This window comes from Lagopus muta, chromosome Z, assembly GCF_023343835.1.
Source record: "Lagopus muta isolate bLagMut1 chromosome Z, bLagMut1 primary, whole genome shotgun sequence".
NCBI classification, from domain to species: domain Eukaryota; kingdom Metazoa; phylum Chordata; class Aves; order Galliformes; family Phasianidae; genus Lagopus; species Lagopus muta.
This window is the reverse complement of record NC_064472.1, coordinates 24386276-24516876: the sequence shown is the minus strand read 5'-3', so window position 1 is coordinate 24516876 and position 130601 is coordinate 24386276. Positions and strand designations below refer to the sequence as shown.

At 40.3% G+C, this 130601-nt stretch overlaps 2 protein-coding genes across 9 annotated transcripts; one reads left to right on the top strand and one right to left on the bottom strand.

The window, feature by feature from the left end:
- The first annotated feature begins 9991 nt into the window (after nt 1–9991).
- Nucleotides 9992–130323, top strand: IQGAP2 (IQ motif containing GTPase activating protein 2). Of its 7 annotated transcripts, none has more exons than XM_048931749.1 (38): nt 9992–10117; nt 31615–31714; nt 72997–73153; nt 74274–74351; nt 76028–76104; nt 80966–81033; nt 81405–81518; nt 84190–84368; nt 84990–85077; nt 85668–85831; nt 86340–86427; nt 88772–88935; nt 89458–89618; nt 92402–92526; nt 94473–94636; nt 102526–102616; nt 106843–107004; nt 108008–108150; nt 110695–110865; nt 112097–112180; nt 112853–112924; nt 113089–113158; nt 113476–113684; nt 114365–114514; nt 114772–114935; nt 115488–115712; nt 116277–116417; nt 116745–116829; nt 119025–119257; nt 120429–120561; nt 122593–122695; nt 123668–123809; nt 125494–125581; nt 126357–126569; nt 127254–127414; nt 127889–128032; nt 128878–128986; nt 129491–130323. In XM_048931749.1, exons 1-38 carry the CDS (start codon nt 10072–10074, stop codon nt 129602–129604), a joined length of 4980 nt encoding a protein of 1659 aa, XP_048787706.1. In that variant the 5' UTR covers nt 9992–10071; the 3' UTR covers nt 129605–130323. The 7 variants fall into 7 exon arrangements, with proteins under 7 accessions (XP_048787706.1, XP_048787705.1, XP_048787708.1 ...); XM_048931748.1 differs by having other exon boundaries at nt 84190–84371; XM_048931751.1 differs by lacking the exons at nt 85668–85831; nt 86340–86427.
- Nucleotides 94676–100575, bottom strand: F2RL2 (coagulation factor II thrombin receptor like 2). Of its 2 annotated transcripts, none has more exons than XM_048931789.1 (2): nt 100303–100575; nt 94676–98590 (listed from the first exon to the last, which is right to left on the bottom strand). In XM_048931789.1, exons 1-2 carry the CDS (start codon nt 100355–100357, stop codon nt 97503–97505), a joined length of 1143 nt encoding a protein of 380 aa, XP_048787746.1. In that variant the 5' UTR covers nt 100358–100575; the 3' UTR covers nt 94676–97502. The 2 variants fall into 2 exon arrangements, with proteins under 2 accessions (XP_048787746.1, XP_048787747.1); XM_048931790.1 differs by having other exon boundaries at nt 94676–98584; nt 100303–100573.
- Nucleotides 130324–130601: the final 278 nt, after the last annotated feature.

The window sequence follows — 130601 nt, the reverse complement described above, 5'->3', positions numbered from 1 at the left end:
AAATATATGTAGTATATTACTTTCCGTCTGTGAAAGTAATGTCTCCTATCTATTTCCATGGAAATTACCACAGATACAAGGAGCACAATAATGCTATCTGAGCAAATTCTCAGCTACAAAATACTATTTTTCAACATAGTCACCAGCATTAGTTTCACAGCTGCTATAACGTTGTTTTTTTCTTGGAGAATAGTGCCCATACAGTTCTTCTGTCATTGATTTGAACAGTTGGAAGTGAGAAGGTAAAAAACTCAAACTATACAGCTAGTTTGGTAGCTCAGTCCAGCCAAGACTGCCAGTGCACTCCTCCATCTTAAAGCTGATGTGGGGCCTGGTGTTATGTGTCATGAGAGAAAGGTTGTCCTCTTCTCTGGACTCACTTCGGAAATTCAACCCTTCAGTTTTGCCAGCACAGTGATGTAGCAGTCAGAGCTCCTGGTTTGTTCAAATTTCAGAACATCCAGAAAGATTACTCCTTTCCCATCCAAAAAACAGAGCACATCACTTTATCCACCAAGAGTTGCATCTTGAATTTTTTCTTCAGTAGGGAATTCACATGTCATTACTCCATGAACTTTCTTTCTGTCTCATAGTGGTGACACCACATTTCGTCCTGGTAATGATGTGATCTAGGAAACTGTCATCTTTAGCCTTTTATTGGTTCAGTAAGTCCTGATGAATTTACATACACTGTTCTTACTGTTCCTGTGTGATCATTCAGCAATCCAGCCAGTGTTTCCAGACTCAAGAAGAAGACAAACCTGTGTCAGCCTTATCAACTCTTCATTTTTATTATCCATCAAAGGAGACAGGCTGTGTCACTTCTACTACAGAATGGGAAGTCCCTCAATCATACTGAAAAAAATATATGTATATGAATAATTAGCTACAAAAATGAAGGGTGAAATACCAGCTGAAACCACCTCCATTGCTAGCTGGGCTTCTGATTAGTTTGAGTTCTGATCACATATAGCCCAGGCTACTGATATAACCTTAGTTCTCCCACAGAAATGAACAGTCAAACGACATTTTTGTCTTGAAAATCTAATGATAGCACACAGAGTTGCATTATTGCAGATCAACAGCAATTTTGCATGTGGCTAAAATAGCTCTGAATTGTGGACTTTGCAACAGATTGCTTCACAGCATATTTAGTTGTGCTTTTCCTTATTCAATCTCTGATGCTGAGATGCTGACAATTCGCTAAATCAAAATGGAAATCCACTTAATAAAGGAGGAAACATAACACCACAGAGAGAAAAAAGACAACATTGGAGGATGGAGATGAATCATATTTACGCTCTTTTCCTTTTGGCCTTTCTTCTTCTCCTCACCCAAAGAACTCCAAACTGAGACTGGAATTGTGTAATATTCACCTGACTATTCTGAGCATTACATCTAAGACCACAAATTCTCTTCAGGTTCTTGCCTACTCCCTACTGCCTGTAGCCTTTCACAGCAACCACAGACTCTGTCAAAGAAGGAAGATGCTGCTCTTCAGGGCCTGTCTGCAAGGGTGTCCATACAAATTACAAACCACTTAACCACAAGGATGTTGGGGATCTCCTGGCTTTAAATAAAAACATCACTAGCTTTGCAATCAGACCAGCTGACTGCAAAGAAAGTAGGAACAAGAAATCAGATAAAATTGAAAGTAATTCACCAGCATCCTGGAAGTGAAGCCATTAGTGGATATATTCATATTTTTCCCACTTAGCTTTAATTCTATATACCCTCTCAAGAGCTCCCTTGTGAACTTCGGACTCTGCCTACGTGAAAAAGACAGATTATGGGAAAGGAAATCCTCTTCCTATTAAGGATTACGTAGCAGTTTGGAATCTTTTTTAACATGTTTATTTCCCACCAGTCAGGTCTGGGGTCTTGGTGGATTGTTACCTATGAATTACAGAAATCACCCCCGAAAAAGCTCAGGCCCTTTGAGTATAAGTGCTAAACAGCAGCCTAATCCTCCTCAGTGTGTGGGAGGAGTTTATCTTCTGAAGCTTCAGCTAGAATCACAACGTTTAGAATTTGAATAAAATGATGATCCTGTTCAGGAAAATGAATAAATGAGAGGCCACTGGCTATTAGCAAACATGTTGAAGCAAGACCAAAGAACAATTGCTATACTCTTGAGTTACAGGAATGTCACTATTACAGGAGTGTGGTGTGGACTTTAACCTGTCTTTGGTAGGGATATTGCACTGTATGCATTGTGAACTACAATACACACAAAATATGTAACTGCTAAGGACTGGAATGTACGGAAATATGGAATCCATGTGTCAGGGAAAAATTCTGGGCTTTGCCCAGCAAAAGTGTAACAGAACTACAGACTGACCACACACCAGGAGAAAGGTGGGTAATAGTACACACCTGTTCAAAAAGTCACCTGAAATTCAATATATTACTCTGCATTGTTACTGCTAAATGAACGTTGAAAGCAAGGAAAAATATCTCTTCAGTACAATATAGGGCTCTCTCCATATGGAAGCATTACTGCCAGCCACGAGGAGGGTATTTTTCTGCAGAATCCACTACCTGGTTAGTGAAAATAAACAGGCCCATGTCGATATACTGCAATTTCCAATCTGACCTACAGGTGGTGGAGGAAAAACGATTAATGAGAAAGGTCTGGAAAGATGTTGTGAGCATTGTACTTGCAGTTTCAGTTACCATTGCAAGCTGAGATCAATCACATGCAAGTAAGCATGATGCCTGGCAGACCCACACTTTGCAAGCAAACTATCCTGAACCAGGGACTAGTTTACCTTTGCTCAAAAGCAGTCAGCCCTCTGGGAAAGGATAACATGGTGCAGAGTCATCCGGATGACTCCAGCCATGGCATTTTCAGGAGATCTGTTTCACCAGAAAGCTTGTCTCCTGGATTAAACTTCCCTGATAACACTGTGGAAATCTTTCAACAGCAAGCAGTCACCAAGAAGAGACGTTTAACAAATTATCAAAAATGCATCAGTGGCTTTGACTTTGCCATGAATGTATGCTTCCCTGACAGGGGCCTTGCAGCAGTCTGCAGGACATGCTCTCCAGCAGCTCCTTCCAAGGCTTCCAACTTGAATCTGGCTCTAGGCCTCTCTGCAAGCAGCATTGCATCCACCAGTAAGCCAGTGTCAGCATCTCAATGCTTGCTGACCTATGTGGCCTTCAGGTTAATTTCTATGTGGTATTTCAGATGGTGATTTTAATTTTACAGCTGCAATTGGTTTGAGATCTGATTATCTGAGAAATACTTCTTTTCTCTTACAAAAACAGCAAAGCCACTTCAGAAAAGGAATCCAAACTGATTTAAATAAGAGGAGGTTGCTGACTCTGTGCTTTCTGTGAAGGGCCCTGGATGCTGGAATTAGCTTTCCTCACTTTGTCTCCCAGTGCTTGAGTTTGTCAGTCTTTCAGACACGTTTTTCATTTTTACACTAATGTGAATAATGAGGAGCTTTTCAAAAGACTGGAGCTATGCCAGTGGAAAAGTGGTGGAAATAAGAAGACACGAACCAGGCTAGAGGAAATCCATGGGAGTTCAGATTCTGCTTTATCTGTAGGGCAACTGTCGGCAGGCAGGAAAATAGTTGTAGGGTTGCCATAGCCATCAGTCAGTTCCCTGTAAATGCAGAGCTCCTAGCTCCCTGCTTACAGAATAATAAATAAATAATACATTAATCAGTGAATAATGCATAGACTTTTAGCGGAGTGGAAACATTGCTAAGCACATGCAATTACAAAGAAGCACACAGATGCTGCATTAAAAAAAAAAAAAAAAAAAAAAAAAAAAAAAAAGCAACAGTAACCACTGCCAAGCAGACCACCTCTAGCTTGTGGATAATGTGAGGAAACAATCAAGATTTTAGTTTTGCTATATCCAACCCAGTCAAGAGCACTTTTTGCTGAATATGCAAGCTGCAGCCGGGCACAGATGTTCCCTGCTTTCAAACAGTTCTGAATTCGTTTTTATGGCCATTCATTATGTCTAGACAAGGAGGATCACTCCATTCCGAAGTATTCTGTTAAATGAATAAATATTTATTCCAACAGACAAATGGACAAACCTCTTTTCTGGCAGAGTTCTTGCAGAACGATTTCAATCTCTGTCTTGCAAAACTCATGCCACTTCTGCAGGATCCAGGGCATTTGTCCAACACATTTTGAACAAATGCTTTTTTTTTAAAACCTGTTCAAGCAGAGAAACTGGTTTCTTAGGTAGCTGGGCAGGCAGGATTTAACCTAGCCTGCCAGGATTCTAACTTCGTTCAGGAAAGAAGAGGGACCTTTCATCTGACAGGAGTGGACATTCACCTTAGATATGCACCATGGGAAGCGCTGTGATGCCTAAGATGAAGTAATTAGCAAGGTATGGAATAGCATCATATTGCTGCCCCGTGTCTGCTTCTCACTTTCACCACAAGACACACCACTCACCCTCATTTGTAATTAAGTAGCAATTTGTAACCTGACCTAGTTCCTAAAAAGTCTTATTTTGGGGCAGTGTTAAGTCAAATCAGTCCCATGGCTGAGTTAATTGTGTGGTTTCAGAGGCAAAGAAGCTCAATAAGCTAGTATTTGCACCAGGCTCCTTTGCAGCTCCGTACTGAAGTCCTTCTAGCATGCCAGTCTGAGGGGCAGCTTCTCTTCCTGCATGTCTGCTTTAACAGGCATGTTGTTCCTACATCTAAGCAGGTCATACAAGTATTCAAGACTATCTGAAAGATGCTTACGCATGAGCTGTTTCCAACTAGTAGTGTGCAGTGAAGGACATGTGAAGAGTCCCTGCTGAATTATAGCATTGTCATCACCAAGTGGTCACTATCTGAAATCAAAATCCTTAGATGCGTGGCACTAACTTGGAAATCATGAGGTTTAGCTGCAGTTTTTGCCTCAAATTGTGATGTCTAGGAATGCTCTTTTTCCTCAGAACAATGTAAATGCCTCAGAACAAAAGTACCACCTCTCTTTGGCAATTGAAGATTTAGAGCAAACAATGTTGAGTTCTGCAAGTTGTAGCAAGATGAAAGACTTCTGATACTGAAATAATTTCTCTTTCATTTCCTTTTTCAGGTGTCAGTGCTATGCAAAAACATTCTACTCTGCACATTTATATACACTTCTGGTTCCTCCTCTGAAGGCCTGTCTCTGCCAGAGTTATCTGTGCATTTATTTTCATCCCATCCCATAAACTATTCACTCTGCTTTTTAAAACTGCCTTTTCCATTTCAATTTTAAGTAAGTAAACTATTACTAGTTTTGTTTGTTTGTTTGCTTGCTTGCTTGCTTGCTTGCTTGTTTCTTTCTTTTCCTTTTAGGATGATGCCCAACAGGGCTCAGTTTGACCTACTTCTGGCTTCCCTAGAAACTATTGCAAAATCTGAGGGATCTATTCTTCCATACATTGTGCTTATTGTTCAGCATTACCTTCAGTTTCAACCAGGACAGCTGAGAAGTTAGAATCACTTCCTCAGCCAAAAGGAATTATTGCTGCTGATACCGAAAAATGTTTTCAGTACTTCTGCTCTTCATTTTACCAAGCTATGGTTTTGCCATGGCGTTTTGAATGACTTCCACAGCTGACTGCTTCACAGTTCCTAGGATGCTTCTGATGTGATGCATCCTCAGCCTAGCTTCAGCCTTGCTTGCCTTTCTAACAGGAGACTCAGCTGGGATTGCAGACACAGCGTATCTGAAGGACAGGAATCATGGAAGGAGCATGCTGCCTTACTCACCAGGTTGTCAGCAGCAAGGCAGGCACTGTTCCTTGTGTCTTTTCCTGACTGGGGCAGAGACAGCATGGCTGTGGGATTTTTCAGGGGTCACTGAGGGCAGGTACATGATGGCCTGTTTGTTTGCTTACCTTACAGAATAAATAATGCATTGCACAGATACTGTGCTGAGAGGGAGGATGCAGGCCAGCCAGCTCCCCACACCATCCTTGAGATTCCTTCCCTGCAGTTATTACTGAGGAGTTCAGGACTGCCCAGCAGCTGTATGGAGGCAGTTGCTGATGAGATGTTTCCTCATGTTTCCTGGAGTACCTCTTAACCTTCAGACTTGCTTTGTAAATGCACCACATCATTTGTGGATTTTCCAATCTAGTTTATGAAAACTATAAATCTGGGTCCATGGCTCACCTGGTGCTCCAGCAGGAGTGCTCCTCATTGCATAGGGCTGGAGGTGCTGCTGGGAGCCCTTCTATCTTCCAGCTGATGTGGCCCCTGCAGCTGCTCAGGGGACCGTGGCTGTGCTTTCTGTGGGGGGAGCAAGAAGTGCAGCCAGCTACTTAGGGTTACATCACTCTGCCATTTGGTCTGTGCAAGCACAAGGGAGGCAAGGACAGCTACAGCTTGCTGGGTATCAATTGGCTGAGCAAAGAAAATAATTGGAAAGGCCCTTGCAGTACCTGGAGCCTGCATAGGGTTTTTCCCCTCCAGTGGTGCTGCAGGGACCCAGGCTGCCCCACTGCAGGAGGTGTCTGCCCCTGATCACCAGGGTGAACCTAGCACAGTCTTTCTCTCATGTGAATGCTAAAATGGTGTTTCAATATGATGCACTAGCAGGAAGAAGAAAAGAAAGAAAGTCTCTGAAATCATAAAATGCCATTTTTCTTTCTATAGGGCAAATGCTGCCAACCAGAGCAATTACAAATAAATGCAATTTACAAATAAAATAAATGTACTGTCACAGAAAAACTGTTGTTAAAGCTGCTGTTTCCAACAAAAAGCCCAGTGTCTCTAATTACCTGCATGCACATGCGTCACTGCTGCATAAGCCACCCAAGAATTTCAAATATCAATATCCTTCTCCAGTTAAAATCCCTCTGTACACAACAGAACTGTCAAGAAGCATGAGGCAGCATAGAGCACTACAGCATTTAGATTTGAGCTCAGTCAATGAGATGCCCAACATTTTTGTTCCTCCCTTATCACAATTTCCCTTCAGGTTTGTTCCCTCTAAGCCTGGAGCGATGAGCAGCTGCCCCTGAATATGCAGCAAGCCGTCACACTGGCCTGCTGTTCCACTCACAGGTAGGTGCGTGGGTTGGCGCTGGAGCCAGTAACAACGCATCGAGGAACACCTTCCCACTGTGTGATGCCCTTGATAGTGCTGGGGACATTGATCTCAAGCTCCACTAAAAGACTTGGACCGCGAACAGGAAATGTTCACCCTCAAACATTTACTCTAGATATCTGACTGCACTGATTTCTTAAGTGCCTGCCTCTCAGAAGCTGTGAGAACTACTAAGTCTTCTTTAAGGACTTAGAAGAGAAAATGGGCAGCAGCCTTGAGTCTGCCTAGGACCGGCTAAAAGCCTCTGGTCTGTTAGATATGAGTTACAGGCAGGCTTCCTGGTCACGCCTGGGAGGAGGAGGAGGTGGCAGAAGGGGTGGGCAGTGCATCTGGGGTTTGCGAGCCTCCTCTGTGCTGCCAACAGCTGATGGAGTCAGAAAAGCAGGGATTAGCAAATCTGATGTGAAAGATCATGAACAAAGCCACACAGCTACTTCTTGTTACTCCAGCACTCTCACACCTGCCGCATCTCCTGCTGGGAGCACTGAGTTCGTGTCCTACTGCTGTTCTGTAAGCATCATGGAAGGCAATGCTGCCAAAAACTCCTCCATCCTCCCCACTCTGGCCTTTCATTTCTTCTCCCTGCTCTGTGGTACAGAGGAAGAAATTATTTCAAAGAAATTGTCCTACCAAAAGGAAAAATTAAGTAGATTTTCTTTGGGATGGATTGGCTGAGCCCTCACACAGACACAAATATCAGCAAAGAGCAGGAGAACTGTATGGGGAATTTCAGGTGCTGCAAGAGAAGGGTCTACATTTTGTTAGATGCAGTATCAACACATACTGGGCATGTGATGGCTGCATACCATTGTCCTTAGTGGCAGAGTGAAGGGCAGAGATTGAAGAATAAAAGAAAAAGAAGAGAAAGTGTTCCTCTCTTCCTGGCTTAGGCTAAGCAAAAAATAAAAGTCAGCAAAAATCATTTATAGGAAAGATGGTGTTTTCTATCAAATTCACTTTTAACTGAAGTTAGTTCTTCATTGGGTTTGGTCACCCATTTTTGCTTCTAAAAGCCAGAGCAAGTGTATGGGAGCTTGCTTAAAGGATGCTTCAGAAGCATTCATAAAGACAGGTGAGGACTACAGCTACTCCACTGCTGCTCTGCATGCCTGAGCACTAAGTCATCACTCTGTGCTCCAGGGAGTGAGGAAAACCTCAGTGAAGGTCACTGCATTTCCTGCTGGATTACAGATATGCACAGACTCTGCTCTCTCTTCTACCATTTCCCACTGAAGGCTTAGAGGCAGCCGGAAAAGCACAGTACAGCCCTAAAACAAGGAATCATAGAATTTCTCAGGTTGGAAAAGACCTTAAAAATCATTGAGTCCAACCATGACCTAACCATAGTACCCTAACTCTTACAACCCTCCACTAAATCATGTCCCTGAGCACCACATCCAAATGGTTTTTAAACACATCCAGGGATGGTGACTCAACCACCTCCCTGGGGAGCCTATTCCAGTGCTTAACAACCCTTTCTGTAAAGAAATGTTTCCTGATACCCAACCTAAACTTACCCTGATGCCACTTGCGGCCATTTCCCCTCATCCTGCCACCTGTCACCAGTGAGAAGAGACCAACCCCACTCTCGCTGTAAGCACCTTTCAGATATTGGAAAAGAGCAATAAGTCTCCCTCAGCCTGCTTTTCCCCAGACTGAACAGCCCCAGTTCCTTCAGTCTCTCCTCATAGGACATATTCTCCAAGCCTTCACCAGCCTTGTAGCACTTCCCTGGATGTGCTCCAGCACCTCAATGTCCTTTCTGTACTGAGGTACCCAAAACTGAACACAGTACTTGAGGTGAGGCCTCACCAGTGCCGAGCATAGGGGCAGGATTACTTCCTTGTCCTGCTCACATGTTCTTGATACAAACCAGGATACCATTGGCCTTCTTGGCCATCTGGGCACACTGCTGGTTGATTTTCAGCTAACTGTCCATCAGTACACCAAATTCCCTTTCCATCAGGCAGCTTTCTAGCCACTCCTCCTCAAGTCTGTAGGGTTGCCTGGGGTTGTTACGACCAGAGTCCAAGATCCAACACTGAAACTCATACAGTTAAACATGCCTCTGCCTCCAGCCCTGCTCACATCCAGTCTTCTCTGGTGCATCCCAGGTGTTGTCCAGGAGCTGGTGGCCACCACACTGTCACAGACTCTGGAATTGCAGCAGGGTAATGCACTGCCTGCAGCAAAGCCTGGCCTGAAGGTAGCCTGCAGTGAGAGCACCCACCCCATTCCTACACCTTGGAAAGGAGCAGGCCTGAAGCTGCACCTTGTCCTGAGGTGCCTTGACTGCATAGCAAACTGCAGTGGTGGCTTCTAGGCACAGTAGGAATGCTGCTTGTGGAGTACAAGACTTATTTGTCAGAGCAAAACTGCAGGTCGGAATCCCATGCTTGGTATCTCAGCCCTCCTCACCACTTCTTTTCAGCAAAAAGGCCAGAGAGGTGCCATGGCCTTTCCAATTTTGGTTCAACCTGTTTTCTATTTCATTGTAGTTGTCACTGGCTTTTTTCTTACTTGCTCTTTTTTTTTTTTTTTTTTTTCTTTCTTTTTTGTTTTGCTTTCTTGCTTCATCCTGTTGTCTTTTATTTTGCTATTGTTGTCTTTTATTGTTTTAATATCTAACGTTTTGGTTTTTTGTTTCCCTCCCCTTCCTCTCCTCCCTCCTCCCCCCTTTTTTTCTTTTTATCTTCTTTGCTTTCCGCCTTCTTTGGGGCTTTTCGTATTATTTTTTTTCCAATTTATTTCCTTTGCTCTTTCTCTTCCCTTTGTTCTTTCCTCCTCCTTGCCGTGCCGTGCCGTGCCGGCCCCGCGCCCCCCTCCGCTCCCGTGCGGCGGCGCCCCATAGCTCTCACGCCGCCGCTGCAGCCGTACCCCACATCCCCGCGTCCCAGCGTGGGGCGGGCGCGGCCGAGCGGCAGCAAATCAGCGAGGGGCGGCCGGCGCATAAGAAGGGCCGGCGGCAGCGGGCGCCGTCCCTCCGGCGGCGGCAGGATGCACCATGAGGAGCTGGCGCCCTTGCAGCGGCCCCGCTATGGCTGTGAGTCGGTGTGGGTTGGGGACGGCGGGAGCAGGGCGCTCTGGCGGTGTTGTTAGCCCCTCTCCTTCGCCGGCTTCGGTTCGGTGCGCAAAGAGGGGCTCTGGGGAGGATAAAGGCAACCCCGCCGGCGCAGCTGCAGAGCGGCGGTGCGCTCCGGCTTGCCGTAGCTTTCCTCGCAGCGACCCCCGGCAGGATTCCGGGCAGGTTTTCTGGCCGCTGTGTTGTCTTTTTAGAAAAGTTTCTTTTCGTTTAGAACTTTCTGTACGCGTTGTAGCTGCAGCTCCGCGTTGTAACTTCAGCGCTTTACGTTCTAGTCAGAGCTCCGGGTTTTAATTCTGTAGCATGGCGTTATAGGTGTCACACTGGTTTGTGACCAGAATGCAACTGCATCTTTGAAGTTACAACTTTACAACTTCTGGATTGCAGCTTCACAATTCTGGAGGACAGTCTCAAGTGTCGTCTTATAACTTAGTAGCTTTGGAGTAGACCTTTATAACTTCAAACTCCAACGTGAGTGAGGTGAAAAGCAGTGCAGTTACCAGGTGTTTCCTTCCCAGTGAACTGTATTTGTTTCCCAAACCTCCGATTATAAAAAGTCCTGAGCACTTTCCTCCTACTGCTGTTGTGCTGGGATCTTGCTCAGCCTGTGCTTTCTATTGGTTCCTTTGGGCAGCAAAGTTTAAGCCCTTGGTTTTGCCATCCCAGTAAGGAAAGTTTTTGATACTTTAGGCAATGTTAGAAATGAATGTGTAAATTATTTGCGAAACTCAGAGTGCCCTGCAGTCTTAATGAGCAGCTTTCCAAGTTTTGGTGTGACAGTTTTATTTAAAGCTAGTTCGAAAGTGTTTTTTATAGAAACACAAAATCTTTGACTGTTGGAGGCAATGCCTGCCTTGGGAGGAGTGGGGGAGCTGGAGCCTGGCAATGGGCCCCTCAGCTCAGAAGCCCTTCACTCTCCTGAGTGTTCCCCTCTATGAACACCTGCCAGGTGGTGCAGGTTGAGGGCCTGCAGATTTCATTTTCTGTTCCTGCTACCTACTGGATATCCCAGAGACTTTTGGAGGTGTTCTAGTGTCTTCTGGAGATGGTCACTGAAGGTCAATATTGATGATGTTTTCTGGAGTGGTTGCTGGAGATGCGTGTTGTGTGTCTGTCCCAGTGATGAAGTTTTCTTTTGGAGTTGATCTTGGAGTCACCTTAACTTGCTTTGCTGTCACTTGTGAGGCACAGCAGGGGACAGAGCCTTGGGAGACACAGTGCTGAGGGTGACCTCTGCTACTTAGTGATCCAGCCCTGAATGGCTGTTTTGTCCGCTTGTTCAACACACAGGAACTCATCAGGTGCAGGTGATGTGGCCTCAGCAGCAACTGCTTTGCTTGACAGACTTGCTCTGGCTTCTTCTTGGGACCTGTGCATACGGACAGATGACGTGTTATCTGCCATAAAGTCCAATGCTGTTAAAGATGCTTTGACAAGGAGTAAAGGGCCCATCCACTGTGCCTTGGTTTTCACCTGGATGTTAGGGGTTGTTGATTGCCTTCCAGCCTAAGCTGCTCAGGGTGTTGCCTTAAGAATCCTGCTCTCCTATGTGCTGTGGGAAAGAATGACCACAATTAACATGCTAAGTATTTTCAAGATATGGTCTCATAATAGTATTCTGAGTTCAGAGGGTTTTTGGTTTTTTTTTTTTTTGCTGGCCTGAGTGGTCAGTGTGTGAAGCTGTAGCCTCTCTCCTGGCCTTGGTCATTAGTCCCAGGGAGCAAAAGGAGTGGACAAAAGTATCCTTCTGTCGTATCCTTCTGTCTTTTCTATATACCATTTCTCCTTTGACCAGTGCCCTCTGTATGCATAGACTCTGGTGGATGTTCAGTCACTCAGATATTCAGCCTATTGTAAATTGTAGATTCTCTTTATAACTCAAACTGCACTTTGAATCCCTGAGAAGCACAATTCCCTACACTGAACAATGCATCTAGAATGACTTCCCTAGAAGAGTTAATAAGTTGTCCAAGTTAGACTATCAAACTTTCAAGTCTTGCTCTAGCAACCTCATACTGCTTTTAACATTTAACCTAACCTGGACTTTTGACTTTGGCTTCAAGTTCCTGGCAGAGCCTGCAGGTTGCTCTGGGGAAGGTTGGTGCTTTACTGTGACTACCTCTGCTGGGAAATTCATGTGTGCAAGTAGCATTTCATTTTGGTGTCTAAAGATGCACACAGATTTCAGATACATTTTGAAGCCTGATGCAAACTGGTGTGGTGGGAAAAAAAAAAAATGTAGCCCTGCATGTAAGAGCTAATAACATAAAGGTAAAGTAATTGGGAAGACACCCCTAATTTAAATACTAGCTTTGTGTTTCTAGTTTTGCTGATGTAGTTAGTCAAAGACACGCATCTGGAAAAAATCCTCATAGCTGATCATTTTCATCTTTAGAGCCAGGAAATAGCTGAACAAAACCAAGCAAGAGGATCCCCTTCTGGTGCTAGTTCAGGGTGAACACTATTCACTGAAGAAACTGTTTCAGAACAAAGCCTTTGGGCCTTCTTTTAGACTTTTGCTGCCAAAACTTTGTGACTTCATGGACCACTTATTAAAAGTTGCCTCCAACTCTGCATGCTGTCAGTTACTTAAGGAAAAGGAAAGGTAAAAAGCTGTAGAAGTTTTTCTTTGGTGCTGTGCTGAGTCTGTCAGATGTCTGCGTCCAGCACAAACTCAAGTGAGATCATATAAGTAAGAAGGAAGTAGCTCATACAGCAGAAACTGTGTTAACAGGCTCACTGCAACTGAATTTATGTAGCTGGTTTCCAGCCTGGCTACAGCTGTTGCCTGGCTTATTTCTCAATCCCAGCACAATCAATTGCAGAGTTTGACCAAATTGCAGCTAATGGGGGCTTAATAGAACTCGAGGTACAAGCTATTTCTGTGATGAAAATGTTTGGTGTCATAGAAGACTGTGAAGATGAAAAGTGTAATTCTTGGGAGTATTACCCAGATTAACTAAGTGTAAAGTTTGGGATGTAAGGCAGCGAAGTGCAGCACTTTGAGGAAAATATGCTTTCCCCAAAACTTTGTTCTTTTTTTATCTTGGTCTCTTGGAAACCTGTGTGAATTAGCAAATATATACGTGCATTCTGTAAGAAATGCCTGAATAGCTTCATGACACTGCTAGGAATGCAGTATAGCTGTAGTGAGTGCAGGTATGGATGTCTAGATTTGCAAAGGATTTCAGGCATTTCCATGCTCTGCATGTCTGAATTAACATCTGTGTTAGTGGCCCCAGGTCCCTTCTCTAAGCAGAAGGGAAACTAAGTGCTTCAGCATCACCCAAGTTACTGAAAGGGAGGTGTGAAGATATCTGTTTGTGCGATACTTCGTTCAGTCTCATCCTCTAGTTTTGTTCTTCCTGTGAATTGAAGCATGGCTTTGCTATCAGTAGCTTCCAGCTTGTCTCATGTTGATGAGCAGATAGAGAAGCCTTCATCTTCTGTGCTGAAGCTGGACAGCTGGCAAATGGGTCTGACCTGGGTGTGTGCTGGGTGTGTGCCAGTCTGATCTGTCTGTGGCATCCAGTGGTGAGGGTTGTGTTGCTGCTTCTGGTCACGGTTTCCAGGAGTGCCTCTGCCTGATGCTCGTGGTTATTGGGTGAGACAAATGAGCAGCATGGAGCTTTGAGGGCTGCTCTGCCTGTGGAGATAGGCAGGGCAAACCCGAAGTGTAACACTTCCTACATCTCGATGAAACTGCACCCTAATTCAGGATGTGAGTGCTTGCGAAGCAGTGGCTTTTAGAAAAGTGTTTAAATGGAGAATCTATGAATTCGTCTGTATTGAATGCAGGGGAACAAAAGACGATTTTTTTCAACTGGATAGGAAAAATTCTTTTGGTAAATGTTCCATAGGACTTTCTTAAATGAAAACAGATGGGTAAGAAACTTTAAAAAAAAAAAAAAAGCTTAACTGTATCCTATGCATATATATTCTTCTGGGTGTATGCTTTCTTTAGCACTTGCAGCTCTTGAGAACACTTTCCTTTGTTATTGATGGGTGTAATTTGGCAACCAAATACTGTTTATCTCTTCTACTCTTTTGTACATTGCTAATAATTAAACTGCTGAATGAGAACTTGAAAAGTTTAACTGCTTTGTTTAACCAAGTGCTCATAATTCATGTGGTAGGAGTGGCTCCATGCGCTTTTTGTGCAAGGCTCATCTCCTGGTAAAGAAGGGAGTGAGCTCTGTTACAGCACGCTTACAGCTACTTGAACATTGTTGAAACAGGAAATATTAATATTGCACTGGAAGCAGGTTTTATAGCACACGCGAGTGCGCTAGATCAAGTCCAACTCTGGAGGCGGTGAATTGGAAGCATGCAGATGCACAGCCTGCCTTCTCTGCTAAGTGGGGTTTCAGCTACATAGTTGCTCTGGCTCAAGATTTAGTGGTCACTATTGCTGATTCCAGTCTGCTCTGAGGTTCTAGGAATATGTTGGGTGTAAGGTAGGGGAAAAAATGCTGGCAGTGATAGGCAGGATTGGTGGGTCATACTTCAGTGGGATGATAAGCACACTGTGCTGTGCCTCCCACAGCAAATGATTAACCTGATATATTTGCTTTACTACTGAGGCTGTTTGGGTGATTTTTTTAATTTTTTTTTCCTTTGGGTGATTTTTTAAATTTTTTTTTCCTTTGGAACATGCATCTTCAAGCCATTATGTGTTATGGAACCAAACTGCTGGCAAGGTGGAGAGGGAGCAGTGCCCATGATGTGAGATGGTGGAGATGCAGTGGGGAGCAGTATCCAGGGCGGGCACCTTGCTTGTGGGTGCAGTGAGAAGGGCAGAAGCATGGGCAGGGCCCTGCACAGCTCTCTGGTGGATCAGCACTTCCTGTGCTTCTGTGCTTGTGCTTGTCTTCAAAAAGCCACAGACATCTGCAGCAGGGGTGCCAGTGCTTGGAGTGGGGGTGCCAGCAGAACATGCACTGCCTCAGTGTCAGAGGTGGGTGGAGGGAGATATAGGTGGGTTCCCCTGACAGGGATTCTCTGGTCTGCCAGACCATGGCTGGTGAAGGCAGGCATTGCTTCAATCTGCTACATGGGACAGAAAAGGGAACCAGGGCCCTTGGAGATCTGTGGAGCAGAGCAAAGAAGTGCCTTGCATAAGAGATCAGCTTCCCTGCTGCCCCTCAGTCAGGTGGTGTCTGCAGAAACTCTACAGGGTACCCTTCTTTGCTCCGAATATGTTTTAAAATGCTAAAGAAAATAAATAGCTGATAAGAATGTTTGTTGTTGTCAGTGTCAAATTAAATTGCTGTTTTGTTCAAGTGAATGTGTCTTTGCAAGAAACTTACCTAGGGGATCATGTCAGTGCTATTCTTAACACGTTGCTCAATGCAAATCTGTAGGGAGTCAAATTTGAACAGTAACTCATGGCTCTGACTCACATCCATGGACAAACAACTGCCAGCCCATGGAGCTGCTTCCTCAAGGTATGGAGCTGCTCAACCCTCAGCCTCCAGAGCTGGCAGGGATTGCAATTCTCTCCTCAGGAGCTTCTCCAGGTTTGGTACATAGGCTGAGCACTAGCAAAAGCAGGCAATAAGGGACATACTCTCTGCACATCCTCTGTGAACCTTCACCTACTCTATTCAGTGTGTAGCAAAATCCCTGTGGCTTCCAGTGAGGTGTTTATACTGATTCTTATCTGGCTCCAAAAATCTATCTGGACATCCAGACTGGGAAATGAATAGTTGTACATACTAGCCCTATTTTATTGGCCATTTCACCTAAAAAGTGAGGGTATCCTCCCACACTTGTGCTTGATTTGTACAGCTACTCAAAATGCTGGGTGTATGTGCAGAATGGAAGCATCCCAGTAGCCAGAAGCCCAGCGTAGAGCAGTAACAGGGGAGCTGAGTTGGAAAAAGCCTGAACTATGTACATAAATATTTTCTGTTACGACGGCCAGTATTCTGCAGGGTTGAAGGCCAGTGAGTCTTCTACTTGTGTTTTTACAGGATTGTGTGGAAGGTGTTTTGTAGCTCAGTACAGAGGGTACCTGTGCCTGGAAAAACAGTTAAAGCGACTGAAAACAAGATAACATGCTTAAAAACTGAAGGACATAGTGGCTTTGCTGAAAACATGGTCCTATATCTAGGTCCAGCTTATTTCATAAGTGAAACTGCTGATTTCAACCAGTCTTAATTACAGTGGGATCCCAGCTCCCACCTCGCTGCTGACCTTTGCAGATTCTGCATAGCCTGAACTTGCTGAGATACTTTCAGTTGATCTTATGGATTGCTGTGAGCCATGACTCTCAGCAGTGTGGTGGCACAGAGACCCAGCCTGTCTGGAGTCTGATCACTCCTTCAAAAGCTGATCTGCGTGGCTGGGTTTCAGCCTCTTCAGTTGCTGCGGTGACACAGCTGCTCATGCTGACCCTGTGACAGGCAGTATTTATGGCCAGGTGGGACTGCAGCAGCCAAGATTTAAATGAGTTTAAATTGCTCTGGAACCGCACCCTGAAGCTGTGGTTTTGTGTGTGTTTTCAGTTGGTTCTGCTGGTGTGAGAAGCAGTCTTGAATCTTTTTTTTTTTTTTTTGGCTGGGTCAGGCCTAATCCCACAGTCAGATCTGCCAATCTGACGGTATAGCTGGCATGGGTATGAACACCAGGATCAGGCCAAGCTAATCTGAGCTGTGTTACTGCTGCGTGTGTTGGTGAAGCATGCCTGCACAGGGGCAGTGAAACATGGGGATGACAGTGTACTGGGGGGTCCTGGGCACACACAGGTGGCCTTTGTGGGTGGCCCTGCTTCACACACTGCAAGCTCAGTGCCCCACCTGCCTGCCAGGATGGGCTGTCTCTCAGCTTTCTTCTGGCCAAAGCAGTTTTGAATTACGAAAATGGTTGTGGTTGTTTTTTTGTTTTTTTTTTTTAAAGAATTTGCTCTCACATGCTGTAGTTTCATAAAGCCACAATTGTCAGTAAAGGTGCTGCAGCACTCACCAGGTGCTGCTGAAGGGCTATGAAAACTAAGAAACTGTCTAAACATTGGATTACTTGAACAAGAAGGGAAAAATATGCTTCTTGTACAAAAAGTGTCAGTGTATTTTTCCATCCCTTCTTGTAACGCTATTCTGAGTTGCAAGACCTCAACTGTGGGGACAAGAATTGGTTTGTGACATGCACTGCTTGTTTCTGGAATTTTTACTTGTGGCAGGGAGAATAATTGGCTCAGTCGATACCTGTCTGGCCTCTGTTCAGCAGTAAACAAGGCTTGATTTCCATACGCTCTCAAAACAATGTAACAGAAGAAATAACACACTGAAATAGCAGCACAGGGCTTGTGGTAGTGTAATTTGTGGTGGAAAGAACAGCAATTACGCTTAGATTAATCTGGGATAGTATTTACCCAGGAAATATGTTTGGCTGTTTTTACAAAACCGGGCACAGAGAAAACATTATTTCATTGTATCTGAGCTCAAGCTGTTTTGAATACCACTTTTCAGAGTGTGGCAGGGCAGTTGTTGCTTGCTATGGTCTGTGATGGCAGAGAGATGGACAAGACCTGGTCTGTGTGTGTTAGCCAGATTGCCTGCAGCGGTGGGATGTGACTGCTTGTCACTTTGGGCTTGCATCACCTCTGGCCATGGTCATAATAAATCTTTAGGAAATGCATTGCAACACTAGAAGCAATACGTGTTCTATCATATGCAAAGGAGATAGATGCATATCAGGGGTGGCGATGGAGACTAAATGCATGATTTTGCTGAAGATGTAACTGATGTGGATTGTTTTGAAACAAACTGAATGTAATTTTTTTTAGTATTTTGGACAGTAAAAAAGCAAAATAAGGGCTGCTGTTCTCCGTGACACTGGACCATGGCAATAACACTTGGTAAATTCTCCTTTTTTTTGCACACTTGGGCAAAATTAAGTACCTCCACAAATATTTAGAGACACTTCTGATAAAACAATTTCTGTAACATTTGCCTGTTTCTTTACCTGAAACTATGCAGTAGGCTGAGGACCAGCAATAAAGTGCTGCTGTGCAGGCTGAAAATGCAGCTTGATGAGGGGTATGTCTAAGATCTCCAGATGGATGAAGAAAAAAGCAATCAAAGTGTTCGGGTTCCTAGAGCAATAGCAGAATTTGTAAAATCTGCAATTGTGATGAAGTTATTTCAGTTTAATTTCTAGAAGTCATAAAACAGGCTTTCTTGGAACCTGATCATCTGCATGGGAACTGTTGCTTCTTCAGAAGAAGTGTCTTCCTTCAGCTCACTCATGACAGCAGTTAACTTGCAGTCTAGCAAAAGCTGAAAAACTGATAGTGAGATAACAAGCTGTGTTGTGATAGTGAGTCTCTGCAGAAGGAGCTTCCATGTAGTATTAGCAGTTGTGATGGAGCAGTTATTTTTCAGACTACTTGGATCCCTAAAGTGGTTAAGTACCTTGGAGAAAGGAGGATAACAATAGGTGGTAGGAGTGAGAAACCAGCACAAAGCCCAGGGGAGCAAATTGTTAAAGCTGTAGTGAAAGTGCAACGTTTTGAAGCAGTGCTTCTGCAAAGTGAGTGGACTGCAGCTATGCAGGAGATGACAAAAGTCAGCACTGAGTCCTTGCAGATGTTATTTCCCATGTTGGGTGGAGAATTCAAAACCTGAGAACTAATAGTTCAAAATGGTGTTAAATTTACGTGCCTTGCTTGTGCTATGTTGCCACAATAATGAATGCTAAATGTGCTTCCTGTGTTTTAGCAGTCTGTTTTACTATTTCAAGCAGAATGTTTTTGTTTTGAGATGTATCTCATGATATTCTCTTGCTATTTTATTCACAACTGACATTTAACATTGTCACTGAAGTGTTTTCACGAGTGGAAATACACTCAGGGCAGTGAAGAGGCTGTCCTGAGGTCAGCTCTTTCTGCATTAATCTAAATCTTTTTGAGTGGAGACAAGCAACCTGAAAAATTAAAGACAAGGGGTGGACAAAATTTTTGTGTCAGTTTAGAGGAAATCTGAATTCAGTAGATCTAACAGGCATGCACCCACCAGTTTCTACACATGATTTAGTGAAAGCATATCTTGTGTGTGCAGCTGTCAGTGACTTGCAGTGGAAATGGAAGAGCTCTGTTTATTGATAAGGGGGAACATCTGGTCCACTTCTGATCTAATGACCATGCACTGAGGTAGCTGTGTCTTTTGTCAGATTGGTTCTAACTCTCAGTTTGTAGGCCATTAGACCTGTTGAGTGAAAGGGTGGGGTTTTGTTTGCTCTTTTCTAACCTTATTGTGAGAGCTGAGATAAGGCTTTTAGACTGTTGGTGCTTCAGTTCACTTCCTCAGTTTTAAATCCTGGGAAAATTTAATTCTTATTTCTGGGCATGTATTTGAGCAAGAAATAAGGGTCAGACCACTTGGAGAAGTCCCTAGGTGCAGCATGGGCAATCGCTGTACAAGCAGTGCTTGCCTGTGACTGGTGCCTGGCAGTGAGGGAGCCCTGGGAGAGGATTAACTGGAGCCAGTGCTGCTGGTCCTGATAACTTTGTGGGCTCTGGTTGCTCACTGTGGAGCAGAGGCAGACAGGCAGGCTGCAGGTGATAGATGAGGCCATTACTGATATGGCACCGCCTTTGAAGTGCTTACCTGCGTGGGTACAGCACGTTTGTCCTCTACCTTCAAGAACCTATCATCTCACCTATGAAGCAGGAACAAAGAATCTCTCTCCTGCCTTACTGTACCTGGATGGACTGGCACAGTCAGTGACAAGTTTCTAGGGCGCGGTCTGGGTTTGTAAGCCCTTATGCTGCACCTCTGTCCTCCTTTTTTCTGCTGGTTCCTGCTCATGCTGGGTCACCTCAGCTGGAGAAATAGCCAAGTGCATTGTGGTCTGTGAATTCTTTTGCAGGCAGCTGAACTGCCCTCCCTGGAGAGCTGGGAACATGCCAGGAGCTGACCTGTCTCTGCTGCTAGGTGCGGAGGGATCCCTAATTGCCTGAACTTATTACCATGTCTGTCTATTGATGTTCTGTACCATGTCATCACTTTCCTGTGATTTGTAGGCCATTTTTACATTAAAACTTTTCAATTTAATTCTATGGGTCAATTAATTCTGTAGATGCAAATTAAATTGGCTCAGCTGTGTTATCCCTACTTCTTAAGGTTTTCTTCCTACCCACTGACATCTAAAAAGCTGCTGTGTGCTTATATATAAAAAAAATTGAAATTACAAACTTCAAAGATGTTGAGACTCTAGCAATTATTTAGGAAGGGAAAGCAAAACAGATATGTTCTCCAAGTGTAAAGCTGCCAATCTCATGACATGCATGTTTTTCTGTTTTTATTAATGTACTATTGTTTGTATCTTAAAGTTAAAAAAAGAGCTTTGCATATCCAGGTGTTTTCTGAATGTCCTTTCAGAGTGCGGAGAGAATTAAACAGCATTTTAGACTTTGATAGAGGACGGACTCTGCAGCAGACTGACAGCATGGGAAGGAGCTGGGGACAGTGAATTGTCAAAAGAGCCCTGAAGTCCAGATGTTGGGACTGAGTGTCTCTATGGTGCAGTCTTTCTCAAGATTTACCCAGTGCTTAAGTGATGTTTTTGCTTCTGGCTTTACTTAGGCAAGTGTTTCTGTCCTCCTGAGTCTCATAGTTCAGATGTTGAGGCTCATGCAACTCTTGTCTGTGTTACTCAGTTACTCAGACTCAGTTTTCTCTGCAGAGCATCTCTTTCTTGCTACAGCATTCCTACTTGTCACCTTTCCTGTTCTTTGACCTACATCTAACCACATTTTCTTCTGCCTTCAGAGTGAGTTTTCTGGTGGGGTGCTTTCTGATGTTAAACTCCCAATGATCTGAACACCGAAACAGTTTGCTAGCTGTTTCCTCTCAAACAGGTTATCACTCTGGGCCTTTTTTAGGAGGTGGAAGGAGCTTTTTCCTTCTCTCTCCCCTCTCCTGCTCCTATTTTTGTCTCTCTCCATTCTCAAAGCCAAGAGCAGCAGCTCAACATCCAGGCAGAAGGCATTTATTACAAGCACACCTGAAATTGCATTTGTGTTCTCAGACTGTCATGCGAATCAGATTTTTGACACTTGAAAGACCAAAAACAATGATAGGTAACAGGGAGTTATCTCAGTTGGTGATCATTTAAATGGCAAGTAGTGTTTTGAAATTCTCCTTTGGAATAATGACAGTGACCAAAACTAGGTTTCAACTAGCTTGCAATTTGGTGAAGCATCAATTACTCCTGTCAGTACTCTCTGGCTTCTTCAGTCTCTAGGATACCCTGTAGCCACAGTAAGCTGAGTACTTTTTCCTGTTTCCTTGAGAGAACTAAGACATCTCAAACAGCTTAGTTAGAGTGACTAGCTACTGTTTGCAGGGTAGAGCATCTAAACTGACAGCCACAGGAGTGATAGAGCCATAGGTAAACTCAACATGTGCAAACAGAGGAGGGGTGGACAATCCTGAATCCAGACTCCCTGTTGTCACTGCAGTGAGTTCAGTCTGTGCTCTGTCTCTTCCCCCTGACAGCCTCTAGTCTTTCCTGCTCTTCTGCTCTGCAATACCTTGTGCTTCATCCACAAACATTTATGGGTGGAGTTGTGGCTGCAGGTGATGTGGTGTCTAAATATAATGAAACATGCCTCTGGGGCTCAGCAGATGTGTCTTCTTGCTGTAGACAGTAACATTTTTCTGTGCCATTCACAGCTGAGCTGCTTATTTTGCTAGCCTGGCAATATTAAAATATTTTTTCATTATTGCTTTTATATTTTGTTTGTGTTAAGTTGAATAGGTAGGTAAGGAAACTTAATCCGTATTGCAAAAATTTTAGCTACTTTATTAAAGACCGTTAGTATATATTGCTAATAAAAAGCAAACATTTAAAGTAGTTCTAGTGAAATGAACAGAGCAAATGTGTCAAAATACATGGAATTCAACTCCCAACATTAAGAAAGCCATGAACATATGAAACTGACAGAGGAACCTTTCACTCTTTAATAGTTGATTCCTCATGAATTTACCACTGGAGAAGGAAAGCCTGTCGGAAATTCCTGCTGGAATATGTTATATTATTTCAAATGCCTTGAGCCCCCAGTGAGAATCTGAACTGCTTTTTTTTTCTTTTAACATGCCTTATTTAAAAGCCCACATGAAAAACGTCATGCTGCTCTTTAACACAACTTACAACCTGACTAGCTCCTTAACAGTATAGATTTTCCCAAGCTTTTCTCAAGCTTGACTGTGTTAATGACCATCTAGGTGAAGATGGGATGACCTGCCAGGGTAAGAAATAACTTTTCATTGGTGTTCAGTGCCTTTTCATTTCCATCAGCCTCAGTTCTTAAGGCTTGTAGCTTTATTACAGTAATGTAGACTGAGTTGGTATCAGCAAACAGTTTCAAGATCGACTAGATAGTTCACAGAAAGAAGCTAACAGTTACAAAGGTACCCTGAGTACCTGAATCTTGAGGACAAGAGTTGCGCTGAGGTGAAGTGTACAGAGATAAACAGCTTTAATAAGGAGTTACCTGAAATATTTCTACCAACAATGAGGCTGGCAGTTAAATGTCAGTGGAAGCAGCTGGCAACAGGCAGGCTTAAAAACTGCATTTCATGCTTATAATTTTAGATGACATTTGCTTTGAAACTAACTGAAATTGGTTAGGATTAGATTTTCCTTCCTACAAACTCACATTCTGTCTCCCTCCTTGTTCCTCCAAGCATATAGAATAAATACACTGAAGTTAAAATACAGTGAGTTTTATTTCACTGCATGAGTTAAAGTACCTTAGCAGGCAGAGATGTCTACACTTTGGTATCATTGTATAGTAAGATAAAGATAGAACTACTTAATGTACGTTTCCTCTACCATAGTGACACCTTATTGTACTGCAGAAAGCTTGATGTCTGAAAAGAAGACTAAGGGTTATGTATGACTGCATGCAAAATGAACATTAAGTGTCCTAACTGTGCATATGATTACTTGCTGAGTGCCAAATTCATCTGTGTAGTTAAATGTGACTTTGTGAGAATTCAGGTATCGTCAGACATGTCCAGGAGTCTGTCAGCCCTCTGCCAAGGTCAACATCTGACAGACTCTTGAAATCTAACAGTTTTGATACTTGGCTCCAGAAGCATGGGTTGTGGTTGCTGTTGCATCATAGACCCTTTGTACCACTAAGATTCAAGAATTGAAATAGTACTCCATTTCTGTAAGTGGATGTGGTTGGACTTTGTGGTATGAGATACAGAAGACTGAGGCCTTTTGTCAGAGAAGTGAGGGGCAAATGCCTCTGGGAGAGTGAATGGACAGGTGTAAGTCTCCACAAGAAAACTCCAGGGAAGGAGCATTTTAGCAAACACGTTAGTTTGCATCAAGATGTCCTTTTACTGGACTTACCGTAGGAAAAAATGGTGAAATGGTGCTTCATTTTTCTCTATGTAATGCCTGGCAGTGAAATCTGGTCCAGAACAGTGACCCAGTAGATCCTGCATTACAGATCTGTGAGATTCTCTGTCTGGAAGATATGTATTTGTGTATGAAAATCTGAGCCCGTATGCTTCAGACAATGTAATAACCAGATTAAGAAATCCACAGGCTTTTCTCAGGGAAGAAGAAAGCAGTTATTGAGGGGAAAAATAGAAATTCCAGACTGAAGGGCTTCATAATTTGATCAAGTGTGTTAGTCTACTGTCTCTGGCAAAACTGTTACCCATGTTGACAACTGTGGTAGATTTTGGTTGCTTTACTTTCTGTTCAGAGCCCTTTCTGGAGCAGATGTTCAGCAAATTGACTCAACTTCCTTAACTGGAGTCATAGAAAGAAGATTCAGGCCATCTGGTTGAATTGCTGAGACATGTTCTAGTTGCTTGCAACTGTGCTTTTTGGAAGGGGAAGTCTATAGAAGGTTGTCCTGACCAGAACATTAGATTTTTCTACTGAAGAGAAATATTTTCCAACACAACAGCAGTCCTGTAGGTACTCTATGCCCTAACAGAACTCCTATAATATACTTGGTTTTGTAAAAAGTTTTTCTTGGTGACCTTTTGAATGATCTCCGTTCAGTTTTAGGTGGCATTTTTTCCTCTGCACAGTCTGTAAACTGTGGCACTAGATACCTGTGATTTAATATTTGGGAACAGAGACTTAGGAGGAAATTGTCTGCCTCTGTAGCTTTGAGCAGTGTTTTTCCAACAGCTGTGTGTGTAAACCTGTTCACACAATTATTTTCAGCTGCCTGGAAACACTGTAAGCTCTGGTAACAGTGAACCTGGTCAGAGAGTATGGCCACTTCACAATTCTGCTCCAGTTATAAGTGGTGGATGGTGCACCATTTGCTAAGGTAGCTCCAGGAGCAACCACTGAGCCATGGTAGTCTATGCAGAGCCAGTCCTGTCTACCTGATAGTACAAATTTTAACAGAAATAAATGATGACACTAAATTCATTGGACTAGATCGTTCATGTTATGAAAGTATACAACTACTTAATACTGCAACCTAAGATTTTGGCATCAACCTTGATTTAAAATGCATTAAGTTTTTTCTTGAAGCTCCAACACTGAAGTGTGATGGCAGATGCTTCATGTTTAGAGACTTTCATGGTGCAAACAGCTGCAAATGGAATGCTGCCTGGAGTCTGCTCATCACTGCTTTTGTACCTGGCTCTGAATTCACCAGAACAAAGCATCACTCTGGAGGTTTTGTGCAAGGGGCTCTTGGCTTTTATTTTAGTGTTCTTTGAGCTAATGCAGTACAACAGTTAAACACCTGCCAGTGCACTAGTGCTGGTGATATGGAGATAGACTTCGGCAGAGGAGGCAGGAAGATGGGGGGGGGGGGGGGGGGGGGGGGGGCATAGAATTTGCAGAACTTCCTGCCATTGAGCAAGGACTGTGAGTCACTGTGCCAGCCTTCTTATATTGCCATCTGCTTTACACAGCTCTTGGGATAGCACGCAGCTGGTACTGTGAAAAGAGATGTAGATGATGTTCAACAAATACTCTGGTCAAAAACCTTTATTCTAGCATTTCATTGGAGTTTGTTATCTCTTTCCTTCTCCCTCAGTTCCAAACTTACTCTTCTCTGTTACTGTAAGAGGATTTTTGAGGTACTATACTGTATATATTACTACGCGAAGGTTGGTGGTTCTGCCTGCAGCAGAGGGGTTGGAGCTTGCTGATCCTTGGGATCCCTTTTAAACCAAGCCATTCTGTGATTCTCTGTCCTGTACCGATCACTGTTGCTGTGCCAAAAGTCACTGTCTTCCTTGCTCATTTCTCACTTTCTATGGGAAAATGTCTTTGGTGTCAGGAACCTGTGAGGAATTGGCACAGGCTATTAAGATCCTCTTCTTTCCCTTTGTCAGTATGAGAAGTCTTCTGGTATGCTTGTGGCAAATGCCTTGTTAAAGGACCTACCTTCTATAAGTAGCCATGTGCAGTTCCTGAGCTACTGCTGACAATTAGTACTTAGTGACATCTAAGTATGAATGAATGACCAGGAAGCCTTAACTGGTGCTATGTGTGTGATGATAATACTTTTCCCAGCCTCAGTTTTTTAAAAGAAAATAAAATCTGTTTTGGAAATTGCTATCCCAGAACAACTTGGAATTTTCTTTTTTCTTGGGAAAGGCAGTTGATGTAGTCTACCTAGACTTCAGCAAAGCCTTTGACATGGTCTCTCACAGTATCCTTCTGCGGAAACTGGCTGCCTGTGGCTTGGACAGGTTTACCCTCTGTTGGATAAGGAACTGGCTGGAGGGCCGTGCTCAACGGGTGGTGGTCAATGGAGTTAAGTCCAGCTGGAGACCTGTTACAAGTGGTGTCCTCCAAGGGTCGGTGCTGGGGCCCATCCTGTTTAATATCTTCATTGATGACTTAGATGAAGGGATTGAGTGTACCCTGAGTAAGTTTGCAGATGACACCAAGCTGGGAGGTGGTGTTGATCTGGCTGAGGGTAGGGCGGCCCTTCAGAGGGATCTAGATAAGCTGGATCGCTGGGCCGAGGTGAATGGGATGAGGTTCAACAAGGCCAAGTGCCAGGTCCTGCACTTTGGGCACAACAACCCCATGCAGCGTTACAGACTTGGGGATGAGTGGTTGGATGAGTGTGAAAAGGAAAGGGACCTGGGGGTGTTGGTTGATGCTTGGCTGAACATGAGCCCACAGTGTGCCCAGGTGGCCAAGAGGGCCAACAGCATCCTGGCCTGCATTAGAAATGGTGTGGCCGGCAGGAGCAGGGAGGTGATCATCCCCCTGTGCTCAGCTCTGGTGAGGCCGCACCTCTGTGTTCATTTTTGGGCCCCTCACTACAGGAAGGACATTGAGGCCCTGGAGCGTGTCCAGAGAAACTGGAAACAAAACTGGTGAGGGGTCTGGAGCACAAGTCTTGTGAGGAGCGGCTGAAGGAGCTGGGATTGTTCAGTCTGGAGAAGAGAAGGCTCAGGGGAGACCTCACTGCACTCTACAACTTCCTGAAGGGAGGTTGTGGTGCAAAAGGGTCTGGCCTCTTCTCTCAGGCAAATAGTAGAACCCGAGGTAACGGCCAGAAGTTATACCAGAGGAGGTTTAGGTTGGACATAAGGAAGAATTTTTTCCTCTCAGAGAGTGGTCAGGCACTGGAATGGCTGCCCAGGGAGCTGGTGGAGTCGCTGTCCCTGGCAGTGTTCAAGAGGCGCCTGGATGAGGAGCTACGAGAGATGGGTTAGTGCTTGTGGTACTAATAGGAATGGGAGGGTGGTTGGACTAGATGATCTTGCAGGTTGTTTCCAACCTTGCAGTTCTGTGATCCTGTAAATATTCCATAAGTTTACGTTCAAAAATTAAAACTAAACTTTTTGTTTTTCTCCTATGCTCTTTAGTTCTTTTATAGGAGGTTTGAGTCTGGCTTCATTTAAAAGTAAAATTCATGTATCCATGGGGAAGATTGAAAGTCACTGTGGATTAGACCTGTAAAAAACATTTACTGTCATGTTAAGTATAGAGACAAAGATGTGAAAAATATGGTAAACTCAGTGCTAATGCAGATTATATCTAACCCTGGGACCTTCTAAATCTTTGTCGTGGTTATAATAAGAGGGCAATATTTGCATAGCTGGCAGCTGTGGCGCTCTTGAAATTATTGTGTAAGCTGAGCAAATGAGAACCTGAAATTCTGCATCTCTTTCCAGGTGCTGTTTTTCAAGATTACGGCCCCTGAGCGCCTAATCCTGTCACAGATTTCAGTAACTGTATTGAGGCTTCATAAGCAGTGGTAACGTTTCTGACAGCTTCGCTAGGCTCAATCTAAAAGCATTTAAGTGCTCTCTATTTCATGCTGATTCAGGCAGAAAAACTTCCTTGGGACACGTTATATGTAGGTGCACGTGGCACTTCGGGAGTAGCTGTCCTTGCATCAGAGAGCATCAGAAGGAATTCTTGCAATCCCCAGCCCTGAAACATGTTTTGTCTACTGTTCCATGGAAGTGCTACTCCATAGCAAAATATTTTAAATAAAAGTGAACACAGCTGCAATATGTCAGATGATGGAAGTAGTAACTCAGAATAGCCCTGTGTAAACAGAGTTGGGAAGTGGAGGAAACATGTAGAAGGAGAATATATAACATAGTTCTTAGAATGCCACTTTATTTTCCATTGAATCAACCGAAGTAATTGTGGGAAGAGTTTGCTTAGACAATTGTTGTATCATACTGTGTGCCACAGCAAGTCTATTTTCATTTTTGTTGAAAACTGTGACAATTTGAGCTGTAATGCTGCTGGTTGCCCCATGCTTCCTACACACTCTTTCTTCACCGTTTTTCGAGGAAGGAGCCTCTGTAATGAGGGAATCTAATTCTTTTTTTTTTTTTTGTATGCAATAATGCTGGCTGATGGAGTGGCAACATCTTAAATGAGATGAAATAGGAAGCTTTTAAGCACTGTACTGGTATTTGTTCATATATTCATAACATTCTCTCTTAGAGGAAATAGTTGTGATGTTTTTCTGAATTCCAAATCCAAAATCCACAGGCTGGTATACTGAATCATAAGGTGTGATTTTTAGATATATATTTTTTCCAGTATATTATAGCTCCTATGTAGTGAACGTGTGCCTTGTTCTGTGTCATTTAGCTCTTTTCAGCAGTAACATTTTGAATCTGTCCAGATCCTGCTTGGCCATACCAGTGAGCTGGAGGTCTCCAGGTGAAACATAGCCCTGTTTACTCTGTCCCAGTAACATCCTTTATAATAGCAATCTTTGCAGTTCAGCACTGTCAAGAAGCTACTGATAAAGCAGAATGCATTTATATTTCATAATTCTTCCCTACCTTCTGACTGATAAGTGCCTTGTTTGGCAGAGAGACCTGAGTTCTCTGTTGTAAAACCAAGATCATCTCTGTGTTGAACTCTGTGTGAATGGGTATACCCAAAGATATATGCTGAAGTTTATAGTCAAAGACTGAAGCCTTTGCCAAACAAATGCTACAGTATAGTAAACCTTAAGGATGCATAATTTTGAAAGTCTTCAAGTTAATTTCCTCTGCAGTTTAATCCTGGTGCTGCCTTTATCCTGAGGTTTATCACTGCTGTTACTGAAAGTGTCTGCAATAATTTGTTTGTTGTGGTAGTGCTGTTACTCCGAAGCCAGCATGTGCTGGAGAGACAAAGCATAAAATGCATCTTACCACATGGTGATATTGCAAGAGACTCTTCCTAGCATAAGCAGTATAGGGTTGGCACTCCCCATACTCTGATTGTTTGGAGCTCACTTTCAGCACATAACAAGATGCTTTGACCTATTAGGAAGGATGCCTGACTTTCTAACTTCTGAACTGCTGATACAGTACCTGTTCTAGAAGATATGTTATTTACTTTTCAGTGTCTATCAGCTACTTCTCCTCTACTTTTATCCTTTTCCCTCATTGCTGAAAGGTTCTCCAAGACTACAGCAGTCCTGTACTGTCTGTCATTGCCTTCAGCCACCCTATGAGTTGATATTCACAAAAAATTTTAATGAAGAAGGAAGGTCTGTTCCCTCTGGTATGTTCTTGTTGAGGATGGGAGGGACCTGTGGATATGTAAATCTCAGACTAGATTGTAAAGTATTAAAGTTGTTCAGGTAAGTTCCTAGAATGATGTTTATCAAGCGAGTTGTATGTTTTTTCACTCCCACTTTCAGATAAGCTACCTGTTATGCTGCTTTGATTGTGGCAGGTTGTGTTCGAAGGGCAGAGGTAAATGGTGGGAGCAACTAAATGCGTGAGCTGAGAGGAAGAAAAAATGAAAGATGCATGTCTTTCAAGAAGGACCAAGGTCAGATTCAGTACCACCTGTCACATCACAGTTGACAGGCCATAACAAGTCAGGGCAATTGTCTGGACTCCTCTGATGGATGGCAATTGCCACCATCCATGGGTCTTGTACCCCTGGGTCAGCAGTGCTGCCTGAAGACTCACTCCAGAGCTCACTGGCACAGGTAATGAAGTAGTGTATTAATACTGAGCATGTGGCTCACCGGTACTTTGCCCTTGTCTCATAGAGCCAAGACTCCTGTCCGGCAGAACAGTGACAGGATGTGAGGTCAGTCTGTTCTGGACAAGCTGGTGATGAGGATGGCAGAGCTCCACAGCCAGTTTGCCGTGTTGAGTGTTTTATGACTTGAGCCTCACGTTTGTCTCCACACTAGTGTTTCAGATCACAGTGACCTGATTACAGCATCTGAGAGCTCTCTTTAGAGTGAGTCATGTTTGAGATATCAGACTTGAAAGAGACTCAGAGCAAGACATTTGTTTTATCAGTTCATGAAACTTCTGCGTAATTAGGAAGAACCCATCTTAAAAGCAGACGAAGATGAGACACATCAATTCTTGTGATGATTAAAACTGAAACAACAAAGCTCAAAGCAACTGTGTGATAAATTAAGAAATGTATAGTAGCTTCAGTCCAGTGTGGGCAAGTAGTGTCATTTCTTGTGTACTCAGTGTGTGCTCAGTGTATTCCTGCTTGGCAACACAGGCTCTTGGTGTGCTGAAGCAAAAAGGGTCTGTCCTGGGTGTGGTGTCCATTTGGAGAAGGAAGTATTTTAAATATCACTACCGCAAAATGAAGTGGAAGTGATTTTACTTGACTCTATTTTTTTTCATTAACTTCAAATAGATGGGATCACCCATTTTTTTTCTTTAGGTTCAGCTTTCAATGTATGCATTGTAAAGCACAGATTCTTGCTTTATCATGGTGTCCTTTATCCAAATTGCTCGTATCAGCTCAGGAAAGTGGTTACTCACTAAATGAGGCAGTTGCATCAGGGAAATGATGAAAACTTTCTTGTGGCTTGTATGGTCTTCATGGCAGTTCAACTAAAGTCGGGTTGAACAATGCATTTGGAGAATAGAGAATCTGTTTTTTATGGAGTATACTTCTTGATGGTCTTAGCTTGTACGATTATGCAGAAAGTGTCTGGCCCTGTTTCTGTCCCCACCCTTTACTTGTATGAGCATGGCTGCAGTTTTGCAGTCATTCAGATCAGAGATGTGAAGAAGCTTGCTTGTAGGATAGCAAGTCTTGCTTTCCAGCAAGGTCTGCTCTGTTTTCCACTTCACAAACACAGCAGTAAGTTAGTCAGCTCTGGCACAGACTTGGAATTTGTGGTTGGGAAACATGATGGAGGATAGGTCAAACTCTTCTGGCAGGCACCAGCACAAACAGGGTGCCATTTTGGTAACTGGTTTTTGAAGGCTTCCTTAAGCATAAGCTTCATGCTATGATTGAAACTTAGACAGAAGTCTGTAGTATTGTAGTGACCTTATTTTAGATTAATTACTGGAAACATTTGAACTTCTGGGAGGACTGAATTGCTCACAAGAGGGCCTATGTTCCCTACGAAGGGGGAGAACAGTCATGGGGCAGTTGTTAATGATCAGGGATGTTTCCAGGTGGAGAGTCATTCTTAATAGGATCCTTAATAGGAAGTGATGTGGTTCAGCAGTAAGGAGTATGAATACCACAGCCCTTTCATTTGCTTACAGCTCTTATCACAGGGCCCATCAGTGAGAGGCAGCTCGCTCTGTTGCAGGTTAACAGCTTGCTGAAACTGCAGCTGGCTCCCAAGTTGCCTTGAGATATATTTGCAGTGCATTATTTCTATCTCTGCTGCTGAAGGGGCAGTTCCTCTACCAATGCTCACTTGGGTGGTCCCCAAACTCCTCCAGGTACATGTGAGCTGAAACTGTCAGCTCCCACACATAGCTCCACCTGCATAAGAATTCATACATGCCCCCAAATCAGGTAGCAGACAAATGTGAGACCTCCTGGGTCTGAGCAAGTGGAACTTGAGGAATTCACCCTCCAAGAGGAAAAAGTGGTCTAAATGTTTGAGTGCCAAAAATGACCACTTTCCTGGAGGACAGACTTAGTCTGTCTTAGTTTCTCTTCTTTGCATAGGCTTTCAGTAAAACTTCTCTAAACCACTCCTGACTTGTGTGTAACTTGATATGGGTCTCTGTTTGCAGCTATTGTGGATGATGAAAGGCTTTCAGCAGAGGAGATGGATGAAAGGAGACGTCAGAACATTGCTTATGAGTACCTCTGTCACTTAGAAGAAGCAAAAAGGTAAGTAAATGAAAACATTATCACACAGCCTTTAAATACAGAAGTTGAGGCATGCTGTTTTCCTGAACATTGTGATACATAAAACAACTATGGGATTAAGTTAATATTGGAATTTCTAGCATTTCAGTATGAGAAACAAATGCCTAGTATGGAAAGTTTCCCTGAAAGAAAGAGTTAAAAAGTCAAGAACATCTCTTTGGAGTTGCTGTGGTGACCAGCTTCAATGAAAGCAAGGGCAGGGTGCTGAAACTTAGGTCTGTGGTTTCGTAAGATGCGTCAGGCTCATGTGATAGACTGGGGAAATGCTTATTGTCCTGGCTGCATGGTTCTCTTCCCTTCTTGATGCCAGCACTTTTGTGGAGTGACTTGGATTGCTAAGATGGCAGATCATCACTTGGGATCTTACTGGGTTAATGATCTGTACCAGCTGAGTGTTTTAGTGGTAGTGTGTGGCAAGTACAGGCAGAGCAGTAAGACAAGGACTCCTTGTCTTACTCCTCTAACATATTGGTCATGTTTACTCTTTTGAAGTGGCAGCACTGATCTGCAAGGACAAGGGATTTTATTACTCCTACACAACTATACCACCACATTTATTCTTCTTTCTCAAAACTAATTCAGCAATATTTTTGTAATTACAGACCAAGAAAGTGAGGTGGAATATCCTTGTGCTTTTGGAATAGCTCAAACTGCTGCCATTATCATTTGTAAATGTATACTTGTATAATCAATGAATATTAAGATGTTATAATTATGAAATAAACAAGAGAGTTAGGCAAAGTAGATTATGATAACAAAAAGAGAATAGATAGAAAGCTAACCCATATACTGGGCTCACTTACAAAACTCCAGCACAGTGAATCTCCAGAAGAGATCCTTCCCTACTGGTAGCCAGCTCTTAAATAGGCCTAGAAGAGGTGAAGCCTGGCTCCACCCCTTCTGGCAGCACAGGTGAATTGCCTTCACCTGTGCTCCTGTGGCTGAATCATTGCTTGCCTCAGGTGATCAATCAGAGGTTTAGGCTGTGACTCAGCAGTTCCCATGCAATAGTTTATGCTCAGAGATGGGACAGAATTTTCCAAGATGCTGTCATGCTCTATTGTGTCAGTGATGCTCTGTTGGTAAACCATCCCACTTTGCTTTGCATCTGTTGATTGCATTTTATTCTTAATCTCCAGTTGGATGACTTTCCTAGAAATTCCTGTATACAAAAGGAAACCTTTACAATGACAATTAGAAATACAAGATATAAAACCTGGGAAGTATCAGTGTGATGACTAATCATGGAATTCTTAGAATGGAGCAACCTAGGGTACCTCGGTCAGGAATCGCCAACAAAAGAGTGCGTTGGGCTTTGAGACTACAGTGTTCTCAGTCACTGTCTGGCACTGACAGCTGCCTTTTGAGCAGCTGTGGGGGCAGCTAGCTGCCATTTAACTTGTCCTAGAGGCACTGCTGTAGAAGTCAGCCCTTCTTTCTTCATCTTCCTATTCATTGTATTGTCCCATTTGCTGTGACAAGTGTTGCCTCCCTCATTCTTTCTTCCTTTCTTTATGTAGGTGTTTTCCCTGTTTGTGTATTTAAGGTGACAGTCCTCTCTGGCAGCAGTATGACACTGGCCCTGCTCTGTGCACTCCCATTGCTTCCACTGTGCAGTTGCAGGAGATTGCGTCTGGTCAGCTGAGTCAGCTGGCTACACTGGCAGGAAATCTGCAGTTCTTTTGCTGAGTTAGTTTTCTAGTGGTTTAGTGAGCTGAATAGTCTGATCAGGGAGTCACTGCAGAATCAGTGCTGGCAAGAGGAAGGGAATGGGGTGCAGCAAGGTTCCACTGGCATGCTAAGAGGAGGATAATTTCCACAGAGTGAGGAAACCTCACTCTGAATCAAGCTTTGATTTTCACCCGAGGTTCCTCCTCCACTTATTGCAACTACACATCCTATTGGCTTCTGACAAGATAGAAATAATAAGTAATCGAAGTAACCCTTGAAATGTCATGAGCATATTGTTTTTACAATTAGTGAATTCAATTAGCATCTGCTCACTCCCCTCCAATTTCTTTTATTTACTTTCACAGGGATTTGTGCTACTAGTGGCATTCCAAGCACTATTTAGTTTTGCTTGCAGGTGACAGGGCTCACATCGAACACTTAGCTAGAAACTTCAGGGCTATTAGTACCTGGAAGCATTTCTGGATCTCAGGTTTTGGAATATTAATGTTAATTGCCATTGTTGTGTATGAGTGCTGCAGCATAGGAGACCTTGTGTTTTCCTGGTGGTACTGTTGAGGGGAAATGTCACAGGTTGAGAGTGCAGCAGCACCATGCTGCTGAGTACCCTCCTGTGCGTGGTGATGAGCTGGCAGAAAAAAACTGCTTCTTTTAAATGAACAAGAGGAGGAATTGCTTGCTGTCAGTGGCTTGAGTTTATTTACAACATAGATGATGCTGGTTGGGCAAAGAAGAGGGTGAGATTGCTTGGGATGGGAGGGTGATGGGAAAGGGAGGGTGGTGATGGAGGCTTGGGGATGCTGTCAAATGGTTGGTGTGGCCTTAGAGGAAGAGAGTGAGGGAGATTTTTCCCTTTGCTGCAAGCTTCTGGGGGATAATTCAGTTGCATCAGGATTCTTTGCCCTAGAAAGGGCTATCTATTTCCACTAGTGTGGAAATACCCTAGAATAAGTCTGCATGAAAACATGGTGAAATTAGCAGGAATGCTTGTATCTTAAAGCTGTGCAGCTCCTGTCCCTTCTCACCCGTAAAATGAGTGATGCGAGTTGGGGAGCTGTTTGAGGTGTGGAAGGTGCTCAGCTGGTAACATAGAGGAAGAATGAAAAGCACTGATAATTTGACCTTTCTGCTCCAGCAGCTATAGCATCCTCCTTGTAATGACAGAGCTTGAACAAACCCAGCTGTGCTAGAAAGCAACATAACATCAGAGAGAATAGCAGAGCCATAATTTAAGCTATGGCAAAATGGGACTGATCCATACTCAAAGGCTTGGGTGCTGGCTGCCTTATCAGAATAACAGCCTCATGTGCTTCAGGCACAACTCGGGCCAGTGGAGAAGCAGCTGCAGATCCCCCAGGCTGCTGGCAGGGCAGGGACTGTCAGGGTGGTGCTTTGAGCACTGGACTGTAAGACAGCAGAGAGCTGCAGCCATTGCCCTCCTGGGTGAAACCTGGGAGAGAGAACTGCATCTCTTCTACTTAATATCTATCTGCAGTTACAAGCTTTTCTTTTTTTTTCCTTTGCCTCCTTTAAAACTGAATGCACAGAGAGGCATCTTCTAGTATTGATGGCTCGTTAGATAGCAATGACAATTGAAATTGATAAAGCAAGGCATTTTTTTCATTCACTTGATAGCTGCAAAAACAGCTAAGCAGCAGATTGCAAACAGTGCATTTTGACCCACACTGAAGAGGAATAAATACAGAAATAACCAATAATTAGCAGAGGAATTGGGCAAAACATGGTTTTATATAAGATACTAAGGAAGGAGCTATGCTCTTTGGCAGTATTTGTAATCAAATACTGTTTTATAGTAAAATTTCATGTTGCAAGTTAATGCTGAAGTTAATTAAAATGGTGGATGTCTACTTCTGGCTGCTTTCTAGACCTCTGTTTGCATGCTTAGTTGCACACTAACTGGCTTTAATAAAAACTATTTTTCATTAACCTTCTGTGCTAGGCACAGCATCTGTTATAAGTATACAGAATAGGAAATTGTTTTTTAAACACAATGGGTAGGCTTGTAGTACCTGTAGAGATCAGTAATGTTTGAAGAGGGTGTATTTCATACTGGGTGAAAAAAAAAAAAAAAAAAAAATTTTGTCCTTTTAGATTGTCAGTTCTTTTCTGCCTAAAATCACACATCTGAGGATAAATAATGGCTTTCATTGTTCATATATAACTGGGTTTATTACTTTTGTCTTTATGGGAAATGTGTTGCTTACTGAAAACATAGAGGACAAATGAAGAGTCTCCAGTGTCTTTAAACTCCTGAGATGAATAAAACCAAGAATAAGGATTTTCTTCCTTTGAGCAATGTAAACATATCTTCTGAGAACAGAGTCTCACCAGTAGTTACATGAATACCTTTGCAGTATCATTTAGGAATTTTTTTCCTTTAGAAGATAAAGGTAGGGGATGAGTAATAGCTATGCTGCACGTTGTTGTCTTATTGGATAAGGCAAATTCTAACAGATAAATCTTGCCACAGGATCCTCTTTTCCAAAGATTATCTCAGATTGTGCCTCAAGTTTGGCTTTTGCTGCTGCTTGTTTCTGTGCAGTTATGCATTTACCTGTCTGTGAATGAGAATATGGGTCTGAGGGTTTTTAAACTGTGATTGAAGCTTTGGCATTAATGCAAGTTGAGTTTACAGTAAAACTGTTGTGGCTGATGAGGGTTATGATCATCCATAATTAAGCAAGTGCTATTTTTCTTGGCTTCTTGGAAATTACAACTTCTAGTACTAAGCTTGAATTTGCATTATGGGATACCTCATCTCGCCTCTCTGCAAGAAACTGAACAGTTTTTACAGTATCTACTACAACTTCAATCATACCTGCCAGCCTTGCTTCTTCACTTTTTTTACTCATACATTAATCAGGAGAAGAATTCTTGTGAAATACTGAAATGAAAGGACAATGAAGACAGGGAAGAAAAACTACTGTGGGAGTTTCTTCTGAGAAATCTTGAAATGGAACTGGTGAAGAATGAGGATAGATTTATACAATAGAAAATCAAGCCATCCATTTTAGACTTCAAAACCTGCCCCCATCATTGTAGTAGTTTTATTAAATTGGTTTACAATGGCTATTTGCGGTATTGGTCACTGATGAGATCACAGTTGGAAGCTGTTGTGAGAAAATGCACATGCAGTTTAATATGCTTAAAAGGTCAAGCCCTGAAACACTTAACTGGTTCAGCTAAAGCTAACAACTCTGTGGTACCATTACACTACAGAAAAGTCTAGATGTGCCATTTGTCAGGACAGAGGGACCATGGGTGTTTGCTTTAAAGCCCACCCTGGAGATATCATATGAAGGCTCAACATAAAAAGAGGGCTGGCCAGGCTGCCTGCTGCTATTTCTTTGTGTTTAGGCAGTAATACCTGTGCAGTCTTGGGAGCTCGTGGGTGAGTCAGTGCAATTCAGATGCTCTATTTTCAGTCTCTTTCTTTCATGCTAAAGGAAGCCTTTAAGGTTTTGTTCTTAGACACAAATATGTAAAACTGTAGTACATCTGTATGACTAGCTGACTACAAGCAGCAAATGTTAAGATACTTCCTGGTAACCTGGTCTGCACGGGTTCATCATAAATCATTCTTCAGCAGCAGGCCATTGATACCTGGTGGATTATGAACTTTGGGTTCTCTCTCCCCTCTCTCTGCCCTGTGTCTAAGAGAGCAGCAAGCATCAAGGCCAAATGTTTGAAAGTATGATGCTTCATGAGATTAAATTCTTAGGAAGAATCCTATCTGGCTGAATAGGCAGTGATATACCTGTCTGTGAAATAGCTCATTCTTCAATTATTGATCAGGAGGCATGCTTATCACCTAGCAGACTGCAGACTACTGAATTAAACACATTTTTGTTCCAGATAGTCATACAACTGGCACTTTTCTCTTGCAAGTGTCAGCAGTATCAATCCATCCAAATAATCGCTTGGATAGCAATATTTGCATATGAAAAGTCTTACTATTAAGATCTGAAGGAGAGAGAAACCTTTGTGCTACTGTGAGAGAACTCCTGTTTCTGTACAGCATGCACTGACCTGCTCATTGGGATGTTGAGGTAATTCGTGCATGTTATGGGTCACTGCTCTCTCTGTATAGTTGTCAGGTCATGCTGCAAGTAATGATGGATGCGACCTTTGTTTTTTTTTTTTTTGGACACAAAACTGTATAGCACTTAATGTATAACATGCACTGAAGCTAATAGTACAGTCATTTCAGAACCAGCTCTTTCCTAAAGCTTTCCTTTTGTTTTAGGCTGTACCCCCTTGTGAAAGGAAGTTTTTGTTTCTAATAGAGAAGTGACCAGTTTGAAGCTAGTTCTGGTCTCTGACACCCGCACATTGGTGCAGTTTTAAGTTCAGCTTCACCATGATAGCACATGGAACTTTCATTTCTGCTATACTTTCTCTGTTGCAACTTAGATGATCTGTGGAGGGACTCAGAAGAAAACTTGCCTTTATGTTCCACCTGTAAGCCTAGCTGCCTATCAGATCAGATGGCCTCATTCTGCACTGTGTGTGTTCCTGGTTAATATTAATATAACCTGAAGGACTCTTTTTGAAGTATCAGTAATAGCAGAATCATCAGGGCACTGTAGGCATCTTACCAAGGAATAGGGAAGCAGGCTGCAGGAGGATGTGGAGACGGGGTTCCCTGCATGTCACCAGTCAGAACTTCCACATCCGTATGTTGGTGATGGCAAAGGAAGGCTTAGGGCTGAGCTGTGTAGGAAGGAGTAGATTTCTATCTTGTTCAAGGGAATCCTATGAAGTTACTGTTGAAAAGAACCTGTGACAGCAGCTTTGGAGGTGGAAAGATACTGATTCATCTTTTGGCTGGTGTTTGGAAGATTTAACTATTGCTGTAAAACTTTGGGTAGTCCTACACTGTTTGAGTAAGTCATGTGCTGTTCCTACACATCTGAGAGCAGGCAAGGTTTTTGAAACCTGGCATGTAAATGATGGAATAAATCACAGTGTGAAATCACAGCATGAATGCTGGGTGTGCAGGCTTCTGTTTGAGGCCAAATAAAACCCTCAAGCTCTTGCCACCATGTTCAAGTTAGGGCTGTGAAAACAGCCACGGTGCTTCACTTTTTGCTTGATTTTTTTTTTTTTTTTTTTTTCTTTGTGTTGTTCATGCACTTTGTCATACAGCATGGGGGAAGTTTCAGGATAATTTCTTCTATCCCACATCTAACACTGATGGGAAAAGATTCTTTAAGCCAAATATTTATTTGGAAAGTTTAAGTGATATGTTTGCTTTTTTAGCCAAGTTCAGTGACTTGCGTGTTTTCTTGAGGTAGTACAACTTGATTAAACTTAACTGCATGTGCAAAGGAGTGCTTTCTTCAGAGCCCAAACAAAAAGTATTCTCTGCCAAGGCTCTTGTTTTGTATAAGGTGATTGGAGGATTTCTTAAATACCAGTTTAGATGAGAAAATAATCAATGAAAGTACTTCTTTCTTTTCATGAAGAGGTAAATGATGGACCAAAATATCCATGCTGTAATTGCCTACAATGTGCGTGTGCAGAACTAATCTTGTACTAGCCATAAGATAAACAATGGAGATGGTAGTTGTCTTCCTAGTAGCATCAACACATGTCCCTGGTCACTTAGTGTATTGCACAGCTTTTACTACACAATTTGCATTCTTCTTGATCACTATAGCCTAAAATTAGTTTTTCAGACAGAGACAAAATGTGATGAGGAGGGGCAGGGAATTAATAGTGTTGATCTCAAGTTTGATGACCTAGGAAGGATTTCACACAGCTTCAATAGCTGTAAATCCTAGGCAGGTCCAAGCTCAGAAGCAGTCTTTCACTAGTTGCAGGTATAACAACTCTACCAACTTGAACAGGAAAATCTTGCAGGCTTTCATTTTTGAGTCAAGAAGAGAAGTGTTGACAAGTGAGTTATCAGTGTGCACTGAGTACAAATTTGTTCTGGCAGGATGATGTTTAACTGCACCTGTAACTTTCCAGGTACTTGGAGGACAAACATGTATCCTGCCCTGGGAAGAAAGATTGTAGATTTGCAATTTTAAATATGTACTTTAAAGGCTTGAGGTGCAGAAATGGACTGCTCATATTGTATCATGTGGCAGTGGAGATGAGAGCCTGGATTTGATTCTGGTTCTTATTGCTCCCACCTGTTAAGGCTTTTGATTACTGGAGCTGTTTGCCCCTCAAGGAAAATGATAATTCTAGTCTGACAGCTTGTGCTCTTCTGCCATCTATTGCACTTATCTATTTCTAAAATTTGATCACTGTCAAAGAAATTTGTGGCATTTTATAAAGTTAGGTGTAGTAAATAAAGGTGTAAATGAGCTCTGTGATGAAAGTTACCTTTATAACAGTGCTTTTCAACACCTCTCATGTTCTGCAACCCAACCATCTGCCTGTCATAGTGGCAGAAGCAGAATTCATATGTGAAAGTGGTAGAAATTGTTGCTATACTCAGGCACCTTTGCTGTGCAGAGATCGGGCTGTTATGGTGCAGATAAGCCCAGGACACTGATGTGTTCACATCACAGTGGTCAGCAACAGGGAAAAGCAGTGGAAGTGGTGTCCCTTGGGGTGAGTACTGGATGGATGTTCTATAATGTCTTCATCAGTGACATCCTCAGCAGGACTGAGTGTACCTTTAGCAAGGCACCAAGCTGTGTGGTGTGGTCAACACTCTTGTGGGTTGCCATGATTCTGTGTATAAAAAAGAATGGGAATGGTGTGCTGGAGTGATGGAAAACCTACCACAGGCTACTTGTTCTCCTGGCTCCCTTGCATGTGGGCTTTGCCCACCCAAAAGACTCACCATGGGTCCTATAGAAAGCATTGAATGTATAGTAAGTTACAATCTGTAGGAGTGACTTTAAAGCCTGTCTGTCAAATAAGTTCCTCCAGGTCGAGTAAATACTAAGATACACATCAAACATCTACAGATTGCACCAAGCCTCTTTTCTCTGGTAAAGAAAGCTCTGAAATGACATGGAATTAGTGAGTGTTAGGAGCTGAGCTGCCTTCCTTTTCTGAGAACTTCCCAACCATGTATTGCATCACCTCACTTGCTATAGACAAAGGAAAGCACAGAACATTTAACTTGAACGTGTCTGTCTTTATGCGATGCACAGCTGGTCATGTGGGATTTGCTTAGCAGCGTGTTTGGTAGAATGCCAGATCCTGGTCTCAGCTGTGCTGTTTGGAACAGAGTTCAAGGGGGTTCGTGACTAGAGCTGGGTTTTAGGACTTCCCTGTTCTGTGGATGTTCATCAGAAAACAGGAACAATCAACTCGATACACCCAATTACAGAGTTGTGGTTTCTTTTAGCTGTTTTCTCAAGCAAAAATCAAAACTGCATTATGCTGATCACAGTCTTGGGATGGGGAAAACATTTTCTGATTTAGTATCAATGGCTGTGAAAGGTCTGTGTGCAGATTTTTGCTTTTAGAAATTGTTTTTGTTTTTTTCCTTCCTCGTGTTTTCCTCCCAAGATATCCAATTTAACTTTGTGATTAGCTTAATGTGGACAGCTATAAAGAAGGTAGCCACTATCTCCTTTTAGGAGGATTTATGCTTTAGTTGGAGTCTTGAGAAACGTGGGAGTAAATTAATGATATCGGCATATCTCTGTATTCAGTTCATGAAGCTGGCAGATAATTTCTTAACATTCCTGCTGCTTTCTGTCCCTCAGACAGAGACCTTGACCTGCTGCTAAATAAATATATTTGTTGTGATTCCAATTTCAACATTTTCCCCACTTCCTCAAGGCTAAAATAGTGTCACATGATGGTTGCTAACACATTGTCTCATTAGACAAAGTAATAGGAGAAAACACACTTTTGAAGTAGGAATTTGTTCCAGGTGGTATTATTTATACCTGGGCTTACACATTCTTACGGTATAAACAGGAAATCCAGAAATCTTCTAACATCTAGTGTCCCTTTTAAAAGTTATGTATGGTCAGAGGGCTGTCGCTAGGTAAGGTGTGGTCTGCCTGAGTCCTCAGTGCCTGGGACCAGTAGGAACCAACTTAATTGCAGTCTTTACTGGCTGAGGTTGCAGCAGTGTTTTGAATGTCAGCAGGAATTACTTCAATTCTTAGGAGAACATGTCAAAGAGTAATTTTCTTCTAGATCTTTGTGAGTATATCTAAGAAATTAAACATCTTTGTTCCAGTGTGAAAAGAATAGCAAAGCAGGAAGGATAACTGGAGCATGTAACAGGACAGGCCTCCAATAACATGAGATGACCAGGAAGAGGCAAGAGGCAGCAGCTGCTGGATTGAGACCTTTGAAATCTGTGAAGGGCTGCTGAAACACTGTATATCCACAAGAGTCAGCAGAGCTGTTGTTTATATTGGTTCTGCTTTCTAAAATCAAGGCCAAAATCTGTATACTGGCAAAAGGCTATTTTATGCAATTTGTGTTTGGCCTTTTCTCTACTACAGACACATTTGTATCGGTTCTTTTCTAAATAAAGACTTTTCCTTTCTTATTTGTCATTAAATTTCAAAATCTGTGGTCAAACTCTGTTGTTGTTTCACAGACTTTCTAAAAACATAGGTACCTTAATTACAGTGCTGAATTCTCATTAATTCTGTAGTTCCTGGCAAGTTCAAAGATGAAACACCTATCCAACATTTCCAGCCAGTATCCATATGTTGAAAAGAAGCCTCTCTTCTGAAGGCAGAGTTCACAAGGCTCTCTGGATATTCTGTTTCTATGACGTCTGTGAACTGAATGACACTGAAGGAATTGGATCTTCTGTGAAGATCCTGCTTAGCTGGTACTTCGGTAAAATGATTGGATTAATAATTAATGATTTGTGTGCTCCGTGGCCTCTCGTGTAACTCAAGACATGAGCAAGGTGGCCATTATTAAAAACATGCATGCCTGCAGCATTAAGAAGGTTTATGGTTCAGCAGCAAGAAAAAATGTAAAACAAGGAAGGGCAGGATGTACTCTGAGTCTTCAACTTTCTCTTACTTAAGGGAATGGTTGGGAGTAGGGTTAAAAGACAGTACAAGGACCATCTGAGTGTTTTCAAGGAAGATCAAATGTCTTTTAGCATCTCTGCTCTTGTTCTTGCTGCATTACAAATGTTGAAAATAAAACTGATATGAAAGTGGCTTTATGGTCTTCTAGAAAGCTTTAAGAACAGTACAGAAAATAGCCCCCTTTTAACCAGCAGAGTATCAAAATACAATAAGCATTTAATTGGGTTAAACTAAATGCTACGTTCTATTGGTAGGCATGACAAGGTTCAGTTCTTTGGATTAAAAAAAAAAAAGTCGGAAAAAAACTGAACTCTTGGCCAAAGTGCTAACAAGATGCTGAAGGAATTACTTCCTTATATTGCCTTTAGGTCTCCCACTTCTCAGTTTTGCTTGAAACTGAACAAAGTTCTTGATCTTTCTCTGCTACTTATTTCATTATTTTCTTTTAGCTATCTTTTAGTTTCAAGTCTCAGACTTCAGCAAACTGCCTTTAGAAGGGTAGTAAAGAGCAACAGAATGTAGTATGAGTCACAAAGCAGCTTAGTGTGCCAGTATCAGGATAACCCTTAACTTCTGGATTTCTTCTCCCAGCAGATGGATGTGGTAAACATTGAAATGTATGGGAGCTGTGTTGCCAGCCATTTCAGACATCCCAGGCTGTCTACCGGACTGGGAAGACTCAGCAGTGGGTGCAATGGAGGGTGTGTAGGTACCAGCCCCACAGGCTGAGCAGAGTGATTCTCATTATGAGGTGAAAGATAGGGGGTGGGTGTCATGCCCTCCTCCCTCCCCCCCATCCCCCAGCATGGCCAGAACACTTCAGAGGACTTTTATTAATTGCCTCTAACAGTTCAAAGCCACATAGTTCTACCTTTGCTTTTCCAGGGAAGTGTGCACCATGGATGGAGCAGGCATCTGATGTTGAGATTGGGGCTGATTTGGGGCTGGTCACAGCAGAATGGGGAGGGAGCTGGACCCTGGGATGTCTTCCTGCTGCAGAAGGACATCTACTATGATGGGCTGATCTGTAGGTATCTGCGTATCTGGCACAAGGCATTCAGAAATCTAGGCATCACTTTTAGAAATAACCGTGTGCTGAGTGTAAAATGGCTGTCACCTTGAAGTGAATCCTTTCACAGGGCTGCCTACTAGAAATACTCTGTCTGGGGAGCATTAGAGCATGCAAGCAAAACAAGAAAACTGCGTTGTTTAGAAGTACAGCTTCGGTAATGTCTGATAAAGCACTTTCTAAAATAACAGTTGTTAGAGCTTTTGCACAATGCTGCTTTTATCCACATCTGACATTTAAATGTTGAAATACTATTGAGTCAGTGTTGCAGAATGTTTCTGTGATGACCGTATTACTCTGAGGAGTCTGATCAAGGAGCCAAAAAAACTGAATAACCTCAGGCACTTTTCTCTTGCCGCATCATCTGTTGGAAAGTTTCTCTCAAGGCGCATATTCAGAAATTGTGATGAAGTACTCTGACATAGTACGTCCTGGAAAGTAGCTTAATGAGTTTAAAGTGCAATGCTGACTTGAATAGAGGTCATGTCTTAAGAGTCAAAAGTGCTTGAGCTGGTGATAAAAATGAGCCTTTGTTGTAATTCACTGCTGTTAGCCATGCTGGCTTACAGTGTTCTCTGTGAACTATGTTCAATTATTTTAAAGGTTAGACTTCTAACTAGAGCTCACTAAATTATTGTGATGTAAACCTGCTGAACAATTAAAGACTTGTGACTTGATCTGCAGAAATTTTTAAACAGCTGCAAATAATAGACGAGAGAGCTGGAGCCCTGTGGTGGATTTTCAGGGTTGGAGGCTGGAAGAAGTGTTTTGAATTATAAACTTGGCATACCTGCACAGGAGTCACAGATGGACTCCTGCCACTTCTGTGAGTGAAGCTGTGTGAGAACCACTCAGTAGGTGCTTTGTAGCAAACCGGACCTGTTCCTCCACTCTGGGAAAGTGCCTGGGTGTGTGAGAGGAGATTGATAGCTTTGTTCCGTTTGACTTGCTCATGTATTCAGCAGGCTTGACGGTTTTCCATGATGTGCACTGTAAGGAAACACGCACCCATGTCTCTAAGGACCTCATTAATAGCCTTTTTCCTAAAACTTAAGGAATGTGATCTCTTAGGCTCAGCTGTTTACATGTTCATCCCTGAGCTTGTCCTGTTAAAGTCAGCAGCAACAGCTCCACTCATCTGGATGGAAGGAATTGTAGCTAGCAAATCTTAGCTTTTGATTCTGTGTGTTAAGTTAACGTGCTTTCAAGAGTAGGGACCTGACGCCAGTGGCTAACATATTCTGCAATGTTTTCTCTACCATTTTTCTTCTTATTCCTGTTAGATGTGAACAATTGGAAAAGCATTTAACAAATACGGTGTGACATCTAAACAGAAATATAAATCAGGAGAGATCAAGATTCTGACTTACACACTGCTTAAATCCGTACCTTCAAAAAGCACTTTTCATGCTTTTTCAACGTACTTGAGAAAATACTGTGTTCCAGATACCCTATCTGGCAGTGGTTGTGTGGCGTTATGAACTCTGGGTGACCTATTTGAATAGATTAGGGATGAATACAGTGAATATCCTGTCTCAGTATCTATAAAAGACGCTGCACTGTACGGATGGTGTTTCTGTAATGCACATGGCTTTCTGCTGTGCAGGCGGAGAATGAAAATGTTTGAACACTGTGCAGGGCAGATGGTTAACTTCTGTCATTGTGAGTGTCAAAGTACAAGCTTTAGAGAAGGAAATAGCAATATTTGGGATGAACGTATTTAAGTAAAAGAAACAAATGGAAGAAGTTCAGATGTTCCCTCTGATAACATTGCATCCAAATGGTTTTATCAACAGTAAAGGAGGGAAAAAGAAAGATAAGTGCTCTGTTCTGAGTGAAAGCCTTAATCTACTGGGGAACACAGGCTTGTTTGTTCCACTGGCACACTCTGAGGGTGAGGACAGTATGTGTCTTTGAGCCAGAGGCTGCAGTTCAGTGGCTGGTTAAACCACCTCCTGATTTTGAAGCAAGTTTCTCACTGTCCCTCTTTCCCTCTTTATGCCTGGAGCGCATTCTGGGTAAATCTGCTGACTGTCATAAATGGCCCTTATGATAGGAATTACTCCAAGATGACAAACTTAACAGTGAGTTGGAAGGAGAGGAAACGTGTGAAGAGTAGAAGCAAATGTGGCTTGAAGGTGGGAACCTCTGAGTGCATGGTGAAGGGCTGACCTAAGCAGAAGAGCAGCTCCTGACAATTCTGCAATTTTCTCCCAAGAGGCCTGTCCCAGCATGGTCATGGTTAATTAGTCTAAGAAGCCAGAAAAGCAGAGAAGGAAGGGTTGGGAGCCTTTTTGGATGAGGAGAAAAGCTGTCTTAGAGGATAAAAAATAAGTGTTGTTCCCTTTTTTCATAAAAAGGAAAGGGTGGGGTGAGGAACAGGAAAAAGCATGAGGCTGTACTACTGAGTGAACAGAAAGATTTAGCAAGTCTCACCCCATTGAATATCACCTTTGCCCATCTGGCCTGGCTGGACATACTATGACAGCAATGGGAGACAGTGGCAGGTGGTAATGTAACATGGTGAGCAGCATCTGGGACGCTGTTCCTGACATTGAGCTTTCTATGGCTTCCAGCATGCAGTCTTAGAGGAACTCTGTTTAGCTTCTGAGGAGAAAATGTTTTATGTAACGTTATGAATAGCAGTAAATCAGTCTTGGTTTAAAAAAAAAAAAAAGAAAATGTTCTTTGTGAACTGCACCAATACAGAATTTCAAAAATCAAACATTTCTCCTCCTTCAGAACAAGCGCTAATGAGTGTTCACTTCTGTAGAGATAAAAAGGGCATTGTTCTGCTGTATCCAAATGTTGAGTTCTAAACTTTGTCTACTCATGTTGTAAACAGTGATTTGCGTCTAATGATGAATTACTGAAGCACGCTGTGTCCCTTGCTTTATAAAAGTAGTTTAGATGTACTTTTAACTATCAACATTTGTCCTAGCTATGTTGCTGTTAAAGCATGATAGCTATGTACTTGTACAGAACTTAGATACAAAGAAGGGGACAGGGTCTGCTGACCCTTTGCAGTGTGCCTGTTTTCTGCCTCTTGGGGTGCAGTGAGACCTGTTAGTCTAGGTTAAACAACTTCTGAACATGTCAGATCAAACTGTTTCTATATGCAAGGTATTTGACAATCAAATGACAATTTGCAGCAATTATTGTGACTGAGAAGCATGGTGTTAGTATACTTAATGAAAACATTTTCTGGTAGCACTTTTTGTTTTGAAGATGTGTGTTATAGACAAGAGTTTAATAGCCAAAACACTAAAAGCAAACAAAGCTTAACCAAAGTAACCCTTGAAAGACTAAGAGTTGTGTTGGTTAGTGAAGCACAGTTAAAAATCTATCCAATCTATCCATGCAGCTGTGGCATGGAGAGAGAAGATAATCACAAGGAGTTATCAAAACTGCAGGATTATTTGTGGGATGAGTGGAATCTGCTTTCACCATTGTTTTGTACTGTCTGGGTAGTCTGTGACCATGAAATGTCCAGAAAAAATGGCCTGATGAAGCCTTGGTTTTTTTTCTCTAGGTCAGCTGTTCGTGATCACTCTCTGCCTCCCTCTTAACTTTGAATTTGTTCCTGGCTCGCTATTTGTCATCTCTGAGAAACAAACATAGAACTTAAGTTCCATTTCTTGTCCTGTGGGTTATCTTCCCATACTTTGCATTGGGATGAAGACTTCAGCAGTTGGATTACCACAGATTCATCTTGTGTTAACTTAAGCAATACTTCCTGGGTAAAACATAGGAAGTTTGTGCCTTCTTTCATATTATAGCAGTTATGTTTAACTTTGAGAAGCAGAAATATAATTTGTGCAAGAATACTAAGCATTTCTTCATGCTCTTCTCTATACTTTCTAATATTTTTCTATGATTTCCTAATTTAGGGAATTCTAATATATGAGAACTTTGTTCCTCAATTCCATCTACTGATGCAGTTTTCAGCTCCTGGAAGCAAAGTATTGCCTGCTGTATCTGTACTTTAAAGATTTTCCAAGCTGTTGTTTTTCCTGTCTTTCAGAAATTTATACGCCTGATCTAAAGCTGGAAAATCCTTGACTGAACAGGTGGTTAAGGCAGTATACAAAAAGATGCTAGATGATCAAGGAAATATTCTGTTAAGTACATCCTTACCTTTGTGTTCCAAGGATGAAGGGAGAGGAAAATCCTCTATTTTCCAGAAGAGCATGTTCTCAAATCTAGCTTAAGTCTGACTTGTATGTTTTGGGTGGCTTGTTTTTATTGTTTAGGGTTGGGTTTTTCTGTTTGTTTTTGAGGAGTGGATGGGAGTATTAAGCCAACTTCTGAAGTTCTGTAACTCCTGTTTTGTCTCATGGATGAGTTAAGAGGGTCTTTTTCTGTCTCCCCTCCTAATACCCTGTACAGGTATTTTACAGCAAAAACCCATACTTCCCCCTGTTGCACCCCCTTCAACCTTAGCTTTTGCAAGGGTTAAGAGTCTTGCTGTCAGTGTGTAACTGACAGCGAGCCTTTATCCTGTACTAATGTGCCCTGCTTTGTCCCAAACAAGCTCTGGTCTGGGGTCTTTCTAAATGCTGAACTTGAGGAGCAAAAGTGATCAGAATCAATATTGTTTCCCCGATTTTGTAAATGATATAAATACTGCTGCAGTCTTGCATGCCCAGGGAATTGTTGGGAGCTTTTAACTTACCTTGCCTTCTTATTTTAAGCTTCTTGCAATAATGAAGAACAGTAACTATATATTTTAATGAGATCTTAAATTCTAGGCAAGTTCATTCCACCAGGTCAAACTTCTTCTTTGCAACTGATGGAGGTCTGCCAATACACAGCGCTTGAAAGGAATCATTGTGCAATATTTGACTTTTAAAGTCATCCTGCCCCATAACGGCGTGCTGTCAAGTGCAAAACGTCGGTTTTCACTTCGGAACAACCATAATGACACGGAAAACCGATCTGCATCTGTTGATTGTCACTGCATAGCCTGATGTTCGGAGGGGCTCTCAAAAGGTGTAAAACTTGTCAAAATAAGCCATCTAGAAACTGAGCGTATCACTCAAAGCCTTACATCTTGGTGTAGTCTTTTTTTTTTTTTTTTTTTGCACAAGGCTTTTCTCATGCAAATCGCCCTCGGTGCGGGCTAAGCCTCCCCGACATGAATAGCTTTTCTTCTCTTTCAGAGCCGATCTGCGGCGGTTGTGATGTAAGCTGGAAGAGATTTTCCTCTTCTGGGCTCCCTGGTGGAAGCTGCACAGGCAACTTCTGGAGAAGAGAGCAATTACTATGGCCCAGCAGCAGACAGGTGCCGTGCTCTTTGCTGCTGGCCTTGGTTATCTCGAGAAAAAAGAATCCATCTGTCATCAGAGAAGTTGTTTGCTGTTTTGTGCATAGTGCTTAGTGCTGCTGTTGTGGCAGCAAGGTATTCTGGCAAGGAAAAGACTAAGATGAAAGTGTAAGCTATATGCAGGGCTCCTTATAACAGACATGTATGCTAAGCTTAATTTCTGTTTGCACAATTCCTTTTCCTAATTCCTGCTGGTAGTAATTTTGTGAGTAAAGGTAAAAGCTCTGTTGCCAGATACTGCTAGTTGCCTGGAATTTATTTTTAGCTACGAAGTCACCCTGACATGCAAATCCAGGGTCATGATTTTTGCTCTCTGGTGCTCCTTTATATCAATCTTGGGGATTATTAATTCTTTTATACCTTTTGGTCCTGCTGTGGACAGCAGAAGGGAGGTTTTATTGAAGACTGAGGTTTGTTTGTTTTTTTCCCAATTGCAGTACTGTAAGACAGAAACACCAGATACTTCTAGTTTAGCTGATGATTTCCTATGATCATTAAAGGGTGATTTGATAGCAACCAGGTGTTGGTCATTGCTAATTGTCATACCATAACTTTCAGGCAATGAAGCAATGGTTGCGTTTTGTCCTTGAATTTGGAAGCTATTGTGATTCACTGGGTATTTCTGTTTAGCACTTGATGTAGAAGCAGTGTGATACACTCACTGTGCTGAGCAGTGAAAAACAGGACTGCTTGTGGCTTTCATGGCATTTAGAAATTGAATTAATATGAAATATTTATAGGTTGTTGTCCCATCTGAATCTGTCCATGACTGCACATACCCATCATTACCTTGCTAGTAAGACATTGCTATGATTAGCTAGGCAGGGTTTAAGTAAAACCCTTTGTGTTCTTACCCTGAGTGTAATATCAAAAAATGAAAGGAAATATTTGGCCTCCGTTTCATGGTGATCAGTACTTGTATGACAGGCAGTCAAAGGCTGCTTACAGTAAGTGGAAAAGCAATAGTAAAACTTCATGAAAATAGCTTTCTGCTGGGCTCTAGATTTGCTCCCTAGATACTAATTGTGCGTTTAAGATTACTGCTGCTTCATCAGACTGCTTCTGGAGATCTGGAAACATCTCAGCAATTGTAATAGCTCCTTCTGGACCAAAATGAGTTAGCTTCATTGCTTTGGTGTAGCTGAGTGACTGCACTAGGTTAGATAGTTGTCAAGCCTCTTCATTTCTTTTGAAATGGATGTTAGAGAAGCCCCATGTGTAAGAAGTATTGAGCAGGTGAAAATCTTTTCGAAAGAGGGGATGTTTTGTGGCTTTGATAGGAAGTGAAAATATATTCTTCAATTCCAAAACATTACTTTTCTGTTCTTACAAAAAAAAGGTTTTTATAATGACTTCTATTCAGAATGCAATTAAATACCATCTACTTCCAAAAGAGGTTTAAGTACAGATGAAGTGTAAAAAACAAAACATATATGATGAGTTCACTGACTGTGCTGAGCTATGTTTTTGGAAAGCATCATTTGCAAATGAATGTTCTTGTCACTTCGAAGGGTAGAAAAAGGGCCATGCAGCCATTCTTAGCTTGTTCTCACTACTAAATGTAGATGGATTATGCAACTACAACACTGAACTTGATAGATCCAGATGGTCAACTTCAGATATTGTATATTTTGTTTCACATTTTTTGTTAATGCAGTAAATCCTGAGCTAAGAATTCAGGCTAGGATGTAAACTTACCTTGAGCTGCCCAAGAGCTTAGATTTTCTGTGCTCTGAGGGCAGGGCAAAGCACTTCCAGAAGGCTGTATCACCATCTACTCAGCCTTATAGGAAGTGCCTGTGCTTGTAGGGGAGATGCTAAGGCAAGCATTCATACAAGTGTCCAAACTGGCTAAACACCTCCAAGTGAATACTCTGACACTTAAGTACAAGCATGCACATCGTCTTTAACACACTGTTGTACAACTGGATGACAGCCTTTGCTCTCCATGGAGCTGAGGAATCTATTTGTTGCAGTAGTCAAAAAAAAATTGAGCAGCAGCTGAGTAGACCAGCTTAACTCTCCTAAGAGTAATTACACTAGTTCTCTTAGTCATTTCTGCATTCCACATGAACACACAGAAAAATGTCTAGACATACGTATAAAAAAAAAGTCAGTCCTGCTTGAATTTCGCCCTGAAGTTGTTTCTATAAGTGCTTTTTCAATGTATTTGGAAAAAAATTAGTAACTTAGAGCGTTCAGTCGTAAAGAACGCTGTGTCTCTCGTGCACCATCTGTACGCACCTGTGTGTTCACAGAGTGCAACTACTGAAATAAACAACTGCATTTTTTAAAACCTGTTTGAATAGTGTCCAGTATTGTTAGTGCAAACAATCCTGAATTACAGTGCCTTAAATCTCGTGCTAACAATAATCATAACTGAAACACAAACCTGCTGCATTACTCCAGGTTTTGATTACACTGGGATCCAGAAATTGTCCATAGGCATTATCAGTTAATCTTCTGAAATAAATGATTCAAAGAAATCATATGTTCAAAAAAAGAGAATGATCAAAATGATCTGGTAAGTTCTGACTAGTTTAAACTCAAAGGGGCTAATTGAGGCTAATTTGCAAATATGTTTGCATGTCTTTGTTGATTGTTCTTAGGAGCAAGGCATTCAGCTATAGAATCTATGTAGATGCAGCTGTATCTCCATAGATTCAGCTACAGAATCTCTTGTCTACCAGGTGTGATGGTCAGTTACTAGCTACCACACCTCTGATATTCAATTTTGCACATAGGTTTTCTTTATAATAATGTTTGAGATAAGCACAAATGCCTCCTAAATGTTAGTCTGTCTTCTAGACAGATACAGGACTATTTGCTTATGATGCTCCTGATGAGGGTAAGAATATGTTGCATTGTATTGGACTTGCACTGTGCAATTAACATCCATCCTGGGATATTGGGAGTCCAATACAATTGATAAAGATAAGAAATTCCTTTTCTGAGAATTTCTTCAGAGCGTTAGGAAATTCAATTACTTGCAGGACGTGGTCATCAAAGTTACAATTTAGGTTGAGGCAGACAAAAAGTGTTTTTGTAAGCATTGATAGAGGACTTAATAAAGCCAGCAACAGATCTAGTCAGTCTAGTGGTTTGACTGAAATGCCAGTCTTTCCATAAAAGAATCAACAATACATACAAAACTGTTCGATGCATCGTTTTGATTGTAAAACAAACTGTGGCTCTGCTGACTGACTTTTCGTTAGAAATGCAGAAATTTCCTGTTGTTGGTTTTAACTTAGATGTCGGTATGATAGTGGTCGTTTCTGAATAGATTCCATTTTCTGTGGTGGTCACTGCTACTTGCTGGAGAGGGGGTAGTTCCCAGACAACATGTGTGAAAGCTGCTCTTTTGAGGCTTGATCTGCCAGGAGTGAGTGCCCTATCGATTGGACAAACCCTGTTATTCACTCCTTTGCTGGGAATCATGCTCTCCTCCTTAGTCTCTTCCACAGGTGCAGAGAAAACTCATTTTCCCCCTCTTTTTCCACAGACTGTAATGTCTGAGTTTACTTTTATTTTACCATACAGTTTTTATATGTTCAGATTAATATGTTCAGCAATGGGCAGTGGTATCTGATTATTTTTTTTTAGAAAAGCATGTAGAAAACAGACCTTGAGTTTATCTGACTTTAAGCATTTTGCATTAGATAACTTTTTGTAGAATATGAGAACCAGTGGGGTTTGCTGGCATTATGATGATGCATGTTGAGAAATCATTGTTTAAATTTTTGGTGAAAGCAAACAGTCTGTGTTGATAGGCTTGTTCTGTCCTTTCAAGAAAACACAGCATATTTTGATAGAATATTTTTTTCTAGCATTCAAAAACAAAGCTTTGAAAGCATCTAGATGTAAAACAGCTTGACACGTGGCACATTCTTAGTCACTATTTTTTAAAATAAATACTGTGTTGCTGATCTGGCATTCCATGAGTGTAAAAAAAAAAAAAAAAAAAAAAACCACAAAAAACCCACAAGTGGTGGTACTGAGTTTTTCTGGTAGTAAGACATGATGCAGAAACCAAGGCATGGTGAAGGTATCTATGCTTTCAGTTACTAAAGCCACGTAAAATGATGTTGTCAGACAGCGAGGGAAGTGTGGATTATGACCTGTTGGTTTTCTGCCTCTACAAATCACAGAATCACAGAATTGCAAGGTTGGAAACAACCTGCAAGATCATCTAGTCCAACCACCCTCCCATTCCTATTAGTACCACAAGCACTAAACCATCTCTCGTAGCTCCTCATCCAGGCGCCTCTTGAACACTGCCAGGGACAGCGACTCCACCAGCTCCCTGGGCAGCCATTCCAGTGCCTGACCACTCTCTGAGAGAAAAAGTTCTTCCTTATGTCCAACCTAAACCTCCTCTGGTATAACTTCTGGCCGTTACCTCGGGTTCTACTATTTGCCTGAGAGAAGAGGCCAGACCCTTTTGCACCACAACCTCCCTTCAGGAAGTTGTAGAGTGCAATGAGGTCTCCCCTGAGCCTCCTCTTCTCCAGACTGAACAATCCCAGCTCCCTCAGCCGCTCCTCACAAGATTTGTGCTCCAGACCCCTCACCAGTTTTGTTTCCAGTTTCTCTGGACACGCTCCAGGGCCTCAATGTACTTCCTGTGGTGAGGGGCCCAAAACTGAACACAGTACTCGAGGTGCGGCCTCACCAGAGCTGAGCACAGGGGGATGATCACCTCCCTGCTCCTGCTGGCCACACCATTTCTAATGCAGGCCAGGATGCTGTTGGCCCTCTTGGCCACCTGGACACACTGTGGGCTCATGTTCAGCCAAGCATCAACCAACACCCCCAGGTCACTTTCCTCTTCACAATCATCCAGCCACTCATCCCCAAGTCTGTAACGCTGCATGGGGTTGTTGTGCCCAAAGTGCAGGACCCGGCACTTGGCCTTGTTGAACCTCATCCCATTCACCTCGGCCCAGCGATCCAGCTTATCTAGATCCCTCTGCAGGGCCTCCCTACCCTCAGCCAGATCAACACCACCTCCCAGCTTGGTGTCATCTGCAAACTTACTCAGGGTACACTCAATCCCTTCATCTAAGTCATCAATGAAGATATTAAACAAGATGGGCCCCAGCACCAACCCTTGGAGGACACCACTTGTAACAGGTCTCCAGCTGGACTTAACTCCATTGACCACCACCCGTTGAGCACGGCCCTCCAGCCAGTTCCTTATCCAACGGAGGGTAAACCTGTCCAAGCCACGGGCAGCCAGTTTCTGCAGAAGGATACTGTGACAGACCATGTCAAAGGCTTTGCTGAAGTCTAGGTAGACTACATCAGCAGCGTTTCCATCATCTACCAGTCTGGTCACCCAGTCGTAGAAAGAGATGAGGTTGGTCAAACATGACCTGCCTTTCATGAACCTATGCTGGCTGGGCCTGATCCCGTGAACGTCGCACATGAGCCGTGTGATCTCTCCCAGGAGGATTTGTTCCATGACCTTCCCTGGCACTGATGTCAGGCTGACAGGCCTGTAGTTTCCCGGATCCTCCTTACAGCCCTTCTTGTAGATGGGAGTCACATCAGCAAGCCTCCAAAAAAAGTGTTGCATTGAAGCTGATGCTGTAGATTAGCACACAAGTTTTCTTCTGTATATTGGCTGTAAAGACACAGATAGTGTATTCCCTGATCTGTGCGTCTTCCATCAGTGGCACAACTGCTATACAGGAGTGGAGATGAGACTGGATGTTGTCCAGGTGACCAGCTTGGACTGACTGGGGTAGGGTAGAGATGGGACAGTGCAGAGCTGTCTTAGCACCAGCTTTGACCCATAGGCTTCCACTGAGGACTTGGCTTACATAGATGTGGTACATGTGTCTGAATTCTGAACTAGCGCAGTTTGTCTAGGTGAAATCCTGGTGCTTGGTGGCTGGAGATGAAAATACTTCAGCATGCTGTGCTCTCTTCTAGAGATAAAAGAATATAGACTGGCTCTGGTATCTTTTTGACTAGAGCTCAGGAAGATGAAATAACAGATGACTTAAAGTATAGAGATATACAATACCGTAAAATGGGAATTTTTAAAGTGTGTTAGCTTAACTTTGTGAAGAAAAGAATTCCTAGTAAATAAGTTGTATATAAGTAATTAAAATTAACTAATTTTAAGTGACCATTATTATTTTAGTGACAGCATACAGAAAATTCTGAAAAGTTGGAGTTCTGATACATTAGGGAGATGTATACATGTAGTAAAGTTGGGTTTTGCATTTCTGGTATTTTTTGGTATCTCCTTGGAGAAGGAAGTGGTGATGTTAAAGTCCAAAGAGGGAAATTCCAGGACAACAAAACTGCATCTTGTTTTAGTATACTCTGCAAGCTTAAATGATCAGTGATCTTGCTTGGAATAGCTTTCTCCTAAATTTACCAAAGGTACTCAATAAACTCACCATTTGCTTTGCATAGCACTTGAGGTGACTGATTCCGTGTGTAATTACCCTTTGCAGTTAATAAATAGTTCAAACAGGACTCTGTGGTTGCATAAGATCAGTTGCTTCCAGTACCCCTAAAAAAATAAGTTTGTAGGATTTTAACCAAAGTTATAGAATAAAAATGGATAGGAAAATAACATAATACACCCCATCCTTTTATGTATGGACAGTGTTTCTAGGGTCTTTGACAGCTGTGGAAAGGAATTTTAATCTTCTGCCCCATAGTACTCTGGCTCTCAAACTGTGTCAGACTTTGAAACAAAGACTGGCTTACAAACAAGATCCAATTAGTGACTAAGGATGAAACATTCTTCTTAGCGTGGATAACTGTCTGGATTCAGTGCAGAACTGGGAACACTTCTGTGGTAATTAGTAGTGTTCCCCGATACAGTCTGTAATGAGAAATTGTTTCCATAGTGTTTTGGATCTCTTTCCACCCATTTCTTGAATTAATTGAAGCATTGGGCTGGGCTGAGTAGAGAAGGCTTGCTGCAGTACCACCTTGGGCACAAGGTTGGTGTCAGCTGTGGAAACTGTCAGCTGGAAAATGCAGGTAAAAAATCTCGTAGCTTGTGTTCTTGCGTATATATTATCTTGCACTGAAAATAAATTAATAAAGCAGTTCATGGAAGCATGCGATTATATAGCCTCATTTTTTTCAGACTGTACAACTATGATCTGCCCATTTGCTTCTCTAGGATGCTCTTTTTTGTTGAAATCATCTACTGGAATTTTTTTAGCTGCATTTCTGGCCTGAGAAGCAACTGAACTTGCATGGCCTCCACAGCCCCTGCAGACAACAGAAATCTTTGAATTGCATGTTCTTCCCCAGTGTGACTCTCCCCTAGTTTTGGAAAGTGATGCACAGTTGCCAGAAAATGATGTAATGCAGATAATGTAATATCCCATATACAAACCAAAAGCTATTTAGAAATTGGGCTGACAAGAAAGAAAAGGAAATGAAATGACTGTGTACATCAGATGCATATCTAAATTTTAAAATCAGCATAACAGTGTGTGCATTTGTTAAATATAGATGTAGTGCAAAGAAAAGATGCCCTGTTTCTTGAACTATGTTTTTGGAGGAGCTAGAATAGGTAATCGTGTCCTGCTCCCTCCCTTGTGTCACTGCACTCATTCACACAGCCAAGCTGTGTGTCAGACCAGGGAGCCAATCTGGCTATTGCTAATGCATGTATCTGGTGATGTTGCACTAGTTCTCAGCAGGTCCAGTTTCTGGTGCCACTCACCCCATGGTCCTCTGAGCATAGGGATTGCCAAAGAGTGGAGGGATAACGCAGGTAAGAATCAGCAGCAGAGAGTGGAATGGGAAAAGGAGAAGTGTGTTAACCTCAGTGGCCATCTGAGCCTTTGAACAACCCTGAAATGACAGCCTTAGCCTCACTGAAGTGGCAGGACGATTTCAAATGCAAGTTTTTCATGTACGGAAACAGGAAGTTTTTCAGTTCCTCTTCCCTGCTGCTACTTGTACCAAAAAGGCAATGTTTGCCAGTGTCCCTTTGTGCTGCCTCTGGAACGTGGGAGAAGGAGTATTTGTCCCCAGGACTGCTTTGCCATCCTCCTTTGGGTGGAGTGATCTGCAGCCCTGACATGATGGCATGGGCAGGTGAAATGCTGTGAATTCGTGCTGTGGCATAAGTCTTTTCACTTATAAAATAGCAAAGGCAGCAGAAGACAACAAGTAAGGGTTGATGGGGAAAATTAAAGTCTGTGAACATTTGTTCTTCCCCTGTTGCTAGCAGATATGAGTTTGTGTTCTGCTGCTCTGGGAATGGATGTGGAATTTCATTTGTTACTAACCATCACACTTTCATATGTCTGACCTATGCCTGGAAATATCATATACAGTGTATCCACAAGATAAATTAACTGAGCAGTGTGTTTCTTATTACTTCACCTCTGTCACTGTATTCTGCATTAAAAACTAAACAGTGAGTAAAAACGAGCCTGTAAACTGACCCACCTGTACTAAGCACAGCATTGTACAAGATAAGTCTAATGTTCAGCCTGTACACTTCATTTCCCTATGTGATATAGTGCTGGCTCTGCTCTTAGGCCAACATGCTTTTCTCTCCTGCTGCTCCCAATTATTGTAACCAGAACATAAACAGATGTTCTGAGTAAGACTGTTGAATTTGAGCTCAACAGTGTATTTATCATAACGCAAACCTCTTTCTTAAAAGAAGTCTTTGCTGTTTGACAGTCTCTGCCCTGATCACATTGTGGACCTGCTACTTAAAAGGAGTTAGGTCAGATTAGATGTGACTCCTTCCTACTCATGGGGAGGATTTCCTTTGATTTCCCTTGTTTTCTGTCATAATCATGTACATCATTGTTCTTCCACCAGCCAGTAACTAAGGAACACTGAGCATAAAATATTGCTCTTCCCCATGCAGGGGCATACTATCCAAAAGATGCCCACTTGATACAATCTCTGTGAAACTAAAATAAATCACAATGCGTTTCCTCTCTTCAAAATACTTATTTCAAGCCCAATCCTGAGTTGCATTCACAACTCTGATATTTCCAGGTGAATTAACTTGCCAGTAGAACATTGTTTATGATAAGGAAGATGTATAGTAAAATTGTTCCTATTTGAAGTCATTGATGATGACTGCTCCAAGTCCAGAAAGAAAATTAAGCCATGCCTTAAGCACTGGAACCTCGGTGAGATCCATTGCTGCTGTGATACAGTTCTGTCTTCCTGTGACCTAAATTCTTTTCTGGCATTGCAAACTCATGTACTGAAACACAGACTGGAGTTTCAGTGTGGCAAGAACTGCTGTGGATCCAAAATGGGACAAATGAGGGGCTGTTGGGTAGCCTTTTGAGTGTATTTGTAAAAGTATATCTAACTGATTTTGCTGCAGTGATGCAGATAAATTGTAGGAGTCTGAGTAGGGCAGCTATGGAGTCAAAAATCATGTAAAGAAGTTCAGAAGCTTTTTAAGAAAGAGGAAAATGAAGGCAGTGGTGATTGCTGGAAAACAGAAAAAATAAAATGTAGGATGAAGACTTGTCATACAGTTATTTTGTAATAGAAGATTAAGTCACTTTGTCAGAGGATTAGGGAGAAACAGAAGGACGCTTTCCTTAAACCAGTGAACTACAACTCTCTACATATTTGTTCTTATTCTTGCATACAGTACTGACATTTCATTTAAGCAGCAGAAAAGAAGTGGCAGTGAATGGCAGTATAAGCACAATGCTTCAGTTTTGCTCACCATCGTTTTCTAGTAAGATCCTCCAAAGTGAAGTCAGGTATGTGGTTACTGCTACATAGCAGTAAGTTTAATGTATGGTGCCCTGTAAGTAAATATATGCATTTCAATTTTAAAAAGAAAACAGTGTATATGAAATTTGATTCTGAAACTTGTGGAAATGCTATAAGAAATTACATATAAGGAAGAATCTAATTATCCATAATTCCCAACACGAGAAACTGGGAACTGATTGTTTGCCAGTAAGTAGCACCAATGTTAAAATGCATATTTCTTGAAACTAGTTTAGAAATACATGAGGAAAGATCTGAAAAAAACTCTGAAGTTTCCTTTAAACCAAAGAATAGATTTTTCTCCAGAGTTTCTTTGACTGTTTATTGCTTAATACAGCTGATGTGTTTCTCTGCTCAGTTGTAATTACTGCAGCACAAGATGTGATGTGTGTGTAGTATGATGTTGTAGTGGCAGTAAATATATTTTTTTAAAGCAGGCCAGAATGGAGCAGAGGCAATGTTTGTGTAAAGCAAGCTATGTCAAAGGAGTGTACTATAATCAAGAATATCTTACATATTTATAAATGAAGAATTAAGTTGCTCAGGATTTTCCTAACAAGCTGCTCATATCTTAATACCACTCTGCTGGCAGATGTAGTTTTGAAAGGAACATCTTGTTTTTCATTTAATATGTTTGCAAATGAACCAGTCCACAAAGAAAAAAGAAAACCCTTATTTCTGAAGGGTAGATGTTTTTGCTCTTTCCCTAGCCATCCTGAGCACAAGCACTTATGTGCAGATGCTAGAAAAGAATAATTTTCAGCTCTTTGTTCAAGCAATGGGGGTATCTTTATTGGGATGGAACATTATGTGTGTATGCTGGGTACATTCTGCAATTTTTCAGTAGAGCTAAGAGGAAGTCTAAATACTTGCAGCAATCAGTTGATGGACAAAAGGATTCTTCTGGGATTCCTTTTTATATCAGTTCTACTGTCTACTACTGTGCAGAAACATCATTTACTCTTGCTGAATAATAAATAAGCTCTGAGAGTATCAGTGGAAAAAACAGTGATAATTACTTCAGATTCCAGTAGCTATCAAGTGAGTTCACAAAACATGCTGTTCAGAAGATGTGCATATCTAATCCAGTCTACTTTTTTCTCATCCTGTTTGGCTGCTTATGTTGGATGTATGCTTTGTATGACTTTCATATGCTTTTACTACTTCTCCTATTGTAAACTGTCACCTTAATGTGCCCAGAAGAGGTAATCGGAACATATATATTCTAAAGATCAAGTCACTGGAAGGGCAAAATTTACTGTTTGCTCATTTGAGTGCCTTTTGCGTAATCGTTTGTTTTCCTTCATTGCAATGCCCTCAAGTACTTGTATTGTGCCTTGATACCAGAATAATACACATACCTGTGTGTATACATCTGTATATACCTTTTCTGCCTAGATAGTAGATTCTCAGATTGCCTTAAAGCACAAGGTAGTGCTGATTTGGGTTTCTTATCTATGAACAGTTATTAGTTCCCTTCACAAGAACTGTAGTCTAACACATCCTTAACAGTTGAACTGTGGTTTTTCCTCAAATTCGGCTTCTAGTGCATTACTGCAAAGTGTCACTTCATCTTACTCTGTATTACTGAGCAGGACTGCAGTGATGAATGCTGCAGGTATTTCCTGAACATGGATTTTGAAATTTGAGGGACTGAGGCTTGATGTTCTGAAACAAACCCAAAATCTTGTGGCAAATGCATTGTAAGTGGCTGAATGCTTGATCAACAGTTAGGATGCTTTTCTAGAAGTTTGGCTTGCTAAATAGTTTGATGTCATGGAAGAACAGGCCATTTCACTTTTCTATGAGATCTGACTCAGCAAGCAGAAAGAGATTTGCTTTTCCACTTTGGAGAAACTACCCTTCATGTAGTCTGAAGAAAACAGCACTAAGCCGGGCAACTTGGAAGTGTCTGTCTCTAGAAATGTCTCCTGTTCGTAAGCTGGAAAGAACAATCCAAAATTTTAGTGGTTGACTCCTTTACAAGGAAGTAAGGGTGGCAGAATGACTACTACTATTATGTGTGCAAACATGCAATTTCTGCTGCGCTTCTCATTTAATTGCAAAACCAGCACTCCTGCAATAGCCACTGAGTGTAGAACTCATGTTTGAAATTCAGAGCAACTGGGCTATTCAGTTTCTTTGAATATACATTTTGATTTTACTGAAGAGAAAGAGAAGTGTATGGAGATGTCTTCCTTATGTTGATTCTTCATATGGAAAGCTGAAGTAAAATGTGTTAAGAGTTTGGCTGGGTCTCAAAGGAAGCACACAAGTTCTGTGAGATGTACTTTTTAAGTCTTAGATGAAGGCAAATATCTAATTGACTCTGTCAGAATGATTCCTTAGTTAAAAGCTTTATCTGCAGTAATTGTGATGTACTTCAAGACTCTCAAGTTTTTTTCTTTTTCATAAGAAAAATTCCTTATGCAATTTTAGATTTAATACATCAGCAAAATTTACAGTGACTACACTCATGTTCAAGCAGTTCTTCCAGTGCTCCTGTCAAGACTGTACATAATACAGGCTAAAGGATGCCCTTTCACACTGCATTTCAGACAGGAGTGGCAAGAGTATTCACTGGGCTTTCTATTCTCCTCTATAAATCTGGCTATTTGGCATCTGTCCTGCTGGTCCCTACGAACTCCTGTGGCAGGAACCATAAGGCATGGTGACAGTTACACTCCTTTTCCTTTGCCACACAACAGTTGCTTTTCCAGTATGAACAGTGTCTTATGCTCTTTGTTGCCATATTGTCTTCCACCCTGTGAGTCAGGTGATTTGTTGTTTGTACTGATTTTTTTTTCTGCTAAACTTTCAGCGCATTTCAGGAGAGGTAGTAGCATCTCTGTGGATATCTTTTACAGGAATAATCACACTGCAGACAATGATTTGGCTCTGAAGGCTGCAACAGCCTGTAGCTCAAAATGCACAAGACCATCTAAGACAATAGAAAGATACAAATGCTAAGAGGAAGTGGTTTGTGTGGCTTCTGGTTATAACTGCTACAGCCTCCATGATCAACACCAAACACTGTGTTTGCTTGGGATAAGAGAAAGATGAGGAGCAAATTCTTATGTCAAAATAGCAACGTAAGGCACTTAGGTCTCTGTATAAGGCTGAGAGTTAACAAGCTGTGATGGTTTGCTGATTAACTTGATCGAAGTATCTAGGTCATGAATAGGCTTGGCAGAAGGGCAGATTGTCTTAAAATATTTTTGTTTCAAGTTCAGGATTTTTTCCTGTGTTAAATTGTTTGCTTATTGAGGGTCAAAAACCGTGCCTCGATGGTATTTGCTGCTTCCTACTATTTTAATGTTCTTCTCTTGTCCTGTTAATTTCTACTTCAGGAAGCATAATTGTACCATCTTTAGAGAAGTCTCAATATAATAGTAATGTCACCTTTGTAATGTGAAACACTGTAATATCCTGTTACACCTTTTTGAGGTAGCATCACCTTTTTGTGTAATAGTAAAGTGAGATTTACTTACCTAAAAATGAGATCTCTAATGAAGAGGCTGGATGATAGGGGATGATGGGTGACAGCCCTACATCTCACTTTGTTTTCAAAATAAAAATGTCACAACTTTTGTTTTCAAACATGCTTTTACATTAATTTCCAATGTTAATTTCCTATTAATTTCCTATGTTTCAAAAAACTTGGAGTTGCCGGGGGAGGTGGTACTGGAATATTTCCAAATAGGATATGCTGCACTGGTTAAAGCAATTGGTACCAATTTTGTTTCTGTTTGCTGTAGTTCTTGCCTAACTTAGAAATCAGTTCTAAAGGAACTGCTGCACAAATCGTTCTCTAGAGTTCATGCACCTAAGGATTCACAGAGGGCTTAAACAGGCTGAAAAGTCTCTGGAAACCTCATTGTTGTAGAACATAGCTCCATAAGTAGCTGGAAATACTCTATAAATTTTGTCAAGCTCCCCTTCTGTTTTTAAGTTTCTTCCATATTTATTTCATCATATATGAACAAGGAAACAATGGTGCTTTGTTTTATATTTGCTGTTTTGTACAAAATATTGAGGATTCATATACGTAGTTCTCAACATCCAACACATTCCGCGGTTACTGCCCTGCCAGGCAGTTCTACTTATCCCAAATCTCATGATTAAATTGGATGATCGGTAATGGCTATAGCACTGTCATTGTGATTGAGCAGCTGCTGTGTGTAACACTGGCTTGGGGTGTCAGTGGTGAGGAGTTATCTGACATTTTGCTTCTCTGGTTGTTAAGGTGATAACTCTGAGTGTCCAGAAGCACTCACGTGTTGCCCTGAGCACCTGGCTTGGTGCTATAAGCCAGACTTGATACCCCATCAACCACTTGTTGAATTAACTGGTGTTGAAACAGCTCATTTTTTCCAGTATGAGGTGACTTGTTTGTGACTGTTGGGCTCATGATTGTTTCTGGCACCTCTCTTACTGTCCTGAGTAGCCTTGATGCTGGGGCTTAGATGATAGATTTTTGTCACACAGTGATTATTGTAATTGATAAGGACATGGCATTATTCATTCTTGGAGACAGAAGTGCCTCACATGTGCAAATGTTGGAAATGGTGATCTTAAAAGCCCTTAAATTGAAGTGTTGTAACCAGATAGTACACTAAGTGTTGGCTGTTTGAGATATTGTTAATCATGCTGTTAAGCTTTCAATTTGCTGAACACTACCAGTTCCTTTTTTTAGTCTAGCATTTAAATTAGTTTGTCTTTCAGAGTCTTTTAGTCATATCTGTCATTAATATTTTTGAGGGAAGATTCTACACACTTGTAACTAACCTAGCTTGGGCTAACCACATTCTTAAAGGTATTCTAAAGGTATTTTGTATTCCTGGCTGTAAGTACTGCCTAGGAAGACATACTGGAGATGCTTGCAAAATTTTATCATTCTTCTAATTCTCGAAAGACTTGCACTGGAAAAATTGTAGCCAGGTCTTCACCAAGAACTCAGGCCTAGGTATTGTGTAGGAATTTCAGATATAATACTCAGTGTAAGTCAGTATTAACTAACTGCCCCAGACCTAGGCAGAAAACACTATATAATTTTGAAACTGGAATAGTGAGATGGTCTTGGAGCATCAGAAGTTTTCCATAACCATTCTAATTTAAATTCTGGTAATAGACGTCAGGTTCCAGGTGGCTTGTGAGGCCTTTTTTTTTTTTTTTCTTGTGATTTTCCTTTAGTAGTTGAATTGAGGTGACTGATCACAGGCCATTCAATGGCCTCATATGACTGCCATTGCTGTTTGTAATGCTGGTCACTGCTGTAGAAAGACTGCTAATTTTCGGCAGTATTGAACACAATGAATATCTTGTTTTTCTTACTTCTTGGTTATTAAATATTATTTTGCTGTCTTTGCTGTCTACATCTCTTTCCTTTGATACAGGCCTGATTTGTATGTATGCACTTCACAAATTTTAGATATATCACTGATTTGGTAGACGAGGAGAGCATTTCTTGTAAAAGCAAGAGAAAAAGAAAATGGAAAAAAGCTTGTAGGTGCTGTTCCTGGCTAAATGCACTGGCTTTAACTTTGTTCTTCTATCTTGTGTTTCTTTTTGACAGGAGACAAAGTTCAAACTTAGCAAACTCCCTCTAATTACTGCTGTTTCGTAGTGTTTACATAACAATAAGTGCTTTTAGCAACAGTTCAGCTTTTCACAAGCTGACTCTTTCAGTCTTTTCACTTCTTTAACATCTTGTTCTCTCATCCATGTCTCTTAATTCTTACTTGGCTGCTGTCCTGCACTTTTTTATAGGTCCCAGCTGCATGTCTAGTAGCTGTATTTCTTGGTCTTCTTTATGATCTTTGTACCTGCATACTTGCTGCTAGTTGTTTTCAAAGTAATGTTTATCAGATGTTGGACAGTAAAATACTGATATCTGAATTAGAACCAGTGGAGTTGAACTGATCCAGAGATAACCCTAGATCTTGCCATGTGTGAGTTGTGTTTCCTGTTCTGCATCATGCATAGCACCAGGCATGTTCTTTAGCCCACACATCCAGGAGGGCAGTTCTGCTATCCCAACTTGTTAATCACCAAGTAAATACACAACTCTTATCTGCAGATCTGCATATTTCTACTGCTATTTTTGAATGGCAGGCCTGATTTTAGCACATGTACTACATAAAGGCTGTCATACTGAACATGTTGTGAAGTTACTTTGCTGGTCAATTTTTCAATCCTGTGAACATGTTGATTATAGACATAGTGTTCATGTCTGTCTACTTACCTGGAAAGAAGGGTCATACATACATACATATCCCTCCGTACAGCTATGGAATATGGAAGCCACATCTGACTGCATGCAGAGATGATCATGCTGTTCTGGAGGTCTCTTAGCTGCCATTCCACAAGTGGTTAGTGATGACAGTTGCTATAAACATCACAGCTGGTGATGCACTGGAACTTGAGAGAGGGTGAACTGCTAGCTTCTTTATGGGCAGGTTTGGTTCAGTTTGAGAGGCTTCATCAAAATCATTCTCATATAGAACGCTTTGTAGAGACTACAGCTGTTTTTCTGTGCATTCAGATACTAATTATTGCTGTGATAAAGCACAGATGTTGGGTAAAGACTTAAAGTAACTGTATTCATAAGACTAGAAGGTCTCTTGCATGATGTAGAAGTGAGTTTATATGAAGCATCCATTGTTGGTTACACTTCTGTAATGTGTTCATGGCTTGCCAAAGAAGCATATCTTCTGCTGCAGATCAAAATTGCACTATCTTCCTCTCAAGAGGGTTCCTTGAGTGGCCATTAAGTTGTGCCAGGAAAAAAAAATTCTTAAAATTGAAGAACATGAAATAACACATACTTGTTTTGGTTTTGACACAGTGCATTAGTGTATTGCCATACTGCAGCTGTACTGAACATAGGAAACAAGGGAAAAATGCAAGAGTATATAGTAATATATGCAGTATACAAGTCTAAACTATAGTCTTGGTGTCTGAGACCTCAGCGTTTTTCTTAAACGTATGTTTGGACTGATTTATTTTTTTTTGTAACTCTTCCATACCAACAACAAAAACTACTGTATAAGTTTTTTATTCCTGTGCTAGCTTTTGTTTATCAAATCAGTGTCTATGCAGAATGGCAAAATACTAAGTTTAGATAAATCCATGTGGTCTTCTGATATTTTCAGATAAAAGCTCTTCTTGCTTTGTAGGGCTGGAGATGGATTCTTTATTTTACATGTGGGACTTTGGAGCTTAAGTCTGTGCTACCTGAAATTTAATTAAAATTGAGTCTGCCATTCCTCCCAAATGATGCTTCCAGGGGCCGCTGGGCCACTGGTGAATTTGTGTTGTCGCTTGTTGCAGAAATTGCCTTTAAAACAGGGCTTGACTCTGGAGTTTTATGAAACATGAGAGCCTGAGCTGTTATTTTCATTGTGAACATCTCACAGTGTCCTTGGGAGAAGACCAATCTCCGACTTAATATTTTACTTCATTTGGTCAGGTAACCTCAGAGTACTGTTCTTTCAGTCAATAAGAGTAAATTGGGCTTTCCTCTGGAGAAATGCATCTGGTGACACTACTCCACTTTCCTTCCTATCTCTTTAGTGCTCGTACCAAGGCAGCCTGCTGCTGGGCTAGGAGCTGGGCAATAAGGCAGAGCAGCTGTGTGATCACCAGCCTGGATTTTGTTGGTATTGGCCCTTCTCACTGCGTTATCTCATAGAGCAGTTGTCAAGTTCATGGCTGATATGCAGTGCTAAATCTTAATGTCACTACAAACAGAACAGGCAGCAAAACAAAGCCTGTTCTGATTGCCATGCTGTTGCACATAGGATTGTAGGGTCATAGACTGCTTGCTGGAGAGTCTCTAAGGATTTTTTCACCTTAAAAGTGCTGAGTAAACAGGACTTGGGTGCTGCTGGATGCCCAGTAGACTGTGTTGGCCCTGGGGCCATGTCACTGCTCCACAGGTTTCCTGAGCAGCAGGTTGCCTTGTGGACTCTAATCACTGATTAACCCACATAAAGGTCTTGTGAAATAAACCAGATTATAATAACAAATAGTATCTGCACTGCCATCTTGTGAACCAGATTTTTATAACACCTTGAAGATTATTTTGTAAACATGATGGTGTTTCTATGGCAGCAGAAATCTGGTGTGGAAAAATGTTGCTGAAATGATTTACTGCTGTTTCAGTGTGCCAAACCACATGAGCAAGTTGTCACAGTTTCTTGTTTCTACTCATCGAAGTTGAATGACCTTCATCTGGAGGACTTTGATCAGGGAGATGAATATTGCAGCAACCTGAATGCAGGTCTGCACAGTGAGATCCATACCATTTTAATACGTGTGCATGACAAACGTATATACAGGTTTTTCATAGTTTGCAGTGTAGCTCTTGCTAGAAGTCAGTATCCTGCTGGATTAAATAATACCTGTCTTAATCATAAAAATAAGTTGTGATGCTGCTAAATCTTAAAGCAGTTGAAGATCAGGGGGACACACAGACTTGTGGAGGGGGCAAAAAAAAAAATTAAAAATCCAAGCACTGTTATCTAATATAAAATCTCTTGGTATGGTATTTGATAGTCGTTTTATATGTTGAGATGAAGTTCTGAGGTCACAATTAGTGACATTAGACAATTAGTGACAATTTGTGACATTAGTCACAATATCCCCTGTAATATTGCATCATGTTATATTTTGTATGTACTATTAGAGAAATGTAGTAGCCTGCATCATGAGTTCCTTCTTCATGCTGCTTCAGTAACTCACTTATTCTCATACTGTATTTCTGGAGCTGATAAAACTTGAGACTCAATGGAGACTGTTACTGGAGTAGGAATCTACAGACTCACTTTTAAACCGTGTTACCAACATGTCTGGCTCCAGTGGTAAGTTGTCAGCACAGAGCAGTACCTCTAACTTGAGCCAAAGCTTCCAGCTGTGACCAAGATTTGGGACTGTATGCACCAGAGTGTGAGAAAAGAGCTGGAAAGAAAAGCTATTCTCTTAACTTCTGTTCTCTCTGCTCTGTCACTGCTCTGCACAATCTCTAAGGGAAGCCTACAAGCCATTATTTGCAATTATTTGGTAAAACTCATACTTGTTATGATACTATTTGAATTGTCTGTATTGACTTTCATTGAATCACTGCAAGTTTTGCATGTTTTTGTTCTAGAAATAGCATGTAGCTGTGAAACAATCCTTTTCTAAGATGTCTGGTTGGTTACTTTGCTCAGCCACAAAATGCACCGAGCTCTCTTCTGCCACTGTCAGCATCCTTTTAGAAACAGTATTTGGAGGACCGTTAGTAAAAATAAATAAAAAACAGAAAACCCACCGCTTTCTGCATTAGGGAACAAAAGTAAGTGAAGAATTAAGAGCAGAGATTTCTTAGCAAATGTTTAGATTCAGAAATTAGAGGCGTAATGTAGCACTTCAAATGTTCCAGTTCTCATGGTTCAGCTACTCTGTATTTCTAAATATCTTCAAATTCCTTATTTGAGATAATGTCTGAAACAGAGGGATTTTTATTTAATGTAGGAGCCAAACATTTTGTTTTGGGACTGGTGGTTACTTTTTGTCCTCTTCTAGTAATGTGACTTCACAGATTTTTCACAGAATCACCCGGGTTGGAAGGGACCCCAAGGATCATGTAGTTCCAACCCCCCTGCCTGGCAGGGCCACCAAACATACACATTCAGATCAGGTTGCCCAGGACCCCGTCCAACCTGGCCTTGAACACATCCAAGGACGGGGCATCCACAACCTCCCTGGGCAGCCCGTTCCAGGGCCTAACCACACTCCTTGTAAAGAAACTGTCATCCTTTCTGTGGAATGAGATGGCTTTAGAGTAACTACTGGCTGAAAACTTCTACTTCCTTTTGATACGGATGTGCAAGAGCAGATTGAAGGGCTGCGGTTGTGAGTCAGGGAAGTAGTAAATGTGTGGTAACTTGTTTTTACCTTGTTTTCACTATACCTTTTTCATAACAGCATACAGTGTTTTGATGTCTGACTCTGGTACCTTGCCTCTGCTTCTCAGGAGATACAAATCTGGTGTCCTTTGAATCCACATCTTGTGGCACAAAACCAAGAGAGAAGGGTAGTCAAATATAATTTCTGCTGCTGAATCCAGCACGTGCCAAATGCAATGGGCTTTGGGCAGGTTGTACAATGTATTCTCTGCCGAGCATTAGCTTAAGCATTTCAAGTCCCTCAGCCAGCAGTGTGTTTTGCTGACCACACAGATTGCCAGTGACAACCTCATAACTGGTGGAGTTCATAGTGCAGCACTAGTGCTTCCAGTTCCCTTGACCCTTTTCTTGAATGAGATTCAATTTTTTTTTTTTTTTTCTTTTAAAGTGCAGGTCTGATCTTGTTACACTGCTGCTGTTTTCTGTGTTTAAATCCGGAGACTGGAGTCTCCTGATGATGTAGTATGCTGTTTACTGCTCATAGGTCTGGCACAGAAGAAATCATTGTTATCTTGCCAGAAATTCACTGCTGAATCTCTCTGCCTCAGACTGCCAAAAGGAAAAAAAAAAAAAAAAAAAAGAAAAACAAACAAACAAAAAAACCAAAAAGAACTGAGCAGAGAAAATGGAAACTGTACCTCTTGTACCTCAATACTCACTCCTGGCTGGCTCTGCAATACTGCATTGGTTCTGGAGGCCTATTTCTATTGATCAAGTTTTTCTTTCTTTTAACTTTTTTAAGGCAAATCAGTGTTGACAACTGCTGGAGTGAAAAGAAATTAAAAGGTGGTTGGCTTTGCTTACTGGCATAGTTATTTATACTTATATAAGATCCAGAGTGTCTTTTTTCAGGAAAACGTCTGTTTATACATTTGAAACCAAAATAAGAACAAAGCAAACATGCTTAGCACCACAGGAATATTTAAATGATAGGCTAATTTTTGGTGATGCTGTTCCACAACTTCAGCAGCATTACACACTTCAGTCTGTTTCCTGACACTGCTTTTTTTCCTGCCCCACAGAGTGGGGTTTGGGTGTAGCTGTAACTAGTGACCAAGCCACCATTGTATTCACCATGAGGGTATCTTTCTGTGGCATGCATTTGCCATTTATGGTTGTTAAAAACACAGTAGTAGTTTCGGGTTTGTACTGTAGAAAAGGACTGTGCATATTTGATAGCTATACTACTGTCACTCCACAAGCTTCATACTGGAGAAAAGTATACTGCATACTGCTGAGTTATAGACACTTCCTCTGGTATAGCCATGGTATTAACTTTTCTTTTTTTTTATGGAACAACTCTTGTGACAGACTTTAAATCTAATGCTGATGCTGCAGTACTGTGTGCTCAGGAAAACAGTGGGAGAGCCAAAGGCAATGCTGGCTCTTTTTCAGTCTAAAGAAAAAATAAATTACTCCAAAGGAACCTATAAATTCTTATGGTCAGGTAGATATTATCTGTTTCCTTCAAAAACAGAAGTTGAAGGGATTTCTGTTTTTTCACTACAGCCTACTCTTGCTGCTGGCACCACATCATATTATAACTTTTATAAACTTCCCAAACTGCATCTTGAAAAGCAGAACTTCACTTCACTAGCCTTACAAGTAATACTTTGTCCTGTTGAGAAGTGCAATTATTTTTAAACAAAATTGGTGCACCAAGACCAAAACTATTGTAGTAGCAACAACTGGAAATAGGTGCTGCAGATGTTTCGGTGTACACAAGCAGAGACTAACAGTTGAGCGGCACAACTGAAACTCAGTGTTTGTATATTGCAGGGACTCACTGTAATTCCTGTGGTGAGTAAGTTCTGCAGCTTCCAAACATCGACAAAACTTGTGTTATATGTAACTTGATCACATCTATTTTATCCACTGTGTTCCAAAAGGCTCTAAGATGCTTGTCCTATTGCTGACCTGGGAGAGTGTTTTTCTGGAATTAATATAACTTAAAGATTTTTAGCTACAAGTGGACATAAGTTTGTAATTATTTTTGTTTTTAGGTATACTCCACTTATCTTTCTCTACTTTCTCCTTTTTACCACTGAGTTAGTAAGTTTCTCTCTCTGAAAAGACTACTCATATTTATCTGTACTTGGTGGACTGACAACTGTATTTTTGATTCTGTTTTTTTTCTGTTTTCACTGCTTCCTCATATAGTTTTCAGTTTCTTCTTTATGTTGCATTCACTCACTGAATTGCTGAGGGGAGCCTCACCGTCCAGAACAAGATGGTTCCATACTTGGGCTTGTCACCATGCAGGAAACGAATACAAAACAGATTCTTTTTTCAGAGTTCCCATTATTTAAATTAAGTGAAAGAGCAGCTTCCACCTTGTACCAGTATCCATTTCTCTGCCTCATCAACAGTAATGGATTGTGTCCTGACAAGAAAGTTGGAGTTCAGAGGTGTGAAGGATCTGATGAAGAGTGCTGTTGTGAGGTGTATAGTTTCCATCGCTGGAGATGGCTCAGTGGACAACAGGATCAGCTCTAGCTTGTGGTGACTGCCACCTTTTGATTTCTCAGCATGCTCCTTCTGCTGTCAGGGTCATACTTCCAGAAGATGTGTTTTAGGAAATAATGTAGGAATAGTAGACTGGTTCAGGTGAAATTCACCTTTGCTACAAACTGGAATATGTATTCTTTTTAATACCTTCCTCTGTGTTGAAGAAGACAAATGTTATGATGTTTTTAGAAAGAAATTCTTTACTTGAGGGTGGTGAGACACTGGAACAGGTTGCCCAGTGAGGCTGTGGATGTCCCCCCTCTCTGGAAGCATTCAAGGCCAGGCTGGATCGGGCTTTGAGCAACTTGGTCTCGAGGGAGGTGCCCCTGCATATAGCAGGGAGTTGGAACTTGATGACCTTAAAGGTGCCTCCTAACCTAAAGTATTCTATGTTTTGCCTTACTGTGCACATTTATTCATTCTATAAAGCATCATTAATAAAGATGACTTTTGGAATTCTCTGCATAGAGCCATAACATGTAAGTGTGCAATGCAGAACAGAGCAGAAATGTGTCTCAGTGATACAATCCTTCTTCCCAAAGCAGCTTTTGCCCTGCAAACTACAATTTCCCCAGTGACATCCAACTCTGTGTGATACTGCCAAGATTTATGGCTGGTGGTTTCCTGAAGAGCTATTTGGGTAGTCTGTGCTTCACTGAAACAACTTTCATATGTCTTGTAACAAATCCAAAAGTGTAATGGAATAGGTCATTTGTCTTGAGTTTTAATGTGAAACAAAATGATGTAGTGAGGAAAAACTGGCTCATTTTCAGCCTGGATTCCAGCTTTCTGGTTTCCGAACTCACTCTTGTGGATGTGATGCTAGATTTGTAATGCTGTCTTGTACAGCGTACCATGAGCCTGCCTTAGTGACAGTGAGGCAAACTAATATCATCATATGTGGCAAAGAACGTAACTGAAGATACTAATATCTTTTTAACAAAAGGATAGATTTCCTAAAGGGAAAAAAAAAAAAAAAAAAAAAAAAAAAAGAGGAAACAGATTTAAAACTCTTCTAATGCTAGCTACTAGAAATGAGAATATGATTACACGGCCAGAATACTTAGGCCGCCAATGCAAGCAACTTCTGGTACAGAAGTAATCTTTTTCAGGATACTTTGATAGCAGTGTTTCTTTTCTATGCATTATAAACGTACAGGATAAAAGGGTTTTGTCTTTTAAAGATTTTCTGAACTGGTTATATATTGACTGTTTTCTGTCTAGTGTCATACCTAAATCTAAAAAAAAAACTTTTTCACCTTGAAAGATGTTGAACAAGAAGGCCTTTCCACTGATGAGTAGTGGAAATGTTTCAGCCAAGACCTTGCTGGACAGAGCTCAGATGGGCTGTTTCAATGAAAAGCTCAGATCTTTCCATCAGCAATGACACACGTGTCATGAGTGGAGATGAAGGGCTGCTGCCTGGTAAAGGAGGATGATAAGATGCTGAATTTGCCACGAATTTAGCACACCTAGGCATTGGGAACCAAGACAACCCCTTGCACTGCTGGCTTTGATGCCCTCATCATTCAACATTATCTTTTAGTCTTCCTAAAATGGAAGCACCAGTAATACATAGCACCCTGTTCTTTCTTCTGGTTTCAGGGCAAATCACTACCTACTTAAAAGCCCGGGATTGCTCAGAAGATCTTTACACAGCAGTATGAAAATAAAATAAATTAGACATCCTCTGGGAGACACATCAGAAGAGATTAGGTTATTTATGGGTCCTTAGCATGCAGTGCAAATTGGACTCTAATTGTTTTGATCTGCTTTGTTAATGAATATGAGTATTTTCTCTTTCTGCCTGTATACTCATTCCCATTACTGACTGTGATTGTTGAGTGGTGACTTGAAAAGTATGATAGCTATGGGGAAGGATGTCAGATCAAATGCACTGAAGCTGCAGATAACAGTATTTCTTAAACAATGTCTTTGTATAGGTGGATGGAGGTCTGCTTGGAAGAAGAGCTGCCCCCTACTACTGAGCTGGAAGAAGGCTTAAGGAATGGTGTTTATCTTGCCAAGCTTGCAAAATTCTTTGCCCCCAATCTGGTGTCAGACAAAAAGATCTATGATGTGAAGCAGGAACGTTACAAGGTAATAACTTTCTATTTTCAAAAAATTGTCTATTGACTAGCTCTTGAAGATCCATGAGCATGATTAGTCCATTTTCTACGTCTCTTTTGTAAGCCTGTCAGGATAAGATGGGAGATGTACAGCACTTAAGAAGCCAGTATGAAAATTTAGAAATATTTTATAAGAGGAAAAACAGTATTAGTGACGCTTAATGTTTTTAAAGCCAAACAAATTATATTTCTGTCTCCACGAAACGGGAGGTTTATTCATGCAATTATTCCTTATTAGGAAAAGGAGCCAAAAAATAAAAAATAAATTAATAATTAAACTTGATAACTATTTCTGATTTTATTAATCTTGTATGGAGGGACATTCCCTTCATTAGATCTGTGCCTATTTTTGTTACCAAATTTACCACTAAAGCAAAGAAATTAGGCTTGGGTTGCTACGTCAGTGAGCTGTTTGTTAATTACAAGACTATCAGTAACAGAAACATGCACAGCATAAGACCCCTCTATTCAATGCTTTATTTCAGTCTGTAGAGGGCTCAGGAAAAACTCAAACATCCAAGTTTTAGAGGTGTAATCACTGTTTGTTGTTTGGAAGTTCATAAATTAAGTTGCTCTCCTTTCATGTGCTTGATAGAATCATGGTTAGGACATAGTTATGGTTAAATTCTTCTTTTGATATCCATAAATCTGGTTTCAAATCTAGCTTATCTTTTATAAAAGCATGAGTTGAATAATTGAAAAATATGGTGACTGACTGGTGATGCGTTAGAACAGCCCAGGAAGGTTAGGCTGCCCAGGGAGGTGATGGAGTCATCATTCCTGGAGCTTTTCAAGAAAAGGCTGAATGTGGCACTCAGGGACATGATTTGTGGGTATGGTGCTGGTGGTCTGATTGTTGGACTCGATGATCTTAATGGTCTTCCCCAGTCTTCATGATTCCATGAGTTGGACATAGTGAGTTTGTTGATACGTTAGGCGGCTTCATTAACAGGATTGCAACTATGATGCTTGGGGTCTCCAGGTCAAATGAGGGAAAACTGCTTCAGGATACAAAATTGGGAAGCAGCAGAGTAATCAGTAGAGAATGTAAGCGTTGTTTTTATCATCTCTTCCTCCTGTGTTTCCCATAGAGATCAGGACTTCATTTTCGGCACACTGATAACACCGTGCAGTGGCTAAGAGCAATGGAGTCTATCGGTCTGCCTAAGGTAAGCATCTGAATTTAGCAAGGGAACAGAATCAAGGCAGTGACTCAGTAATGTCTCCTTTCAACTGCCCAAGTCTAAACTTGTGTATGGTAAGCCTCTTGGGAGGGCTAGTTCAGACACATATCTGAAGAGAAAATAATGCTGCTTGGTTTGTGCTTGGTGCTGTGGGTGATGAGCGCCATGGGGGAGAATACTCAGGGTGCTTATCTTGAGAGTCAGAAGGGGATAGTAGTAGTGTTTTAGCTGTACTTTATTGTTAGTACAGTCTTGGTGGGGGCCTGAATGTGGTAGGATTAGAACTGGAAAACTTTTTCTTCCTTTTGGTTGCTACCTCTGATGTCTTTTGCTGCCTCTTCCTCCTAACGTATGTCGTAGTTTCTCTGCCTTTGCCCAGTTTCCAGGCTGACCCTGTACGTCCTGGTGTGGCTGTACTGCTCTTCTTCCTCCAGCTGCTTTCTTGGGTCACCTTTCACACTTACCTCCCTTCTCACGGGTCTGCGCTTCTCATCTCCCTCTCTCCTGCTATTTCTGGGCACCAGTGAGTCTTCCTTTGGATGAAAATTTTTAAAGAAAGGGCTGTGTGGAAACACTCACTTCACTTGCCCTGCTGGTTTGGTACCTGCAGGCCTGAGGAGCAGCCCCAGGGTGAGTGCTCGGTGTGGGTCTGCCCCACATTGTGCGAGGCTGGGCACAGCACGGATGCTCAGATGGCTGCCTGGGAACTGCAAAATGGGACCGGCTCCCTGTGTGGGAGCCTGTAAACAAAAAAGAGCTCCTTTTGACTGCTCTCACGGGCATGATGAAGATTGAGGGGGTGATGCCTTTCCTAGGTCAACTGTGTTTTAGCTGTTTGCAAGCCTGAGTCTCCTCTTCAGCTGGCTGATTCCCTCTTCTTCCAAAGGCTTTTGTCTCTGTTGCAGAGGAGCACTGTGGCCAGAAGATTTCCCATGTGTCCCTCCCAAAGCCACAGTGTGCAAGTAATGAGGAGGGCACCGTGCTCCTGGCCAGCTCAGTCTTGCTCTGTTGGCCAATGTACTGCCCAGTCTTGAGCTGCAGTGTGCTGCCAGCTCACAAGGATAGCCACGGCTTTCCTTTCATTTTATTTTTTTTTTCCACAGAAGAGCCATGGTTTGTGACTGGGACTAAGGCCGGGAACAAACTGGTAGTAGGACCAGAACTGGAATTCACAGTGTGACTTCTTGACTAAATTATTTTACACTCCTACATCTGAACATATTTTTTTCTGTTACTGGTGCTGGGGGTATTGGTGTTTGGATGTTTTTGAATTGTTAAGTCTTGCAAAAGTGAACCAACACCACCTAGTAAATAACTGTGTCCTAAGCTTTGGGTGTATGAAGGAGAAGAAATCCTATGTCCTGAGCTTTTGCCAAAGAGTCTTTTCTAACTGTCTTGCCAAAATCCTGTCTGCTTATCTTCCTCGCTTTCCATTCTAATATTAAACTTCAGGCTCTATTAGATTCTTTATTATGAAAACTATAGATAAAGATAAAATAGCATGAGAAGAGATTTTATTCATAAATGTATAGAGATAACAGTTGAATTTCTGTGATTCCAAGGTAGTGATCTGCAGGGAGCCCATTTTAGCTATTCTTCTGCCCAGTTACCTTTATTTCATTCTAACTGTATATTCTTTTTGTTTTGTTCTTTTTTTTCAGATTTTTTATCCAGAGACTACAGATGTCTATGATAGGAAAAACATACCTAGGATGATATATTGCATTCATGCTTTAAGGTAATTGCTGATGGAAGTAAAAGCTAAAGTGACTAATTTAAGTGTCCAAGTCTTGATCAGCATTAGTACAACCAGTACGTCACAATCCATCAGAATTTACAGGTTCAGTGACTTAACACTAGGGATGAAAGTAAAACTAGGACAAATTATTTCCAAAATAAAAATGAAGTACTACTGAATTTAATGCAAATATCCCGCTCAGTATATAACCTTCACAAAATGGTTTCTGTTTTCATATCTATTTTGAAATAACACATGCCAAAAATTAATTAAATTTAAAAAGACCTTAGCAAAATATTAGTATAACTGTGGGAACAGAGTTGCTGATCAGAGTGAAAATGAACTGGCATTCCTCTTGCCCCAAAGTAGAACAAATAATAACTGTGCTATTAAGTCATTCATAGGAAATGTAATGTTTTCCAAGCTTTTGAAATTCTTAGCAATTCAATTTCAAATGTGAAATCTGGGAGGGCTTTAGCCTCATCATTAAAGTAGAGCTTAAGTCTTTTTGTCCTTCTGCAAGGAATTCCTTGTAATGTTTCACACTGAAAGCACTGAACATCTGCCTCATGCCACCCCTGCTGTAAGAGGCAAAGATGTGGGCAGGCAGCTCCTCCCTCCCACAGCTCTCCCAGCTCATTTCCTGTGCACAGAGACCTTTTTATTACTTTAACTACACCTCCACAAGCCTAGTATGTAACTTATATCCAAAACCTCACTTTTTTTCCTAATGACACTCAAAGACACATCAGCTGTCCCATGGGTATAAGTCAGGAGCCATACAGTGCATGCTGTTATTAAATTTTTTTACAGTCTAATCCTTAAAATTGTGCGCATGCTTCTACACTCCTGTGTGTACTTTCTGCCAATAAATACAGCAAACCACCAAAGTTCATCTTCTCCCAAGTGCTAGCAGTTCAGACTCAGTAACTTTGCTGTATGATTTTTGTTAGCTCTGACAAGTGTTGCCATCTGAAATTGCTGTGACTGCTGTAATGCTAACTGTCCAGGACCGTGTGAGGCAACACTTGCCTCAGCCCTCACAGGTCTGGCTCTTCTGCCAGCTAATGTCTTGTGCAAGCCTGAGGTGATTTCCTACATCAGAAATGTGGGCTTGAAAGGCTCACCGCTAAAGTGAGAGGTTGTGCTGCATTCCCCCTGCTGGTATCACAGCCAGCTCAGATGTTTTGCACAAGGTGAGAGATCACTATGAGCTTTTCCAATAGGTGTATTCTTGCAGAGCAAAGGCTTCATCAACTGTGGGTTTGAATGTTGCTTGAACAACAAGGCAGCACCTTGGCATCTCATAAGATCTCCCTAGATTTTGCAGTTGCAATAACTTTTTGCTTCTTAAATTGAATTCTGCAATGTATTGGCCTCTGATATGAATTTCTGTTCCCTAGCTGTCCCAGGATTAATGTCCCTGTCAGGGCCAGTCCATGATGTTTGAGTTCACTTCCTAGACTTTGTTGTTTGAATTTTTTCCTCACTGCATATCAGCACAAAGCTGTAATTCCTTGCTTCTGATCTATTATTTTAGAAATAGATTTCTGTAACACACTTTGCTTATGGTGCTTTGCTATGACAGGGTGTAGGAATCAAAGAAACAATTGCTGAGCTTTGTTTACTTACAGACCTGTTTCTAGAATGCATGTTATAATCATCTCTCAATTCAAAGTCCAGTATCAGTATTGAATTACAGGCAGTCTGTGCTGATAACAGCCTGGGAGATGGTAGTACTGAGGACAGGGCACTGCTTGACCAGCAGCATTTGCAGTTGGTCACCAGCAGTTGGGCTGGTGTCTGGAGCACTGAGCTGCAAGAAGCCAGCTCTGTTTCCCTTCCCACTACCCTGCTGTTGCCTGCCTTCAGCTCCATTCCAAGCACCTGCCTCCGCCCCATTCTGCTCCCTGGGTCTGTTTGAGCATCCTTGGCAGGGAAGCCAGCATGGGGATCACTGACCCTAGAAAAGTTCTTGGGTCTGGCCACACAGCACCTAGAAGCAGAAATGGCACGCAAGGATTTTCCCTTACCATCTGTTACATACGAATTAGATCACTATATGAAAATCACCACAGGGCTTAAGTGCTAAATTCTAATACATCTTGGAGCACATGCTCAAATTTCAAGGGCTTGTAACCTAGAAAAGTTAAGCACTTTGAGAGGTAAGCAGCTGGCCTACTTTCTATTCTTGCTTAGCTATTACCAAGTTATTACCCCAACACAGGAAGCTTGAATTTCCCAATGAAGCTACAGGAGTTTAACACAGATAGGATATTTTGTCTTAGTCTCATACTTGAAAAAACCAAAACCATCTCCAGTTAAGATTTTTTCCTAAGTTAATTTCCTGCAAAGATCAGTATGCATAAGTGCTTAAAATTGCCTCTTTAATTAGAGTGAAAAAGATTTTACTCTATGTAATGGAACCAAATGTTAGCATTTCATATGAAAGTCTTCAACTATTTGGGTTTCACTGATCTTTGAGCAGATGGAGGGCCTGGAGACAGGAAATGATTCTAAGCAAAACTGTTTAAATATTTTGGAGGTATGTTCTGCTTCAAGCCTGAAATTAAGACCATTGCCCTTAGAGCATGTGGAACAACTTGCTCTGTCAGAAGCAGCCCTGATCTGTCCAGGAAGGAGTGACTTAGCAAGCAATTTCTAGATTCCTGATAAGTACTGTTACCCTCGTACTTTTTCATGTTGATACTTAAATGCTTAAATCAGCCTTAAAAATACAAAAGTATTAGTCTCTTTTTTTTTTTGCACCATTTTTCTTAAGAAATCTTTGGATTTGGTCCTGGTCTAAATGAGTTAAACACCTCCCTCAGTTAAATGTACACGCTAATGATGATTCTTATTCCTAAGTAGTGGTGATTCAGATTTTGACTCTTCTGTCTCCACTGCTCCCTAAAATACATAGTTTTCAAACTATCTTTACAAGAAAATTGCACTACGTTCTGGACGAACTAGTTCTGAGGCTGGACAGTTTCAAATGTATGTTTTCCTAGGAAGAGAGAATAACAAGCATATACTTATGAAAACATGTTATTTTCAGATTTGTTTGTTATAGCATGCTAAACATGAGCTAAGCTTAAACAAGATTGAGGAGTCTCTGGTTAATCAGAACTACAGCTCCACATTGGTTTGATGCAAGCGGAGCTTCACCTGGGAAGAGCTCTTTCCCCATTGTATTCCCCACCCTCCCACTGCCTCCTATGCAGCCTTCCAAACCCCAAGCCCACTTTGATTTTATGAGATCCCCAAGGATCATGCTATATGCACAAATGCTTTATGCAAGCTGTTTCAAGTGAACTCATTCCTTAGTGTACAGCAGAATTCTCCTTGTGTTCCCTGCAGAACTCAAATTTTCAGCACCACCTGGTGGTTAATAATCTTATCCAAGCAAAGTAGTGTAACACTCATGGCCCAGCATCCTCCTGGAAGCTTTGAACAGCCAAAACATGAGTCTCTCATTCATATCACTCATTTCTTCTCTGCATCTCCCTAATGAGATTACCCCCAAAATGCTGATCAGCCCTGTGCTGATTTCCACAATTGCTGGTGCATCTGTATGATCTCCAGCACTTCAACCAAGGTTCCAGCCCTGTCTTTAGCCTGCAGTAAATCTTTTTATCAGCCTGCAGTAGAATCTCTTTATAAGCCTGCAAGAAGAGATTGGCAGCTGAGGGTGAAGAAAGGTCTTGGCTCATTATTGTAGTCATGTACCTTTTTTTTATCCTGCTGCATCTTGTATTTAACACTGTTTTGAAAGGTGAGAATGGCAATTGACAAACTGCAGCGCTCAAAAGTGTGCCTGTATGAGATGTGCTGGTGTATCCATCCAGGTTTTGACAGCACAGAGGAGCAGTAGCATGGAAGATGAAATGCTTATCCTTTGTGCTCTGAAACAATTATGGCAACTACAAATACTGGATCTGAAATCTCATCCTGCAATTTCCTACTAGACAAAATAGAAGTTAAAAATGCAAACAAAAGGGAAATGTCCCCTTCAGCGAGCAGATGCTAAACCACTGTGCTCATCTGCAATGTATAAAGATGTAGATGAAGTAATTTGAATAAGAGATCTGGAATGATCCTGTCAAAGGAACACATTATTTCAGTCTTCTTTAAAATCCTCCTGTTGATAGTTGGTCCCTGTTCACAAAGCTTTATTTTGTTCATTGAGTTTCACCGATAAAAGAAAATAAATGAATTTCTGCCTAGTGTTCGGAGGATACTGTGGAAAATATGTAATTTACTCAGCTGTTTTTCAGACAACACCTCAGCTCTAGGTATTAAAAGTACACCTGTTTGGTTTTTATTCATACTATACTGAATCAAAAATACTTGTTCCTGGAGAGCACTTTCACATTAAACTTCATTCTGCCAAAGCAAACTGGTTAATGTCACAAACATACTTGAAAGGGGCGCTAAGTGCATATTCCCCTACACTTAGTAAGAAGGCTGTCAGTGAACTGTGTGCCTTCAGCTAACTAATTGTAAGAATATATGAATTCAAGTCAAAACAATTACAGACCCAAAGTAATGAGCTATGCTAAAGTATATTCATATCTGATTCTTGACCATATTAACTCTTGAACTTCTTTAGAATCCCTTAGTGGAAAGCAGTTACTAGTTCACACTTCCTCTGTGATCTGAGACAAAATAACATTATGTTTTACAGATCCTTCTTTGAAACTTCAGGTAAAATGCAGCGAGAAGATAAATTTGTTCTGTATCCCTCCGTGAAAGATAGATGTTGAAGGATAACCTTCAGAGTGGCAGTTATTCTAGGAAACACACGCTTGAATAGTGAACACACCAACGTCTTCTAATGCATTTTTTTTTTCCTTTGTAGTTTGTATCTGTTCAAACTAGGATTAGCGCCACAAATTCAGGACCTACTGGGAAAAGTAGACTTCACAGGTAATAAACTGCTTATCTAATCATGTACTACGTAACTCCTTCGTGCAGTAAATCTGCTAACATTGTGCATATTTTCCATTACGGTCTTTCTCCTCCCTTAGGGTTGTACAGAGCAGATCCTAACTAAATATGTGGGAGGTTGCAATTTTTAATAAATGTCTGTTTTTGAAGGGCAGAAGGGAGTGAATTTGTACAGAATACTTGTCGTATCTTAGCTTTCTTCAGAACATAGGGACAAAAGCTGCTAAGAACCCCGGATCACATTTGCTTTCAATAAAATAAAATTGCACTAGTATTTGTAGGTATGGTGATTCACAATGATGTTGCTCAGATTTTCTTCTAATAATTTCTTTTCTTTTGTACTCAAACAGAGGAAGAAATCAGCAACATGCGAAAGGAGCTAGAGAAGTATGGCATACAGATGCCATCTTTCAGTAAAATTGGTGGGATTCTGGCCAGTGAATTATCAGTTGATGAAGCTGCTTGTAAGTAAACTCTTGTTTTGGTTCTGTTTTCTACTGAATAAACTGAAAGAATGCCAACAAAATACTGTTTTAATTCTTCTATCTTGCCCATCATCTTTTGATAAGTAATTAGAAACGCAGTCAAGTTTTCATTGACCATTGCATTTTGTAACTGTTATGAGATCTTTTGCCATTGGTCCATCTGTACTTCTGAGCAGAAAATATTTTTATGCATGTCCATTGCATTTTAGGAAGTACTATCAGAAACAAACACTTCTTTCTATCTTTTGCATGTGTTTATTGTTTTGGTATCTAGAATTGAAGAAGTGAGCTCTTTGGGCGACTCCACCCCAGAAGGGGTACAATGGGCTACTCAAGGCAGCATATCTAGTGAAATTAAAACGTATCAATACAGAAAAGGAGTGCACTGAGTTGAGGAAAAACAAGCAACAACAGAACACCCTCTGTTATAATTAAGTGTCAGTGTGGCTTTCCTGAACTTTACAAAGCAAAATAATTGAAACAAATTTATTTCTGATTTAGTGTGAAGTTTCCAGATATGAAATTAAAGCATGTTTCCTTGTGTTGATTCATCTTACCACGTATTTTGCAGCTTGCTGCAGCTGATTGCTGTGTGTACACTTGTGTAAAGCCAGATCTTAAAATACTCTCTTTAGAAATAAGGTTTGTTTTTCTGCTTTTTTTAGCAAACTTCTAGAGATTTAGTGATGACAAAACACTTTTTTTCCAGTGAGCTTCCTTCCTTCCCTGATGATGAAAGGACTGTAACTTCCTTTTCTGAAACCTTTTTATAGCATGTATGTATAGTTTCCTTTGACTTTGGAAGAATTTCCAGCCATTTATGGAAAAGCGGTGTTTCCTGATGCTGGTTCTGTCTCTTTAGGCAGGCAGTGTGCTGTCAGTAATATGCCCCCCTCCCCCCCAGAACAGGAAGTATCTGCTGTGGGAACCCTCACACATCAGTGAGGATTGATGTGGAGATCCTGCTGCAGGAGGGCTATCACCCTGCTTCTGAAATGTAGTGAGCAAAAGGAGAAAGAAGAAGTGAAACAACTGCTAATGCCTTTTGTATGCTGTCAGCAATAGTACAAATTAGTCTGCAAAGAATGCTCTCAAGTGCTCTCAGAACTGACTTTCATCCTAACTAACCATATTTTGTACCTCCAGACTGCTCCTGCAGAGGTCCAGTCATGTTTCTCATTGTTTCTCTTGATCAACAACATCCACCAGCACAAGTTCACAGCTTTCCCAATCTTCATACTATCTGTTGTCCACTTGATACTGGCTCCACTGATGTCCGAGGGACCTCTCATACAATACTGTACATCCTTTCTGTGTATTTTTAGGTACAGGGCTTTCACATCTTCACTTTGTCCCTTCAGGCACATCTTGGTCTTTATAGAGCTGAATGTCAAAGAAACCAGTGTAGCTCTCTACATCTCCTCCCTGCCAGCTGCTTATCATTAGAAGAGAATGTTGTACTGGCTTGAGCTGGAGAAAACTACTTTAGAGTAACTTTCCAACACCTGGGGAACACTTCCATTTGATGCTTGCTGTCATGTAGCTTTGGAGGTTATAGGAGTAGGGAGCCATTATGTTTGTGACGTTGTCTTCCCCAGTTGCTCATGGAGATCCTTGGTTAGGAAAGGAGAAGGTTGGACAGTTCTAGACATAGCATGTAGGATTGTGCCCTGCTCAGAAACTCATAGCTATGTTTTCTAGGTCACAAATTTCACTGTTTGAATTTTCTTTTTCCTGCATAAAATATTTCAGTAATACTTATTTTAAACAATACTTTTGAGTAGTCATATAATCATTTAGGTGTTGGAGAATACTTTTAAGATCATGAAGTCCAGCCATCCATTTAACAAGTCCACTGCTAAACCATGTCCTTAAGTATCATATATACTCATTAACTGTTGCTTTACAGACACAAAGGAGCTTTTACTGAGGGAAATGACTGAAAATGCTTTCAATTGCTGCATGTAAATGCATTCTAAGTGACATAGAACTTGAGTAACAAAACTCAACTCATGTTTGTTCTATCAACAAAATAGCAGCCACTAGCTGGGAGAAGAAAACTTAAAACAGGCAGCTGTCAGTGTTACCAAAGCTGCCACTGAGCAAATGGAGTATGTCTGTTTCTGCTGCCTAGGGGATGCATTACGATGGAATGTTCGAAGGAAAATATGCAAATTGTCTTACACATATTAAGCCATCATTTCAAATAAATTAGAACATAGTATCAATATTAAATTAATATGAGGAGTGTCTGATGCAGAAGGTTTCCAACCTGGTACTCTGAAAGTGTCTGTGGTAATGTGAGTATCAGTCCTGGGACTGAGTTGAAGGAACAGAGCTTGCATGCAGCAGCTGACTGAACGGGCTGGAGCTGGACAAAATTGGACAAGCTGCAGTTAATCTCATGGTCATAAATACACAGTTCTTGGATGTTTTTACTGCTACTTCTGTACTTAATGGAATTTTTTTATTGTCTTGCTACAGAAGCTAAGTGAATTCCTGTTAATTAGTGATTTTCCACCATTAATGAGGGAATTTGTATTTCTGTTGTTAACACCACTTTTTCTTTTAAAAAAGAGGACTGAGGTCAAGGAATGATTTGAATGTTTTAATTGCTTCCTAAAATCTTGGTTTATACTTCTAATTCTAGTGCATGCTGCAGTGATAGCAATTAACGAAGCTATTGAGAAGGGAATAGCTGAGCAAACCATTGCAACTCTGAGGAACCCAAATGCAATGCTGCTGAATGTGGATGAGGAACTTGCTCAGGACTATCAGAATGAGCTCTTTGATGCTAAAAGGAGAAAACAATCAAGTGCAAGACTTAAGGTAGTGGTATTTTATTAGGCCTCACAGTATATATATTCCTTCTTATTGCTTTTTGTGTTGTAGTATTATCCTTTGAGAAGTAAGCTAAATTAATTTTTAATATTAAAAAGAAATGGACTAGGATAAGTAATGGTGATCTAACAAGCAGGCAGGCAATTCTAGAAGAATATGGTTAGTATGAATTTTGACATAAGCTCAGCAGCTTTGACCAAAGGATAAAACATTGAACATCCAAAAATAAAAAAATATGTATATTTTTCCTCTGTCCCTTAAGGAACAAACAGATTTTCTGTTCATAAAACAGAAGTTGATGCATTTTTGGGGCACAAAATATAATCTCTTCCACAGGTCTTTAATGTAAATGTATTTGCTTTGTTTTCACTTGTGAGCTTATGTTCGTGACTGCTGCAAAATGTTGTGCTGTAGTTAAATGGGTACTTTCCAGAAAACACTTTAAATATTGCACAGCCACGTATCATAGTATGCAGGTTCATGTGGTTACCAAATTCCTTCACAAGTGCATTCAGCAAATTTTTCAGCCGACGTGATTTTAATGACTCCTGCTAATTGGCTGTTCTCCCACAAAATTTTTGCTGATTGCTAATAATTTTGTTTTCTTAGAATGGCACAATCTCTGAAGAGGAGAGAGATGTCTATGAAGAACTGCTGACACAAGCTGAGATTCAAGGCAATATCAATAAGATCAACAGTAAGCCATTCAGGATCCTCACAGAAGTGTGCACGCTCTACCAGATTCCTGCTGAACCTTGAACCCACAGGAACAAACAATATTTCTGTGGAAGCCGATAAAACATATAAAATACATTGTCTGTCTACAATAGGTTTTCTTGCTGCTTTTTCTCTACTAATCTTTTGGGGGCTAATGTCTGTTTGTTTGTGAGTATTGCTACAAGGATTCCTCAGTTCAGAATCTAATCATTTTTGCCTGCTTTGTTTCTTCACATTTGAGTTCCTTCTGTTTGCAGATTACTGTAAATTTTGACCCCCTCTTCTATATAGACTTGAAATATTTTCATAACCTATTAGTTAGCTGTGTTAGCTGTGGTTAAATTGCTCCCACATGTGCTCACACAGAGCCAGAAGCTGGTTTTTTTTTTGTTGCTGGGTGTGTTTTTTTTTTTGTAGAATTCATCTTCAAATAGATAATCCCCTGCTGGAGACTGCCGCTCTGGCTGTCTTTTACAAAAAATGAGATGCTGACAGCCTTTGGGCTTTTTTTTTTCTTTTTTTTTCAAAAAGTGTGTATTTGCTGTTTTATAAGCATTGTTTTCATTTCAGTTCACATGGCTTTAGTCCAAGTGAATGAGGCTATTGACCGACAAGATGAAGTGGCACTGATGGCAGGTTTGAACCATCCTGCTTTGAGCCTACTTGAAGTTCTGCCACAAAATTCCTCTTGGTACCTATTGCAATTGTGTGATTCTAAAGAACAGAAAATACAGGTAATTTAGTAGAATGGCTACTATGCATCAGTTTTACTTTTTGATTTTTTTTTTGAAGCTGGCATAAACCAGAGAGAAATTATCCTATTTAGCTTTCAGTGTCACTTAAGAATGAGTTTTATAAAGGTTTTAGAATAATTACTGTACTAATCAATCCCAAAGCAGTTGTATTTGCTCCTAAGAGCACAATGCAATTTTAAGTATTTACTAAGAAATCAGAAAAAAAATTGAGATGTGGCATGAAAGTCCCAGTAATGCTTGTTTTATTTAATCTTTAAAACTTGAATACAACACAAGATAAAACTGAACGACAAAAAGTAAAAGCACTGGTGGAATTGAATTTCAGGGAGAAAATCACAGGGATAAACTAATGTTATGTGTACTGTGATATTCATATTGTCTGTTCAGCAAATACATATTCAAATCCTAGTGTCCCATTGAGGGTTTTTATCCCTTATCTCCCAACACGCTTACAAGCATAATCAAATCTTTTTTTTTTTTACGTTAGATAGCAGGGGTTCCAAATATGCTCGACAAAAGTGAAATACAGAAAGAAGTTAGTGTTGTCAATGCGGAAGCTGAGGCTCACAAGCTTAGTGAGTAACTGTTTTAATACTCATTTTTTAGCATCGCCATTTGATTATTTTAAGACGATTAATTCAATCCACAATTCTTTGCATGTAGACTCAGTTTCTTAATCTGAAACCACGTGCATTTTATTTTGTAAGTGTTCTGAGTCACAACTGCCAAGTCACCAATCTGTGCTACATCAGATATATTCTTTTTACTTGAGGTAGCTAACATCTTTATTTGAATAACTTAAGCTACTGGTAAAACACATTGGCTGAATACAAACTACATACAGTGCATGGCTTGATGGCTTGAATAGCTTTAATCCTTACGTGGGTGTGATAACCATCATTGTAGTATTAAAATAGAACAATCAAATAGAAGAATATTTTGCAATCACGTTGAAGAAAATTATTCTCATTTTTAGATGCACATATCTGAATCTGATCTGTTCTTAGACTGAGAATGTCACAATACAAAGGCTACAAGATACAGTTTTTAAAAATATAGTTAAGGGGTTCTAAATTTGCAGTGCACGAATTGCTTTGTTCAACTGAAAACTTTTCTGCAAGGAGATTCTGCTTTGTTAAACTGCTGTCATTTCATGCTACGTCTGAGCATGGCTTAGTGGCTGTTCTCTGTATTTCCAGTGCTTTGAATCCTGGCTCATTGCTTTTGTAATGCAACTTGAAGGTGGTACAGTGAGATCAACCTAAGCCAGAAGCACGGCTTGACTTGTTAGCTCGAATGTTAGCTCTCTTTTTGTTGGTTAGGCATGGTGAGCAGTGTTCCCCTCTTCAAAGGGGTGCTGCTTTGCTATGGAAGCTAGAAGGAAAATTGTGAGCTGTGAAAAGCAGCTACAGTGACTTGGAGAGCAACTCATTTCTCATGTCTAGTTTTAAAAGGAGGTAGGGGAGAATGTGAACATTTTAGTGTGTGTTTTGCAGTCTGCATGCTTGGTTCATGTATTAGGGATTGACAGCTTAGTTACTGACTCAGTTCAGTTGTGGACTCTGAGTCTTCTCCTCTTTCATCTTTTCTCTAAAGAAGCATGTGTGCATGCAGTAGCTTTGGGAGCCTTTGCTGTCTCTAACCATGGCTGCGGCCAAAAGAAAGCCTTTGAGAATAACAAGATCCTGTCCAACCATGCTTCAGTGCAATTGAAATGACAGGCAAAGAGTTTGTATAGGTGGGCCTGCTTACTTAGAGGTTTTCAAAGTCTTAATCCTTTATAAGGCCTAAGTGTTGCTGTGTACATGAAAGATGAATGGTATCTGCTGCACAAGCACTCTTGTATGGACTTTCAGCAGTCAGCAGTGTCTAAAAACATTCCCTGGCTAAGAGGGTAAAAAAAAAGAGATAAGAGAGGAAATGGGAATAATCTTGCTGATGGAAATGACATTTACATAATTGTCATTCTTTGCTCTGCCATATGCACTCTAACCTTTAAAGTTGTTTCCCTTTGCGCAAGGCCGAGGTGGTACCTTGTGCAATATCTCTCAGGGTGTGTTCTGGCCCGAGTTTCCTCAGAATTGGCTCTTCCTGGTGTGCAATTATAGTCACTGACTAAGCTGGAGGTGTTGCTGGGCTGCTGTGGGTCCCCAGGCTGGTCCCCAGGTTGGAAGTGTTTTTCTGCTGGTGTTCAAATGTCCTGAAGTGCGTTCTGCCAAGTTGAAGCTGTTCAGGGATTGAGAAGGATTGCATTTTCTCTGGTGGTTTGTTTGACACAAAAATGTGAGCTATGGACCATTTCTAGACAGTAGTATTTGTGAAGAATGATCTTCAAGACTTCAGTGGACAAGGGATAGCACAAATGCCTACAAGAATTTGTGTGTGTTTTTTGCTCATTTTAGCCACTGAGAAGCCCACCAGCAACCTTGTTCAGCAGATTTCTACCAGGCCTCCTGAAATGGAGTCACAGCTGTCCTTGTTGTGGGACAGGTCTGTTCTACATGGCTGAGTTAGGTTCTGCTAAATGGAGGATGTGAGGGAGGAAATAGAACACAAGGAAGAAAGTGTTTGGGTTGAGGTGGGACTGGAGTAATTGAGATGACATACTGAACAGAACAGAGAGACATTCTGTCCTTCTGCCTCTGAGCACAGGTCAGATTCCTGCTTTGGATTAAAGTATCATAGAGGATCCCTAATATCTAAAAGTCCAGAAGCTTTTTTTAGTCCTCCATTCAATTATTTGCTGAAAATTTTTGAATAGATGCATTTTGCAACATGCAGTATTTTATCTTAATCTGATGCTTTTCTCCAATGACAGAAAATTATTTTCTTTGGATAACCTAACTGTCATCTACATGGCATAACAAAGTAAATGGCATATGGAAATTAATAGGTTTTTCTTTCCCTGCTGTTCTCTAGAACTTATAGCAGTTGACAATATCAATACTGCAATTCGTAACTGTGATCCTAGTAAAACACTGGTTGCACTGATGAAACCGGAGGCACAGCTGCCTGTTGTTCACTCATTTGCTGCTGTTGTCTATCAGACTGAGCTGTTCAACCTCCAACAACAGAATGCTGTGGTAAGAATGAAACACTTATGACCTGCTCTGATGTTACATAGCCAAGCTGTGGAACAGCATAAACATAGCATGTTGTCATGTAAAATCAGACTTAATTCTCTCTCCATGGTGCTATGTGTATTGCATGACTGTTTTCAATTGAATTGGCAATACTGAATCATAAAAGTCATTTCTTGACACACTTTGCTCTGGCTGAGCTGTTGTGTTGCAACGAATGGACTTTTTTAATTGTTGCATGCTTACTGAGGACTAACCCTTTGTACATTGCATAGAAAAGTAATCCCCTGCTATCACAGTGTGATCAGAAGAGATGGGACTGTGGGGCAAAGGGCCCGAAGGATGTGTAGCAAACAGTGAGAGCTCTCAGTGGTGTGTTAATGTGACGTGTCTGTGACCAGGATACATCTTAGCATTTCAGTCCTAAATCAAGTTTGCATCATTGATGGTATCTGGACTGTGTAATTCAGATTCATTACACTGCTTATTTAGCTTCCTTACTTGAGGTACATTATTATCCTACAGAATTACCTGGCACACGATGAACTGTCTGTTGCAGTAGAAATGTTGTCAGCTGTTGTGTTGCTAAACCAGGCCTTGGAAAACAAGGACATCCAAATGATAAGGAATCACCTCAGAAATCCATGCATTGGCTTCAATAATCTGGAAGAGGAAAACTTGCAACGGTAAAAGTTCATTTTGTCTTGTCTAGAGGAGACTTGGCAACCTCTGCAGAAGGATAAGTAGGCATTTCACTAGGTGGGCTGTGCAGTGCTGTGGCTCCGAAGCTGAAAAGGCTGCAAGATGATTCTCAGTCATATGTTAATACGGCAAAACATAACAAATACCAAACTGCTTGAGTGTCCCTAAGTGTAAGCTGGCTCACAACCTCAAATATTTGAGAGCAAGAGCTTATGCAAGGTGAAGGGAAGTATTTTCAGAAAGCAAACATTAAGACCTGACAAGAATTTTTGTGGAGACTAACAAACCAACTGTAGCTGGAAACTGTTAATCAGTAAACTCTTCACAGTACTGGTGGAGGATCTTTGGAATGTGATAATGTGCTTAATGTCTTAAGGTCAAGGAGACCCCTTGGACCCAGGCTAACCCTATTTTTTTTCGTTCAAGATTTAGAAAGATCTTAAAAATGTAGCACAGTCTGCTTGCTAAAAAACTGAGTATGTTACTGTGGCACGTATGCATGCCCAAAGCTAAGTTAAATCCTGCACTTAGCTGCCAGCTGCTTGCACTGCCACATGTCTGACTTGTCACAGCCATGTGCTGCTGCTGTGCTCCTTTGCTTATCTGCAAAATAAAATAAAAAAAATAAGATTATCAGGCAGCTCTAGGGCCTGTGCAAGATCTGAGGCCCCTGTCTGTGGGGATGTGGGCAGGTTCTTAACACCTGCCTATGGGTGGTGGAAATCTGAGGGCTGTTGGAGGGTGTCGTCAGGCAAAAGGGACAGCAGTGATCTGATCTGGTCACTAAAGGTCTTCACCAGAGGGCATGAATGTGAGAACAGCTCTTGACGCTGGAGGGAGAGCAAGTCAGGATAGGAATAACTGGTTAGTTTGTGGCGTTGAGGGAAGGAAGGATCTGTAGTGACTTGGAGAAAAGGCAGAATGCTGTGAGGTGGAGCAAAATTAGTGTTCCACTTGGATTCTGCTCGTGTCAGGGAGAGCCAGTGGGAGACAGAAAAAACACTGTGAAAATAGATAGGTGGGCTGCAAAGTGTCCAAAGATAGTGATTTTGACTGATGGCACTGTGGCCTGTTAAACTTGGCAGTCAGTACAAATGAAACAGTGGGAATTAATTGGATTAAGGAATAAAATAAAGCTACAATGCCATTATGTAAATCTGAGCTGCAGGAAGACTTAATTGCACAGTGCCAAAAGGTAAAAGGTAAAGTAGAGCTAGAGAAATTTCTGTGAGGGAAACACTCAGTAGCTTTCTACTGGAGGGCATGCACTTGTTAAGGAAATGCCTTTCCCAGAACATAAATCTTCAGTGGAAATATGACATAGACTTGCAAAAATTGCATGTGTTGTGGGGAAAGTTATTAGGAGTTGCTAGGTTCTCATAAATTCAGTCATTTTCCTATGATAACTGAAATGAGAAAAACAAATTGAAATTATGACATATGAAGTTTAATACTTACCAGAGGAACCACCTTCTTACAAAAGATTTAATAAGTGGGACTCATTACTAAGCACTTTGTAAGTTTTCAAAATAGAGTGAATAAATCAATGGGTTGCAGACCTTTTCACAACTATTAAACATGAACGTGCATCCTCCAACTTGGAAGTCCTTAAATGTAGTCTGCTGAATGCTGAGAGGACACACCAGAGCAGGAAATAATTCTTATCTATTTCCCTAGCAGCCACTCATTTCAGGACACAGATGAAAATATATTTCGTCTGACTCATGGTGGCAGCTGAGTATTTTAATCAGGAATACTAAAATTATTTAACTTGCATGTATAAGTGCTGCAAAGGTTTCCATCGTGATCCTTTTGTGATCCTTTAAAAAGCTTAGGCTACAAAGCCTGTGCTTGGAGGACATTGATTTGGGTGTAGAGGAGCATTATTCATGTCTTCTCTTTCTGTGGCCCATCATCCTCCATGTGCAACATGCAGTTATCTTCTGAACAGTAGGAGTTGCTACCTAATACTATGAGAGCAGATATTCTGCTGTTTGAGTTAGTGCAGCAAGAGGTGGGCAACAGTTTCTACCAAATTCATCTGTATTACCACACAGTAAAGGATCTGCCCAGCTTTGCCACTTTCCCTTAGAGGCAAAATGGGGACTGAAGCAAGCTTCTGCTCCTGATGGCTTCCTATCAGAGAGGATATAAAATAGTTCAGGACAGATGGTGAAGAAAAAAGCCATCATGTTTTTCCTTACCTCTACCTGACAGAAAATAATAGCAAAACAAGTCATTTAAAAATCACCTAGTGAGCAGAAGTATTTGAAAATTATTTCTAAGAACTGTAAGGCTCACCATATTCCTGCCTCTGTAACAGAACTTGGATAGGCCACCAGGTTGCATGGTATATTTTTTTTCTCCTGAGGTCACTAGAAAATTTCAAATTTTCTGGGAGGTAAATACAATTGACAACATAAAATCGTAGTGGACTGTGGCGGTCCCTGAAAGGAGATATCCCTGATATCTCCTGCTTAAGATAGTATCTGGGGGAAAGGCAGCCACTTCCCGAAATGATATCATCATCATTCTGCCAAGAAGAAGGCTTTGGATTAGCATGTAGGGTCAGTTTTTCACACCCCAAAATACATGTGTGACCAAGAAAGCAGCTTGCATGTTTGTATAATTTCTGGCAGGAGATGAATTGGTCTGATAATCATTCATTGAAAAAGTCAATAAATTATGGATGATATATCTGACTAATTCTTAATGGCAATTTACCTTGTGTATGAAATACACTTATGTATTTTATATCTTCTTATAGTTATGCTGATACACTATTGTCTATTAAGTCAGAGGCTTCATCTCAAGGCCAAGATTATTTAAGCTGGAATGATATCCAGAACTGCATTGACATGGTTAATATGCAAATTCAAGAAGAAAATGAAAGTAAGTAATTCTTCCTGTACATTGGTGGCAGAGATGATAGTTTGGTTGCCAGGGCACACATTTCTGTGCTAAATGGCCTTGCACAGACTCTGATCAATAGAGAAAGCTGTTATTTTTGAATGGCTGTTGATCTTTAAATCCACTTGAAGTATTCCTGGTTATGTTATGCCTGGTTCAAATGTATCCTAGCATGCCTACCATCTGCAGCATTACAAATACTGTGGTTCAGAATACTTGTCAGTATAGTTCAATATTTGAACTGGATGATATCACTGCAGGGATTTTACAGAAACTGTAAATCAAGAGTGTATTGGAGGATAGGGTCAGAAAATAGGTAACATACTATTTAAAACAATGGTTTGTTAAGTGATTTCCAAGCCCCTGTTTTTAACCAGAGATTGTAGGAACTGCAGAAGTAAAACAGTCTGTCCTGCTCTCCTTTCACATAATTTGATTTCCTATCTGAAAGAAAAGTTTATTGTGTAAATTCTAACATAAATGGTTTTGGAGAGTATTTCTTTCATTTAAGTGTGGCCCTAAATTTTGATGTTAAATTAAATGTGGTCATTTGGGCTTCAAAAGTGCAAACAGACTGAAGTCTCTGATGGATATAGATGCATTTTCCATAAAGTTTGAGGCTATTGGCTACCCTCTCCTTAATGCTATCAGCACAGTGCACCCTGCTTTGTTTAGCAGTGGTAAGAGAAGAGTCTTACCTTATGGAAATACGAAAACTGGCTGTATGTTGCTTCTGAACAGGGAGATGCAGGCCTCTTGGCTCTTTTGATGCCTACCCAACCTACTATCCTTTGATACTGATATCCCATACTGGGATAGGATATAAGCGTATTTTTTTCAGTGGGCAAAATTACTTTTTGTGACTCTCTGCTTCAATGGAGTCATGAATAGGTGAAAAAGGCCTTGAAATAGATGTTTCTTCTTTAGCAGTCAGTGAACTGGTGAAAAAGCTTTGCTTGTAGTTTCAGTAGTACAGGATTCTGCCCAAAAATCATTAATAGGGCAGAGAATGCAGGAAAAAGGCTGGCATTGATTTCCATAAGCAAGCCTGTGTGGCTGCCCATTCCTGCCTTAGCCCTCATGAGAGCATGAATCCTGGACCCACCAGCTGTGGATGGCATGGCTGCAACATGGTGAAAGATTATCAGCTACCAGTGGAGGGTGTCGTCTCTCACAGAACATGAGAAGCCCTTGGTCAGTGCCCTTGTGGGGCAGCTTGACTTCAGGGTGAAATCTCCCCAAGCAATGCATTTCCACATTGTTTTGGAGAGGGAATACATCGTCACTTTAAATGAGAACAGTCTTGACAACTGAGGAAAATGAGTCATAGGTTTTATTAAGCACATCGTGTGATGTGGCTGTAGTCCTCAGTGTCCACAGGTCTGAACAAAATCAAGCTGATCTCATAAGATCAGCATTGCCAGTTTGATTAGAGGAGGTGAAGTTTAAAGAAATTAGGTTAAGGTTCAACATAATGTTGTAACTTGTAGGTCAGCATGTGTGTAACCTCTGAAATTAGGGTTTCAAGAAGTCTAATTCCCAACCACTCAACAAGTCTGGAGTCTTTCAGCACAGCCAGCCAATATGTTGATGCACACATAGATACGGTGTCCAGTATTTTTTTAAGCTTCTCAAAACCCTTTGTGCTCTGTTGGTAAAGTAAATATTCCTTTTTTTTTTTTTATGAGGGTAAAATTTTCTGTGGAGAGATAGGTTCAGTGGAATTAATAGGTGTGGCAGAAAGGAACTCTGCGAAAGTGAATATCTTCACAGATGTCTGAAGAAAATTTAAGTTAGTTGCTCTTGCTGTCTCTGCTTCTTGTTACTTGATTTTTCTTTTCTGTGTGTTACTGCTTTGTTTGTATCTGTTGTGTGATAGGCTGTATCTCTTTGACAGCTACACTTGTAATAAAATTTCTGTTTCATAGGAATTATTGCAATTGACCACATTAATGAAGCAATTGACCAAGGAAATGCTGAAAAAACTCTAGAAGCTCTACTGATGCCTACAGCCAAGCTGCAGGATGTGAGACCAGAAAATGCAAAGCATTATCAGGATGTTCTGCACCACGCCAAAACACAGAAACGCAAGGTTAGTGCTGTTGCCTCTTGTCAGATCTGAAATGACAATTCTTTTTATTTGCATGTGCTCTTGTCCTGTTCCTGCAGTCTTTGGATTAGTTGTAGGAATAATATAAGCTGGAAACAAGAAAAAAGCACTGTATAGTTTTCTACTACAACTTATTCTGACCATCACAGAAGATTAATTATTAATTAATTAACAGTAAGATACATTCTGTATCTGTTAGGTGTTTGTGTAAGGATCTAGTTACTAGTGATAATTAGGCAGGTAGTTATAGGTGGGAATTGAGGCTTCTGCTAGAAAGTATTCAGTCATGCTGAGGAGAGTACTACTTCTGGGAGATCTTCTGCTGAGAAGCCTCAGTTGCTGAAATCTGAGGGTCTGTAGTAGTGGTGTTTCTGTTCTGCCCTTGTCATGCAACAACACACTTCCCATCTTGTACATGCCTTCAGCTTCAGCCAATCTCAGCAGGATGCTTGTACTGGCTTCCTCAAAAGCAGTGCCCTGGTTAACATCACAGCTTAGGGAAGTGTAAACACAGATCAGCCTAACAGCTTGAAGGATTTGACTGAAGGGAAGATTAGCTAAAGCTCATAGTCCAGCATATATAATATTCTCACAGTTTCAAGATGTCTAAAATTCACATGATGCATTCTTAATGTCAGCTGGAAAAAGTCCCTGCACAATGGCTTGTAGAAACACCTCCCAGCTATTTTGCCACCTCACCTGCAGTACCTGCTATGAAAAACGTGTGCTTCTGTCATCTGCTGGCAGAGCTTTTGGACTGGGTGTTGCAAATCTCAGTCTTGTGTTCTCCCATAACGTCAGGTTTCACTAATTACTGGATGCTGAAAAGTCTCCACCCTTGCTGTGTGCTGGCTGTTTCATTTGTAGTCCTTTGACAAATACTTAAAACATCTGTTTTTATGTAATGATTTATTAAAAAACCAAACAACTCTGCTTAGGGAGAAAGCAAGACGCTGTATTGTATATGTTCCCAAAATAAATATTCAAATGCATTAATTTGAGTTATTACTCTAGCTGCTGAATAAGAATATGGATATCACCTTCCTTAATATATGATTTAAATTGAACTTCTCCTAAAAACAGAATTGAAAAGACTGTGCAATAAACTCTAGTCTTTATCAACCTTTTACTTTTTTGATCCCTGTTTATAATGCAGATTGATCTTTAGCTGTATTTAACATGTTTTAAGAATGAGTTGTGGCATAAGAGAGTACTTGATTTACAACAGTTAGATAGGTTTGACTCTGAACTTCCTGGATTCCTCAGTGTCTGGAAAACAAATGGATTGAAACTGCTGGCTTGTTCTAACCATGCTGTTGTGACGTCCCTCTGGCTGAAGTGGCCTCAGCTATGTAGAATCTAGTTCCTATGAAAGCTAGATGACACTTACTCATTGCTTCCTCATTGCTTGCAAGTACAAATATGCAGTTCATTTATTCCTGTAACTTTATACAGTTGCTTCTAACAGTTCTCACAACCATTTCAAACCAAGTGTGTTCAAGTCTCATTGAAGAGAAACCCTGTGTTTAGGAAGTGTCTTCTGAATACCTGAAATGTTAAACAGCTATGTGCCATACTTTGATATGCTTCCTGTGTTGTGTAATTTTGTGTGACAGACACATGGGCTTTACAATAAAGCTGGCATTTTTGTTGTTTGCAATAAGTGGTTATATCTGGATTACTTAACAGTTATAGTTAAATGATGTGCTTGTGGAAGGCATTTCACTATTTAAAATAAATTAGGAATCAGGAGAAAATGAACAGGTAGAGCCTTACCAGATTTCTTGAAGGCACTTCCCATTTTCCACTGCAAATGACTTCGTTTTTAAGTTTCTGACAACACTATCATCAAGTACTTTTTATTTGCTTTACACAGTTAGTTACAGGTGTCAACCAATCACTGAGCTTATTTTGTAGGATTTTATATTCTGCATTTGTAGATCTTGAGCTTCCATAAATGTAAAGATAACCATTTACTTTACTAGCAAGGGCAATTAATCAAAACTTGCTTCAGTTCTTGTTACACTAATCATTTCCTGTGAGGATGTGGAAATATAGAGGATACGTCAAAATAGTTTTCCTTTTTTGCTTACCAAGCAAGAATAAAGCATGCCTGGATTCACAGTGATAAGGTTTAGCTTTCAGCAGTCCTTGAGGGTTGTAGGAGCACGGGTGCTGACATAGTGGAAGAACAAGTCTCCAGAGCAAAGCTGGTTAAGCAGCCTCAGAAGAGATACTTTCTTGGAAGCATGTCAAGTTCTGTTTTTAAGGCTGTAGATTTTGCTGCACTTCCAAACTAATGGGACTGCAACTCTTTATTTCTAATACCTAGGGCAGAATCTGCTCGTAGTTGTGTGCCATAATGCGTTGTAGCTCATGAATAGCTAGTGCTTTCACTTGTTCCTATTCCCAATGTATCAAAACCTCACATTCACGTTAGTCCTGCAGTGATTGTGGGCACAAAGAACATATAAAGTGTTTCCAAGTCAAGAATGGGCCTTAAAAGTTCTGGATGGATTCCTCTCTTGTTCTGTGGTCACTGATATTATAGTGTAACCATATGTTTGATCTTCTCAGAAGGAAGTTCTCAGCTGCTTCCCTCAATCTAGGTAGGTTCACCTGACTTTGTAGCACACAGAACAAAATAGAGAAGTATGTTTGATGATGCCTCTTGTGTGGGGTTTGGAAGAAGTAGATTTCACTGAGGTCATGATTTAACAACCTTAGCATTTTATTTTTTTTTTTTTTTTTTTTTTTTTAGATTTAATTGTCAAATCTGAGGTTTATTGCTACCTGGGTTAGTACTATACAAAATCATAATTCCAATAATATAAATATAGAATAAAATTCACATTTCCCTGGTTATTTTAACCATTGTTAGGTATATATTGGATTGACTTCGTATTTTTGACATTAGAAAATAAAGGAAAGGATCAAGACAGCTGTTTAAGCTGCTAAGGCATAAAGCTATCAGATAAAAAGAATACAAATTATCTGTGTTGTAGTAGTAATAGTTGATATGATGGATAATAAGAATAATATTGCTTGGTACAAAGCAAATAGCAAAGATGGTAAGAATCAAAAGACTGACTTTCACATACCAGAACCACTCGTGAGTCTTGAGCGTTCGAATAATCGAAACATAGCAGAAAATGATGATTGCAAGAGGCATTAAGAATCCAAAGATAGCTAAAGAAACATAGTAGTAGAACTGGAAGGAAGATACAGTTTTGCAGGCACTGTGCACATCATGGCAGGTGTAAATGCCCAGTTGTTTCACGTAATAGGTTTGCTGCATTATGCAGAGTGGGAGCATGTACAAAAAGACGATGGTCCACACAGTGGCACAGACGGCAATGGCATAGGTGCGTTTTGGCAGGCTCTTGTAGGTGAAAGGGTGAACGATGGCCACATAGCGACTGACGCTAATGCACGTGAGCAGCAGAATGGAGCAGTACATATTGCCATAAAATACCACAGTTGTAGTTCGACACATAATTTCTCCAAAAATCCAGTTGTTCTTGTTGATATGGTATGCTATTTTGAATGGCAGCATGATGCAGAAGAGCAAATCTGAAACAGCCAAGTTTGTGTAGAGGATGGCAGTGCACACAGACCTGATTCTGAAGAGCAGCATCCACAAAATGATGGCATTAGATGGTACACCCAATAAAACAGCACTGAGGTAGACAGTGGGTATTAACTTGGTGCTCAGAGAACTAGTCAGGTATTCCAATGTGGTGTTGTTCACTTCTGTTAAAGTGGAGTCATTATATTTCTTCACAGAACTTTTGTTTTCCTTGATATGGATTGTCTTTGTCTCCCCTTCTATAGCATGAGGTGGGATGTAATCATAGTCTCTTGGTAAAATTCCACGGAAAGTCTTGATAAGAGACACAGTTTTAACTGCAGAATCATTCAGTGAAGACTCTAAAGCTCAAAAAAAAAACAACAAAAAAACTGTTAGAATAGGTGAACTGCTGGATTGGGAATACAATTCACCTTCAAGTAAGGAGAAAGGTAAACTTCTCCATCTGAAAAAGGACTTCTGTTTAGAAAGTTTGGTGGTGCTCCCCATTGCTTGGTTGTTCAACTGTGCTCAGGAACAATCTTTGTTTACTTGTAATTTTGAACCCAACCTTGAAAACATAGTGTGAATGTAATGCTAAACTGATTTTTCCTGCTTATGAGATGCTTTCAGTCATCTTTATCAAAATTTTCCAACACTAGTTTAAAGCTTGCCTTGTAGGGTTTTTTTGCAAGGTGTTAGCAGTGTTGGTAATTTGTTACATAATAAGCAACTTTGATCTAGACTTGGTAAGAATATCCAAGCAAACAGCAGTGCTATCCTTGTCACTTAGTGAATGAAATACATGACTGAAGAAGATGGAAAGGGCAATGCCTTGCCTAGCACAGGCTGGAAATTTCCAATTTTCAAACTTGAAAATAATTCTAAAAATAATTTTGGTCTTGTGTACCAAATTAAGCCAAATTAAAGTTACATTGCTGTATTGGATTCTGTCTAACACAAACTAAGACCTTTCAGCACTTGTACATGAGGAATTATGGTCCTGAAAGCTGAATGCAAATGTTTAGACTGATGTTATATCAAACTCATTGGAAGGTGAATAAAATTTTTCATGCACCAGGAATAGTTTTTGAATCAGCAAATATCACTGACTTGGGAGCAAAGCCAGCGATGCTGGTTACTCTGATGCCTATTCCTCAACGCTTAGTAGAGAGCTTTGTAAAGGCATCTACATTTCTTACTGAAGTATGAATGTGTTCCACACATGGTCCGAAAGTATTTTGCAGAATAATTGTTGCAGAATGAACAGCTGCAAAAAGAATTTTTGCATTAAAAAAAAAAGCCTTGGCTGTGTTTGATGCCAAAAGACTTCATGCAAGGCACAGAGTGTGGATCTTGAAACTGGAATTCAGAAGCAAGTTGAAATTTGGATGAAAACCTGTGGGTGCTTCCAGATTGAAACAAAATATGGAAAATAGCTTTATTCGGGCTCAGTGCTGTGAATCTGGCAAGTTTTTGGTAGAACATTTAGAAATCATGATTAGTATGCCTCTACCTCTTTTAGTAATTTTCTGGGTGATAAATAAAAAAATAATTTTAGCCGCTATTTAAAAGATAGGTGCAAGTATGCATATCTGTTTCATACAAAACATAGTTTCTAAAATGGCTTCATTTGAAAGCAGCTATCATTTTAATTAATTAAAAAACAAGTAGGCTTACTGTTCAGTCATTTCAGTGATTTTTGTAACAGCAGTTCTCAGAAAATTTCCTTCTAATAACGCAGTCTGAGGTTGCAGTTCTGTTGAACATTTCAAAGCGGAAGGAACGTGACTGTACAGGTTGAAGTGTACCATCTCACTACATAAATATGATGTGTTTTCAGAAAGGAAAGAATGATTCCGTAGGTAAAAACCCCTTACTGAAAGTGACTGGGGAAAGAGAAAAGTAGTCCAAGGTATAACTGAAATGGAATGAAATTCTGCCTAAAGTGAAACTTGCTGGAGTATAGCAAAATGCAACGGATTGTGTACAGCCCATTTAAGCCAGTAAAGCACCAGGGTTATCAAAAAGCAAATGTTATCATCTAAAATTGAAAGTTTATACAGAAAGTAGAACTGACCTGTCGTAAAAGTTGATGTTAGAGAGAGCAGTCCAGTGAAAACCAGAATCTTCATTGTAGTTTGCTAAATCCAGATACCAAAAAAAAAAGGCAACACAGTTTTAGTTCATCTCAGTGGTGTTGGGAGGGGATTTTCTTCCGTCTGTAAGGCACTAAGGCACAATTGATCTGTTCTCCCGAAGCATCCTGTAGGCATGAGATTTATGGCAAGGAGCTAGTTTGTTCTTTGTCTACTACAGCAAGAGGGTGTGACGTATCCAAATATGCACACATGACTCAGTTTCAGCCTCTGCCCAACACAGAGATTAAATTGCTTTACAGCAGCAGTTTAACTCCTAATTTACCACAGTCCTGAAGATGATGGCAGTAAAGGGAAAAGGGGAGGATCAGATGGAATTTCTATGTACAGGTATTTGGGGAAAAAGGTATCTTCTGGAAAACCGTTTGCTAAACACTCAGAGGTCACACCCACAGACCAGAAATTCTGTACTGCTGAACTCTATACGCTCCTTGGAGAGAGGCCAGAAGTGGGGAAGAGTGTGGTGATCTTGGTTTAGAAAATGCAGAGATGAAAGTAAACCACAGGGATACACATATGCCTTAAGACAACACTGCTATGCTTCAGTTTCTCTGCATCCACCTAACAGCCAGCTGTGACTGCATCCCAGCCCAGCTGCCTGCTCTGGCAGGCCACTTACCCCCCTTTTGCAGCCTCTCAAAATTTTACTGTTTTGTTGATCTCTTCCTGTTCCTCTGCCTGTGTGGGTGTTTTCTGTTGTTTTTTCTTAAATTTACTTCCATATTCTCCTCCCACCACCTCCACCTAAGCCAAGAAGCAGTGGCTTGCTTCCAGCAGACAAAATTATTGTGAGTTCTGGTCTAGCTTCTAAGCTAGTGGCAAGGCTTAGCATAAACAGATCTTGGCTCCAGAACAAAATTTGTATCTGTTTTTGTACTTAATGCGCTGAAACTGAACACCAGATAAGAAATTCTTCTCAGTTTCGCAATTCTTTGCTATAAATTCAGTCATGGTGTGGGAGTTCAGTAAATGCACACTCAAGGATTAATTCTAGCTTTCTACTACACTTGCATGCATTCATTGTCATGCAATTGCCTGATGCCACTTGACTTTATTTAGATATTCTAGTATGTGTTTACACAGATGATGGAAACAGAGGTGTTTTTGTGCCATTTTTTACCCAATTTTTTTTGCAATTTCTATGGATAATATATTTATCAGATTTTTTACATGGAGTTGGTCCCTATGACAATAATATCCACTGTGAAGATGGTTCTTTGCCTGCCCAGGAGTGTTTGACTTTGTATCTCTTTCTGGTTTTTATTTTCCATTATATTTATGTATGTGTATATATATATATGTATTCCCAGATTTTGATTGAACCAGTATGTTGCTGTTTCAGTCATCATCAGTCTCTTATAAATCTCTCACACTTACTGCTTCTATGGGCAGAATCTGGTGCAGCACAGAGTTTCATGGGGTCCTGCCTGTGCATCCCTTGTGCTGGCAGTTTTTGTTGCAAACTTCTACCTGTGGTTGTTTAAGCTGTTAACACCTGCATTCTTCCAGGTGTAATATTGCCCATTGTAGCCATAGGCTGGAAGTATAGGGATAAGGATTACCTTGTAAGAGGCACCCTCTCTTTTATTTTGGGTATGAAGTCATCATGCAGGGTCAGCCTGTAGAAAGTGAGACCTGCTCTACCGCTCAGCTCCTGCAACCTTTGCCACCCAAGCTTAGTTATCACTGCTAAATCTGAGCTGGCTTTTTATGCCAGCTTTTGCCAGTATTTTGTTATGTAGTCCTTATTCACACACTCTTCTCAAACAGGGGATTTGGAATGAAAACTAACTTCCTATGTGCTACCGGTGCTACTATCACAGGGCAGGCTGACATTTCCATTTATGTAATGTTTTGATTACTTTGCTTATGTGTTATGGAAATTGAGACATTTCCAGCTCTACTTAAAATTTCTATTCATCTAGCAGGATGGAGTCTTCTATGTGTGAAAACTTCGAGAACTTCTGTTTGAGCAACAGTTTAATCTACTCAGCAGATAGAATACGAACTTGTTTTACTGTTCATTTTAAGCAGTCCAATAGTGGTCGAGGGCTTTGTGAAAGGAGTTTGTGTTAGCTCTGTCAGTATATTCAAATACTGTTTTTAATTCATTTTTGTAAGGCGTTTCTCTGTCCCTTTTCCAGGAAACCCAAGATGAATCAGCAGTTCTGTGGCTGGATGAAATACAAAAGGGAATCAGTGATGCCAATAGCAATATAAAAGAAGCTGCAATCTGTAAGCATTAAGCTTCATCTGTGTTGTTCTTGTTCTTAGTCTTGGTCTTGAAAAACTGAAGTCTATTATTTTTTTTTTTCCACTTCAGGGAAGTGCAGCAACCTTTTAAATACACTGAAAGAAACAGATGAATATTCTTTGTCATACTGAACTTAGGGTGATTTATGTCTGCAGGGTTATTGTTGGCTTTATCTGTGATTACACAGGTTAATGCGTCCAATATTTCCAGTGTCAAAGTACTTTCATGTATCTGTTGAAACAGAAGGAAATGAGGATGGGAAGATGTACTCAAGAGTTTATTTTGCTTCTTTAAGACTAAATGTATGTACCTTGATGTGTGTTGTAAATCTTTCAGAATTTGCTCTAACAACTTACTTCTATGTAATGCCTTTCATTAAGTGCTAGCAAATAAAGATTAGGAACATATACTTCAAAACACTTTAAAATTACTTAGAGACATATACTTAAAAGTACATAATTACATATGCTTTAAAATACTTTAAAAGTATTTAAAAGAAATTAAAAAGAACACTCAGGCTTTTTGGAATAGTGCATATTCTTATAGCTTCTGAAAAGGAGGAAATGTGTAGGAAAAAATGCTGAGGTGCAGTCTGTCAGGACACTGTGTACAAGATGAACTCAGTGCCTTCTGTGAGTGTAATGTAACTAATTTTGGTAACGTACCTGTAGCATGTAATTACTTTGGGCCGGCATAGACCTGACAAGGGTTCAAGCTTCCGATTGGCCTGGGTCATCTCCTGCTTGAATTGGCTCCAGAGGCAGATGGGATGAGACTGTGCCACTTTCTTTTGCACCCTGAGAGGTTAAGTACAGCTGCTGTATTCAGCCTTCATTAATGCAGTGCTGTCATTTGTTTACCTATAGGCAGGCTATGTCAGTATTAGTGCTTTGAAAATTGTGGGTGGAGCAAAACAAACATGGCCATCTATTACAGCATTAAACCTCTTATATGGTACAGAAACGGCCAATGTAATGTTACTATTTTTGATCTGTCGTCCTAATTCAACCAGTGAGTTGTACTGAAGACACTTAACATCCACTACACATCTAACAAAATCGTATTGATTGTTTGCTGGCACAGAGTCTGATGCACATATGTATTCTGTAGAGCTGATATTCACTTCTTCCACAAAAGAGGGTTCCTTTCAATGCTACCCAAAGGCATGAGAAAGCCTGAGGAAACATCTGGGCGCAGAGAAGAGAAGGAAATGCATAACTTATAAACAGATGTGAACTAAAGAATGACTTGAAAACATGCCTGTTTGTGTCTACTGCTGTAAGAATCTTACAAACAGATCACATAAATTGCTTACAGAAATCAGTTATTATCCATATATAAGTACCATGTGATACTGCAAATGATAACCATAGCTCTGCTACCAGTTGTTGTAGTGAAGCTTTCCTTTGCGTAATCCATGCCAGTTTTCACAGTAAATACACAACTTTTCGTAATCTAGTATAATCAGTAGAACTGTTCTAAGAAGTCCCTGTCGGAAATAAGTGCTAGAATCCTGTGTTCTGCTCTCCAGGTTGAAATGAAGCAGTGTCTGAGTAGCACATTCGTCAGAAGTGCTCTAGGATTTTGGAACTAAAAACTGATATTTCCCCACGGCACAGAACCTGATACTTGCTGTAACAAATGCATCCTGTTTTGGGAAGTTAACATGTTCTGTTCACATAGTCTAAACTTAGAAAGCTCAACTCATTACTTGGAAATGAACTTTTATTTTTAACTACCTCGGAGAAGTTGTTTTTGAAAGTTGTTTTGAAACTCCTACACTTCACCCTAAAAACTTGTGTACAAATATAAAGGCAATGTAAGTCTTGTTTTTGTTTCACTCTGGACTAAATTTTTTTTTTAGATTTCTGCAGTAATGGCAATGGCAGTCACATAAAAGAGGGTACTGACCAGTGACACTGGAGGAGTTTTGAACACTCCTCAAGTTATTATAGTGCTTTAAATAATTTATATATTAAAAATTTTCAAACTATTGCCTTTACAAACCATCCTGACAGTAACAGACTCTGTATCTTTGTTCAGGAAGACCTGAAGATCTATTTGATAAACACTTAATTCTTTGTGGTGTTTGCTGTGCAATTTGTATCACCTTATTTTTGTTCTCTCAAATTATTTCACCCATTGTAGTCCTTGTTCAAGTGGAGTCAAAATGAGATTGGCCGAATATTATCTGTGTAGAATGACAGCTTTCAGAAAGAGATATCAGCGCAGACCTTCAGCGTTCCCTTCAACAGGAAGGGGCTGTCTGTTGAAGTAGTGCCTGTCTTGGAAAAGCTGTGTTATAGAAGAGAGCTGATCTTTGGCCCCATTGAGAGCTCAGGCTTATCACAGCGGGCAGCTGCATCTTTGTGTATTTTTGCTGCTTAGAGGGAGGATGGGTGCAGAAGAGCCCTTCACTGTTCTGACCTACTGGAGGAGCAGGTCTCTGTGCTGCCTGATTGGGACGACTATGGCTCACATAACTCGTAACGTTACAGGACTATGTGGGCCTTAATTAGAGCAGCAGCAGCAGAGTTAACTGTTAGCACATCAGTGCAAATGATCGATTTCTATTGAATTGGTATTTTCTCCATGCTGTTTTTTCCTTATGCTTTCCTGCTAAACTAAAGGCATGATTAGTTAGAAGATGATAAAAAGCTAGGCAATGGAGGATCTGCAGAAATAATGGTTAGCTGCATTGCATCCACTTTTGTGTTTTCCAGCACCTCCAGAAAAGAACAAAAATATTCAGTTACTAGTGACCAGACCTGAGAAAGTAGATGGGAACATATATGACTAGGGCTGAGCCATCTTGGCCAGCAGCATATAATGCTGCTGTTAATGTACTGCTTCCTTAATTCCTCACCGCTAAGGCTGTATGCCTGGGCACCATCATACCACGGCTGGCCATGACTTACTACAGCCTTATGGGAAGCATGTGCTTAGCACAGCACCCTTCTTTTGAAGCACAAAAACATACCAGGATGCGATCTGGTGGAGGTCCAGATGGTAATGGTGTGATATTGTATACTCCCTTTGTTTCTGAGCTGGCTGCTGTGTTCTGTGGAGGTGGATCTGTTTCTGTTCAGACAAAGCTGAGTATAACCATTCCACTTCAGTAAAACCAACCACCGAGGAAAACTGTATTTTGCTGAGATGGTGTTCTGCTAGCTCAGTCCCACAGAGTGCCTCCTGCATGTAAGCTAGGACTTACTTCTGATGCTGAGCACCTTTTGTCAGGCTTTAGATGGAAAAACACACATAGGCCAAGCAATGAGAGGGAGACCTTTTTTGGAGAGTTAACCCTTTTTATCTTGGTGCAAGAACACAAAGTGTAGTGTTCGGTGCTGCAGTGTGAAGGGCAGAGTGGGCTGCATCGACTTAACTGATATATAATATATGGCATTCCAACTGTATACTTGTTCCTCTGTGTATGCACCTTGAGGCTTAGATGTAAGGGAACATCACTTAGGATCAGAGAAGTAGTTTCTAAGCAGTGCCATATATACCTCTAGTATGCAGAGCCTTTCAAAGTGTTGTGTGCTGCTATGTACTATCAGAAGTAGAGGTTTCACCTCTGGTGTAGGGGTTGCACAAAGAAAAGGATGCTTGGGAAACCCTGAATTGTGGCACATGGGTAACTTAGTGTACCTGAAAGTTAGAGCATGTCTCACAACATTGCTTTTGTGTGCCCTGAGAGCAAGATCTGCTTCATTGACAAACTCAGCAGCATGAGCTCACTGCACCAGTGTGGGACCAACTTCCAGTTTGAGGGGTGAGGAACACTTGTTTCAGGATCCCAACTATGATGCTGCAGTATTACAAAACTTTGCTGAAGACAATTGGAATTTATTCCAATTTTTCCTGCCAAAATTGAATCTGCATCTCTGTCAGGTTCCTGGGTGATGTGGTGCCTGCTGGGCAGGTTGAGTGAGGAACACCTCTCAGACCTTGTCCTGATGTCAGCTGCTGTTCTACTGGGGAGCAGATCTGCCCTCACTGCTCTCAGTCTGCTGTGACAGCATTCCTGCCTGTTGGAAAGCTGTTCTCTGAAATACTCATCCCTGTGAGGGTGATAGAGGCAATAAAAACACTGAACTGCTGTGTGTGGCATGCTGGCTGTGCACCAGCACAGAAATCCATTATGAGAGTTGCTAGAGGATAGAACAGTGGACATGTTTTTATTTCTGTTTTTATTTTTCCTTAGTGGCTGTTGGGATTTCAATGATTAACAAGAGCTTGGAGAAAGGTGATTCACAGCCAATCCTGATGACACTGCAGTCCAAGTTTGGCTTACGAGTTGCTTCAGAATGTGCCGAAACTTATTTCAAGAACCTCTCAGAAGCCCAGAAGCTGAAAACAAAAGATGGTAAAAGTTGTCCTGAACAGGACAGTTTGGTATTTCACTGTCACTGAGGCAACTGGGAAACTGGCATAATAGAGTGGCTTAAAATCACCGTAAATTAAGGGGGGAGGGGGGGGGGGGGGGGGAGGGAAGGGAGGGGGAGGGGGTGGCTGCTAATTTTTGAAATGCTTTGAGAAATGCTATACATGCCCAAGTGCTTTTAACCTGATGGTGAACTGCTGCATGCATCGTTCAGAGCACAGTGCATGCTGATGGAATAAGTCTGGCTACAACTAGAGTCTAAGATCAAATTAACCTTTGAGAGAACTCAGAAAATTCTCTTTGAATATCAGTAGTACATCCCATCAGAAAATCACATTACTCCCTGATTTTGTCAGCAGACAAAGGAAAGTGTTACACTGCGTGCTTCAGCCTCAAGGGCTACTGTAAAAGGTCAGGCTCTGCTGGAGTGTCCATGGCCCATTTATGGACAGTGTAGTTTAAAAGAGAAACCTGCAACATGAGTTTGCAGATGGCGTTTTGCACAATTGACCTTATCAGCTATACTCTAGGGCCTTTTGTCCATGAGGAAATGAGGTTTTTCCTGCTTTTCAGGAAGCAGCCTTGTTTATCAAAGGCAGTGATATGGACACAGGATATCTCTGGTGGGAGCTCACTGTCAATAAGGCCCAGTGTCTGGCCAGAAGATGGCAAGAATGTTTTCCTAGAAGTAGTCTTGCATTTTTTCTGGAAAGTAATGGGAAACATGGCATATGCTGCTTCAGCATTAAGCTGAAAAGCATAGTGTGCTGAGTTGGTGAAGCCAACAGTGTACAAATCTCACAGATATTTTGTTCTAAAAGAGTGACGCTGTTCCATGTAATAAGATAGTTTGAAACATCCTTATATAGTGACTTTGCATATAAAATGGCTCTGTAGCTAAATGTAGAGATGAGGAGTGGATAGAGAAAGCTGTAAGTTATCAGTGTAATGAGACCTATCTGATAACAGCATATATTGCTTTCAGATTCTAATGAAAGTCCATGGATTAAACTCATAATGCAAAATATGTATAGTTACTACTACAATGTGGAAACTGAGGAAGGTACCTGTGCTGTCCCTGAAGGAGTTGTACCAAAAACTTCCTGGTTAACTGCTGAAGAAATCCAGGTAGGTGGCTAAAACATTTACTTTGATTGCAAGCTCATGAAGCATACTTGAGGGACAGACAACAAGATATGGCAGCATCAAGGCAAGAAGCTGTGCTGGGTGAGACTGAAGATCATTTTAGTTCAGTATCTGCTTCTGACAATAGCAGCGTCTTCTGTCAAAGATGACTGTAATTGCAGTCTCTTGTGGTTTTCTTATAGCAGTGCTTTACAGACTTCCTAATGAAAAGCTACAGTGTTGTTTTTAATATCCACCAATAGACACTGGTGTGGGGAAGTCTGATTAGTTTTTACACATTTTTGTCTTCATATTGTCTCATGACAAAGAAATTAATGACGTGTTTGGGTGCAAGTGTAAACACTGTTTTATGTTTATGCTATACAAACAGCTGAACTCACAATGTAGGTCCTTCACAAATTCTGACTGTATTCAAGGGAGTTTCTGTAGGCAGACTCCCTGGTACAGTGAACAGCTCTAGATGACTGACTTCTACAAAAATCTTAGAAGTATTCGGAAGGCAGAACTCTGAATCCTGAAGTATATAAAAAAAAAAACAACAAACAACCCTTCTCTTCCCCAAAATATAGCATATCAGGCTTGAAAGAAGTAGATACCTCCCATGAAATAGTCGCAAAGTACATAGGTTGCTCTGAAAATAATGCCTCCTATTGATTTCTATGGAAACTACAACAGATACAGGAACACAGTGGTACTATTTGATGGTGGAAATTCTCAACTACAAAAGAACTTGCTTCAACACAATCACCACTGTTAACTAAGCATTTTTTCCAGCAGTGAACAAGAACCTGCATGCCATGCTTGTTTAAAATATGTAATATATATTCGGCAACATTAGAGATCAACTGGTGTTTCATAGCTGCTCTGATGGCATCATTGTTAGGAAAATGTTGCCCATGAAGACCATCTTCCATCTGCTTGGGCCAAGGAAAGTCAGAGGATGCCAAATCTGGACCATATAGTGGGTGTGGTTGCACAATCCAGCCAAGTTTGTCAGTGTGTTCCACCATCCTCAAACTGAGATGGGACCTGGTGTTACTGTGTTTTAAAAGCAAGGTTGTCTTCTTCTCTGGCTTGACTCTGCAAGTTCAAGCCTTCATCATGATGTAGTGGTTGAAACTGATGGTTTGTCTGTGTTCCAGAAAATCATAGAATCATAGAATGGCCTGGGTTGAAAAGTACCACAGTGATCATCTAGTTTTAACCCCCCTGCTATATGCAGGGTCGCCAACCACCAGACCATGCTGCCCAGAGCCACATTCAGCCTGGCCTTGAATGCCTGCAGGCATGGAGCATCCACACCCTCCTTGGGCAACCTGTTCCAGTGCATCACCACCTTTGAGTGAAAAACTTCCTCCTAATATCTAACCTAAACCTCCCCTGTCTCAGTTTAAAAATATTCCCCCTTGTCCTATCATCCTCGTAAACAGCTGTTCCCCTTCCTGTTTATACACTCCCTTTAAGTACTGGAAGGCCAAAATGAGGTTTCCCCAGAGCCTTCTCTTCAAGCTAAACAAGCCCGGTCCCCTCAGCCTTTCTTGTAGTGGTGACACCGCTGCTTATAATTATACAGTCGAGGAAACTGCCACCTTCAGCCTTCAGTAGTAGGTCCTAACAAACACACATACAGTGTTCTTTCTGTTCTTGTGTAAGCATTCATGGGAGCTACCTCTTACAAACTTTGAGATATTCCAATGTTGCCACCACCATTTCCCACATGTTGAAGCCAATAGTCATTTCTGAACACATAACATTCTGTGGTCATAAGTCACTGATTTGAATGGATGAACTGACCGAGATACTCTTCATTTTATGGTGCGACAACTGTGCATGACTGTCCAGAATGTGTCTTCCCATCACTTTTGCCACTGCTGAAATGCACCACACACTGCCTCACTGCACTCCACTGTTTTGTCTCCATCAACATTCAGCAAGTGTTGATGAACATCAGTGGTTGCCATTTTTTTCTGCATGAAGGAATTCAATGACATACCTTTGCTTCACATGCCCTTCCATGTCAGACACACTACTTTGTTAGACTGTTCCTCTCTTGCCACCTGTCACATGGCAACAAAATGTAATGGGATACTGGTGGAAAGTCCAACCTCTACTGCTGTACCAACATTTGCCTCTGACAGTAAGGATAAACATTATAAAATAGGAAACATTACTTTCAGAGCAGCCCCTATAAGCATTCACACTGATTAAAATATAGGGGAAAGTTGTATGGAATTGTATCTGATGAACACTTCCAGGAAGGTGGTTGAGTCACCATTCCTGGATGTGTTTAAAAACCATTTGATGTGGTGCTCAGGGACATGATTTAGTGGAGGGTTGTTAGAGTTAGGTTGTGGTTGGATTCGATGATCTTTAAGGTTGTTTCCAACCTGAAAAATTCTGATTCTACGATGTGATGAGCCATACAGATAGAGAGAATACAGACCAGATATCAGAATGGCTTTGACTTTGACAGGGTTTTTTTGCTTAGCTCCTTTTAAATGACCTTTTTCTGTGATTTCTTAACAGAACATTGTTGGGCAAGTTACAGCAGACTACAATCGGGAGCAGTTGTGGCTTGCTAATGAAAGTCTGATTGTTCAGCTGCAAGCCCAAGCAAGGGGATTCTTAGTCAGAAGGAATTTTCAGGAGAGAAGAGCATACCTCCAAAACCAGGAACCATCTGCCATCAAAATACAGGTATTGTACTGGAACAAGAAGGTGATCTGGCTTGGGATACTTTGTGCATGTGACAGGTTAAGTGGCTGATCACTGCTGACAATATTAACTCAATCTATTTTCTTTAGCAGCAATACAGTCCTCTGCTTCTGCTCATGCATTCCCATACTAGTAGGAGTGTCCATTCCTTTAAATAGCAAACCCCCAGTCTACAAAGAGTGGATCATACCCACCTGCAGTCTAAACTATTTAAATGGAAAATGTTTAAATACATAGCCCTGGCTTTATTCTGAGGTGCTCAAATCTTGTGTGGGATACCTAGCTATACACAAGACAAAATCAGAAGCTTCATTGAGTATTGATGCAAAAATTCCTTGGCAAAGCATAACTTGAGAAATGCATTCCTTTCTACACTATCCAAACTTGTAAGTGGTTTGCCTGTGCTCCATGAAGTCATAACTGGGTAGGGAGTGGCAGCTAACCTGGTATTCTTGGGCTCTGGCAGTATTACTTGGACTTTTTGAGTAAAAGGCCACCTCTTTTGAGAAACAATTTATTCAACTCCTGAAGAAAATCAGCCAGATACCCCTCCCAAAGTTATAAAGAAATGTACAACTGGTTGTTTTATATCCTATAGTAACTTACTGAATTATGATATTTAATACTAGTAGCTGTTCTCTCGATTCCTTTAACTTTTCTGCATGGTGCCTGGGCTCAGTAAAGGAATGCACCAGTGCTTGAGGGATTTAGGGTCTATGAAAAAAGTATGGAGAAGTTTAGGTAAATGAAGTCATTGTCTGATTGTCTTCCATGGCATTAAAAAAGAAATGGCTTATGGAATGCCAACAAGTAGAAGACAAGAATGAAATAAAGAGTATAAACAAAAGATAAAGTACAGTAAAAGTTGAGAGCAGCCATATTATCTGTCTTGTTGAGGTCCTTACCAGAGTTTGCTTCTGAACCACCAAAGTGAGCCAAATGAGGGAACTGGGAGGTTTTTTTGTCTGTGTTACAAGGTGATGATACTGAATGACTTAGGAATTCCAGTGACTTAGGAATGAGATTAGGAAAAGAGCAATGTGTCAGGGCACCATAAAAATACAAGCAAGCTTACTCATGGGCTAATTAACTTGTTATTACAATGACAGTTTTTCTGTATGTGGTACTTTTTTGTTAGTGATTTCGGTGCATTTGCACATAGACTTGAATAAATTTTTGTCTCTTATTAGTTGTAATGGTCTCTTGCTTATAGGCTTTCTGGAAAGGATTCAAACAAAGGAAAAGCTATGTTGACAGGCTAAAGGTGCTTCAAAGCAATGTTGCTGCTATTGTCAAGGTAAGATTGCACTGAGCCTCTGGATCTGAGCATGCTTCATCCCTTTAGTTGGTGCTCTGGTGCCTGGGAATCTGAGGCAAGCAGCAGAAAATGAGTTGACCTTGTGCTCCAGATGTTGACATGGTGTTGAAAGTCATTGACAGCTTTAGGAAACAGAAAGTCTATTGAAAGCTGGGTGTTTAAACTCTGTCAGGCTTTGCTGAGCATAACTGGCTCATAATAGATTTCCTTACGCTTCCCTTTCTTAATGCTAAGCTACAAAATATTGAAACTGACAGTGTTATTTCATTAGAAGCTGCCTAATGTGTCTGAAAAATGTTTGCTTATCTTGGACTGATAGGACATGGTCAGGAGTGGATTGCAAACAGGACATTGATCTCTTTTGAGGGAGGCTCATTTACAAAAGACAGCTTAGGCTTGCAGATAGGAATTACTTCCAAAGATAATGCTGGGCATATTCTTAGAGCATCGAATTCACCCTGCTATTTTATTTAAAACCTTTTAATTTGGTCACTGAATTGTAGGAGCCTAATGCTGCAATCACCTAAGGTCCCAAACTTCTGAGAACAGTGCCTACAGCAGAGGACTGTCAGAAACGAGTTTAAAATGCATGCACTCAATTACACACAAATCATTTCTGCAGTGTCTCTTAAGCTGTAACTTAATTTTCAGATTCAGTCGTGGGTCAAAATGTGGCTAGCAAGGACAGCTTACAGAAAGAGGCTGCAATACTTCAAGGATCATGTAAGTCCTTCTTCTTCATTTTGAACATGGAGAAATAAAGTAGGGGTAATATGACAGATGAGTGTTTCTGACAATCTTAGTAATGAGACTGCAGGCCCTGCAGTAAGCTTCTGAACAGAAATGTGTCCTAACTTATTTATTTTCTTGATTTTTGTCCCTTCCAGAATGAAGAAATCGTGAAGATACAAGCATTTCTCAGAGCAAACAAAGCCAGGGAGGATTACAGGACACTAAGTAAGTGCTAAAACTTAATTATTGGATGTTTGGGGGAAAGTATGTGACTATCAATCAGTTTTTTAAAAACTTTCATCCAGGACTTTTTAGTAGAGGTGAAAAACACCAGGTTACAACTACTTGCACCTGCTTTTGAAGAAGAATGGGAAACTATTTTATATAGCTGTACTTACATAGCATGACAAATATTCAATTCTTGCTCTAAGTGGCATAACCTTCTTTTCTGCAGTTCGGATTTCCTCCACACTGATCAGTTTCCTGAGTTTTTCAGTGTTTATTATTGCTAACTAAAAAGTCTATTTATTTCAACTTTTCAGTTGGTGCTGAAAATCCACCCTTGCCTGTCCTGCGCAAATTTGCTTACCTCTTGGACCAAAGTGACTTAGATTTTCAAGAAGAACTGGAAGTAACAAGATTAAGGGAAGAAGTAGTTACAAAGATTCGATCCAATCAACAGCTGGAGAAGGACTTGAATTTAATGGATATAAAGATTGGACTTCTGGTGAAAAACAGAATCACTCTTCAGGTCAGCAGGCTGTGCTCAGGTTCCTTTGGCATCCCAGCAGCATGTACTGACCACTTCCATGTACTCAAGGAGCTTGAGATTAAAAGTTAGAAGACGTGTGATGATGGAAGTAATCTCAAGTGGCGGCACCTAGAGCAGGTTGCCCAGGTTGCTGTCCAGATGTTTTCTCAGTATCTCCAAGGAGAGAGACGCCTCAAACTCTGGGCAACCTTACCAATACATGATCACTTGCAATTAGTTAAAATTGGAAAATAAAGTCTTCCTTTGCTTGTCTTAAGTAACCTTGTCAAAATAGCTTGTGTAACAAGTTGCTCTGTTGTCCCAGGCAGTATATCTGTTTGCTATTGAATGTCACTCCAGGTGGTAATTGCTTGGCAGATTTTAAGCATTCTTCCTGTGGTAGAGTGGAATAGTCCTTTGATCATATTTGAGATCTTGTTCATTAATTAAAGGATGAATGAGTCTTTAAGTGAGATTGTGTTTCCCAGACAGTCACTGTTGCATAGCTATACTGGTGGCAAGGTAAAGATGTTCAAAAGATTGGTTAGGGACTACAGTAACAAAATGGACTAAGTTCTCAATAAATTATCTTGTAGAAATCTTTAAAGTATTGAAAAAATGTTTATCTTTTTGCTTTCTTAGTGAATATAGTATCTAAATTTGTATCTCATTGTCTACAGGATGTGGTATTACATAGTAAGAAGCTTAATAAAAAGAGCAAAAGTCAGCTAGAAGAGATGGTTATGGTTGACAAACAGGGTATAAAAGGCTTGAGTAAAGAGAGAAGAAAAAAACTGGAGGCTTATCAACATTTATTCTACCTTTTACAGGTAAGTCAAGGTAGAAATCAATATGGCAGCAAATTGCTAAAGAAAAACATGAGTGCTTACTGTATTCTAATGTTTATAAGAGTAAATAATGCAAAAAGATTTCCAATGGATTGCAGTATATAGAGCACGGCAAAATGTTATCTCCAGTTTTTTTTAGTTTTTCCTGTAACTGAGAAAATCTTTATTATCCATGAATTGTGCAAGATACAATGCTGTTTGTCTCGGAAAATAGTGAGTAATTTGTTTGTTTTTTGTAGACTAATCCCACCTATCTGGCGAAGCTGATTTTCCAGATGCCTCAAAACAAATCAACCAAATTTATGGATACAGTCATCTTCACTCTCTACAACTATGCATCCAACCAACGAGAAGAATATCTACTTCTCAAACTTTTTAAAACTGCTTTAGAAGAGGAGATAAAGTATATGCTTTTACTACAAAATTTCAGTTGTCTTATAAATAGTTCAATTTATTTGTTGTATCTGAATAATGATAATAATTCTGTTAAATTTTTCAGTTGCTGTAAAACCATGTATATATGTAATTTGTTTTCAAAATAATTACTTGTTTCTTAATTTAAGCTATTTCCAGTTTATAAAAAAAAAAAAAAAAAAAAAGATGGAGAATATTTTTTATAGAGTTGCTTGAAAAAGTAAATGGTAAGGCTTTTTGCTTTTGTGATTAGGAGTTTAAGGGTGAGAAAAGTAAACGTATGTTCTGAAAATGCAGAATTGGTGGGGAGAAAATAAAACCTTGCATTTCACAGGTATTTCAGCTCAGAATAGATATTTTGCTGATCACTTACTATGCTCTGTTCCAGGCACAATCATTAACTCATATTAGCATTCAGAGAATAACTGTTAGATTGTTCTGTAAGACAAAATTATATGAAGTAGACAGCATAAATGTTTCAACATGCAAACACAGATAACTGCATATATAAGATCTAAGAACTCTTCTGTTGTTGATACAGCTCTAAGGTAGACCAGATACAGGACATTGTCACTGGAAACCCTACTGTCATTAAGATGGTTGTCAGCTTCAACCGAGGTGCTCGTGGACAGAACACTCTGCGCCAGCTCCTGGCACCAGTGGTGAAAGAGATCATGGAGGATAAATCCCTCATAATCAACACTAGTCCCGTGGATGTGTACAAGTCATGGGTAAACCAGCTAGAAATGCAGACTGGTGAGGCCAGGTGAGTGGGGAGATAAATATATCATACCATCTCATGAATACCTGAGGGATCCTTCAGTTCAGTTCCTTCTTTCCTTCTCTGGCAAACAGTGCTTATATCCATACTTCCTTCCTGCACCTTTTGGAAGCACAATGAGAAGTTTTCTTGGAAAAGAGTGCTTGTAATATTTTACTTTAAGCCGATCTGAACAACAAAAGGATCATTTTCTTGGTCATGAACTTCAGAAGTCACGTATTTCATCTTTGTGTGTAGTTAATCATGCCATAAAAAGATTTACCCAGGTATTATTGTAATTTAATAGTACTGTTCCATCCTTCTGAGAAAGTATAGATTAGAACTTACAAAACCCCTTAAAGGGGCAGGCAGATGATGTCATATGCCACTCCTACTCAAATTAAATTCTCTCTCCAAAAAAAAGCTAAGGCACCTGAAATGTTTGTTGCAAACTTCAGCTGTATTTGTCATGCCTCCTTTTTGTGTTCACTGATGGTCCCTGTGAAGAAAACAGAAAAATGTTCATTCTCCAATATATTTAGCATGGTCTGATGTCTGTTTGTTTCACAGTAAATTGCCATATGATGTTACCACAGAACAAGCATTAGCGCACACAGAAGTTGTCAATAAACTGGAATCATCGATTCAGAGTTTGCGAGCTGTCACTGACAAAGTCCTCACAACTATATTCTCATCTCTCAGTATGATGCCGTAAGTGCTGAGTGAGGTCTCTCCCAGCTTCTGTTCACGTGAGCTGTGAAGCTTCATGCAGACTTCACCAACGGTGATACTTTCCAATTACATGGCTTGATATGTGCTTCTCAAATGACATTCCCAGTAGAGGGAGTGGTTTCCCCACTTCAGCTTTGCTTTGGTTTTGTAAATGTCTTGAAACTTCTTGTATTTTCCAATGTTGTCTCATTTTGTGTTTTAAGTGGCTGAAGAAAGAGCCAATAACTTGGGTTACTAATATGACTTGTTTGTTTCTTGAAAGTCTTTTCATTGTTTTACTTTTCATCTGTTCCATTCCACATGTAGTTATGGAATGAGATATATAGCCAAAGTTCTGAAGAGCTCACTCCATGAGAAATTCCCAGATGCAACAGAAGATGAACTGCTAAAGGTAGATTTCCAATAACAAACTGCTAATAGCATGTTCTTTTAATGCCAAAAGGGATTTTTATTTGGTACTATCATTCTGAGGAACTGAGAACACCAATCTTTGTTGAAGGAATCTGGCATTACTTGGGTTGTGAAGGGGTAATGGAAAAGAAGAGAATTCTGTTGCTACAACCTAGCTTTCTTAATCTGGGTCCTCAGCAATTCCTAGTGACAGTGCCCAAGCTGTTTTGGAAAGCCAATTCAATAATGCTTCTTACCAGGTTGGAATTTCTGACATATCTTTCTTGTTTTGTATCCCACCAGCAATCCTTAAATGAAAAACACTGTGGTCTTTTTTTTTTTTTTTTTTTTTTTTTCTTCCTGAACTTCACATATTTAAAGTCATAAACAGGAAAAAAAAAGTTTGTAAATTAAAGGCAGAGAAAGAGCTCTCAAAACAAATTATTGCTATATCCTTTCACTGAAATACACTCACTTAAAATGGTTGTAAAAGTGGAAATGAGGCTTAGGCTGAAAAGCGTGAGTGAAGGGCACAGTACTGGCATAGTGATCAACCCTAGGCTGTCATTGTCATGGTGCCTCTCTAGAGGGCCTTAGGAAACTTGCCTACTGAGTCAACAGCCAATTGAGAGACTGCAAACTTTCACATTAGAGCTACTTGCATTTAAATAAATAGAATTTTCAAATTTGCTTTTATTAGTGTTTAATTAAATTGTTCTGAAATTGCAAGATATTTGTTTCAATGGGACTTTCCTGTTATCTTTCCAAAGGATAAGTGTCTTTATAAATAAATAAAATTCTTAGTGCCCAATTTGAATGCTTCAGATTCCTCAGCTAAAAAAATAATTCTGCTTCTGTGCTCTAGCAGAAAAAACTGCCTGGAAACTCTTGCAGGCAGCATTTCTCAAGTAATTCCAACTGTCACTTCAGCAATACAGGCTGAAGTATTGCTCAGCTTTGAAAATAAGAAGAAAATGAACATGAGGCACCTATGTGTGAACGCTATGTAAGCTGGAGGTTCTGCAGGTGACTACACATAACCTGAGGCTAACTGCAGAAAAAGTTCTGTTTCTGTAACTAAGAGGGATCTGAAATAGCCATCTGCATGATACAAACCATTGTAAGATTGCTATTGAGTGCAGTTTTGGAAAACCTGCTGTCTAGTCTCTTTAAAGATATTAGAAACAAGGAGCCCCTTGCCAATTAATATAGCTGTTTGTAGCACTCCAGAAAATGAACCTATGGAGACGGACCTACCAAAGTGTGTATGAAAGAACAGTCGTATGTGTTCAATTCAGTGTGTTACATTGTCTTGTATAAAGACAGCAGTACCAAAGTGAAATCTGATTGTACAAATCCATTACTGATGTTGGGAGATTCTTTAAAAGGCAAAATTTTCAAATACAGAGAAGATCAAAAGTTTGGAATATGATTTTTTTTTTTTTTTTTTTCCTGTTGGCTAAATCTAATGAAAGTAAGAACTGAACTTAAGGATGCACAAGTGATCTTTCAGGAGTTGCTAGGACAAAAAAATTGATTCCACTCCTGTGTTAGTATGGCATTTAGTACTTTAATGGACTAGACCTTTTGTGTTAAGTGAGTGTTTTTGGACGGTTGTTGAAGTATTGGAAAAATCTGTGGTGAAAGAAGCATTTAATTTTTCTCATCCATAATAGTTAAATAGACATCTCAGAGCCATTTTAAACTGAGTATTTTACTCTAGTGTTTAAAAATAACAAACTATAAATAGTCTTGGTTTCTGGCACTAGCTGGAATATGAATTTAGAAGACTTTGAAGCATGTCTGGTAGGTTGCTGACAATCAATACCAGATGGTTGTCTTTAATAGAAATATTCTAATTTAAATCAAGCAGTTCTATTTCTGATTACTCTGGTAACTTTATGTCACTGCTAAATATTTGGGGAAAAGTTTGCACAAGAAAGTGATTGATGGCATGGAAGTATGCATGCTTGTTTTTTAATTATTCTGTAATGGCGTAGTGCCCATTACTGTGACTGCATCATATAAAACACCACAGACTCTTTTCAGTTGGCCATGTAGGTAACACGTACATCCCAGGAATCTTTTCTCATCATTTTCTACCAACAGTTTGTGTGATCCAAGTCAAAAATGACTTGTAAAATATAGTAAAATGTAATTATTGTATGTAAAGCGAAGTTCTCTTCATCTTCTTAGATTGTTGGAAACCTCCTTTACTATCGCTACATGAACCCTGCCATTGTTGCTCCTGATGGTTTTGATATAATTGATATGACAGCTGGGGGCCAGATACACCCTGACCAAAGGAGGAATCTGGGTTGTGTGGCAAAAGTCCTTCAGCACGCTGCTTCTAACAAACTCTTTGAAGGAGAGAGTGAACATCTGTCATCTATGAACACTTACCTCTCACAGACATACCAGAAGTTCAGGTATGGAAAGCTCTGACTAACAGCTGTACAGTGCTACAGTAAGAACACTCTTCTAGAATGAGTAAGGCAGACAAACTAGTTCATGTGAATTCTTAAATAAATAAATAAAAATACATTGATCTGCCCTGCCCAGAGTTAAAATTGAGAGAATTTATCGCTGCAGAAGTTCAAGTAGTAGCATGTTGTATTTCTATTTGAGTTTTACACGGACTACTGATCAGCCATGCTGATTTGGTTGCAGTAGGATTGCCACAAATACAGAAACAGTGTGCTCCTCAGCCAGAACTGAAAGTTTTTTTCTGGCAAAAAGACTTAAGATGAAAGTGTTGCTTTTTTCCATTTTTAATCTTTCATTTTTGTGAAAAAAATTTTATTCTTGCATCTTTGTACTGTCGTAGGAAACTGTTTTGTTACACTCAGGGACACACATTTGTTGGGATTATGACCCATCTTTTGGGGTGGCTGCTATTATCTTGCACTATTCTTCTGTCTTGTGGCAAGCTCATTTTTGTAACATATGTCTTTACCATCCATCTTTAATGAAAGCAAATATACTGTTATATATATATAATAGCATATATAATGGATTTCCTTGAGAGAGCAGCCATGAACACACGGTTATTTATGCAGCTTAGTCTTTCTATTTATTGAAGATGCTATTTAAGAGCATGCCATAAACATGAAGAATAGGATAGAAAGTATAGCAAGAATAACAAAAGTTAATGAAGGAGAGAATGTATGCGAGTTGGCTCTTTGACTACTACAAGAGGAAGAATCTCTCTTCCAATGAAGCCAACTTCTTTCAAAACTGAGTCTCCTGGGCTCTTCACTTCAAATAGAAGTTATTTCCATGAAAATTTAAGATATAACTTTTAAAGCACTAAATTCAGACCTCTATAAACATTTGAAAAATGTCAGATTATCACTCCTTGCTGAGTAAGGGTAAAAAGCTAACATCGACAATAACATTTCAACAGCTGCAAAGCATCATTAGTGTTTGAAGGAATCTGTCAGGGACAATATATTGCTACATCAACACAAAGTGTTGACTGCAGATTATAAGAGAAATATAACACATGTTGAAGACTTGATTGTGTTTTATGTATACCCTAATTAAAGAAAAGAAACAATTATTCATTGTTCTCAATTGTTTCTTTTTTTTTCTTCCTAGGAATTTTTTTCAGGCAGCATGTGATGTTCCTGAACCAGAGGAGAAATTCAATATCGATGAATACTCTGATATGGTGACCCTCAGCAAACCTGTCATATATATCTCTATTGAAGAAATTATCAATACCCACTCGGTAAGTGGAGACCTGAGCTGTATGGATTGTAAATAATTGCAACAAATTGTCTCTGAGGAAAGTGTAAAATCTGTTTTTCTTTCTTTTGAAATAATTTCTTTAGTACCTGAAACACTATGGAATTAAGTATTAGATTTTCCTTTTCCTATAAGACTGCCTCCACTCATTATCTTGAATGATAATGTATGATGTGGGGAACATTTTCATTTTCATCAAGTGTGGCATTGCTAACCTATATTTATAAATATACTTTGTCATCTTGGTTAAGACAGTGAGTCTAATTTGAAGTTACTGTTCCTCTGGGAAAATAGGAAAACTCAGTGCATTTTCTGACTCTTACGTCATTTGTTGTGTTGGAAGCAGATGCAAATGTCTGATTGAGAATGGACTGAAGCTGTGGCTTCCTGTCAGTTCTTTATGCTGGGTAAAGAACAGATTAACTGCAGTCTGTAGTATGACTCATTAGGATGTAAGTTAAACGTCTGCCACATGGTACTCATAAAGCTGGGGGGGGGGGGGTAACATTATTCATTTTCTAGCTTAAAAAAAAAAAAAAAGGGAGATGGGAAGGCATGGTAGAGAACAATGAAGAACTTCCCCATAACTTTGTCTGATAGACTACAGAAAAAATAGTATGCTTCCAGTACACCAGAGTGCAAGTTGGCTTTATTCAACTGAAAATAAATAGCCTTGATTGCTAAAAACATCTTAGGTGGTTTGTCTTTGTGGGTATTTTTTTTAAAATTTTGTTAAGTCATTGACTTATTTCGGTATGATAATCTTAGTCAAATACTTCTTCTAGTGAAGCTCATGGAACCATAAGTGATTAATTATTACTATGCTATTTTATATTTCTTCACAAAATACAAAATGTAAAACAATTTTGTGGACACTAAAGAAAGGAGATCAGTGAGATTGATGACCTCAAACATGACCACTACACACAGCTGTATGCCTAGAGGAAGCAAGCAGTCAAGTCTGCATACTACACATTCTCTTAATGCAGTAAATCTAGCACAGATAACCAGTACCACCCCTTCCACCAAACTTCCTGTGTGCCTTCATCTTCTCTCACTATACCTTCCCTGTAACGTGAATGTAAATTCAACTTCCTGTACTGCAGCTCAAAAATTAGTTTGAATAACAGGAGATGAATAAACATCCCATCTTCTGCCATATGCCATTCAGCTTAAAAAACAAAATTCTCATATCTGCCCTCTGTCATCCCTGGTGATGCTTGTTTAACATTTGTTTTGGTTGCACAACTTCATAGGATGTAGTTGGAATGAGAGATCTGTTGGATTTGTCAGGTTTGTTTTGCAATTCTCTGTATGTCTCTCACCTTTGTACCGAATAATCTGTTCTGTGAAAGTATTTGTCATTTGTACTTTACTTGAATAGCATTATTTATTTTGGAGTTTTACCCAGTGTGACCAGTGTTTCTCAGCAATTCTCACAATATAATCTTTATGTACACTGTGGTGCAGTTGCTGCACTTCAGAGTGGAAAAATTAAATTACAGGCCTGTAATTCTCATTAACTGTTTTTTTATGTAAAATTGAAATACTGGCTTTGGGTTTTTAGTTGTCAGTATGGTAACTAACAACTTCTGACTGACTATAGTTTGCAGTACTTAAAAGATTTAGAAACCTGGGATGGTGTAAGGCATCTTCCTATGCACTACTGACCCCGTCTTCATCCCTCTACATGCTCAGTTCAGGATCCAACACTGAAAAGCTTTACTTGAGTCACTGCCCTTTATTATATTTTATTAGCTGTGAATGTATATTTTGAACTTCTTTGTGCTCAGCTGTGATATTCAGCACTGGAAATGACTGCAGAAGGAACACAATAAGCTGCTTTGCATCAGGAACAATTCTAAACTTACTGTCTAGAACTGAGCATCCTTCCCATTCACTTTGGGTCCTCAAGAATACCAATCACAGTGGGTCTGATGTTTTAGCATATAGTCTCCAGATTTGTATGCAAGTATGTTTTTCAGTCTAGAACTTCATTTACTTTTGTTTATAGCTACTATTAGAACACCAGGATGCCATTGCCACTGAACCAAATGACCTGCTGAACGAATTGCTGGAAGGGCTGGGACCTGTTCCTGATGTGGAGTCTTTCCTTGGTAGGCCATTATTCATCTTCATGGTCAACATCACTCTGGAGTGGGATTAGACAGGGAGTAGATTTAATTACTGCAAGGGACACAAACTCTCATCTCTTTCATGTTACCAGCCTCTTCATTTGCTATAGAATTGTGCTCTGAAAACTTCTTCTGACATCATTTGTTATAGCTGAGCCTTCTGATAATGGAACTAAGTGCCGTGCAGCTCAGAGTCAGTACATCCAGCTCTGTTTGACAGCATTGTTGTTACATGCACAGCTTCTAATTTCAATATTGACCTTAAAGATTAATTATTTTATATATATATTATTTTATATATATATAATTATTTTATATATATGATGCTAGTGCTTTTAAAAATTGTCAATTTGCGCTCAAATTGCAGACAGAAAATGATTTTTTAATAACCTGACCTTAAGATTTATTTTTAGTTGCAGAAGAACAGAGAATTTAAATAGCAAATTTTAATTCTGAGACTCAATTATCGAGATAAAAATGAAGTTTTAAAAGAACGCAAATCTGTTATAAGGTTGTAAGGAATAAATGTGGCTGACATTTAATCTGCCATAATTGTATTAGAATGTGAACTGCCTTCCTTCCTGTTCAGAAAGAAGCTGTAACATCACAGGTAATGCCAGCCTCCAAGAGAATAGCTATTTTGTTTTTCATTGTTACATACCTGCTAGGACAAAGAATGTTAAATTGTTAGTATTCTTTTAAAAGAAGTATGATTCTCTTTCAGAGCAGTACATAGAAACAGAAGAAATTAGAGGCATTTCCAAAATATTGTATGTGGGCTTAGTAGTAGATGGCTTACAGTTTTGTTGGTTTAAAGTTCAAAAAACAATAAGCTGCTGGTAGAAATGGGATTGCTATTAAAACTTCTGACAGTGTAGTGATTTATCTATGCTATTGTTTTGTCTGATGCACTGGGAAAGTTGGCAAACTGAAGTGAAAGGTGTTTCCTTGCAGGGGAAGGGTCTGTTGATCCCAATGACCCTAACAGGGAAAGCACACTAAATCAGCTTGCAAAAACAGAGATTTCATTGTCTCTAACAAGCAAATACGAGTTACGAGAAGGTGAAGATCAGGACCTCAAAAGCCTGATGATAAAGTAAGTTTAGCTCAAAAATATATATTCTTAAAAATATTAATGTGAGTTTCTTCCTTGTTTAAATGTGTTTTTGAATTTTCAAAAGCCAATTTGTACTCAGATGTACTCAGGTTTTGAATAAGTCAGAGAAACTGTCAATTCTTCCAGAACATTTCTATCTTTCCATGAGCTTTACTGCCACTTGTATTTTGGACCATTAGACCAACTAGTGAGTACTTCTCCAGGAAGTTCTAAAATAATTTTGCTTTAAAACATCACAGCCTTTGGAAATTCAAGATGAAAATGTATTTAGGTGTGTATGGGTGGACAGTTTTACTGTTGTCTCCTCCCCCACAAATGAAAACTTGTTCCCTGACCTACTGCCATCAGCCAATGGAACAGGATGTGGCCGTCACTTTTGCATGAATAGTGCATGCTTTCATGCAGGGAAAGGAAATGATGTTTATTCTATTTGGTTGGCTGATAAGAAATGGGTACTGGGATAACCCATGAAGTCAAAATCCTTTTCATAAAAGCGTTTATTATCATTTATTAGCATTCCTTTTTCAAAATTATTTAAAATCGTCCTGAATGAGTATTAGCTTATAATAATATCCTGTGGCTAACTGAACAATGGGATGCGTTTCTTTTTTACCTCTATCTTTAATAATACCTTCTTCCAGAGAAATATCAATGTATTTATTTTTAAATGGTTTTGTTAAGGCATGTGTGGCAAGACCAATGATTTATAGTTACCTCTATCTAGAAGACTTCAAGGTGCAAGGGAGCTTCCTGATGTAGCAGCTTACCTTCCTGGCACAGGAGGAGTGAGGCTGGGGTCTGTCTGTGCTGTCAGTCATTCCCACTCTGCTGCTCCCTCTGTAAAAGCTCGAGTCAAACTCAAGTAGTCAGCATTCTTTCTTCTGTAATGTTGTATGCAATTGTACATAATTATATCTTTTATTCCACCCCATTACATATTTGTCAGAACTACCAATGTTGACGAACATAGCAAAAAAACTCCGCCCCTTTTTAAAATGGTCGTTTACCCATGTAAAGTTGAGGTTTTATCACAAAAGATGTGTTACTTAAAAACCTAAGTTGCATCTTCAGGTTTCTGTTGACTCCTAAGGACAATGAGCTGTATCTCATTTGTAATGGTGCCCTCTAAATAACACAGTTCTGTGGAGGGACTTTCCTCGAAGTATTATAGATAAGCTTCTACCAAAAAAGAACTCGTTTACATATCAGGGTGCAACAGCTTTCCTTCTTTTGGTGAGGACGAGCTCCATGTGCAGTCATTGGAGAAACATCAATGCCTTATGTCAGCTGCACAACTCCTTCAGATTCTTCCACTTCATTTTGTAAACATGATCCTTAATGTTTAATTCAGACTACAGAAGTATGACATTTCTTCCTCCTGCTATATCATGATCATAATTTAAACTACTCATGTAGGCTGCTGTTTTGCTATGCTAAGTGGTGAAAAGTTTTCTAAAATGAAAGAGAGAAAACTATGTGCTTACCTCTCTTCTTGACTATGCAGAAGTCAGATGTTCAGTTGTCAGTGGAATATCTGAAATACAAGAAACTAAGCATTACCAAGTATAAAGGGCATGCTTGCTAGTTTTACTGTTTAATAAGTTGAATGCAGTGATGATCCTTTGATAACTGTTTTCTAATATCCATATATCCTTTTTAAAAGGACCAAAAGACTTATTGTGGATATGATACGAACACAGCCAGGGGATACACTCTCAGAAATATTAGAAACAACAGCTACTGCACAACAGGTGAGTGCTGTGTTGCATCTGAATAGGGAAGAAAATTATTTTAGTTAGCTATTTGAAAGAATTAACAGATTTCTTACAGCTTTTCCTGTCACTGTAATAAATAAATTGTCAATTTTAAAGTACTTAGCTCTAGAGCATTTAAAATGCAAGACTTCTAATTGTCTTTCACTCTGTGTATGCTAAGAGCTTCGGAGGAACATAGCAAGATTTAATGTTTGGTTTTTTTTAATCTAATACAGCAACAACAGCTTTTGTTTTAAATGTTTTGTAAACATGTCATTTTCTTTCTTATTCTATATTATTATCAAATAGCCTGAGGTGTATCCTTCTGCTACTTCTTATTTTCTCTTGTGAACTTTCAAATTTTAAGTTCTCTGCTGCCTAGTATATTTGCTTAAGCAACATAAGCAAACACAGGCCTGGGAATTGCTGCTAGGAACTGAGTGGGAAGAGCTCCCAGTTGAAGATGTTCCCTGGAGATACTGAGTGCGTAAATCTTAGCTTACCTCAGTGAGTGCATGTGAGTTGTCACACAACTAAGCCAGTGAGTCTTCTAGCTAATTTCAAATGTGCTTGAATTAGTTGAAATTTGTGTCTACTGAGATTAGTTACTTCAAATGTGAATAGTAAGGTAAAGTACAAACCACTTGGTAAGAACAGAAGAATAAAGACTGCACCTCAATCCTTAGTAATCCCCATGAGAACTCAATGCATCTGCATGTTTAACTGTTAGACTGAATTGGAAAGTAACTGTTCTGGATTTCTTTTTACCCAGGAATCTGAGCACTCGAAACTGGTGGAAAAACGTGCCATTTTAGATTCCAAAACTCCAGAGAAAATGAAGCGCAGTCAGTCTATTTTTGAAGATGGGCAGCTACCAATAGAACAAAAGAAAAGGAAAATTCAGAGAAATCTCCGGACTTTGGAACAAGCAGGATTAGTTTCTTCAGCAACAAAGTACCAAGAAATTATAAATGAGATTGCTAAGGTAAATGAAACGTGTTCCTTGTATATGGATGGATTTTAGGCATCTAGGTTCAATCCAGTCTAGACAGAGATAGTAACAGATAAGCCTGGATAACAATTGCTACAGCTGCACATTATCCAGTTCGTGTAGTTATGCAATAGAGTACTATCTTTCCTTTAGATCATCAGTGAACTAAGATTTGATTCTTTTTTGGATGCTACAATCTGTTAGTGTAATGCCTTGGAAATGGTAGCAGAGTTCAAGACTCCACAGCTTGCATTCACTCAGCTTCAGCTACCCCCAGTCACCATGAGCAAGCAGATACAGGCTTGCAAGCAGAAGAGACAAAGCTGGTGTTTGGCGTGGGCCTTAGTGCCAACATCTGCAAGGCTAGCTTTCCAGCTGGATCTCCAGTAGCTCTGTTAGGTTTTGAGGCAGCAGTGTTTGCAGAGGTTGTGGTAATCCTGCACTGCAGGAAGCAGAGAGCTTGGAACCATCCATCTGATCTCCCTTCCAGCTCTTGTCTAGTAGCTTGATTTACCCAGAATTGGAAAATTGTGATTTCCCATCACTGGCAAACCTGAGTAGCGATGTGATTATCTTCTGTTTAGTTACATAAACTATAGTGCTTAATACTAGTCACTTTTGTTCTAAATATCAAGTTAATAATCCTACTGCGTAACAAATCTGAATCCTCTATTTTAGGATATCCGGAATCAAAGAAGATACAGACATCACCGAAAAGCTGAACTGGTGAAACTTCAGCAGACTTTGAATGCACTTAACTCCAAGACAGCATTTTACGAAGAACAAATTAATTACTACAACACCTATATAAAAACTTGTTTAGACAACTTAACAAGAAAGTGAGTACATTCTTCTTGTCTCTTAATATTTCTACATATTCTATGAGGAAGGAGGGCAGGTATAAAGTTTTCTTGCCAACAGATAGACATGAGTGGAAATCTTCTCAGTGCATACCAAAAATTAACTTTAATGGCCAATTTTATTCAATGCCCATTACTGTATGCTTCCAAACTGCTGTTTTTAAATGATGACTGTGGACTCTTTTAGATAGGGTTTGCATTTCAGAATGAAGTTCAAATAAGCACTAGCAAATATTCTTTCAAAATCATTGTGAAAAATGTTTTGACTACTTGTGAAGCGTTTAAAGTTCGCCTGAATTCAGACTTGGTCTGAATTTTAGTTTAGTTCATTAATAGCAACTAAGGAGGGCAATGAACGAAGGAAAAATAAAGCTATAACAGTAGCTGAAGTATAAAATACAAAATTTTGTGCTGGTAGAGTAATCACAAGCCATTTTTCTTGTTCTCTCCTAGAAATTCAAGGAGGTCAATTAAACTAGATGGAAAAGAGGAGGTGAAGGGCAGCAAGAAACTGAAGCAGGCATCATTAAAGTACACTGCTGCTAGGCTGCATGAAAAGGGTGTTATCCTAGAAATTGAAGATCTTCAAACCAACCAGTAAGTGTGGCACAAAATAAGCATTTTCTAATCCACGTCTGCTTAAGGAGTCTGGCTTTTGCTGAAAGTATTTTCATCTTCCTGCACTGCATCTAACATACCTCCAGATTTTAACATTCGGAGGAAACATGACTCAATTCATTTTTTCCCCTTGCATCTTGCTGCATTACCTTAGTAAAATACAGGAATTAAGTGGGTTTTGGCATTAGCTTAGATGAGATGCATACAAGGTGTGCAGCACATCCACAGCTAAATAACTGATTGATGCAGCTGTATCAATTATTTTTTTCTTCCTGACCAAGCATTTTCATATAGTTGAATAAATACCACATAAGCTATTTCCTGACTATGGTAAGATGAACAGAGCTGGTAGCTTACCATGCCTGTTCTCTGTGGTCTGAGCTGTGACCATCTCTCCTACCCATAATAGATAGGTTTTGTAGGGGTCTCTTTTTTGTAGTGTCTGTAAATAAGTGCTACCACGGCTATACTTCCAGCTTACAGAGCTCACATTTATAGGCCAGCTGGCTATGAAGTTTTCTAAGGCAGATCATTTAATTTGCAGTGTGGTTTCTCATACCTTACTGCTTAACTAATGGCAAAGTGACAGATGGAACAGTGCTGGGAGCAAAATTTAGGACAGCATTTCTGACAGTCCTCCAGTGTCTGAGCTGAGGACCAGTGGCTCCAGAGGCTGCTGCTGGGAGGGAGATAAAGCTGTTCTTACACACTGATGTCTCTGGTGAATTTTTTTTTTATTCTGCAGATTTTCCTCTTGACTGATTCTGAAGTATTTTAAAACTGCATAGCATACATACTCAATGACTCTTATGTTTTGATTTAAGGTTTAAGAACGTGATGTTTGATATCACACCTGGAGAAGAAGTGGGTGACTTTGAAATCAAAGCAAAATTTCTGGGCGTCGAGATGGAAAAAGTGCAGCTTCACTTCCAGGTAGAGTACGAATGTTCTCACTGTGCTCTGTAGCTACAGTTGCATTTCCTCTAAATAGGAAGAATTTCAGGCTTCTAATATGTCCATGAACTGTTTGATCAACAGACAGCTCAAGAAGGCAGGTCAAGTATGGAATAATTATGTAACTTGTGTAGGATGCTGGGTTTGGAGTAGTGAGAATGTATATGCTCGAGTGACCGCTGCATGCATCAAACCATATGCCATATTAGTTCAGTGGAAGAAGTAAAAGCCCAGAGAAATAAAATACACAGGAAACAGTCTTTTTTTTTTTTTTTTTTTTTTTTTTTTCCGTTACTAATGGTCTATAATAAGGGATCTAGAGAACATGCAATGTTTTCACACCTACCTAATAGTTGCTTGTAGTTGTTTAAATTGTGAAGGACCAGGAGCTTAAGATGATTATTACATGATGAAACTGACTTGATCTGGTTATTGTGAGGTATGGATTCAAGCAAAGGATAATGATTTTATTTATGATTACAGGATTTGCTTCAGATGCAGTATGAAGGTGTGGCTGTAATGAAAATGTTTGACAAAGCTAAAGTGAATGTTAATTTGCTCATATTCCTGTTGAATAAGAAGTTCTATGGAAAATGAGTGTCTTCGGATATCATGGACTACATCCATCAGTAGGAAGTCTACTCAGTATTTTTTCTTGCTTTTAAACATTTGAAATTTGTGATTGGATGCTTTTTAACTTTAAAAAAACTAAAACACCAAATATTCAGAGGAATGTACACAGTGCCTTTGCATCGTTGATATTAAGCAAAAAAATAGGAAATAGAATATTTTAAACACTTCCAGATCTCATTGGTGTTGGTACCTTCCAATCAAAAACATTGTTTAGGACATTCAGCTCTTGTGGATATTAAGTAGACAAATTGAATTTAGTTGAATATATATGCCTCTTCCTATTAAAAACATTTTTAAATGACCTCAGATATATAATATAGTTTGTATTAGACTTTTAAGTATTTACCAAAAGAAATCCTGATTTGTTTCTAGGGGATAGCTTGCACAAATATTTAGTTACATACTAAGCCTATTTTCTGGCAGTTGTCAATTGAAAGAAAACTTATTGTGCAATTCAAAAAATTTTATAGGTAATTATAAAGTGACAGTAATGTTTTACTTTGGAAAAATATGTTTTGATTCATTCCTACTAAATAAAATGCACTACTGCCTTGTGTAAAATGACATTTTCTACATTCACAACTTTTTGAGTGGCATGGGGGTATCTGAACAGTAAACAGCTGTTCAGTTTGAAGTATTTGAATACATAAATTGTGCCTGTCTGTCTTTTTTTTTTTTTTTTTGTAAGAAAATAAATGCAATAAAATCAGTATTTAGATTTTTTAAATATTCTTTGGAGATTGTTCTATGTAAAATAAATTTCAGTTAATTAAACTGGCTTGGTTCCTAAATTACATTTAAAAAGATAATTAAAGTAACAACCCAGATGGTAATGAAAGAACTTTTTTCAGCATTTTTATAAAATGAAATTTAAACGTGGTTGTCCTTATAGTACACTTTGGGAAGACTTCTCAGCAGTGAAGACTTCATAACCTCTTTATGCGTTTGGAAGTGATGGTGA

Coding starts and splice junctions, on each gene's coding strand:
- F2RL2 (XM_048931789.1), bottom strand. CDS start 100,357: ATGAAGATTCTGGTTTTCACTGGACTGCTCTCTCTAACATCAACTTTT. Junction 98,591..100,302: donor AACATCAACTTTTACGACAG/GTCAGTTCTACT, acceptor TTTTTTTTTGAG/CTTTAGAGTCTTCACTGAAT.
- IQGAP2 (XM_048931748.1), top strand. CDS start 10,072: ATGCACCATGAGGAGCTGGCGCCCTTGCAGCGGCCCCGCTATGGCT. Junction 84,372..84,989: donor CAAGTGCAAGACTTAAGGTA/GTGGTATTTTAT, acceptor TTGTTTTCTTAG/AATGGCACAATCTCTGAAGA. Junction 123,810..125,493: donor CTCAAAAGCCTGATGATAAA/GTAAGTTTAGCT, acceptor CCTTTTTAAAAG/GACCAAAAGACTTATTGTGG.